The sequence below is a fragment of the Sceloporus occidentalis genome, unplaced genomic scaffold, assembly GCF_023333645.1.
Source record: "Sceloporus occidentalis isolate IW3139 unplaced genomic scaffold, rSceOcc1.0.p SCAF_55, whole genome shotgun sequence".
Classification (NCBI taxonomy): domain Eukaryota; kingdom Metazoa; phylum Chordata; class Lepidosauria; order Squamata; family Phrynosomatidae; genus Sceloporus; species Sceloporus occidentalis.
The window spans coordinates 3549595-3693773 of NW_028317035.1; the positions used below are offsets into that span (position 1 = coordinate 3549595).

The 144179-nt window shown below is 41.1% G+C and overlaps 1 protein-coding gene across 1 annotated transcript; it reads left to right on the forward strand.

The window, feature by feature from the left end:
- The first annotated feature begins 13346 nt into the window (after window positions 1-13346).
- LOC149287940 (polymeric immunoglobulin receptor-like) lies at window positions 13347-95591 on the forward strand. The gene is made up of 10 exons (XM_089492289.1): window positions 13347-13392; window positions 13879-14220; window positions 15058-15387; window positions 22185-22511; window positions 22681-23004; window positions 27827-27884; window positions 28659-28783; window positions 34837-34962; window positions 35550-35572; window positions 95403-95591. Exons 1-10 carry the CDS (start codon window positions 13347-13349, stop codon window positions 95589-95591), a joined length of 1890 nt encoding a protein of 629 aa, XP_089348415.1.
- The last annotated feature ends 48588 nt before the right edge of the window (window positions 95592-144179 follow it).

Sequence of the window (144179 nt, forward strand, 5' to 3'; positions counted from 1 at the left end):
GGTAGGATTTCAGCCATGAAAGAGCCATGTCACGGATGCCATGAGCATGGAGGGTTTGTAGGAGAAGGGGGTGGTCGACTGTGTCGAAGGCTGCTGAGAGGTCCAAGAGAACAACCAGTGAGAATTGGCCTTTCGTTTTAGCTGTGAGGTCATTAGTATTCTTAGTCAGTGCAGTCTCTGTTGAACGCTGTGGATGGAAACCAGATTCTAGAGGGTCAAGTAGAGAGTTTGACAAGAGAAAGTTTGTTAGTTGATTGTAGGTTAATCGTTCCAGCAGTTTGGAAGCTAGCGGGAGAAGTGAAACTGGACGGTAGTTTGATGGGGATGTGGGATCAAGGAAAGGTTTCTTTAGGATGCGGGAGATAATAGCATGTTTGAATGAGGATGGGAATACACCAGAGGACAAGGAGAGATTAAAGATGTGGGTTAGGGTTGGGGTAAGGACACTAGAGAGGGGTGGTAGGAGATGTGAAGGTGCAGGGTCGAGGGGAGAGGTGGTGAGGTGGGAAGACAACAGGACCTTGGAAACTTCGAATGGTGTAACTGGGCTGAAGCAGGTGAGGATGGATTGAGGTGAGGAGGGAGGTTGAGGTACCATATGATTGACACTAAGGGGGAGGATGTTATCCCTGATGATGTCAATTATGTTTTTGAAGTAGGTGGCATGATCTTGGGCAGAGAAGTTGGAGGGCAAGGGAGGTGCTGTGGGTCTGAGACGGGTGTTAAACGTGGAGAATAGACGTTTAGGGTTATGGGAAAAAGAGGTGATTAATGAAATGAAATGAAATATGTTTGTTTAGAGAGATGGAGGGCCGATGTATAGGAGTGGAGCATGAATTTGTAGTGAATGAAGTCTTCAGGTGAATGAGACTTCCTCCACAGGCGCTCAGCGGTAAGTGAACACCTTTGAAGGAGGCGTGTCTGTTTGCCATGGCGTGGAGGATTGCGTACAGTTACAGGGGCAACCATATCTAGGGCTGAGGCTAGTGTATGGTTATACTGAGCTGTAGCTGTGTCAGGACAGGAGGAGGATATACTTGAGAGGAGTGGCCGTAGTGTATCTGAAAGCTGCGGAGTATTGAGGTTGCTGATGTTACGGTAGGTTTGTGGTGGTTTCTTGGGTAGGGAAGGTGTGTGTGGTATGTCGAGATTAAATATAAGCGGGCTTTGATCAGACAGACAGATGGGAGAGTTGGAGAACTGAGATGTGGAACAAAGGTGGGAGAACACTAGATCGATTTGATGACCGCCACGGTGCATTGGGGAGTTAGTCCATTGTGAGAGTCCGAGGGAGGAGGAGAGTGAAAGTAGTTTGGAAGCAGCAGGTGAGGATGGGTCATTAATAGGTGTACTGAAGTCTCCTAGGATTAGTGTAGGGATGGTAGAGGAAAGAAAGTGGGAAAGCCAAGCAGCAGAGTCATAAAATAAATGTGAGGTGGGGCCAGGAGGCCGGCTGATCACTGCAATGCGAAGAGCAATCAGGGAGAAAAGGCGGACAGTGTGTACTTCGAAAAAAGGCATATCAGGGGGGCAGAGGGGCATATCTTTAAGTAAGGTACATTATGAATTAAGGGGGGACCTTAAAATGGCTATTGGCTTTCCAAATGCCTGTATATAACCTACGCTGACTATGCTGCATAATAGATACCAATAACATTAAAATACATGTATTCCTGTTCATTAGATAAAATACTGTTTTACCATTCCACTAATGTGTATTTTTCCTTTAAAAATAATTGTATCTTTAAAATAGCACCAACCTTCAAGGATGCGGCTTATAATCGAGCCAATACGGTAAAATGGTAGTTAGCATTAATTCATTAATGGTAGTTAAAAGTATGCACTGGTTCTCTTTAGATCAATTGTGATTTTTTGTTTTGTGACTCTGATATTACTCTGGTAATCATTTGCTTATGTTTTTTTTTATTTATTATTAATAAAATAAACATTTATTATTAATGTTAAATGTATAAATTGCATATATTATAAATATATAATATTTGTTAATATAATGGTAATTTGCATTAATTAATGGTAATTAAAAGTATGCACTGGTGCATTTTAGCTTATTGATTCTGATTTTTTTATAAGACATGCAATTGATAAAACATCAAAAGAGGCATCATAGATTTGTAAAAACATATATACTTTTTGAAGAAAAGGTGAAAACGGCATATACCAATTTGAGTCAAATTGTTTCTTGATGTACATGCAGGTTTCACCTTGTTTCCGAGAAGTAGATTTAAAAAAAAAATTTAGTGGCTCTTTAAATGTTTTATTAAAAGTATTTGTCACATAAAAAAATCTCAATCAATTATCTGAAAAGTACCAGTGAATACTTTTTCCAGACTTATATTGAACACTTTGATTAACTGAGTCTGTGTGTGTGTGGGAGAGAGACTGCCTGAGTCTGTGTGTGAGACTGCCTGAGTCTGTGTGTGAGGTTTTTATTTTTTAGTAAGAAAGCTCGGAGGTGGTTACTAAAACATTTGAATCCCACTACTGGCTATATACCATAGTCAATGGCATTATCCAGTCAATCCATTTGATAGAATACTACCCTTAAAATTAATATCAGCTTTACTGAGTGCGACACAAATGACTTATTTACATGATGTTTATGTTTCAGATGCAAAAAAAAAAGTTTCTGATGATAATTCCTTTACTAATTACACATTTATTTTTCATTATACACAGTGCATACTTTCTGCTTTGCATATAACTTCTTGGAATCATATAAAAAGTTAATAAATTCTTACAGATTTAATGTTAAACATCTAGTCATCTTATTCGTTTGGGACTTACCGTGTTATGGTTGCACCAGCTCCAACAATGTTCACAGGTTCAACATAGAATATTTTCTGGTTCTTTGCAAACACATCATAAGTGTATCCATTACCATCTGTGTTTCTTATAATATAAATTTGACTTATGTTCAATGGGGGATTTCCAGCAGCATTGTAAATGTAATAAAAGGTGGAGATTTATGACGAGTGGGATATTTTTTTTTAGTTTTAGAACAGGCTGTAGCTTGAATATTACATGTATTGCCAAGAAGTAAATAGTTTAAAACATCATCATCACCTAGATAAAGACTTGGAAAACCTAAAGACTTTGGCAGATGCAAATTACGTGGATATAAGTTTCACTCCAGCAACTGGATCCTGAGAGTCCGGCAATATAATTTGTTGGGGCAGTGTATTAGTAAGGACAAATGTATTGAGAGGAACAATTGGACAGAGAGGTTGTTTTTTTTATGTTCATAGAAGCAGTTAGCCCATGGTTCATTGTACATACATCCTAGTAGGTAGATAAGTCTGTACTCCTCTGGAATTACACTCACCAAGAAACACTGTTGCTTTACTTGTGAACTGCCACACCCCCAACAATAAATGTCAGGAGAGGACGTTTAAGTACATGGGCACACAAACTTGTAAAGTTTGGCCATGGCTAATGGATCCCAAAATTAGGCAACTTGACATCTCTGTGCTATAAAAAACTATGAAATACAGTAGACTTCAGTCAGCAACCTATGGATCAGTTCCATATCCAACGCTACAAAAAAGGCACTGAAATTGGTTTAGCAGCACACCTAAGAATTCTCCAATTTTTCACCCGGAGTCTTCAGGTTAAACCCTGCTTTCCTAGGCCTCCGGATCAGTATCTTCCTTCTCTTGGCATACACACTACCCACTTTTACCTGATTCCTGTCCACATCCACTCGCAAAAAATATAATCAAAGGCTAGCCCCGCCCACCTATGAAGCCATATGGGATAGCCTCTCTGCCTTGGGAAGTTTCCAGGCATGGTTAGCAGATGAGTGTTGTAATTGGTAAAACATCCAAGGTTTATTAATAATGACTCCTTATGTCTAATTGTTAATGAGTTCGTAATATTCTCACATGTCCTATTTTTTTGGATGGATGTAAATTTAGGAAATTAGTACAAAATTTGGAATAGACCAAAACATAGAGGAACCATTATAAATGCACAGAGAGTTGGCAACTTTGCTTTTAAAAAAGGCACAATACCCCAGAGGGTGCCTACTCTGAAGCTCAACCAGAGGCGCTCACTGAGGAAGATTTCCCCTCACCAGCCTTCTCTCTGAGAGCCAGATTGAGAGGAGCCCTGACTGAGGGGAGACCTGAGACTCTGAGAGGAGACCACTATGGGTGCAATCTGGGTTCTGAGTAAATCTTGTATGTGTGTAATCTGTCTAATGAGGCAAATCCTATGGATGCAATCTGGGCAAGTCCTCTGCCTGTGTTTAATCCGTGATTTTGGGCAAGTCCTGTGGGTGCACTCTGGGTGCTGTGGCAAGCCCTTATGTGTGCAATCTGGGTGCTGGGCAAGTCCTATGTGTGCTATCTCGGTGCTGGGCAAGTCCTGTGTGTAAGTAAAATCTGGGTGCTGAGTAAAGCCTGTGGATGCACGCTGGGCAAAATCCTGTGTCTGTTTGTAATCTGGGTGCTGGAGCAAATCCTGTGTTTGCAATCTGGTTGCTGGGAAATTCCTATATGTGCTATCTGGGTGCTGTCCTGTGGGTGCAAGCTGGGTGATGGGGCAAGTCCTGTAGATGCGAGTGCTGGGGTAAGTGATCTAGGAGCTGAAGCAAGTCCTGTATGTGCAATCTGGGCGCTGGGCACGTCCTTTGTGTGCAATCTGAATGCTAGCAATTTTTGGTTTTCATGTATTATTTATTTGATCTATACCTTTAATGCTGAGTTTGCATGTGGTTTTAGTTGATTGATACTTGCAAGGCTGGGTTTGTGTGTTATTCAGTTGCTCTATACCTGTAATTCTGTGTTTCCTTGTGTTGTTTATTTGATCTATACCTGATCTAGAGGGTTTGTATATATTACACAGTTGATTTACACCTGCCATACTGATTTTGCCTATGTTATTCAATTGATCTATACAGTATATGGGGGCAGTGAAGTGTATGCTGCGTGGTGGAGGAAAAGAGAGGTGTGGGATAATGAAGGAGGGGACTAGTTATGAAAATACTTTTTGGAACCCTATAATGACCAATGAAGTGCCAGACACGTCACACAAAAACAGTTAGTTAACGACCAATGACGTGCCTGGCAATTTACAATAGCTTTCTTTGCTAATAAGATGTTGTGGTAATGCCTCAATGTCAAGGCATTCAACAACACCAGGATCAGCATTAGCCATGTCTGGCCCCTCCCCAAAGCGTTAATGTCCCCCATACACGTTTTAAAAGAGTTTAGGAGGCGATCAACGACTTAAACATTTAAAAATAATTATGCAGTGATGTCACCAACAGGGGAACCATCCAGTTTCAGCAAAATGTAAAAAAAATGTAAATAATACTAATAATAATAAAGAAAAAATAAATTTCCTGACATGAAAAGAGTTAAAATACCAGCATTTCAAATACCCACGGGGTGTCCACTTTAAAAAACATAAAGGAGTGGTCGGGTTCAAAGATAGGGAATAGGCACAGACTGACAAAAATGGAAAAAAAAGCACACTTCCCAAATGTGGCCTTTTAGCCCCCAAACCAACAGACAAACCCATGAATGGGTGTTATCACTGTACTCAAGAGATTGCTGAACACATATCGGGTGTTGTTTGATGGTTACTTATACCAGGAGTGGCAAATTGATACCTGAAGTATTATGTGTGTGGGGAAAAAACACACAAAAAATAGCACCACAAATGTTGGCAAAAGCTGGTGATAAAATTAGTCCATGGAAAGGGTTAAAACATTTGAAATACCCTGGGGTGTCTAGTTTGCAAAAATGGTTTGATGGGTAAATTGAATTAGCCGGCTTCAAAGATACCCGAAATAGCACATGGGGCAGAATGACCAGACTACTTGTACTTATTGCCCAATAACTTACAGGGAAAAGAAAAAAAAACATTGGGTATTTCAAAATTCAGGACACATAGTAGAATCGATTAAGCAGGTTTTTAATAGCCTTTTTAGATGAGAAAAATTTTACTTTTTAATTTTTCATCATTTTATTATTTTTTTATAGGAAATTAGATGATATGATCAAAAAATAGTATCTGAAAAAAAGCCTTCTTGTCCTCAAAAAAAAAATATATATAACTTGTGTGGGAGAGGAGAAAATTACAGCTAAACACAGCTAAAACAGCCTTGGCTACAAAAGGGTACAAAAAATGTAAAAAAACACCATGGTCCTTAAGGGGTTAAATTAAGTGTTTGATAAAAATAAAAAAGGTTGGTTTCTGCCTAATGCAATGTGAAACCCACATTATATTTTATACTAAACAAATATTCCAGGTTTAGTATTCAAAAAGCTAACACTTACAGGTAAAAAAAAAAATATTATATTTAAAAATAAAATCCCGAACTAAAAATAAAAGTTTGATGCAAGGTGATAAGTAAATACTGCAAATTATTAGGAGAGAGTTTGTGACGTTTTAGCTGGGTGTCTCTAAAAAGAATCAGGTTGTCAGCCTGTTTTGACCCTGCTGTAAATTGTTGCCATATCCTTTATAAGAGAGTATATTGAACTAGAAGACCATTTATTAACCTTTTCTTTGCTTCAAGATTTAATTGATGATAGTTTGACATATCTGCCATACTATGTAAAATGTACACTCTGGTGCTGCATTTAGGGGACAGTAATGTCCATTTTTTCAGACAGTAAGAGGGAGAAAGCTTAGAAAAATAGGTTGACTGCTTAAAACTTGAGTTGGAGTCTTAAACATGTATTTGTTAAAAAGAGGGTTGGCAGGAGCCTTTGCAGGAGAATTAAGGTTTCAACTCTTTGACCATATGCTACCAAGGAACAGTGCCAGTCAGGGGAAGGCTGAATGCCTAAGGCCGGGGGGCAAGTCTAGTCAAGTGGCCCATTGCACCACTGAATCAGCCCAATACCCATGCCCATCACTGCTTTGTCATTGACCCCTACCCCTTTTGTGTTTTTGCCCCCTTGTGTATTGCCCCCAGCCAGCACTATGTGTATTTATGCCCGTAGCATGCACTTCGCTTTAGTATTCATTTACCGTATTGGCTCGAACATAGGCCGCACCCTTAAAGTTTGGTGCTATTTTAAATAAAAAAATATCTTTAAAGAAAGAATACACATTAGTGGAATGGTAAAACGGTATTTTGTCTAATGAATAAACAGGAATACATGTATTTTAACCCCTTAATGACCTTTGCTGGTCAAAAAATTAAAATAATAAAAATAAAAATTAAATAAGCTTAGAAAGTGATCAACGATCACTTTCTTCGCTTAAATGGCGTTACTGTAATGCCTCGATGTCGAGGCATTCAGCAAGGCCGAGATCGGCATCGGGGGCCATGTCTGGCCCCTCCCCAGGCTTTCAACAGCCCCCATACATTGTAAATGTTTTAAAAGCGTTTAGGAGGCTATCAACGATCGCCTCCTAAACTTAAATGGTGTCGCTGGAATGCCTCGATCAGGAGGCATCCAGCGACACCAAACACTTACCTCTGGATGGGCTGTGACCGCTCCGGAGAGCGGTCACAGCCTCAGCTGCCGGTGTTCTTCGCCATCAGCAAGATGGCGGCCGCCCTGTAAAAAAACCAATTACGTTTTAAAAGTTCACTAGATGGTCTCCAGACCCTCTAGAGAACTCTGGCTCCACTTGCAGGTTGAATACAGGTACTGCATTCAACCATGCAAGTCAATGGAGCCCAGCTTTCTAATCACAATGTGATTAGTAAAATATACAAAAAATAAAAAAAAAAATAAAAAAAATGGAAAAAAAAAAACGTGCTAACATTTAAAAATAATTATGCAGTGATGTCACTATATGAACCGTCCAGTACCAGCAAAATGTGTAAAAAAAAATATAAAAAAAAGTATTAAAAAAATAAAATAATTAAGTTTATTATTTTGAGCAAGTGCTAAAATTTCTCAAAAATCTCAACAAAGAGTTAAAATAAAAGCACTTCAAATACCCAAGGGGTGTCTAATATAAAAAAAAAATGGCTGATGGGGTAAATTGGAGTGGCCGAGCTCAAAGATAGGGCATAGGTACAGACTTTCCAAAATGGAGAAAAAAGCGCACTTCCCAAATGTGGCATTTTAAATCTCAAACAACCCGACAAACCCATGCATGTCGGGTATCACTGCACTCAGGAGATGTTCCTGAACACACATTGCGGTGTTGTTTTACAGTGACATATACCAGAACCTGTATATCTATAACTAAAGTACAATTTGTGTGAAAAATTGTAGTTGTATAATTGGTGCATGGAAAGTGTTAAAATATTTTGGAATACCCTGGGGTGTCTAGTTTTCAAAAAATTATGGTTTGAATGGGTTAAATTGAGTTAACCGGCTTCAAAGATGTTCCAAAGAGGAGATGGAGGCAGACTGACCAGATTTGTTAAAAAAGATTTGGAAATCATAAAACGCTGCTTGTACTTATTGCCCTATAACTTACAAAAAACAGCAAAAAAACATAAAAACATTGGGTATTTCTAAACTCAGGACAAGTAGTAGAATCTATTTAGCTAGTTTGTTTACTTGCTTTTTTAGGTGAGTAAAAGATTTTTCAAATAAAAGTCATAAAATGTGTTTTTTTTGAATTTTTCACCATGTTTTTTTTATTTTTTTTTATAGTAAATAAGATGATACGATCAAAATAATGGTATATGAAGAAAGCCCATCTTGTCCTGAAAAAAACAATATATAACTTATGTGGGTACACTAAATGGGTGAGGATAAAATTACAGCTGAACACAAGCACCACAAAAGTGTCAAAACAGCCTCGGTCCCACAGGGTACAAAACGAAAAATAAGCCCGTCCTTAAGGGGTTAACATTTTTGGGATCTATCAGTTTGTCAGCATATGTTATATACAGACAGAAAACCAATAGCCATTTTAAGGTCCCCCCCTTAATTCATAATGCACGTTACTTACAGATATGCCCCTCTGCCCCCTGATATGCCCCTCTGCTCCCTGATATGCCACTCTGCCCCCAGATATGCCACTCTGCCCCCAGATATGCCACTCTGCCCCCCACATATGCCTCTCTGACACCTGAGATATGGTTGAGCACCGGCGTGACATAACCTTCCGGTGCTCCACCATAGGCGGAAGTTCTGGCAGTGGAGGTCATCGCGCAGACGTCCGCGGCTGCCGGAGAGAAGGATCCAGGTCACCTGCAGCACTGCGGGGGATCTGGATCCTAACCCTGGTGCAGGTAAATGAATACGGAAAAAAAACACCCGCCCCGCGCCTATACGGTATGTAATGGCCCCAGCTGCCCCCTTGTGTATTGATGCCGCCAGCCCTGATAAAATGCTGCCCTGCAGTATGGGGGATGTATATCTGACTAGTTGGTTCCTTCCACGAGTCTATACATCCCCCATACTGTCACCCCATACTGTCACCCTATACACCCTTGTGTATTGTCCCCAGCTAGCCCCACATTGTATATTTATTACACCACCCAGCCCCCCTTTAGTACTGATGTATGTGATGCTCCCAGCCAGCACCCCCATTGTGTACAGGTGTTTGCAGATTGCAGATAGCTGTTTGCTGTATCCTTAGTCTTCTTTTTTGGATGCTATCTACAGACACAAGACTGTCACAAGCACTGGTGGATGACAGCAGACTGCCAATGGGCAGACCTAAACAAGGTCAGACTAGCTGAGGTCATACACAATCCAGTCCAAGCATGGAATACAGTGATAAGGCAGATAACCAGATAACTATGTTGATTATGGCTCCCCTTTGCGGGATGCGTGTAGGCGGGCCAATTGCTGTCTTTCTGACGTCCACGGGCGGTAACGATGACATCGTGAGCGTTCCGCTGACTTCAGTGGGCGGTCCCACTGATGTTGGTTGTGGGGCTAGCCCTACATGCAGGAAAAAGTTGCTGCAGGAGGGGAAGTGGGTGGGGAGTGGCGCGTGCCGTGAAGACGCTCCCATGACCCAGAGTTTTTCCTTGCTATCCTAGAGAAGCAACACTTCACCTGGGGTCTCTAAATGAAACTCAGAGACTTCCTGTGTATTATTATGGATCCAAACCTGGTGCTAAACCAGAAGACAAAACATAAACAGAGTCCAGAACCAGGAACACAAAAGCACCAGGAACCAAATCTGAGGCAAGGAAAACAGTGTTCAAGCAAGGGAAGCTGACACCAACCATGGTATATAAAGACCCTTAATTACAAGATGATCCACAGATATGTCAGAAACAGGTAGGAATGTCATGTTTATGGGGAGGCAGAGTTTTACGTGACCCCAAAAACCATCTGGTGTCGACAAGGATAGGTGCATGGGAGCTTATTTGGTAGTTCAAATCGTGTAGTTGGGTGACCCCTTCTCATTATATCTCCTCTTTTGTTTATCTCATCTTTTTCATTTCTCTTTATCTCTTCTCCTATTTCATTTTATCTCTCCTTTTTCTCATGATCTCCTTTACATCTTTTTATCTTTCTCCTTTTTCATTATCCATCCTACTTTTCATTATCTCTCCCCTTTCTCTCCATCTCTCATTATCTCTCCTCTCGTCTTTATGTGGGGAGAAAGGGGAGGGATAAAGAGAAAGAAGAAAGCTTTTCTTCTTTCTCTTTATCTCTCCCATTGCCCCCCACATCTCCTCTTTTATATCCTCTTATTATTATTTTCATCTACTATTTTTATTATCTTAAACTTCTCTATTTCTGTAACTCACATATGCCCCACATCTGGTCCATATCATTATATTTCTCCTATCTATCTTGTTTTTGTTATTATTATTATCTTTATCTATTATCTTTACCTCCTCTAATCCCATAACTCACATATGCACTAGTACGCATTTTTACACACACTGTTCACATTTGATCCCACGTCCACCGACATCGAGTCGGACTGGCCCTTTGTGAACAATTTGGGACCAGCCTGGGAGGCAATTGAGGCACCCCCCGCCGGTGAGTGACACCCCAGACACCCCCCCCCCTTACATATGACACTGGTGCAGGCCCATAGCCTGAAATGGTGACTCATATATGAAGGCTTTAGCCCCAGTAGCCCCCTAGTGACCCCACTGATAATCCCAAAATCACATAAAATAGAGACATGTAGGCTTAAATTGTTTATTGCCACTTAACCTTGTTATTAAAGGTTGAACCTTATTTAGATGCTAAATGCAGAGAAGCCTTCCAGCTGAAAGGAAAAAATTAATTAATTTACACATGCATATATAGCCATACGGCTATCCTGAAGATCCTTAAGATGAGACAGTTTTGAAGCAGGAAAATTGGGCAGACAAGCTAGGGCAAGTGGTTCTTATCTGCAATAAAATTCTATTCTTTTGTTTAAGCAAATAAACATTGTGTGACTCATGCCTTTTTACTGAGAAATAAGAAATTGTTCCCTTAGAAGTGGCTCTCCCACTGCCAGGTCTAAAGTGCACACGTGGTTGAGATTGCACATGCACCTACAGATTTTAGGGCCCACTAAACCCTGCCAGGGGTGGATACAAGCAGCTAAGTAGAGTGTTTTACATAGTACTGATACAGTTACATTTAAGGAACAGGAAAGTCAAGAGATACCTTTCCTTCAAAATCATTCTTGCTTCTCTGTATATATAGAGATATGGTCCCTTTTTAAAAGAGGTAAATCAGCAAGATTACGTTTTGCCTAAGATTAACCTTTTGGTTTGCCAACCAGTGGCTGTACCTGAGAAAACTATTCAATCGAACAAAGTAAGGCATTAGTACTTGGATGGCGTACAAGGAAGTACAGTGTCCAGGGGACTTCCCAACGCAGACATTCCTGGTAATAGTGTAATATATTATTCAGTTTTCATTGCCCTTTTTAGGCTGCAGGCCCGAACTATCCCTGTTCATTAATTCTCCAGATTTGACCATAAAGTGCTGGTGGTTATCGAGACCTGGACCTACTTTTGCTGTAGGACCAATCTTATTAAGAAGTGAACAAGAATAAACTTATATTTTATATACCAAGGCTGATCCTTTGATCTTGAAATGCTACAATACAATTACATCTCTCATACCTACTAACAGTTACCTATAATACACATTTAGAGAATAGAAAAGCAATGGATGGGCAAGGAGTCAAACATAAAACGGGGTTCTGATAAATATTTGTGACCAGAGCATACACACAGAAGTAAGACAGACTGATTAAATTACATTAAAATTGAGACCTTGCTACGTATAATCTGCAATATTTTTGGGTTCTTGGACTATGAGCTAAAAGCCTGATTAACATTAAAGAAATATTATCGCTTAACAGCAATTTATATTAAATAATTACAGCGTGTTAATAAGCCTGCCATAAAATTATCCTGGAATGGAGATGAAATATTCTGTGGATACAATGTTTATTGATTTCGCTAATATACTTTTTACACACTAAAAATATAAACTAAAAGAGTGCAGTTTCTCTTTACTAAGACTGAAACAATAGTATATTAAGTTAGTGGGGAAAGAGCGTAAAGAGATTTGCGTTGTCTTCTTTAGCAGGACAACTTTTGATGTGGAATCACATAACATTTCCCAATGGTCCCAATGACAGTATATATTTTTTGTGTTTAGGTTACTCAACCCCAAAATTTGGCCAGGGGCAGGGTTGGAGGCAGGGGCAGGATGGGGCCTTACCAGAAATTTATTTTGTGTATGCAGTTTTTGGTCACGTTCAGTATTCCTTAAAGCAGAGATGGTTTAATGGCAATGATCACATTATGTTTAAGGTTCATCAAAGTATCACTTAGTCTGTATTCATTTTTAATGAACGGCAGGGTAAATGTGGCTCTACTATCAACAGGCTAAATCACACCCTAAAAAAAGCATATAAATTCATACTTTTTAAAGCCACCTATGTGAAGCATAAAAAATTGGACATGTATTGCTTATATTCCATATATATACTCTATGATATACTGTACATTGTCTTGGCTTCATGACTTCATTAGCTACCTCTAGAAATATTGATAATCCAACATGCCACCTTTGGCAGCCATAAGTGTAGGAGTCTTGTGTCTCATCTCAGGAAATAATGTTCTTAACACTCTTACTGGTGCTTCCTTTCTTGCTTTTGTAAATAATGTAAGAAGTATAATGAGAGTAAGGGCCAGGTGTAGATTCGTGAGAGGGCCCTGAATTAATGACTACTTTGACAAAGACACAGTAGCGTGCTATGTTTTGTCATGGAAATATTCTTGTTACCACTCAAGTAAGGACCTGTTGTCCCATATTGTGACTTTTCCGACACAAGGAACACAGTTTTCTATCTGTATTACCCGTACCTTAATGACTATATCTTTTTATTACTGCAGGCTTAATTATTGGGAAAAAGGAAGAAGAACTGGACTCTGTTTTCTGTTTTTGCTGTGAAACTAAACATTGACCACAATGTTTTTCTTTGTGTTCATTTCCTTGTTAATTCTTCAGAACTCTGGTAAGTCTGCCAAAGTAACCAAATGAAAGAAAAGGACACAGCCAAGAAATGTTATCTATGTACTCAACCAGTCTCTAATTACACAAAATGATTTCCGTTAATATTGACATGGGTAAACCTGGGATAAATTATGTTAACCAACAATTTCCGCAGTTCTAGAACAGTTTTAAAATGTAGTGGCACTCCTTGGCAAATTTGGGACTCTAATCTACCCCTTCAATGCCATATATGCTACCATGCAAGGAGACCTAGGGATTACAGTATTAGGGTTAATTCAATAAATATTTGAAATAAATGCTGTCTACATTTACAAGAAAAATAAAACTAGGCGAAAATGCTTAGGTTGGATTAAAGTGTTGATCTCTAATTATGTAACAATTAACAAGAGTCTATTAAACTAATGGAATATGTTTTGGAGTTTAATTATAAATGAATACAAATATATGTCTGATGTGTCTGGATTTCCTATGTTTATTTTTTATCCAGAGTCTCAGCAACTAGTTGGGCCAAAAGAGGTGACAGGATTAGTGGACGGATCAGTGACTATCAAATGCTTCTATTCTACTTTGACAAAAGCCAATAAGTATGAACGAAAGTTCTTTTGTCGGGAAGGAGGACGTCATAGAAGCTGTGACACCATTGTATCCACCAACAATTACGTGGCAGAAGACTTCAAAGGCCGTGCAACAATAATTGACAATAACAATGAGGGTTCAATCACGGTGGAGATTTCTGGGCTGCAACTAAGCAATATAGGCACCTATCGATGTGGCATTGGCAGCGTTACAAACGGCCTTACTGCAGTGATCAGCTTGGCTGTAACTCAAGGCATGTCTTGAAGAAATTACAGTTATAACAGATAGACAGGTTTTATTATAAGCACTAGATTTGCATACACATAACTGCAGTAGAGTTAAGTTAAAAAATAAAACATGTGTGGAGAACGCAAGGTGACGTAGGTCTCACCAACCCCCCTCCCAATAAAGAAATGTGTACATTTAAAAACAGTAAATTATTTTTTTAAATGTGATAGAGGTCCTCTAGCCAACTATGTTAACAAGGAAAGGCTGATGGTCATTCCCCTTCTTTCGCCACTCTGGGTGGAGGCAAATAAACCAAATGTGGGGTATAGAGCCCAACAACGCCTCCTCTCAACTCATTACCTATGGGATGGGAAGGTTAAAATATGATAATTAAAACTACAGAAGACCCAAAGTTCATTGCATGCCACATGGGATTGGGTGATAAACCCTACCCCATCCGAATACGCAGAAAAGTCACATGAATGCTTTTCAGAGGCAATAACATTACATAGAAAAAATACTACCTACCCCCATTGTTAATGCCCCAGTTAGGGGTTTTAGAGTAGCTGAGGGTTTTTTTTATTAACAAATTGCGATTTATCTTGCATGCCCTAGCATTAAACTTGAATTTTAAGTTGTATATCAGTGAATATATGTTTTTATGAGCATTAGTATGCAAGAACCTGCAAGCTAACCCCTTTAAAGATGGATTTTCAATTCTTAATAACATTCTGCAATGTATTACTGTATTGCACCACTGCTCGTGATGGCACATATTACATAACCATAATTAGATTTTTTTTTTAAATGCTTTTGTGCTAGGGCAGAGATTCATTTCTAAAGATATTTTCTTTTCATGCAGATTCAACCATTCCAGCAGGGGCACAACTTGTTTATGGTCAGTTGAGGAGCACAGTGACATTTTTGTGTGACATCGGTGACCAATATGCATCCCTTAGGAAGTACCTGTGTAAGATTGGCAAAAGTGGCTGTACAAACATTGTTGATAGTACAGGGAACATGGCAGCCGAATACCAAGGAAGAATCATGTTGAGCAGTGGAAAGGAGGCAGGGAGTTTCACTGTAAAACTTATTCAGTTAAGAAAGGAAGACTCTGGACTCTATTCATGCGGATTTGGAAACTATGGAGGAGGTGGAGACTCCACTGTTTTTGATCTGAGGATTAACGAAGGTGAGAATCTACAGGAAGTCTATACAAGTATTTACTTTTATGAAATGTATTAAAATATATGCGCATAAAAATTACCAGATTTTACTATTTCATGACGTAAAGTCATGATTTTATTAATGACACGGAGGCAAGTATTATGCTTTACTCTTTCTTTAATTCCCAACAGCAGCAAAGAGATATAAACAAAAAAACCACATAGCATCAGCCAATAAGCAGATAGCGCCTCCAATATCATCACGCCCAGTCCCATAATCCTCCTCTTTCTTGCTGGAACCGAAGATCCCGAAGACGAAAAACACGAACAACTCCTCAACAACCGCAAAACAGGAACAGAAGAAAACTCCATACCGATGCTTCAGGCTGGAAAATGGAAAAACATACGGTAAAACAGGCCCGAAACACAATCCAGGTCTAAAAAGAATGAAACAAATGCAGAAATGTAAAATACTAATAATAACACACTGCAATAAAGGAAACAATACACATCATTAGAAAGAAATCACCACCGTCAAACAATAGACTTACCTCATGAGAGATACCACATAAACACCTGGAAAAACACGAGGGAATGGGAGGGAGGGAATAATACTCGCCTCCGTGTCATTAATAAAATCATGACTTTACGTCATGAAATAGTAAAATCTGGTCATTTTATTAAGACACGGAGGCTTCGTATTATGCTAGTTCAAAGCTGATGAACTACACGTAAAGCAAAATGTTGAACGGGCCGAAAATAAAAATTACGGAATGTAGATTCAGATGACCAGTCAGCCGCCTTCATAATATCCTCCAAACGACACCCTAAAGAGGAAGCTTTAGAAGCCAAAGCACCTCAGACAGAATGAGGTGCGAAAACGGAGACATCTACACCAGCCTGAGCCAGTAACCACTTGACCCAGCGAGCGAGAGAGACAGTAGAAACAGGAAGATGAGGTGAACGAAACGATAGGAACAAAGGAGCAACATCGACACCCCTAAGAGAAGCGGTACGATCCTCATAAGCATGGAGACACCTCACAGGACAAAGCCGGGGACGATCAGGAAAAGCCGGATAAAAAACTGACGAAATAGAAGTCTTGGTACGGCGAGAAATATCAAACCGTACACCCTCCGGCACGAAGGAACGAGCAGTGATATCCAATGCCCTAACATCGGAAACCCGCTTGCACGAGATCAAACAAAATAAAGTAACCAATTTAGCCGACAACTGCTGCAAAGATAAATCCTCATCAGGACCCCACTGATCCAAGAAATCCAAGACCAGAGTAACATCCCAGAAGGACGTATAGCGTGAAGCAGGAGGACGAGAAAAACGAATACCCTTAAGAAGACGACAAACAAATGGGTGACGCCCAATGGGAACACCCTCAAAAGGAACATGGCCAGCCGAAATAGCCGACCTAAACACATTCACTGTACGATACGCTTTCCCTTCTTCAAAGAGCATAGTGAGGAATCCAAGGATATCATTCAAAGGAGCAGATACGGGATCCACGTGTCTTCCCACGCACCACTTAGACCAGGAACCCCATGCCGAACAATAAGCTCTTCTGGTACCAGGCGCCCATGCATTCGCCATAAGGCGGAGAGTTGATTGCGGAACACCAGGGAAAGACCACGGTCCCAGGAAAGTAGCCAAACCATCAGACGAAGAGAACCGGAGCACACCAAGCCGTGCAGATTCCCCTCCGGGTCCGTCAGAATGTCCGGACGGTCCGGGAGCAACCGAGGCGCGTCTATGGACATCTCCAGCAATTGAGGGAACCACGGTTGAGACTGCCAAAACGGGGTGATCAACACCAGAGTGTCCCCTCGGGTCCGGAGATGAAGAAGGGTCCTGGCAATCATGTTGAAAGGCGGAAATGCATAATGCCTGCCCTGAGACCAGTCTTGAAGGAACGCATCCGTAGCCAGGGCGTCCGGATCCGGTCTCCAACTGATGAACCAAGGAAGTTGGGCGTTGAGACGGGATGCAAAAAGATCGGTATGTAAGGGACCCCAAATGTCGTTGATCCGATAGAACAGATCCGGATGAAGACGCCAATCGCTCGCATCCCGAAGATACCTGGAATTCCAATCCGCCGTGGCATTGGAGAGACCGGGAATATATTCTGCTACCACAGAGATGTTGTTGCGAAGGCAAAAGGGCCAAAAATCCCGTGCCAGAATCGCCAAAGCCCTCGATTTGGTACCTCCCAGATGGTTGATGTAACGAACCGCAGAGATGTTGTCCATCTTGAGGAGGATGGAACAAGAAGCCTGAGCGGGAGACAGGCTGCGTACCGCGAATGAACCCGCCAACAATTCCAGGCAGTTGATGTGGAGGAAGGACTCGTCTGGAGACCATCGACCACCTGTAGAGACGTTCCCGCAACGCGCGCCCCAACCGCGTAAGCTTGCGTCTGACTCTATGACCAGGTCTGGTACCGGTCCGCATATCGCTCTCCCATTCCACGCGTCCATATGAAGAAGCCACCACATCAATTCCTCCTTGGCCTCCGCATCCAGCGCTATCTTGGTTTCGTAAGAGAAGCCCTGTTTCAGATGAGCCGCCTTCACACGCTGCAGCGCTCGGTAATGCAACGGTCCTGGGAAGATGGCTTGAATGGACGAGGAAAGAAGCCCTAACATGCGAGCCAGGAGCCGCAGGGAAATCAATGGAAGACGCAGTATTCGTCGAATCTCCTTCCTGATAGCTACCACCTTCGCACGAGGAAGCTGCAGCGTCTGCAGGACTGCATCCACACGAAAACCCAGGAATTCGATGGATTGAGCGGGAGTCAGGATGGGTTTTTCCCAATTGATCAGGAAACCCAGATTCTGCAGTAAGGATACCGTCCAACCGAGATGAATCTTGAGGAGTGCCTCCGAATGGGACATGATCAAAATATCGTCGAGGTATATGATAAGCCGAACACCTCGACTGCGCACTGGTTTCAGAACTTTGGTAAAACACCACGGGGCGGATGAGAGGCCGAACGGGAGGCACGTGAACCTCCACTTTTTCCCGAGCCATGTGAACTGAAGAAAATCCCTGTCTTCGACGGCTATGGGGATCGAAAAGTATGCGTCCTTTAGGTCCAACTTGACCATCCAATCTGACGGGAGCAACAGATCCCGAAGACAATGGATACCTTCCATCTTGAAGTGACGATACACTAGGAAGGAATTCAAAGGCCGTAGATTGATCACAGGACGTACTCCACCTCCTTTCTTGGAAACAAGAAAAAGGTTGCTGACGAATCCTGGGGTATCCCAGGGAACCTCCTGAATGGCCCCTTTGTCCACCATTTCTGCAACCTCTGCAGAGATCATCTCTCGATCCTTTGCCGGAAACACAAACGGCCTCGCAGGAGCCACCTGGAAAGGAATGGTTGCCCATTCCAAACGATAAGCCTGCACGGCTTCCAAAACCCAAGCATCTTGTGTCACAACATGCCATACATGAGCAAACAGAGCCAACCTGCCCCCCACTTTTACATGGGAAAAACAGTGAAACCGGGTACTTACCGTAGGGTCTTTTCCCTGGAAAGGTTCCTCTGGAAGCGTGAGACTGCCATGGTCGTCCTCTGGAGGGGAAGAACGGAATGGTCTTGGGTTCGGCATACACCGATCTACTGGGGAAGGAGCCTCGATTCTGGCGGAATGAACCGCGAAATCCACGGCCGGACAGACGGCCCCTAGCTCTGCCGGCCCCGCCAAAAACCTTAGGCGTAAAAACACGCTTCATAGAGCTTTGAGCCTTATCCAAGGCTGTGAAAGTCTTCACAAAAGACCCCAGATTCTTGATAAAAGAATCACCGAATAACATACCCTTGGCCGAAGGGCCAGGCTCATTATCAGCCATATTCACCAATTTAGGCTCTATTTTGAGGAGAATGGCCTTCCGACGCTCAATCGCCAGGGCGGAATTAGCGTTCCCCAGCAGGCACACCAAACGCTGAACCCACCCTAAAGCGGTATCAACGTCCAAAGGCTGATCACCCATTTTGGCGGCCTCCAATAGCTCGTACAACTTGGTGACGGGCCCAAGAGAATCCAAAACCCTGTCCTGGCAATTTTTAAGGGAAAACTCAAGACCCTTACGGGGTTTCCATCCAGTCTTCCCAAGAAATTGAATAATCTGAGGGTCTACCTCGGGAGTCTTACAGACCCCATCGGGAACAATCGGCCGTGGGCATTCGGCTCTCAGTTTATTCCTAGTCTCCTTAGATAAAGGAGTACGAATACGAGCAGCCAGGTAATTAGCAATGTGAGCGGGGGGCTCCCACTCCGCAGAACGAGGATGGCGAAGATCATCCGGATCAAATAGGGGCAAACCCTGAGGATCTAGCAGAGGACCCTGAGCCTCTAAACCTCTAACACCCAAAGCCTGCTTAACAGGCACAGTAGGAAGGGTATCTGAAATTGGAGGGGGAATATCAGACTCATCGGAGTCAGCACCGTCCAAAGGATCCCTGTAAGAATCCATAGACTGGACCTCCTCACCATCACTGGCCTCTGAATCAGAGGACTCAACCAGGGCACGCGCCCTTTTCCATTTCCTGACCGATTTAGCCCGGTCAGAGGCACTATTGCGCGGTGCATACGCGCCATCTGTGACAGCATGAGAACTGTCCATAACAGCAGGGGAGACCCTGACATCAATCAGTGAGGGAGACAAGTGCTTTGTCTTGGCAGAGGCTTTACGCCCAGCCAAACGGGGCACAGAATGTCCTGCAGACGAAACCCCATGCTGAATAAGGCCGGGGCCCTGGGCTTGAGCAAAAGCCTGGGCAATAGATTGAGATATGGAGGATGACATAGCCCCCACAGCCTGAACTAAGGCCTGATTAATGGACTTGGACATAGTAGTGTCCATCATTAATTGGAATTCCTCAGAGGAAACCAAATGATCATCCCTGGCCACATTGCTAGTAGGGACAGCAGGGGAAGCAGAAGCCCCATAAGGGAGATCGCCACCAGAACACTGCATAATAAAATAACCAGGAACAAACCTGAAAGAAAAAAAGTATGGAGAATGTAGAAGGGTGAAATAACCCTTAAAACAACAGCACACACGGAGAGGCAGAGCCAGAGAACCACTGTCAGCAAAAAACTGCGCGAAACGAACCTAAAATGGCCGCCGCGTAAGGAGAAAAAGGCCGTTACGGGAGATCAAAGAGAAAAACCGCGTAAGACCTATTGCCAGACACAAAGATGGCCGCCGCGGCACAACCGCGCATGCGCGGCCGCCTCAGCGGGCCGCAAAAAGAAAGAAGACGCGACGGCGTAGACGAGAATGACACGCCGAAGAGCCGCAACAGGATGAAAAATGCCGCGAACGGGCAGAAGAGGACAACAGCACCTCAGAAGAGACGCTGACAGGAAAAATACAAAGGAAAACACAAGGTAAGAACACCGAGAAGAGGGCAAAACTTAAGAAGAAAAAATATAAATAACGGAAAGTACTACAATACTAACTGAAAAGGAAAATCAGGAATCCACAAAAAAACATAAGACAAAAGACATTGATAACACCAAATAATAACTAGAATACAAAATTATGAATAATACAATAATATAATACAATACAGTGAGAGCAAAAAATCGGTACTTAGCTGTCTGAGGGAGCAGCAAAGAAAGAGGACGATTATGGGACTGGGCGTGATGATATTGGAGGCGCTATCTGCTTATTGGCTGATGCTATGTGGTTTTTTTGTTTATATCTCTTTGCTGCTGTTGGGAATTAAAGAAAGAGTAAAGCATAATACAAAGCCTCCGTGTCTTAATAAAATCCAGGTTCTCAACAGAAATGTTACAGAGCAAGTACTGGCACAAGTACAACCTTGTCTGTAAACATAGTTTCTTTGAGCATAATGGGGCCTGGGTAAGGATCCCACATGCTCCTCCCAGCTCAGCTGTACCTAAATGGGGGTGGAGGTCTGTGAAGCTACTAGCACAGAACTCGCCATCAACGCTTCCTCTGCAGTCTGTGTGTGACCTGCTGCTGGCTGCTGTGTTATGATGTTATATCCTGGTGTTCTCCACCAACAGGAGTGCACAGAAAGCGTTAGGAGAGATCTGTGGATTCTGTGCCTGCTGGACTGTGACTGGACCGTGGTGGCTGTTAAGAGGGCCTAAGGGGCAGCTGCGTGGGCCTATAAAAAGCCAATGCCCAGGCAGCTACCTCTTTTGCTCTGCATTACATTTTTGGATTTTTGCACCAAAGGCAATGAGATGTATTTTCTAAACCAGCTGGCTTTATATATATCACTGTTAGATTGGAGACTAGAACTGAGGAACTCTCTCCACATTAGCTGTACATTATGCAGCTCCAACTCCAACTGCCATTCCTACAGAAAAAACGAATTGACGTGGGCTTTCCATAATGCACTGTGAATTCACTAAGCTGAACTTTCACAAATAGTTTAAATAACTGATGTAACTCAAAAAATGTAATTTTTATAAATATGTGACATTTCACTTATTCTACTGTTATACTGAGCAAGCTAATATACAGTAATTGATATGCGGGACCGTGCACAACACAGTTGATGCACCCACTATGCAGAGACGGTAGCGTAGAACAGCGCGAAGGGCTAAGTAGTAAGTTCAAGGCAAATAGGTAGTACAAAAATAGTTTTGTGGCCAAAAGTAACTTGAGCCTGTTTTTGACGGCAACTCACAAATTAAATATTCTTTCAGGAACATACAATGGTATTACATAATGCATTGAATGGGAAGATATGTTTACCTTAATTAGTAAGTAAAAAAAATTGTATGTTTTCATTTTTTTTTTTTCATTTTTACTCTAGAAACTGATATTCTACAGGGATCCAGAGTACTGACTACTAGTTTGGGAGGATCAATATCTGCTCAGTGTAACTACAATCCAAAAAAAAATTATACCATCAAGTTCTGGTGCAGGTGGGGAGACACCAGCTGTGACCCAATCATAAAGACAGATGGGTTTGTCCAGGACACATTTGAAGGAAGAATAGTAATTCATGATGACCCAGCAAATGGAACTATGCAGGTTCTAATGAATCAGTTGACAAAGGAAGATGCTGGATGGTACTGGTGTGTGTTGACGGATGGTGGAAATGACCAGACATCTACTGTGCAGGTTGAAATTGTAGAAGGTGCGAGCCATTTGTTTTATACTGTTCAGTGATGAAACCTATGGAACCATCTTTTTTGTATGTACATACATTCATTTAAACTTGCTTGCACCTTAAGATGTTCTTCAAAGCAAATCTTGGTTTTTCTAATGCTTGTTTGTTTCTTTGTTGTTTTTTTATTACAAAACAGGGAATTCTGATAGTTTGGCAGGAAATAAAACATTCTTTGTACCAGCTGGAAAACAAGCCCGGATCCCCTGCTCTTATCCATGCAAGTACACCTCCTACCAGAAGTACTGGTGCAAGTGGAGCAATTTTGGCTGTGACCCAGTGACCTCTGAGAATGAGGAACAGAGCGGTTTGAGTGTGACCTGCGATACTCAGGAGTTGGTACTAAACATAATTGCCGTAACCAAGAAGGATGAAGGGTGGTACTGGTGTGGAGTAAGAAAATTAGGGAGGTTTGGTGAGAGCCTGCCAGTACGTCTGATCGTTGGGGAAGCAGAGGAAAAAGGTAAGTGTATGAAGAAGAACTAAGAACAATGCTTTACCCAAACTGGTCATATTATTACCGTATTGGCTCGGATATAGGCCGCCCCCGTGTATAGGCCCTAAAAAGACCCTAAAAGTTTGGTGCTTTTTTAAAGAATTTTTTTTTTTAATAGACATGCTGCCACTCTGTCTCCCCCCCCCCCGGGATATGCTGCCACTCTCCCCCACCCGAGATATGCTGCCCCTACCCCCCCCCGAGATAAGCTGCCACTGTCCCCCCCCGAGATATGCTGCCACTGTCCTCCCCCCCGACATATGCTGCCACTGTCCTCCTCCCCCCGAGATATGCTGCCACTATCCCCCCCCCCGACTTACCAGAGCAGACTCCCGGGTGTCTTGCGGGGCCGGCGGGGGACATCTACGCAATACGCGTATACAACTTCCGGTGCCGGGACTCAGCGGATGTGCCGGCACCGGAAGTTGTATACGCGTATTGCGTAGGTGTCCCCCGCCGGCCCCGCAAGACACCCGGGAGTCTGCTCTGGTAAGTCTTGGGGGCAGAGGTAAAACGCATTGTGCTGGTGAACGTCTGCACAATGCGCTTAGACAATCTCCCGTGCCAGCACTCCCCCCGTGGGAAGTGCTGGCAGGGGAGGCTGTCTGAGCGTATCAGAGAGTAGGATACGGGTCCCCTGCACCGCTGTGGGGGATCTGTATCCTAACCCTGCTGCCTGCCCGGCGCCCGGAACTGCATGTCCCGGGCGTCGGGCGCTAGACCCCGAATATAGGCCGCACTTTAAAGACTTAAAGTGGAGGAAAAAAGTGCGGCCTATATTCAAGCCAATACGGTATATCTTGAGAGCAAGCATGAAAAACAATATGTATTTACTTAATTCTTTAATCTATATCAAACCATCTATCTATCTAGCAATATATTTGGCAAATTTGTACATCATTTTCCAATTAAGAGAATTAAGTTGAATTTTAAAGCATTTTATATTATGTTTAATACCTATACGAAGAAACACGTTGTATATAGGTGTTAGAATTAGGATCATGGATATTCTGGAAGATAACAGTTCTACTTATTTATAATGAGATGAATGCCTTTAAAGTAATACAGTATAGAAAAAGTCACGCATTTTTGATTACTTAATCTACTATTATTATTATTAATTTATATATTTTTTTATATTGATTACTATTATTGTATTATTGAAGTACATTAGTTGAAATAGCTATGCTATAATAGATTTTTGATCCCTTATGTTCTAAGCTACGTTGAGATTAAAATTTTGATGGCCTCACGCTAGGGGCAAACTTTAGCCCGCCTTACTGCCCAGTAAACATTAAAATGCATAATAATTAAGACTGCGCAACGCCAACCTAAAATGACAAGATCTTGATAACATTGACCCATCCCCACGAACGGGCAATGATTGATGGTGGGATCTTAAATAATCAATGAGACTAAATTTTGGCCAAACTTAACTACCTGGCAGTTCTCAAAAATTAACCCGAAATCCTCTGCTATCGTCACGCTTCAGCATCCAGGGCTGCACACCTTTGCTAGGTCTGACCAACTCTCCTATACACAAGGCCCTGAAAAAGGCCAAAAAAGGCAGCTATGAATAAACCGAACAGAACCTAAAACCCTAATAAACTTAACTAGCAATGAAATAGATACCGGCTGTCACAAGACTGAGCGCCTGTTTTACCAGTGGCCCCTTGGTAACATCTCATGTGTCCCTCATTCTACACCACAATGATAAGGCCAATATTACAGGTTGACTCCCGCCACTGACACACCAATAGAATAAACATAACCCACATCAACAAAGCCTCTGCTCTTTTATTGGGATCGATTGGCTGACCTGACCACTCTAGACACTCTCTCCACATGTTGTCAATAAAGGACCAGGTATCCGTCACCAGCCGCCTCAACAACTGCCCAATGGCATACCTACCTGGGCGAGAAACACTCATCCAACCCTCCTGGGGCCCAGCTTAAATAAATCCCACTGCAGATGAGAAAAAGCATCAGCAACTCTGTTATTGACCCCTGGCATGTGTGCCACCTTAAAGACAAGAGTCATCAGCAGATATTGCAAAGCTAAGTGCCTGTTGATTGCCTGCACTAAACCCAAACTATCGCACCAGAACTGCACCTGTTTTTTGGACTGACCATCACCCCAAAGTTCAACCACCAGCACTATGGGGAATAGCCCCAAAAATGACAAATTCTTCATAAGAGCCATTAGGCCAAAAACCTGCACACCACTTGCCATTAAAGAAAGCACAGAAGCCCACTAAACCCGCTGCATCAGTGCACAGGTTTATATCAGAGCCAAGGGAACCCTGCACTCCCCAAGTGTGCCCACAGAAACCACAAATCTTACAAGAACAGATGTTTTTGTTTTTCCCCGATATGTTTTATGTTCCAAGCATTTTAGGGAATGTATGTTAACCTGGAATAAGAAAGAAAACACAAAACAATAATCTCACATGTTTAAGTTCTGTCATGCACTTTTTCACCCCCTACTTTTGGCATCTTCTCTTTCTCCTCTTTGCTGGATGTCTGAACTACATATGTTACATTGATAAAAAGATGAATCAATAATGTTCTGCAGATGATTTCTCTCCATGTGCTTCCTTCGGTGACCAAATGGCAACGAATAAGTTTGAAAAATATTAAAGATACAATTTTAAAAAATGTGATCTATTTAAGATCACTTGTAAGGTTTAGGCCAATGCCAATGAACTGGGCAGCGTAATAATTAGTCACTCCCCTTAATGATCATCTCCAATAAATAACTGCATAAACTGAGTGAGGGTAAGTCAACAAAAGAAACTTCAGGGATATACCTTGGCAATGCCACCTGCTCCTCACCTGCAGGGCCACTATCAGAAGCTTTGGGGCCCCATACAGAACAAATGGTCTAACAAATGGATCCAGGCGGATCCAGGGGGCAATTGCCATCCCCTAAGATAGATGGGGCTAGCTCAGGGAGTAGGGATAAAGAGGCAAGTCCTGGGACTCCCTAACGTCCAGGAGGAGACGATTAACAAGAGCTGTATCAAGCACAGGCTGAAGCTTCATGTAATAAATGAGCTGTGTGTGTCTGTCTGGGTATGTACGTTAGTGTTCATGTATATGTGTTTCTTGGTATGTTAGTATGTCTCCCTGGGGATGCATGTTAGTGTGTGCCTGGGAATGCATGTTTTTATGTGCATGGGTATGCATGTTTGTATGTGCATGGGTATGCATGTTTGTGTGTGTACCTGGGTATGCATGTTAATGCCTGCCTGAGTATGCATGTGAGTGTGTGTCTGCCTGGGGATGCAAGTTAGTGTGTGCCTGGGTATTTATGTTTGTGTGTGCATGGGTATGCATGTTTGTGCGTGTATCTGGGTATGCATGTTAGTGACTGCCTGAGTATGTATGTGAGTGTATGTCTGCCTGGGTATTTTAGTGTGTATCTGGATATGTATGTTCGTGTCTGTTTGGGTGTGTATGCTTGTGTATGCATCTTTGTGTCTGCCTGGTTGGATTAAGCATGTTAGTGTGTGTCTGTCTGGATATGCATGTTAGTGTCTGTCTGCCTAGGGTAAGCATGTTAGTGTGCCCCCTCAAACCTATGCTAATTCATGTTGAAGTACAGAAGCTTTTGTTTTTAAATGGAGGGAGATTTTTCTTTTCTTATTGTTGTATTATATCTTATTTTTATTATAGTAGTAATCCAGTTCAAATGGAATAAAACCTTCCTTTTCATTCCTTTCTTGAGAATTATTCACAAATTTACCAATTACACTTTAATTACTGACATAGGCTAGGTTTCCACATGGGTTTTTGTCCTGCATTTTTTTTTTGATGAAAAACGCCAGAAAAAACGCCAAGAAAACTGCCACTGCATTCTCCTGCGTTTTGGCGTTTTTTCTGGAGTTTTTTCTGGCGTTTTAGCCTTTCTGTGGAAATTGCTTTTTTGACCTTAGGCAGTTTTTCCAGCCTTTACACGTTAGAATTGTCACCCAGCTAAAAGGGATTAGGATAAATGGCAAGTATCTGCCCCCTCCTGATGTCATTTTCTTGGTAGAGTTCTACTTAAACACGCCCCGGCGGACCCTTTTGTCTCTTTTCTGTGGTTTGTAAGGCATGCTTCCTCTAGGAAGATTGGCCCCAAATGATGGTGCAAATTGTTTGCTGTTGCTTTTGGCAGGCAGGATCCAGTTGGGTATGTTTGTTTGTAATGGCATGTTTGTTCCAAATGGTGTAAAATTCAATATGAACTTTGTTTTGTGTGAAACAGTTTGTTTCCCGCCTATTTCTCGTAGGACACACAGATACTGGGTCCATCCTCTGCATTGTAACTGTGGAAAAAAACGCCATAAAAAACGCCAAGGCAATAAACCCACATGGCTTTTTCATGGCGTTTTTCCTCTCCCATTGACTTCTATTGGAGAAAAACGCCAAGATTTCCTTGCAAAAAACGCCAGAGTGTCAACATGCTGCGATTTTGAAAAACTGCCACAGAGCCCAAAAAAGCAGAAAAACGCCAAAGAGGACTGAAAAAACGCCAAACAGAAAAACGCCAAGTGGATATGGCATTGTGCGATTTCCTATTGAAGAACAGCTAACATCTGGCTGCAGCGTTATTTTTAGAGCACTAAATAAATGCAAATTGCTCTTTTACTTTCTAAGAGTTTTCAAAACCTAATTATAAAAATGTAAAAGACTTGGAAAACATGCTTAATACTAGGAATATCCTGATAATACGCATACTCTGCTTTCACACACATATGTTATTTGCACATTCTGTATTTTTGAAACCATTTTATCCCTCTAGAAATCAACACAGCTGTCCGCCAGTCAAGAGATGCTAAACGAGGCATAGTTTCTTCCAGGTATCACAATTGCTTACCTTGATTAAAAATAAATCCATTGTTAAAAAGAAGAATGACAATATCTATCTATCTATCTATCTATCTATCTATCTATCTATCTATCTATCTATCTATCTATCTATCTATCTATATATATATATATATGTTCTACTATGGGTATCTATGTCTTTTAATTTGTATCAGTGAACATACAGTTCATACATTTATGTTGCTCAGGAATCATTCACCGATGAAAGCAGTTATTACATTGCAGAAATTTAAGAATGCATGGTATAAGTGTAAGGTAATGTTAAACACATTACCTGCTGCCTGCCTAAACATGGTAGTCTCAGCACCAGCCAGCTCCAGCTCTGGCCCAGCAAGAGTTCTATGGGAGTCTAATAAGACCTCCATGAGCATGCACAGAAAGTGCTCTCGTAGACTTAAATGGGGGTGATTTACTGCCACTAACTGGCTGTTTTAAGCAAACAACAGGGGCTCCAAAACATGACTTCTTAAAGGTAAGTCCATTTTCTTAACAGGTTGAAGAATGCATATCAAAATATTTACCAAGTACCTTAATATGCATTCTTCATTAGCGAGGCTTAAATTGCAGGTTGTTGTTTTTTTTTAATTCATTGTTTGATGATTACTGTGATGTTAATTAAACATTTGAAAGCAAAGAGGAAACATTGTATTTTCAAATACTTTGTGGTATGATGTTTCTTTGCAAGCTGTGTTCCTGTACACACACATATTTATATGTAACATATACATATATGAATCTGTTCCCAGTTCCGAGGACTTGGAGAAGACCAATTCCAGCTCAGTTCTTGCTGTCAGTTTATCCATATGTGTTGCTGTTCTGGTGGCTTTAGCTATATTCATTATTGTTAGACTAAGAAAGAGGAAAAATACAGGCAAGTACAAAGTTTTGTGTATTTTTATGTCTTGTAAATGGTCGATATGAAAGCAAGATATTCCATTGTATTTTAGACTTACCACAAATCATACAAAGTACGCATATTTCTTTTGATCTCTTTGGACAACATGCCCCCCCCAACTTCAACATACAACATATGTAAACACACTTACACAAATTAAACATGCACTCCATCTCACCCCACTTACACATGCATGCTCACACACGTACACATCCATGCTCTCACATAAACACACGTACACATCTATGCTCACGCACGTACACATCCATGCTCACGCACGTACTCATTCTTGCTCACGCACATACACATCCATGCTCATGCACTGTGAGGCTCATCATATCTCAGCCCTTACTGGATGTTGGAGTCCAGAGCGCAGGAGAGAAGAACGCACAGTGATGGAAACTCTTCACAGATGAGACAAAAGTTGAACGTTTGAATATATGTATTTAAACAAAACAGATAAATAGCAGAGTAGGAAGCAGAATGCTGGGGAGTATAAGGTTAGAACAGTCCAGGTAACAATATAAAAGGGTTTGGGTTTGGTAGCAAACAAAAGAGGTAAATCCAAGAAGTAGCCCAGGTCAAACAGGTAACAGGCAGGTAAATCCAAGAGTCAAATCCAGAGTCAGGTATGAAAGAAACAAAGCATAATGAACTCACTGCGTTACTGAGAGGCAGGGATATAAAGCCTGTTGATTAGGTGAGGGAGGCAGGGTTTATTCATACCAGTTAACCAAACAGCAAGCTGTGAAGAATTCAACTTCATTCGGACCTCTTAAAGGGGTGGCCACGCCTGGCAGTTTGCAGGGCTGGGGCCGAATCCTGACAGTACCCCCTCCTCAAATGTACGTGTACAGAGTGACCTCTTGTAATATAATCCTCCAGGTCAGATTCACTACCAGTTAGGGAGTCATCATAGGAATCCATTGCACCAGCCTTTATGCCCCACAGAGTGATGTGAAGAGGCGTCAGGGCGGACAAACATAGTCCCAATACGAAGAACTTAAGGCTGAGGTGGACGTGTAGAGCAGTATGTGCTAAAGTGCCCCTTCTTACCACAATAAAAGCATAAGCCATTATTCCGCCTTCTAGTCTTTTCTTTAAGGGACAGTGTAGTTCGGAGTACCCCAATTTGCATGGGCTCCTCAGGGTCCAAGGTAGGTACATCAGTCATATCGAGTGTCAAGGCTATGGGTAGGTGTGCCTATAGGGTCCTCTGGGATGATACACAATTGCACATCCATGCTCACATACACAGATACATATCCATGCTCACACACAAATACACATCCGTGCTCACACACACAAGTACACATCACTGCTCTAACACACACACACAAGCACACATCCATGGTCTCACACACACAAGTACACACACACATATATATATACATACATACAACTACATATATCCCACCTCCCGCCCACCCCTGCTTACCTCTCACTGCTCCTGCAGCTTTCTCTCTGGCTGTCTCCCCGTGCCAGTTCAAAATAGTTTAAAAAGGGCCCTTCTGACCTGGATTGGTGCAGAAGGGCCTTTTCTAAACTATTTTCTAAACAGGAAAAAGAGGTTGCAGGGGTTGCAGCAGTCACAGCTGCGACAGATTGAGCCTCAGCAGCAGAGGAAGGGTAGAACATAAGTAAGGCATGGACACACAGACACATCCAACCATATGGTACAACTGTGAATTCCTCCCTTCAATATTAGAAAAAAGAACAATAACAATAAAAATCCTGTAAATGGTAAGCTTGTTTGAGCAGGGCCATCCTTACCTGTTGTTTCTATAATTTAAAGTGTTATGTTATATACAACTTGTTATGTTCTGTTTACCCATTGTACAGTACTATAGAATATGATGACATATATAAAACAGTAAATAATAATAATAATAGTTCATCCCCCAGAGTAAGGTAGGACATTGAGCCAGTCAAACACTAGATTTGTTCATGAAGTGCAAAATCATTTCAGACCATTTTTTTTTTGTTCTCTTTTTGTCTGATTTGTTTTCAGGCAACACATTTTGTTTTGTTTTTTAAAATTCAGAAACAAAATTCGGGGGGCCAAAAAGGCCCTTTCTCTGTCCCGCTGTCCTGTCTGTGCCCTTGCCTTGTATCTTCCCCCTCACCTGCTCAATTACCTTCTCTAACTGTTTCTTAAGTCCACTGATTTCTTGGCAGATGCAGAGACCATGCTGACAGTATGTGAGAAAGTGTCCTGCTGCATTAAAAGAAAACCCACTAGTGCAGGGGAGGAATGTGTAGTGCACAAACACCGTGCCTGCAATAGATGCTGCTTTAAATTATAATATAATCCTTGCTTGTAAGTAGAGGTAGATTAATGCACATATTTCCTTACAGATACTTAAAGATTAATTGTCATTTGTGTATGCTCCTCCTGAGATTTTTCTATTAGTTAATGTGAAAAAGTTACCCAATGTAAGGAAGACTTACTTTAATAAGATGGTGGTGGATATGTGGAACAGCCTCCCAACAGAAGAACCTTACGGTCCATAGAACCTCTGAGATCTTTATTTTTCTTTTACTGATCTTTGCACCTCCCTAATATAAACATAACTCTGAAGTTGGTGTTTTGGTTGAGATTTTTAAAGCTATTATTAAAAGTTTAATTTTAGAATTATCTGCTAACTATAGCCTTTTTGTGCTGTAGGTAACCTTTTGCAACCTGTCCTTGATTGTTTCTTGTGGGGTTTCCATTTGCTATTTTTTAAGAAGCAGCACACTTTGAACCTTAACCACATTTTCTGGTAATGCTCCCAAAAATGCTAATCGTAGATTGTTTAAGCCTGTGTGACCCCAGATAAGCAACATTTTGTACTTACTGGTAACCGTCCCAGAAAATGTGTGAGAGGGAGAGATAACTAATCTAGAGCAGGGAAATTAGATGAAGTTTTATCAGGGATCGCCCTTGTTTTTCGGAGATTCGTATGAATGTAAAAAAAAGTCAATTTCCGCTAAATTCGTACAACTCTAAATTCACAAGTCTACCAGACACATCCAGATTGCTCATGATTGTACAGGGCAAAATTTTCCTCAGTATTAGAAAAACAGAAGGATTGATTCCCCAGATAAGCAACAGTGACAAGGCATGGCACAGGGCAAGCTCAGACATCTTGATTGTACAAGCTCTGCCAGACACAGACATCTTGATTGTACAGTATTGTAAACAACTAGCAGCAGCAGAGGCATGACCGTGCACAATTTCACAGGAGACCGTAATTTAGTTAGGATGTGTGTGGCCACAGCGCTTTATTAGATCTTTTCTTATACACTGTGACAAAACGGCATTTAGATTGCTATTACACTTGATCTGTGTCAAGCAATAACACCTTGTAAACGTCAATAAAGTTGTAAACACCACTTCAAACTTTTGTTCATAAGACCGCTTTAACCCCTTCGTGACAAAGGCTGATTCTATTTTTTGTACCCTTCGTGACAATGGCTGTTTTATCGTTTCTGCGGTGTTTGTGTTTAGCTGTAATTTTCTCTTAACCCATTTACTAAACCCACACAAGTTATATATAGTTTTTTTCAGGACAAGAAGGGCTTTCTTCAGACACCATAATTTTTTATATATGATGTAATTTTCTATAATAAAAATAATAAAATATGACGAAAAATTGAAAAAAAAAAAAAATTTCTCACTTTTATTTGAAAAATCTTTTATTCATCATAAAAAACTACTGAAAAAACCTGCTAAATAGATTCTACTATTTGTCCCGAGTTTAGAAATACCCAATGTTTTTATGTTTTTTTGCTTTCTTCTACACGTTATGGGGCAATAAGTACAAGTAGCGTTTTGCTATTTCAAAACCATTTTTCTCTGAATCTGGTAATTCTGTCTCCATGTGGTATTTGGGGCATCTTTGAAGCCAGCAAATTAAATTTACTCCACCAAACCATATATTTTTGAAAACTAGACACCCCAGGGTATTTTAGATGCTGATAGTTTAACCCTTTCCATGCACTAATCCTACCACCAACCCTTGTCAAAGTTTGTGATAGTAATTGTTTTTGCTGTTTTTTAAACATACTTTGTACTTCAGGTGTAAAATTACAGCTCCTGGTATATGTCACTGTCACACAACACGATATGTGTTCAGCAACATCTCCTGAGTACATTGATACCCCACATGCATGGGTTTGTCAGATTGTTTGGGGGCAAAAGGGCCAAATTTGGAACATGCCTCCTCAGCCGTATACCGCTGCATGGCAACAATTGCAGCAAAAATAGTAGGGAAGGAAAGGGTTAATGGCTCTAATAAAAAAAATTAAAAAAACCCTAAAAAAAAGTACAAAAAAAAATAAAAAGTAAAAAAAAATGTAAAAAAAAAGAACCCCAAAAACAATTGCCACTATGCAAGATCACTGTTTATGCAGTGATCAATGGCAATGAAGGGGTTAATATTAAATGGGTGGCTCTTATAAGAGCCTTTGGATCAATAATAATATATATTATTGAGAATACCTAAAAACACACTGATCTGTCTCTCTCCCTCACTAGAAGCAAGTGAAGGAGGGAGGCAGATCCAATACTGATCAAAGGCAATGTTTAGAAAACATTGCCTTTGATTTATCAGATCATGATCACTCTTATGAGTGATCTGACCACTAGGGGTGTTATTCACTGGATGTCCATGACATCCAGCAACACCCCCCCCCCCGATGATGACAGCAGGCTCCGCCCCCGGCTTGATGGGCGCCGCCATCTTGAAACACCGCATGTGTTTCGAAGACGCCGGCACCGGGAAGGTAAGTTGAGCATTTAGGAAGCGATCGCGAGTCGCTTCCTTTGCTAAACAGGTGTTGCAAAGATGCCTCGATACTGAGGCATCTTAGCAACACCAGCTAAGCAAAGGAAGCGACTCGCGATCGCTTCCTAAACCCGTTTTTCGGCGGCGGGCGCCGCCATGTTTGAAAGACGTGCAGTCTTTCAAACATGTTTTTTTATTTGCTCCTAGGAGCGATCGGGGGGGGCCGGGAATGTTTTTTTTGGTGTTGCTCAATGCCTCGATGTCGAGGCATTAGAGCAACACCGTTTGAGTGAAAAAATCGATCACGGATCGATTTTTTCACCCGTTTAAAGACGTGCCGGTCCTGGCACGTCAATTGTCATAATCGTCACGATTTTCGGTGACGTGCCCGGACCGGCAATTGTCATCAAGGGGTTAAAATATTATTAAAACATATGGTAACAAGCCACTGTAACTTATGCCAGCATTACTCCCGCCTGCCGTAACCCTGCACGAGAAGGTGGACCGGTGTAAATCACATTACATTTCCAAAGAGATGCTGCCCTAGGGGGAAAAAAACAATACACCAACAATTTCTGGTAACAAACGTGAACTAAAAACATACTGTGCACACGGTCCAATGCCTAGTTTAACCTCAATTTTGCCTGCTGATTTATTATTATGTGCTGTCTAAAGAAAAAAGTTTTTGTTGGTAGTATACGTGTATTACTAAGGCACTACTTAATATAAAACTGGGAAACACATTTAAAGAATTAAGTCCTAAATTTGCATTATAAAATTGAAAAACAGCCCAAAAATAACTTTTTGGGAACTATTGTGATTGTTTTGTATGCATATACCTAGCAATCATTTATATGTACCCTTCTAGACAGTCCCTTCCCACTTTACCTCATCAAAGACAGATTGTAATGGTGCCAAAAAGTGGCAAATGATTGAACAAATGTTAATACAATTTCAAAGATTTGCTTTCATTTGTTTTGTTGGGGGCCCCGCTCATTATGGGAGATCTGTGCAAACGGACAACGTATTAAACTTAACAAGTTGTGTGTTCGCTAAGGTCATCTTAATGATAACAAGTGATCTGACAGTTAATGAGCAAGTAGTACCTCCAAAAATGGTATCTTATATTTTGTTGATGCTCAAAAGTGCTTTTTGTGTATTCTTTTAGAAACAACTAACTCTTATGCGTACTTGTTATTTTTATGTTTTACGCATTTTTTCATTGCTACAATATAATGAATGCTTTTTGTGCTACAGAACTGGTATCTGTTGGAAGCTATAGGACCAATATAAGCATGACTGACTTTGACAAATGTTCATACATTGGCAAGGATAATCCAGTAGCCGATGATGCACAGGAGACAGATATCAGTGTCGTCCAGGGTAGGAGATGTGTTCATATATATTTTTAATTAACACATTCCAATGTGCTTGATATACAAAAACATGTTAAGACAATTTTAGACACACATCACATATCAAAATGCTTAGTTGAGGAGAGCTGTCCATAGTGTAGGATTATATATTATAATATTTGGATTTTATTAAAAATATGGAATTAAAATTATTAATGCAAAGAAATTTAAATGTGTTTAAAATGTCACTTTTGAAGATATTTTCTAAAGTAATACCAAATCTTGAACACATATTTTAGCATTTTTTACCTACTTTTAATCATTTTCCTTTCATTTTACACCATTTCCCAGCTCATGTCTCTCTATATTTTTAAAATTTACATTAAAGTTTTACATTTAATATGACAGTGTTTCTTAAAGATCACTTACAAAAATAGTATACTTTAAGCTAGAGTATGATGTCCACATAAAGAAAGTATGTTGTTGTAAGCGTCAGAGATATCACTGATTTATATCTGTTTTTGATTACTTAAAGTATGCCACTGGTTAATTTTTGCTAATAATTGTTTCTTCTGTATTTTCTCAACTATGGAACTGTTGTGTTTGGTGTTTCAGATGGACCAAAGACCAACAAACGGGTAAGATAATGGTTTGCAGACTTTAAGAAATGAATCAATGAGAAAATAATATAGCAGACTGGAAATTTGATGTCTAGGTTGACTGCCTTCCACAGTACGTCGGTGCACACAGCTGAAGAGTGCCTGTTAGTTGTGTAGACGTATACTGTTCATGTGCACAATGCATAATCTTCTTGTGCAAGACTTAACCTTAAGGAGCCTAGTACACACAACAAATGTAATAGGTTATCATTGCTAAACATGAACCATGGATATAAATTGTCAAACCTGTTTCATTTAAAATACCCGTTCATTTTGCAGGCATCCTCCAAGGAAGAGCTAAGTTATTCTTCGTTCCTGATTTACCATGATGAGAAACCAAATGATGACACAGAATAATAAGGCTTTTGTTTCTAAACTACAACCCTAAGATATTTTATGCAGTATCCAGACATCACTGATTGTAGCTACGACCAAACTTGCTAGATGTTCCTCTTTAATCAATGCATTATATTAGCCATAAATGTGAAACTGCAATCATTTTTACAGACGTAAATATACAAAAAGGTTAAGAGTTTCAAAGTTAAAATTTCTATTTGATTACTCTCAATAGGGTAAGCATGAATGTCATACTAATATATAGCAATTTAAGTAAACTTCAATATTGTATGTGTGGAAGTCATCACAATGGGAGGTGTAAGCATGGACCTTGTCTCAAGTGAACCATAGCATTACACTAAAATGTACACCCCAAATTGATTGGAGCTGCATTTGGAGTACAAAAAATTACCCATGCTGAAAAGCAAGAGTTGAATTTAAATGTGAAATATCATCAAAAACAAGAGAAGGGAAACTGCAAATTATTTAGAAGTTTGAAGTATCTCTAGGAATCTGGAGATGTAAAGAGTGGTAAATCAATTTGCATAGAGTATCGTAGCAGGAGTGTTTTGTAAACCAAATAAATCAAAGTTAGATTTGTAATTTCCTTTTAAAATGAAAAATGGATATAGAGAGCCAGAATAGCCCAGGGAGGACATGGTGCTGCATCTTTTTCTACATTGGATCTATAAAAAGTATCAACTTTGACTAATGTTGTCAACTTCAGTTCCAGAAACTGACTCGTAACAGTGGCACTTACCAGACTGTGGTTAAAAATCAGCCTTGTTATGGCCAGTGGCAAATAAATCATAGACATGTTGTCTACTAGCTGGTCGGAACGGCATGTGGCCCCATTGCCCCCTTGTAACTAACATACACGCTTACACAAACTTACATACTTGCGCTAATATAGACACTCCATTAACACATACATACATACACACTCATGCCAACACACAGTTACAAGTACACGTTCCACACATTACACACATATTCTCTCAAACACATACTTACACATACCCCTGCTGATCTTGTACGTTTGCCCACTGACAAAGACATGATCAGTCTATAATTTTAATGGTTTATTTGAACAGTGAGAGACAGAATAACAACAAAAAAATCCAGAATAACGCATTTCAAATAAGTTATAAATTGATTTGCATTTTACTCAGTTAAATAAGTATTTGACCCCTTTGCAAAACATGACTTAGTACTTGGAAAAACCCATGTTGGCAATCACAGAGGTCAGATGTTTCTTGTAGTTGGCCACTAGGTTTGCAGGAGGGATTTTGTCCCACTCCTCTTTACAGATTTTCTATGGGATTAAGGTCTGGAGACTGGCTAGGCCACTCCTTAATGTGCTTCTTCTTGAGCCACTCCTTTTTTGCCTTAGCTGTGTGTGTTTTGGGTCATTGTTATGCTGGAATACCCATTCATGACCCATTTTCAATGCCGTGGCTGAGGAAGGAGGTTCTCAACCAAGATTTGACAGTACATGACCCCATCCATGATGGGGAGAAGTTGTCCTGTCTCCTTAGCAGAAAAGCACACCCAAAGCATAATTTTTCCACCTCCATATTTGACGGTAGTGGTTGGTGTTCTTGGGTTCATAGGCAGCCTTCCTCCTCCTCCAAACACGGCAAGTTGAGTTGATGCCAAATAGCTTGATTTTGGTCTCATCTGACCACAACACTTTCACCCAGTTCTCCTCTGAATCATTCAGATGTTCATTGCAAAAATTCAGACGGGCCTGTACATGTGCTTTCTTGAGCAGGGGGACCTTGCAGGCAATGTAGGATTTCAATCCTTCACAACCTAGTGTTTTCTATGGTCCCAGCTGCCTTGAGATCGTTGACAAGATCCTCCCGTATAGTTCTGGGCTGATTCCTCACTGTTCTCATGATCATTGAAACTCCACAAGGTAAGATCTTGCATGGAGTCCCAGGCCGAGGGAGATTGACGGTTATTTGGGGTTCCTTCCATTTGCGAATAACTGCACCAACTATTGTCACCTTCTCACCTAGCTACTTGACGATGTTCTTGTAGCCCATTCTAGCCTTGTGTAGGTCTGCAATCTTGTCCCTGACATCCTTGGACAGCTCTTTGGTCTTGGCCATGGTAGAGAGTTTGAAATCTGATTGATTGCTTCTGTGGACAGGTGTCTTTTATACAGGTAACAATCTGGGATTAGGAGCACTACCATTAAGAGAGCCAGACATCTTGTTGATTGATAGGGGTTCAAATACTTATTTCACTGAGTAAAATGCAAATCAATTTATAATTTATTTGAAATGATTTATTCTGTATTTTTTATATTTTTGTTGTTATTTTGTCTATTTTTTGTTGTTATTTTGTCTCTCACTGTTCAAATAAACCTACCATTAAAATGATAGATATTTCATACAAAATTAGCAGGGGGATCAAATAATTTTTTCCTTCACTGTATACTAACTCTAACACACTCATAATAGCACACCCATAGCACACTCATGCTAGCACACTCATGCTAGCACACATTCCTTCTAACAGAAACTCACAGCCTCACTTTTACCAAGTGGTCATATAACATTAAGTAATGTGACCCATGCCAATCTCCTGCCTCTGCCTGTGTCTCCATCCTTTTCCCCCCAAGCCTAACCCAACCCTGGCAGGGGGCACCCAGCATGGATTTTGATACAAACCGTACAACCAAACAAACCATGAAGACGTATTTGTTGGCACTCCATGCAGGGCTGGAATTATTCTAGATGCGTGTTAATTAAGTTAGGGATCTGGAGGCCATAGCATCTGCTGAGCAAGAGACACAGGTGCCTCAGACACCACAAGTTGAGGGATGCTTTTGAGCTGCCCATTGGCAATGTCCCTCTGTGTCCTTTTGCTTTCCTCAGCTTCATAAAAGCAGACTTAAGGTACACAGATCAGTAGTTACCATAAGGACTTCCTAGGGCTACCCAGGGAGTGGCTTTGTGAGGGGCATGGCTAGTCCTATGTGGAAGAGAGATTAGCCAAACAGTAGGGCCCTAACCCCAGACAACCTTGAGTGATCTGTGAGCAGGAGGGGTAGTGAATGGGAGTGGGCATGACCAAACTCTGCTGCTCTTCCTGGGGAAAGAGGAATTAAGACTTAAGGAAGCTGCGCTTGATTCGGAAATTCTGTGTCTAACCCTGAGAGTCCCCAGAAATGCTGACTACCCACAATTGAATGTAAAACAAGAAACTGATAATTGTGCAATTGTATCTCATTCTAACAAGGGTAATTTCTATTTTTTTTAGTAAAACATAACATGTGAAATTAACCGAGGTTATACTTTTGTTTGTTTTACAAAAAAAAAATCCCTTTCGATTTCTGTATTTTGTGGAAATTAGTCAGAACAAACATTACATTTTAATTTGCCTGGTACATGGCTACATTGTTCAGATTTATAGTATATCATCAATTCAGTCAATTCAGCAAAATAATGTTTTTGTGGACCAGTTATTTATTTTTCTGATCAGATTATTTTAGTTTTGCATTATAATTGTGGTCCATAGGCTCCAAATAGGCTTTTGATAATTATTGATAACTAATTACTATTGATAATTAATTAGAATACTTGGACGCTTTACTTTTACTGTGAAATTTTATTTCTAACCTGTATTATGGAATTGCTTATTTTTCTTTAATTGGGCAATAATGTAAACATGTGCTCTTTATATTCAATTTCAGAATCAAATAAATCCTGATTAAAGTTGCAATGAGTGATTTTGTGGTTTTCTTAAGTTTTAGCACAGGGTTGCACATGGGAGCGCCAATGAGAAATAATTAAAATAATTCTATAAAACAGATCTGTCACTTTACTAAATCCTATGTTTTACCTTTCTATGACCTTAACTAAATCTATGTGAATATGTCTACCCATTGATATAAGTAACATGTAAAAAAAAGTTAGAAGCTAGAGAGAGCACTATTAGAGCCTTAACCTTTGTGCACTATGCAAAACACACTGCCACCCCAACCCTACTGCTATCCATTATATCCTACTGCTGGTATTACTTACCTGGATCAAATCTTTGTATACCACCCCCACGGCCCAAGTACGTGTTAATGGTTCCTTCCGTATCCGGGACTCGGCAGGGTTGCCCATTGTACCCGCTTCTCTTTGTGCTCTCTTTAGAGCCCTTTCTTCAGGCCATCAGGATGAACCCGGTTAGTGGGCTTCAGGTCAGGAACACTCATCATAAGATTTAGGGCTATGCTGATGATCTTTTGTTTATTGTGACCCATCTGAATAGCTTACTTCCTAATATCCTTCAAGAATTTTTGATTTATGGTGCACTTACCAACTTTAAAATTAACACCTCCAAGTCTGAAATCCTCAATGTGAATTTACCCCATGGAGTTGCCTACCCTTTGAGGGCTTCCTTTCCCTTTGCCTGGTGCTACCCCAAACTCAAATATTTAGGGATTTGGTTGTCTCCCGACTTCTCCCAACTCTTTCACTATAATTTCTCGCCCTTACTGGCTAACACACAGGCAGATTTGCTGTCTTGGAAAAGGTTAGTGGTCTCCTGGGTTGGTAGAACAAAACGATTAAAATGAATATTATGCCCCATATTTTGTATTTGTTTCAGACTCTCCCTCTTCCTTTTTTGCTTTTCTCAGGACTGCTTTTTTACAGTTTGTGTGGGGTCTCCGGGCTCCTCGGATTTAATGTGCTACACTGATTCTCCCCAAGTCCAGGAGCAGCCTGGCTCTACCTTGGCCACGCTTTTACTATAGGGCTTGTCATTTGCTTCGGGTTCTAGAATGGTCTTATAGCCCTCAACAGAGATTGAGACCGTTTTGTTGGGTCTTCCCATGAGAGTGTTGCCCTGGCTATTGATCCCGACGGCTCGGTGAGTGCTTTGGACACATGGCTCTAGATTGTTTGGGTAATCCTGATTTCCCTCCTGGGATGAGTCCCGCCTTTTTCCTGCTTCCCCCTCTGCAGGGGTCGGACATCCGCTTCTACTTGTCAACGGAGGGCCTTAAGCTCTAGGACCAGTTGGCATCCCACTTACATCCTTCTTGACCTGTTCCATTAGGCTCAGTTATGTAGCTTCTTCCGGTCCTTGGTTCAGAAGCATAACGTGTTGCGTCACCACACGAGGTTCGAAGACCTCTGCATGGCAGATTCGCTTCCGACTCATGGTATCTCGCGACTGTATGGTTTGCTCCTTGAAGCATTCAATCTTGGGCCGAGCTTCAGGTCGCTCTCACGTTGGAGCAGTGGGAAAAGATCCCACAATTTTGGCCCAGACATAGATCTGCTGCTATCATATGACAGTGCCTGTCCATCTTTCATCTGCAAAGTTAGAAACATTCCGGGTACATGTTTCTAATAGCCGTGGCACTAGGGGCAGTTGTGGTAGCATTGCTATTTGTAGTTTTATTCAGTGATTTATCATATAGTCGTTTAGAAGCAATCTTCGTCTTTGATCCCATAAAGGCACCAGAACATGACTCCTCTGTTAGTCCGTGGTAGTGATTAAAATTGTGTCTAAATTTGATAGGTTGGTTAATATTTTACCATTACTGTAGCTAGGATATTTGCACACTGCTGCTCCTGCAAGTGGATGGTTGTACTCCAGAAAAAAAGGCTTCAAACTACTTGGGACTAGTATACCAGGGGCCATCTGACCAATTTTTTGTGCATGTCCGCCGCCGCCTCTGCCCAGCTCATGAAAACTGCAATCGCTTCAACTCACAGACATTGCAACTACGATCAATAATGGAAAACATGCCCTGCCTAATTTGTGACCAATATTTTCTGATATATTATTTCGATTGAATACAAAAAAAAAAGAGGGAAGAACAGGAAATCAACTGTTTAAAAAAATACCTTTAATGATATACTACTAAACCCACCTCCAACTAAATGGGGCTAATTCTCCCTAAAAGCAAAGTATTGTACTAATCAACTAAGTGTTGCGTTCTAAGTGCTAAATTACAAACAAAAAAACATAACGCCTAATGAAGGCACCTGGTGTTGTACATAAGTCTCTCTCTCAGTAATCAGTTCCTGCTGCCCTCTATACAATATTATATCTAAGGACCTCCCGACTACAGAAAAAGACACACAGTGACAGACTATTGTTTGTACAAAGACCCCATTTTGATAGATTCACTTAGATTAAATGCATCAATTTATTTGCTAGAAAACTATCATTTACACTTGGAGAAATCCAAGGAACATCAAGCTAAAAGTATGGGATTCACCAATCAAGATTTTGATCCGCTACAAACATTAATCAAACTTTTAGAAGAAAAAGATGATAGTGATTCACATACTAAATTGAAACCGGCAAGTTTTCCCCCTTTTTTTAACCATTTCGCCAAGCATAGACACTTTTGTCAGATTTTTGACCAAAAGGTTAATCTTCAATGATGAGTATAAATTCATGTTACCTATTTCCTCTACATTATCAACTTTTTATTGCCTGCCAAAAATCCACAAGAGTCATCACATACTGCCTGGATGACCGATTGTATCAGGGAACAACTTCTTATGCGAAAGAGCAAGTCAGTATTTAGAAAGGATCTTGCACCCACTAGTGATACAACTACATTCTTACATATGTGTTTTTTTTCAGTATTCCCCAACTTTTTGTCTCATTCCTTTTACAACTATTATCATTTGTATTGACACAATTAATTCCTGATTAATGGATGCATTTACTAAAGCACAACTTAATAGGAAGATATTTAAACAATTGGCTAAATTAATTTTCAAATTGATAACAGCCCTAAATTGTCTGCTGTAGTTCCAGTAAATAAATGTCACAGTAAATCACAGCCATAATCATCAATTACACCATCTCCCTGAGTTTTTGGCTGCTTCTACCTAGTAATAATTTAACCCCTTCATGACAATGGCTGATTTTATCTTTTGTACCCTTCGTGACAATGGCTGTTTTAACATTTCTGCGGTGCTCGTGTTTAGCTGTAATTTTCTTCTTTTTTACATTTACTGAACCCACTCAAGTTATATATTGGTTTTTCTGGACAAGAAGGGCTTTTAGATGTCATTATTTTGATTATATCATATTATTTACTATAAAAAAATATATAAAATATGGTGAAAATTACTTTTTTTGACTTTTATTTGAAAAATCTTTTACTCATCTATAAAGGCTAATAAAAAAACTGCTAAATAGATTCTACTATTTGTCCTGGTTTTGAAATACCAAATGTTTTAATGTTGTTTTTTCTGCATGTTATGGGGCAATAAGTACAAGTAGCATTTCTAAACCATTTTTTCAAAATCTGGTAATTCTTCCCCATGTGCTATTTCAGCTGGCCAATACAATTTATTTCATCAAACCATATATTTTTGAAGACTCGACACCCCAGGGTATTTCAAATGCTAGTAGTTTAACTCATGCACTTATTCTACCACCAGTCTTTGTCAAACTTTGTGGTAGTATTTTTTTTGTGTTTTTTTTCACATGCATTTTACTTCATGTATGAATTAACAGGTCCTGGTATATGTCACTTTTGCACAACACCCCAATATGTGTTAAGTAACATCTCCTGAGTACAGTGATACCACCCATGCATGGGTTTGCCTGGCTGTTTGGGGGCCAATGGGCCACATTTGGGGCATGCGCATTTTTCAATGTTGAACTTTGACATTTGGTGATCCGCTGCCCATGCCCTATTCAGTACATCTTTGAGCCTGGCCAATTCAGTGTGCCATATAAAACTATGTATTTTTGGAAACTAGACACCCCAGGATATTTCAAATGCTGGTATTTTCACTTCTACAATGCACACATTTTACCACCAGCCTTTGTCAAAGTTTGTAGTAGTATTTTTTTGTGTGTTTTTTCCCCACACACACACGTGGTACTTTAGGTATGAATTAACAGCTCCTGGTAAATGTCACACAACACAGCAACATCTCCTGAGTACAATGATACCCCACATGCATGGGTTTTTCAGGTTGTTTGGGGGCTAAAAGGCCACATTTGGGACCAATATATATATAAATATTAGCCCCTGCTGACAATATATATATAAATATTAGCCCCTGCAGCCAATATATATTAATATTAGCCCCTACTGCCAATATATATATATAAAAATTAGCTCCTGCTGCCAATATATATATATAAATATTAGCCCCTGCCGCATATATATATATTTATAACTATTAGCCCCTGCTGCCAATATATATATATAAATATTTGCCCCTGCTGCCAATATATATATATAAATATTAGACCATGTTGCCAATATATTTTTTAGTGAAAAAATTGGACCCTACCCAAGCGTTTCCTTGAGCCCTGCTCCATAGCATGCAATCATCCACTCCGCTACCACACCCCCATGTATAAGATGCTCCCATATATAAGATGCACCCTAATTTTGGGGCCCGAAATTTGAAAGACCCCCTCAACCATAACTGCCCCTGAATTAACCCTAAACACCCCATCAACCATAACTGCCCTAAATTAACCCTAAATACCCCATCAACCATAACTGCCCCTAAATCAACCCTAAACACCCCATTAACCATAACTGCCCTAAATTAACCCTTAACACTCCATTAACCATAACTGTCCCTAAATTAACCCTAAAGACCCCATCAGCCATAACTGCCCCTAAATTAACCCTCACCGCCCCTATCTTTCAGCAGCCCAAATATTAATTTTTTACTTACTGTTAGATGAGTTGGCCGCTATAAGGAAATGAGCGGGGCCAATCATCAGTGTAACTGGAGGGGGGTACTGGGAAGTAGTTACTGCAATCTACAATCTACAACCGCTGTATAAGATGCACCCAGTTTATAACCCCACATTTTTTTTAATTATACATGGGGAAATATTTGCCACGCTGACTGCAGAGTCAGTGCTGTCTTCCCTCCTTCTGACTGCACCGCGACATTGAGAGGTCCTCTCTCCCCGTAATCATCCCCAGAGTCCCCTCATCACTAAGCCATAGCTCTCTTTTACTTTAGTTCAGGTATAGATCAAATAAACAACACATGAAAACAGCATGTGCAACTGAATAAGACATAAAAACCCTGTATTTGCAAATGTACATAAATAATGTATGGAAACATAGCATTGCAGGTATAGATCAACACAAACCCAGCGTTGCAGGTATAGATCAACTGGAAATCACATGTAAACTCAGCACTGAAGGTATAGATCAAATAAACAACACATGGAAACAGCACTCCAGGTATAGGTCAACTGAATAAGACATACAAACCCTGTATTTGCAGGTATACATAAATAATGTATGGAAACATAGCATAGCAGATATAGATCAACAGAATAACACAAAAACCCACATTTGCAGGAATAGATCAATTTGAATTCACATAAAAAGGCACACCCCAAAGGCCAGCTGTGGCTTCCACATTGCCAAGAAAGAACCTGACCAGTACCCAAATTACACACACATAGGACAGCCCAGCGTATGACATCTTTGTTACAGTCACTCACTAATTCACTTTCATTCACACAATTCATTTACACAATCATTTATTCTTTCACTCTTTCACACAAATTATTTATACATTCATTAATGCATTCTCAGAAATTCATTAATTCTCTCACTCATTCACACAATTCATCCACACATTAATCCATTCATTCTCCCTCATTCTAAATCTTTATTTCAATATTCTTGCTACCATCCTTTCTCACTATCTACCCCCCTGTCTCCATCTTCTCACTATCTACCCCCTCTCCCTCCATTTCACTATCTATGCCCTCTCACTCCCTTCTCCCTATCTACCCCATCTCCCTCCCTTCTCTCTATCTACCCCCTCTCCATTGCCTCTCCCTATCTACACCCTCTCCCTATCTACCCCTTCTCACTCCCTTCTCCCTATCTACACCTTCTCACTCCCTTTTCCCTATCTACCCCCTCCTATCTACCCCCTCTCCCTCTGCCTCACTCCCTTCTCCCTATCTACCCCCTCCTCACTATCTACCCTCTCTCCCCCATCTTACTATCTACACTCTCCCCCTTTGAAGTTCACTTACCTTGTAGAAGTCCTGCCATGGGAGCGTGAGGCCTCTGTCTTGCTTCCCTGCCGAGCGCCGGTATATGACGTCATATTTCGGCGCTCAGCATGAAATGCCGGCACCATGACCAAGACAGAGTCTTCGCAGACGAGAGTGAGAGGCTCAGAACAGTTGCTGAAAACATATTCCTGGCAACTGCTCGGCACCCCTCTCTCTCCTCCGCATCTATCACAGCGTTTTAATTGGGGGGGCACACGACATGCCCCCCTCAGCCCCCCCTGCTGACGCCATTGCTCACACTCCAACTCTCATCAGTCTGTAACTGCTGCTACTGAGTTACATTTACAAGGGAATGCTTGTCCCTTCCTCTTGTAATTGCTGATTGGCCAGAGTAAAAAAAAGTAAGGAAAAACTCCCAGAAGTTGTTGGACCCATCAATCACAGCCATTGCCATCAATGATACCACCCCCTGTTTATTTTGGCTACTTCTACATATCAGTCCCTCCCACTTTACCTCATCGACAAGACAAAACGTCTTGTAAAGGGACCAAAGCAGCTTGTAATGGCGGTGACTACACATAGCGATGAATGGATGAATCATGACAAATTTTCAGAACTTTTTCAGTATGTTTTTGTCAGTTTAGTTGGAGATGGACGTCGTTTTCGTTGATTTGTACTGGGCATTGAAGAAACTGTACAGAGTAGGGAGCAGGGCAATCGTTTCCTGTGCCATGGAGTGATGCGTGATGGGGGTTTTGTGTGGGGTTGTGTGGATATGTTAGTGTATTTGACTGGGTTTGTTATTGCAAGTGTTTGAGTGTGTGGGTATATTAGTGTGTTTGGGTATGCAAGTATGGGTGTCTGCATGTGTTAGTGATTGCATATGGTTGCGTGTGGTAGTGTTTACGTGTGTGATTTAGTGTGAGTATCTGGATCCACCCCTGTCTGCAATTCCCTCTACGTAATGTCTTGTGCCCGCAAGCTTGGTGTGTCAGGCTCATTAGAAGTTGCATTTCATATCTTGTAGTGGTATCTATGGCCGCGAGTCTAACATAGTTCATCTGTGTCTGTCAGTTAATGTTGCTGTTGCATAATTGTGTACTTTATTTTATTAAATTACTTATCTTAACTTCTTTAGTATAGAGCCAATCTTAATGTACTATTTAATACAGAGGTCAACAAATTTGGTTTGGACCTATGAGCCAGCCAAATAGTGTAGGAGACAACTTTTTGCTTCCCCAATCATGTTTTTATTTTCATATATTATTCCCTGATCTGCATTAAACAGAAATGTTTATTGGGGCAATATGACATAAAACACACCTTTCTAAAGTGCCGCACCACTTTGTACAGTACTGCTGTTAATTTCTTTATGACAAACGGTATTTTACAACATAAATACTCAAGCTTGTATGTTTAACCATTATTCCGCTTTTGTGTTTTAGTGTGTTTAAACTGGTTCCCCCTTGTGTTGAGTCTTTTGGGTTCAAGGAGCTTCGTGACTTTTTCGAACAAGCTGTAGACAAGCCATTGTCAGGAAGCTGAAGTTCAAAATAAACTTCATGGGGTATCCGGAGTTCAGGTAATAGTGTAACAAAGCCAAGGTCAGGTAGCTGGAGTTCAGGAAAGTCAAAATCAAGCTGGATCAGAAACCAGAAAAACGGTATAGAACACACTAGGATCAAATACACGGGTATGACCATTAAAAGCCCTTGATTAGTGTTTTTCTTAGGCTTTATATGGGGCTGAATAGGAAAAAGGGCACAGAATTCTTATTTGGCACCAAATCAAAAGGAGTGACATAACTCCATTCAGGACATGTGGCCACCTTGTATGTGGCATGGCTGACTCTAGTACTACACATATGCACACATACAAGCTGACTTTGACACTACTGTATACACACTTACATATACTACCCTCCCCCCATCATCCTGTGGAGATCTGCCACACTGCTACTTAACTTCTGTCATTGTGAATCTGACTCCCTATGCTTTCATTTAATGTAATGATTAATGATTCACAATGGTAGGCCTGGCAAGTTTTTACCGCCTTGTCTTGAAAAACCCTGGGTGCCAAGAAGTGGATTCTAGTCTCCAAGGGGACCTGGTGCCATTAACTAATGATATACTGGAAATGATTTCTCTGGTAATGCAGCTGATTAACATTAGCCTGTAGAGCACAGACAGGTGCCTAAAGGATTCATGGTAATGGCAAGTCCTGTGGGTGCCATGGCAACTCCTGTGGGTGTCCAATGGCAAGTACTATGGGTGCGCCATGGCAAGTCAGTTTGTGAACCATCTGCACCATGATAACTAGCTGGAGCTAAATATGCTAATTATGTGGGTAAGGGTTTGGGGCAGTGAGTGTGGTATATTTTCAAGTATTTGATAGCTGTTCTGCAAAGTATATCTGGAAATTGTTTTCAAATATTGCCAACTATGATAATATACACAAACACATGCTACATTTGCATCTAGGCTATGCCTAGCCTATTGAGTATAAAGGGAGGTTGGAATAGTTCAATCCTGATTACTGCTGCTTGGGGAGAAAACAGCTGGACCACACAAATAAAATACATGTCCCCAATATATATTAGTATACATGTGCCAATTGGCCAAAAACAAATCGGACACATTTTTTTATTCTCTTTTGGCCCATTCGTTTTTGGGCAACAAATTATGTTCCCTGCCAATTCAGTTCGGCCGAAAAATTTGGTGGCATTTTTGATTCGGGAATGAGATTCTCTGCTTGATGCTCACATTCACTGTAACTCACTCTTTTCCACTTACATCTCTCATGCTCTCTAAATGTTTTCCTACCTTCTCTGGTGATCACTTCTGCTTCTGCCGAACCACTTCCTCTTCTGCCGAACCACTTCCACTTCTGCATCTTCTTCTATCTTCTCCTTTTTCTTTCCTCTTCTCTCGTCTATCTTCAATCTGCTATTTTCTTTCTTCGTCCGCATCTCAGCGGACGTAACCCAGAGAGAACTTCCTCCAAAATGGCGGCCCTTGCGGTGATGTCCTCTCACTGAAAGCGCCAACTGAGAGCAATGTGGCTGACATCATCTCCCCAAACCTCCAATCGGGGGAGTCGACAATACTGCAAGCTCCTTCATTTTGGCCTTGCTAATGTTTTGGCCTACAACAACTACCAAGTTTCATCTTCCCTGAGCACGAGTACATTTAATAAAAGTAAGCTGCAGGAGTGGTGTGTTCTGACAGCTTCTTCATGGAAATGTGTTTAAAGAAAAAAAATTCAGCTCTCCACAGGGGCGGATGGCAGGGGTGTATCTAGAGTATTTGGCACCTGGGCGGCTCCTATATGTGGCACCCCATACACACTTCAAAATATTAAATACATTTATTAAACTAAATAAGTTTAAATAAATAACATTTACTGGACAGATAATATGGCTTTCTATAATAACAAAGCTCCCAAAAAACATGTGTCCAAAATGAACACTCAGTCTACTCTGCAAAGGTAAATTAATCAATAAGTCATCAAAGTTATATTCATATTTACTATATATTGAGCCAGACATTGATGGTGATACAGTATAAATCCCATGGCTATATACTGTGCCAGATATTGAAGGTGGTACAGCATAATTCCCATCGCTATGTACTGAGCCAGACAAAGGCAATGGTACAACATAACTTCCATTGTTATATGCTGAGCCAGCATTGAAGGTATAGCTTAATTAAATAAAGCATGAAAATGCTAAATTGCAGACATAGATCACAGGCTGCAAACCTCATGTCAGGGACTGGGTCCATACAGACAACTGTAATGACCCAGAGCGCCCAAAGATGGTGTTCAGGAGTTATTGCGCAGTAGCGGAGCTAGACAGGGCCTGGTGCAGGGTGACTGCAGTCTCCCGAGTGGACATCTAGGGTTGTGCGGCCACAGACCAGGGCCCTGATATAGCAGCGGATGTTGTCCAGAACAAAGCAGAACTTGGAGATATCCTGCAGGCACCCTGGAGCAGGCATGAGACATAGCTCTACAAACAAATGTGCAGGATGCTGCAGGCTGGGAGTATGGAAGCTAAACAGAGTAACAGCTGAAACATAGAAAGCAAGGGGCACAGCGAGCAAAGGGACAGGGAGACCAAGCAAGAAACATAGCCAGACAAGACATACATGTACATAACAAAGGACAGGGAACCAGGAACACAAGGGATGGAGTGAGGAGCCAAGATCCTCAGACGCTTCTCCTTTAAGCAAGGATAGCTTAACTGGGACATGGGGAGAGGAGAGAGGAACCGAGACCCTCAGATAATTCAGGGAAAAGAGGGCAAAGGTACATAAGAGACAGGCACACATGAATACAGGAACTAGCCTAGGACTATAAGATAACAATTGGAGATTCTGTCACATCATATATGGCCATAGTATGCTTAGCCCACCACTACGCCAAAGTACTCCAATATACGGTGGGTCCTAGCGCTAAACCCTGCCTACTGAATTATTAATAAACTGAAACTAAACATTGAATCTAAACACAGAACCAAGAAGGACATACCTTTAGACTGCAGACTGAGACAAACATAACAAACAGGTGAGGCACAACTTATAAAGGAAGCAGAGCTGAAGCTAAGAGCAGAACCGGAACAAAGTGTCAGAAGTAAATAGCAGAGCTCAAGGAAATCCATTGTAGCAAGACAGGGGAAACTAGAGATATGCCTGGATGAGGCCTGACACCCCAAAAGCCAGCTCTGGCACCCAGATTGCACACATAGGAATTGCCTAGCACCCAGATTGAAACTTCTCAAATGTCTCTTTTACCGCCTAAGGGAAGCAGGATCATGTGACGTAATGGAATATTGGTGGACGTCTGTGCAATGCGCGTAGACAACCTCCGCTACTACCCGACACTTCCACAGGCGCTTCTATGACGTAGCACCGGCGTGATGTGACCTTCCGGTGCTCAGTCATAGAAGCCCCGGCGGAAGGCCCTGGTAGCAGTGGAGGTTGTCTGCGTGCATCGCGCAGAAGTCCACCAGCTGCCCTCACTTGACACCAGGGAGTCAGTGTCGCTATTACGCTGGACTCTAAGGGAGGTCTTCACCGCAGAAGTTCTTCTGCCCAAACTACTGCTGCTGAGAGGGGTGTTCCCGGCAACAGCAGTCCAGGACTTAGATGATCCCAACAGTGGATAACCTCCCGCCAGCTGGAGATAAGCTCTGAGCAGAAGCAGCAAGGCACAGCACGTAGCAGGAACACAATGCAGGAAGTCAGATGAGCCAGGGGTCAGATTCACAGAGCGGGTAGTCAGACGAGCCAGGGGTCAGATTCACAGAGCGGGTAGTCAGACGAGCCATGGGTCAGATTCACTAAGCGGGTAGTCAGACGAGCCGGGTCAATAAACCGAAGTCACAGGCGATGGTACCAAATCATAGAGCGAAAGGAGTGTCAGGCAAGCCGATAAGGGATAGCAAGAGCAGAATTTCACAAACTGTAAAGACCACAACAGGGTGCCTGTGAGAGGCACAACCGGCTTTTTAAATCTGGCGCCATATCACAAGCCCCTCCCTGACAACAACCAAAACCACGCCCCCGGCCGTCCATCAATTCCCCAGCAGCACGCAACGTGCCCGAGAGGCAGACCGACGACCGGAGGACAGGTAAGAACTTAAGCTGCAGGAACTGCTGTTTCCTGAGCTGGTTCTCCCCTTCCTGGGACGACGATCCGGGGAACAGATCAATTCCCCAGATCATCGTATACCTCGGGCGGAGGGTTGTCCGCTGCCCGGGGAGATGGTTTCCCGGGACCTGCGGCCAACCCTCCTCCCGGTAATACCACATATGCCGTGGGCGGAGGAAGTCCCAGAGTCAGCAGCCAGAGAGGAAGTCGCAACCGGAGAGGAAGAGGTGGATGCAGACGTAGAACCCCCGGTGCCCGGATCAGATCTGGCCACCAAAACTTGAATAGCCTGGGCCATTTGGTCTAAGGTATCCTGTATACTTGTGAAACGGACTTCATGGGAATCCAGCCGTTGTCCATGGGTGGATAGCACCTTTCCAAGCTCAGAAGGATCCATGACCCTGTTGTAATGTCGCTATTACGCTGGACTCTAAGGGAGGACTTCACCGCAGAAGTTCTTCTGCCCAAACTACTGCTGCTGAGAGGGGTGTTCCCGGCAACAGCAGTCCAGGACTTAGATGATCCCTGCCAGTGGGCATCCTGCCGTCTGCCCTGCCAGTGGGCATCCTGCCGTCTGCCCTGCCAGTGGGCTTCCTGCCATCTGCCCTGCCAGTGGGCATCTTGCCGTCTGCCCTGCCAGTGGGCTTCCAGCCGTCTGCCTTGCCAGTGGGCTTCCTGCCGTCCGTCCTGCTCATCCTCCCTAGAGACTTACTGCCTGTACTTGCTGTTCCTGTTACCTTCGTTAATACAGTACCTTTCAAAGTATTCTGCCTGTGCTGTGTTTCATTGCGCCTGCCTGTACCATCCTACTAGCCGTCATACATCGTGGGGTACAGACAGAACCCCTTGTATCCCCTGCGACTGGACTCCTACCCGACCTGCTTACCAGGGTCATGACAGTCAGGGGCATGGGGGCAAGTCTAGGGATGCATCGGTAAGTTGGGAGGGGCATATAGGGGGGATAAGGCATATCTGGTGGGAAGAGTGGTAAATAGGGGGTATAAGGCATACCAGGGAGGCAGAGTGGTAAATAGGGGGATATAAGGCATATCGGGGGCAGGGTGGCATATAAGGGGTATAAGGCATATCTGGGGCAGAGTGGCATATAGGGGGGCAAAGTGGCATATTAGGGAGGCAGAGTGGCATATAGGGGGTATAAGGCATATCTAGGGGGCAGAGTGGCATATCTGGGGGGACAGAGTAGCAAACAGGGAAAAGAAAAAATGTCGGTGCGCTAAGCTAGTCTCAGGCTCAAATAATACAAATGTATAATATAAGGCCTACCAAACAGTGTGAGCATGCTGCAAATACAGTGTGTTGGCTGTACAATGTATACAAAAAACAAAATACTGTCTGCGCTTCTCACCCTAATAAAGTTGGCAACAAATATATAAACATAATATAAATGAGAGGTTTTGGTTATATGAATTGGCCAAAGCATAATTAAGCTCACCCGCCACGTCAAGGCACACTCTCAATAGGGTGAGATCCTACTCTCACCTCCTACATAGTGGGCACACAAAGCAGTTTATACTGCTACCAAAACTGACAGTATTTTGTTTTTTGTATACATTGTACAGCCAACACACTGTATTTGCAGCATGCTCACACTGTTTGGTAGGCCTTATATTATACATTTGTATTATTTGTATTATTTGAGCCTGAGACTAGCTTAGCGCACCGACATTTTTTCTTTTCCCTGTTTGCACATAATTGAGGTTGTTGGCTCCTCATCAGTCTGGTTGCATCTTGCTGTCCAGGGGTTAAATGGGAGGAGGTTTAATTGCACCTCCCCCAACACATTAATAAGGTTTTGGTAGCAGTATAAACTGCTTTGTGTGCCCACTATGTAGGAGGTGAGAGTAGGATCTCACCCTATTGAGAGTGTGCCTTGACGTGGCGGGTGAGCTTAATTATGCTTTGGCCAATTCATATAACCAAAACCTCTCATTTATATTATGTTTATATATTTGTTGCCAACTTTATTAGGGTGAGAAGCGCAGACAGTATTTTGTTTTTTGTATACATTGTACAGCCAACACACTGTATTTGCAGCATGCTCACACTGTTTGGTAGGCCTTATATTATACATTTGTATTATTTGAGCCTGAGACTAGCTTAGCGCACCGACATTTTTTCTTTTCCCTGTTTGCACATAATTGAGGTTGTTGGCTCCTCATCAGTCTGATTGCATCTTGCTGTCCAGGGGTTAAATGGGAGGAGGTTTAATTGCACCTCCCCCAACACATTAATAAGGTTTTGGTAGCAGTATAAACTGCTTTGTGTTCCCACTATGTAGGAGGTGAGAGTAGGATCTCACCCTATTGAGAGTGTGCCTTGACGTGGCGGGTGAGCTCAATTATGCTTTGGCCAATTCATATAACCAAAACCTCTCATTTATATTATGTTTATATATTTGTTGCCAACTTTATTAGGGTGAGAAGCGCAGACAGTATTTTGTTTTTTGGGGACAGAGTAGCAAGCAGATGTTCATAACTGGGGGCAGGTTGGCAAAAAAAGGAAATAAAAACAAAAAATGTGTAAAGACTTACCTGCCTCTCCTGTCCCGCTCCGTGACTGCTCCGGCGACACTTCCCTCTCAGGCGGCTTCCTAGGCACGAGTACACCCTCTGCCCGTTCAGCAAACTGGTATCACAGACGGGGTATTGCGTGTTCCACCTGTAACGTGCTCTTATAACCTCAGGTGACCTCTACAATTCAGGAAACGCCTCCATCTATCCCTATTTTAACCTGGGACTTTCACTTCTGGGTCACACTTGGTTGGTGTCTTCTTCTAGTTTGCTGTGCGTGTATTCCGATTTGGCTTGTCCTCCTGGATTCCGATTTGGCTTGTCCTGCTTTTGCTTGGACCCGGCTTGTTCCCTGACCTGCTTCTCAGTAACCTGTTCTCCTGGCACTCCCTGCTCTCTGGGGTGCAACCTCACTATCCTTTACAAAATGCATTGTTCTCAATCATAGTTTTTTATGGGGGGTCATCTTATAACCATATAAATATGGTATACACAGCCCTTACACACGCCTGCCCACACATACTGCCTTTACACACACCTGTCCATAAAAACACACATATACACATACACTGCCCTTACACATGCATTTCCATACACACTGCCTTTACAAACACCTGCCCATAAACACACGTATACATCTACACTGCCCTTACACACACACACCTACCTATAAACACACATATATATATATATATATATATATATATATATACACACACACACACACCCTTGCCTTTACACACACGCACATATACAGTCGTGACCAAAATATTAATTTTTACAAAGTCTGCTGCCTGAGTTTAGATAATGGCAAATTTCCATATACTCTTCAATGTTATGAAGATTAATCAGATGAATTCTAATCAATAGCAAAATTGCAAAAAATAGAAAATTAATTTAATCCCACAAAAACATTTCCAGTGCATTTCAGCCCTGCCCCAAAAAGGATCAGCTGACATCATGTCCGTGATTCTCTCGTTAACACAGGTGAGAGTGTTGACGTGCACAAGGCTGGAGATCACTCTGTTTTGCTGATTGAGTTAGAATAACAGACTGGAAGCTTTAAAATGAGGGTGGTGCTTGACATCATTGTTCTTCCCCTCTGTTAACCATGGTTACCTGCAAGGAAACATGTGCTGTCGTCATTGCTATGCCTCCTTCAGAGGCAAGGATATTGCTGCCAAGGCAGATTGCAGAGGTCTTAAAAAGAGGAGTCAACACTGGAAATATTGACTCTTTGCATACACTTAATGTAATTGTCAATAAAAGCCTTGTAATTGTACTTCAGTATACGAAGTACATCTGACAAAAAATAACACTAAAGCAGCAAACTTTGTGAAGAGCATTCTCAAAACTTTTGGCCATGACTGTACACATGCACACATCAGCCTGCAAACACATAAATACCTACACTGCCTTTATATGCACCAGCTTACTGTGCAAAACACCTTTTATTGTAAAAAGCAAGCAAACAAAGCCAAATTGTAATTCAGGAGCGTATACCAATAAGACAAGCCAGGGCAGGAACCAAAGCTGATAGTCAGGGTACAAATGCCTTATATAGGCCAGAGCAAGGTGGAGCTTTAAAGAATCGCCCACAGTGAAAAGGTGGAGAGGTCACATCACTAGCGAAATCTACTGTGAAACCATGACAGTTATAAACACACACACATATAGTGATTTGGGAGCATGGAAGCTGATGTATGAAGTGACAGACCTTGCTCTCACCAATGTTGGAGTGGTTAGAGGGAGATTATGATTTCCCCAACCAGCCCTGCTCATTGGGCGCCTCCTACCCAGACCAGCATTCATGGTTGGGGAGATCACAATATTGCAGCTGCCTCGGTGTGGCCCTGAAGACTGGCCTCATGGGAGGCGGCCTCTCTGTTCGCCCCCTCCCATATAGGGAGTTTAGGGCAATATGGCTCTCTCTAATCCTCTGTGCGGAGGATCAGGGAGCGGACATCACTGCAAGCGTTGCCATTTTGTCAGAAGTTCCAGTCTGGTTATGCCTGCGGAAATGCGAACGGAGATAGAAGATTGATGATAGTATATTGAAATCGAAGAGAGGGGAGAAGATAAAGGATGAAGAAGATACAGAATTGTCCGGAAGAGAAGGTAGACAAACATTTGGAGAGTGTCAGAGAGTGAATGAGAATGAGAGTATGAATTAATGTGGTTACACATATTTTAAAGGTTTTTGCTTCATTTTCATCCAATTCGTCTGGCCTCATTTCGTGGCTTTGTTCAAATACTGACTTTTTGAGGAATGGGTCGCAGTGTCTACTGTACCTCTTTCCTGGGCTTAAATGCATAAAGTGGATATTGAAGGAAAAAAAAGGTAATTGTTGTTAGCCTTGTTTGCAAATGCCTACCCAGAATCACTTGCAGTGGTGGTAGCACTACAAGAATTCTGTAGGAAAAGCAATGACTGAAGTACCCTCAATATCCAGGCCAGGCCCCCCACGCAATTTCCCTTAACCCAATAACGACATTTCCTGGTGAAACGCGTAGAGGACTTTCAATACGGACTTTCAACATGGATTTTTTATTACAATTTGCTTTTATTTATTATATTTTTATATTAATCGGAGAATTACCCCTTGATTAAATACATTTTTTAAACATATGGCTGCATACTTTTATTTGTCTGCACATTGTGGAGTTTTTTTGAACGCACAGCGTGGTGTATATATCGGTGGATCCTTGGCATTGAAAGAGTATAAGACGCAGCTAGCACATTTGGTTGATGTGCCACAGACGGTGTGAATGCAATCTTTTTCTTTCGAATATATGCTGAATTGACATACAACACCATTGTATCTTTTCTGCTGTTTTATTCAGATACTGTAAAGAAACTGAGAAAAGACTGAAAAAACGGGTCACTATTGTGAGTGCATTGGATGACTTATTGTTACTGAACATACATTGTTGCAATCTACGCTATTATTTTGTATCTCTTTTTTGTTTTATGTGAGCGCCCCCTAGTGGAATTTGTTTTTGACATTACTGTTTCAACATTTTTATTAATATCACCAGTGGCTTCGCTACAGGGGGCAAGGGGGGGCAATTTCCCCCCCTAGGTTATTCCTTGCCCCCCCTGTTGCCCCCCCCACCAAATTTGGAATAAAGTCGCAATGCGACTTTAAATCCTGTGCATTTAAACGCTGTCTTTTTTTTATGCGGAGGAGAGAGGGGCACCTAGCAACTGCTTGGCACCCCTCATTTTCCTCCGTGAGGCCTCTACCTCCGTCATGGTGCCGGCATTTCATGCTGAGTGACGGATTATGACGTCATGTTCCGGCGCGCAGCAGTGAAGCAGCGGGCACCCCAACAGAGCAGGAAGACAGAACCCTCGTGCTCTCGTCGCTGGACCTAAAGGTGAGAGAACTACAAAGGGGGGAAAGGGTAGATAGTGAGTAGGGAAAGGAGAGTGAGAGGGGTTAGAAAGTAATACGGGAGGGTGAATTAATGTGTGAATGAGGGAGAGCATGAGTTAATATGTGGATGAATTGTCTGAATGAGGGAGAGCATGAGTTAATATGTGGGTGAGTTGTCTGAATGAGGGAGAGCATGCGTTAATATTTGGATGAATTGTCTGAATGAGGGAGAGCTTGAGTTAATATGTGGATGAATTGTCTGAATGAAAGTGCGAATTAGTGAGTGACTGTAATAGTCTTTGTGTGTATCATAGATGTATAATTGTGGAAGGGCAAAGATGGCACTAGCAGGATGTTTGAGCCTTGGGGACCAAGATGGCACAGGCAGGGTGTATATGGGACAAAGATGGCAGAGGCCGGGCTGTTTGTGGACAAAGTTGACTTGTGCTGGGCTATTTTGGACAAAGATGGCAAATCTTATGTGTGTTATCTGGGTGCTGGTCAGGTTCTATGTGGGCAATGTTGATGCCAGGGCTGGCTTTGGGTGTGCAACCTATGATCTATGCCTGTAATTTAGGGGGTTTTAAATATACCTTTAATGCTGTGTTTTTATGTGAATTCCAATTGATCTATATTGATCAGCAGCAGGATCTAATATTTATATATATTGGCAGCAGGGTCTAATATTAACAAAACTGCCAGTTCAGCTGTAATTTTGAAATCATGTTTCAATCATAGTCTTTACTTCAAAATTCATGTCTAATGCGTATATGCGATTGGGCCATCACATAAATCAATAATAAAGGGAGGGGCTTGCTTGGGGCATTAATACAAATAGTGGTTGCTAGAGGTGATCATACAAGGGTGTGGGGGCACCGCATTAATCTATACTAAAAGGGTGCTGGCTGGGGCATCAATACACAAGGGACAAAAACACTAAGGGGGGTATAAACGACAATGCAGTGTGAAAAATCCATCCTGATGTAGATGTCTGTGACGTAGATTGTGTCCTGCTATTTGTGTCTTTTTGATTATCAGTGTAGCAGAGCCTGTCCTGGGGTGTCTGTGTGTAAGGTGTTGGTGTGGCAGAGCCTGTCCTGTTATGTGTTTGGGTGTTGGTGTGGCAAAACCTGTCCTCGGATGTGTGTTTGGGTGTCGGTGTGTCAGAGCCTCTCCTGGGGTGTGTGTGTTTGGATGTGGCAGAGCCTGTCCTGGTGTGTGTGTTTGGGTGTTGGTATGGCAGAGCCTGTCCTGGTGTATGTGTCTGGGTGTCGGTGGGACAGAGCCTGTGTTGGTGTGTGTTTGGTCATCTGTTTCCTGGCACTTAACTTACAGTAGGAATTATTTCATTTATACTTATCCCGAGATAAAATGCTCTCCTGAAGTTGTAGTGACTTCAGGGGACAAAACGTTCAAGGGCCTGAAATCATTTAGTGGAAAAAAGGAAAGTCCACCAGCAGGAACTTCCCAATATATCCCTCTCTCTCAACGCGTTTCACCAGACAACCGGCTTCCTCAGGAGATGAATCAGGATTTTCTTTTGCAGCTTGCCCGAAGATCTAACATAGACCACCTTCCTTATGACTCAACAAATCCAGAGTGGAACACTTGCAATACTGCTAAGCCTCATTTACATACAGAGTCACACTATTTTTTGTCAAAAATCTCTTTTTTCCCCTATGTGGATGTGCGCCCCATTTGGAAGAGTTGTATAGATTATTAAGTGTTGGAGGAACGCTTATTTGGGTGCTGCTGCCTAATTAGGGAAAGTATTATTTATTCATTTACACCAGTGGTGTGTGTTTTCTTTTCTTGTGTTTTTAATATATATATATATATTGGTATGATTTAATGATGGAAATTGTTAACCTCCCACCAAATGCTCTCCCCAGAGCTTCATGTCACAACCCCTTAAATAACTACCCCATAAACCCCACTCCCAACCCTACTCGAGATCCCAGTCACCGCCTACTCTGGCCCATGCTGATACCATGGAGGCATCAGTCTTCTGGCTCGCATGGTGGATGTAGATGAGTCTTTTATACTACACCAAAAGTGTTACTTAAATAACCCCAACTCTTTGTGCTTGGGTTGGACAAAGAGCAAGCCAAGGACATAGAAGGGGTATAGGAGGTCCTGGGAAAATGAATGAATTTGCAAGTTTAGTTTAGTCAATTATCTCTCCATTTATCACAAGCGCCAGAAATATTCAAATGCTGTTCTGCTATTTATACATTGGTATTTCTCTCTCTATTGAGTGACACTTACTTTTGGACTGCATCCGAGCAATCAAAGTAAAAAACAGGAAAGCACCAGCAGAAATCTGTATTTAATAAATATTTAATAAAACAATAATAATTACAATAATACAAATAATAACAATAAATATTATAATGCAAGTATGTAAATAAATATTCCATCCAAAAAATAAATAATAAAAATAAAAATATAAGGGAGTTGCTGAATAAAGAAATGTTTTTTTCAATTCAACTTAGGAAATTCTTTTCCAACCAAGGGAATAGAATGTTCAAGTCTCCAACAGCTTTGACTGCAGCAGCTTCTGTTTCTATCTGTAGAGAGACAATCGATTAGATTATTAGGCAACATTCCTCAAATATTTTTAGTCTTAAAATATAATAAAATGTTGACATATTTAAAATGACATATTATCTAACATATTGTAGATATTGTATAATCTGCCTTGGTAGACCTTCATGTGAACAGTGGTTCTAAAACATTTTCTGCCTGTGGATCACATAAAAAGTGTGCTATTGTCAGGAAAGCATAATAAGTGCACCTAGTCATAGTTTAACATGATAGGCTTCTTTTTCAAATATTGTTTTGGTATTCCTATTTGTTGTCAAGAAACAACAACAACGCTACCCAATAACTAAAAGTTCCCCTAGCAAATACCTTGAAATACTCTTTCTTGAAAACATGAATAAGTCTATGTGACTGTTCTCCACATGGGCACCTCATGGTTGAATGCTGCATAAAACAAAGAAGCATAAACAAACTTTAATAGAGGCACTTATATACTTTGCAAAAGCATAGTCTTAACTAGAGATAAGAATCAGTTGTCATACAACACATTTATGTCACTTGTGCTGGAAGGCACAAGGAGACAAAGAGACAATGCCTCTGGGCAGCTCAAAGGTGCCCTTTACCTTGTGGCACCTGTTGAAGTTGCCCTTCTTGCCATATGTAGTTATGCCCATGTACAAGAGGCTATCTATCGTAATGAAGGTCTGCTATCAATGTTTCCCAGTCTTTTCCAACAAAGCAACCCAAGTACCCAATTACTGCAATACAATTCCTCTTAATTGTTCCCTATGAAATACCAATTTCAAATTAAATACATTTTGAATAACCATTGGACCTCCTTATTAAAAGTGTCTTACAGTGTACATGTATGACACGTTGTTAAACTCTAACCTAAAATACTAAGTCTACCCATTTAAAATTTGGAGACATAATATATATAATGTAAGTAAAACTGAGTAAAATTGAATGCCAATATAGACTATATATTAAAGGTGTTGTTTCAGTTAGAAATAAAATGAATCACCCTTGCATTTAGACAAAACATTAGCAGTTTGTAAAGCAAATGAATCATAGCAAATATGTGGTATCATTCTTTCCTGTAAAGGTTTATAAAAAAAGAAAAGAAAAGCACACAGAATGCACAGGAGCATTACAGCATATATGAACCTGATTTTTGTCAAAAGACAAGTTTCAATGATACAAAATTGTACTAAATTTGAAAAATATGCTTGGCATTCAGCAGTACTGAGAATTATGTTTCTTAAATTCAAAAGTGTTAGTGGAACAGCATCATTTAGCTACATGTATGTGTTTCTGTTTTTTTAAGGAAATACTAGTAATAAAACTATTTTGGGAGTTTCACTTTCTTTTTCTGTCAGCATGTTCTAGGTATTGTAGATACACCTGTACACATACAAAAAACTGACACATCTCTAATGTAGAAATAATTTTGGTCTCAACAGGTATGCAATGTTTACAGTACCTTTTATGCATGAGCTCTTACAGAATAACAAGGAAATCTCCTGGACTGCCCTATTTATTTTTTATTTTTGTAGAAGATGGAATTACTTTACGATAGTATCTACTTACACAGTGCTTGAGTTCTATTTTCAGGCCAAGGATAGAGTTGGCCAAATGGTTAAGACTCCTTGATGTCTTGGATGTGGTCATTTCAACTTTGGGAAAAACATTGTTGACATAGAAATCTCCAAGTTGAAGAAGAAAGCAGCATCTCTCAGATGGCTAAATATTAAAAAGACAGTTAGTGTTAAACAAACTGAAATACTCCCCAAAGAAAACAATTGAAAATATTTAAATTTAATTAACACTCTTATTAAAGAATATCATGATTTAGTGTCCCTTTTTAGTTAATGTTTTCCTTTTTTCCTTGCAAATAGATGGAGGGATTATTCAGATTATTCAGCACATGCTCACATCCAAACCTTGTTTCCTGTCTGCTACTGTACATCAGGTGATTACTACAGGGTTTATTATGATCACCCACACAAATGTACAGAAAAGTTCCCACCACTTAAATAACAACATACAAGTTAATATATCCAGATGTTTCAATACTATGCTTGTATTATGTAGGCTAATATCACCCTATAATGTTTTTGGTTTCTTCCAGGTTTTTACCATGAAACCTGTCAACATACATTTCCTTCAATGACAACAAAAATCCCCATACAGTTGACATTTAGCACTTGCAATTCATGTTTTACATATATATTTTACATTTTATTATAGTTATGATATAAAGGGTGCACAATACTTAAGTTGGTTGTACATATTTGTAATTCTGGATTTTATAATACATAATATTCATAATATCCATTTAACTCAACAATGTTATTACTTACATGTATGCCAGTTAGTGTGCTGGCATTCAGTAATCTAACATCTGTAATCTTGTCTTTTGTGTGCTGCGAAAGAAAATACCAAAATATTTACGTAGCTGATGATGTATGTTAATATGTATAAATAATAGTATACTTTAATAATATCAATGCTATTTTTTTTTATTTCAGTACATTGTGTACAAATTTTTAATATTTCAAGTATTGATTCACAACTGTTTGGGGCCTTATGAAGCTCAAAGAACAAATCAGTCTTCAGAACTTTACATGTTTACCATGTAAACATTAGATAAATTAGATAGAACTGTCCAGACTGTCACCTCCTCTTAATACACTCTTAACAAATATACTTAATTTGCAAACCACCTCACCACCTCCTTACCACTACCACCTCCACCTCACCAGAACCACCTTCTCCCCAACACCCCACATCCTTATCTTCAGACCCTCTTCCGTACCATCTACTTCCATTATGTGACTGCTTCACTGTTCATGGGATGACGGTTGGGAGGCACTACATGCTTCTGCTTTGTAAACTCTGTTTACATAGCCTTTACATAGCTATGCCTAAATTGTACAGCTGCCTGCCTTCTTCAGAGCCCTATTTCTACTTCCATAACACTGTCCATCTAATGTCCCTCTTATCTAGGAACAATGAATTCTTGCTGGATATGTGTTTTACTTCAGTGCAAACTGAGTGACCAATTATGAACTGGTGGCTCTTTAGCCAATGCTCTAACCATACTCTTTGAAAGAATAGTGACCCTGAACATGGTGAAACATTTATGGATACTGCTGTGAGCAGACTCTCAGTTACATCTTATTGATAAACTGGACCAAATGTTCTACAGAGTCAAGATCTCAGATGCCCTTTTCATCATTCTCCTGTTTGTGTCCCATAAAATAATTAATTTGCTTTGTTTTTATGCCTATTATGAAAACCCTAATCCTACTTTTATAACAAACATGCACATAAAGGAAATCTAGTGACTCACCAACATTTCTTTGATTGCATGGAAGTGTTTTCTAATTTCATAAATGTTTGCAATCACTGGACATAAAATGTTCTCTTTTGCTTCTGTGTTTGTAATGCTTACAAACAGAAGGCAAGTCAGAGCAAAGCAAAGGCACGTGGACAAGACACTCATTATACCAGAAAATGGATATCTGAAATATATATATATATATATATATATATAAAAAAAACATATAAAAAACATAAAATACATTTTCTTTTTAAACATCATAGCATACAATTTTAGAGTGTTGATCTCACCATTTCTCTTTAAGTGACCTATCTATCTATCTATCTATCTATCTATCTATCTATCTATCTATCTATCTATCTATCTATCTTTCTATCTATGCACGCAAAGACATCCACATATATATATGTCATATCATGACATATATGTCATATCATGAAATCAGGTGCTACCATTCTGGCACACATTTTTGCGTTGCTAAAACCAAATATTGAAATAGTAATATGTATCAAAATGTTCTCAATATACACAGTATCATAACAATAATATTCACTCAGTGCAGGTATGATATTTAAGATATTATTATTATTGTGTGTACATTTGTAGCATTTTATAATATTAATATCAAATGCAGAAAAAAAATATTAACACCATACAATTTTTTTAACAGAATTGTCTACATCTGAAATTCTGATTTAAAATACATAATTTACACATTAATTTACATTAATATATATTCATCTGCCTTACCTGAGCTTTAAACCTTAGATGATAAGTAACAATTGGATGTATGCATTGTTGTCTCTTTTATATACAGGTATCTATCCAGATACTTCCTGTACGTGCTAGTTAAGGGTTTTTTGTTTTTTTTTGCAAGTACCTGTATTTGGTAAAAATTCCCCTCCATGAGTAATCTACCTGTTACTTCATCTTTTTCTTGACTTGCAAAAATTCCTCCAAATAGGATGCTCAGTATCCTGCCTTTCTTGCTTAACTTAAAATATACTCACTAGAAATGACCAAGTTTTACAGAATGTTGAAGAGATAATGGATTAAATTACAGGTATTACAGAGGGTATGATGCAGTAATAATTTTGGAATAAAAAAGAAAAGGCATATGTATGCCTGATATATATGTATATGATATATACATATCAGGTATATGTATATCTGAGGTATGGCAAATCAGGTGGCATTAGTTGGACGGATACATACAGGACTCCCCATGGGATGGCTCTGGGGAGTTCGTATTGATTTGGCTACCGTGCAGGGAGGACACCATTAAGCGCTCTTAACATCGTTTACACCTGCGCCAGTCCTAGTAAGCTAGGACGTTCATTTGTTATGCACTTAATGATGATGTTATTAGCTGAGGTGAATTGCGGGTATATGTTTACATGTTTGAAGTTTATGTTTATTAATGTCGCAGGTGTCAGAAAATTCCATCCAAATGTATCAATTCAGGTGCCCTGATTTTAGAAATAACTCATTTATATAGAATTTCCATACTTACCCAACACTTATAGGCAACATACTATTTTTTTTTACGAAGCCGTAGAATTTTTACATTAGGTATGATGGGACTGCAACTCTAATTTTAAACAAAAAATACTCACAAAAGTATAGATTTTTGTAACGCAGACAACCCAGACTATGCTACCAGGGGTTTTTGGCCATTCTTCATGCAGTTATTTGGCCCCAATCCCTGTCAAAGGTGGCCGCAGAAATGATTTCCTGCACTTTTTTTCACCAACCATTCTTAGTATTTTGTAGGATTCTTAGGATTTTTTGTACAGGGTATTTGTCACGGCAAAGAAATCCAGCCTCAATTGTTCAGCTGCCTCTCCTGATTATGGAAATACCCCACATGCATAGTTTTTTGGACATTACAGGGCACAAACTGGACCATGCACGTTATAGATTCCAAACTTGAAATTTTCACCTTTTGCTTTAGTTGCCCTATGTTTCATTTGGGCCTTTTAAGGACCCCCTAATTATAAATACCCCCATAAAGGTATATATTTATGTAAAGCAGACAACCCAGAGTATCTCATCAAGAGCATTTGGACATTTTCCATGCAACCATTTTGAGATGGAACTCTACGAAGTTCTAGATTTTCCCAGTGGCACATTTCTTGTACCACACATATGTGTTGTACATGGCAACCTGGGTGAGGTAAATGGCCACCTTTTTGTACCAGGTCTTGGTCTTACGCAGCACCAGGTACGACTGCAGACACTGGTCAGAAAGATCTATACCCCCATGTTCCTTTTGTATTCAGTGATGCACTGAGGCTTGAGCACCTGTGCATCACCTTCCCCACATACACTGACAGGTACCACCTTCTCATTGTGTATAGTGGAGAGGATATACACATCCTTCCTGTCAGTGTACCTGAGGGCCAACAGCTCATTACTGCACAGAGCACTGGTAGTGCCGCGCCTCTGCTTGGGGTAGGTGAAGGTCTTGGGAAAACCGTTCCGGGTTTTCCTAACAGTGCCACATGCTGGGGTCTGTGCCAACAATAAAAAATGAAATAACTCTGGGCTGGTGTAATAGTTATCCACCTACAGGTGGTAGCCCTTATTCAAATAGGGGGACAGCAGGTCCCACACTATCTTCCCACTAGTACCCACAGATTGTGGGCAGCCAGGGGGATCAATGTGACTGTCCTTCCCTTCATAGATTCTGAAGGAGACCGTATATCTGTCCTGCTCTCGCAAAGTTTATATACCTTCACACCATACCGTGAGCACTTGGATGGGATATACTGTTTGAAATGCAGTCTACCTTGAACAGGACCAGGGACTCATCTATGGAAACATTTTTATCTGGGGTATATCGGGGGATTTACTACAAAATGGGGGGCGGGTGCTACATACAGGATACGCCCTCCGGGTGCCAAATATACTAGGTACATCTTGAACCGTTTACAAAAGACTAAAAACTGCTGTACTATTTTCAAACTGAAGAGAAATGAGCATTGTAGCTTAACTACATGAGTACATTTTGAAATAATTTCTCTTTGCTTCCAGCAGAAGGCACAATTTTCCTTAGAAAGAAAACCACTGGCTTCAGTTATATATTTTGAACTGTTAGGTTATGCTTGCAATTCAGAATTAAACCATTTTATTAAACTATCTGATGCTTAATCCTGTAAAATAAAAAAAAATACCAAATCGCAGCTGGAACATAAGCATATTATAATGTCATGTAATGAAATCATATTACCACTATAACATCTATAATATATAATAAAGTAACTATAATATCTAAATGTTGACTCTTTATCACTGGCAGTAAAACAATAGACACTCATCTTGGATCACCATTTAATGATAAGTTACCCTTAAAAAACTAAGTGTAAAACTAACTTCCTTAAAATGGAGAAAAATTAATTAATGGACCGATGGGCAGTCAAATGTTCTATTTGTGAGGTGAAGATTTTCTGTCCATGTGCCTCAGACACAGCTCAGATATATTTGTACATCGTGATGAGGTCACCCTTAAACTTACTATTTTAAAGTAAATAAATCAAATTTAGATACACACTCATTCAAGCTTAAAATCATAGACATCTACACCTAACCATTAACCATGAGAGCTCTTGTTCTGAGTACCATCAGCCTCCAACAGACATCATCTCCCAAACCTTCTTCCAGACTTACACAAATGTTGACCAAGAATTCCCACCTTGTGACTACAAAGTGCAACACATAAGTAAGTAAGCAAAAGCACATAAATAAGGAGGGAGCTGGAATGTTGCTCTTACAATGCTTAAGCAGAAAATGAGTAAACCCTACCCTGTCACCTCTACTTAACTCCATAAGCCATGGATGTACCGTTTACCCAATAGGACAACAAATCAAAGCTCATCTAGTGACTGGTGACCTAACAAGGGTCAGCAGTCATGACTCCTCTTTCCTAATTGGTATATGGAAGGTCCTTTGACCGCTCAGGCCTCTAGCATCCCTGTAGCCACTACCCTAACCTAGTGTTAATCCGAAGATTAAACCCAAACCGGGACAAGCATTTTTTAAAGAAATCTGTTTAGAAGTGAATCATTGGTATTCTCCTCAACACCCAGGAGAGCAGCTCATCTATCACAGAGGGGATCCAGAAGGAAGAAAAGCTTGGGCAGGTTGTGGTCTTAGGGGCTTCTATTATTAAGAGAACAGACAGGGTAACCTGTGGCTCTGATTGCAGCAACCAAATGGTTCGCTGTCTCCCAGGTGCCCAGGTTCAGCATGTTGCAGACAGAGTGGATAGACTATTGGGATGGCCTGGAGCGGATACAGCTGTCTTGGTATACATCGACACCAATGTCATAGTAAGAGAAAGGGATTTTAGGGAGTAAGATTAGTAAAATGACCTCCAAGGTAGTATTCTCAGAGATGGTTCTCAGGTATCGTTATATAATTAAAGCATAATTTTAATTACTAATCACTTTTCATTTTGATTAGTAAGAACGTACATATAATAAAGTTATAAGTATCATGGGGATAGGGAATTATGAATGGATGGAACACCATTCTCCAGTAGTTGATTAAAAAATACAAGGTGTGCAGGAATAATTAAGGGATATTGCCCTTAGCTTGGTTGCTATTTATTTCATTTCAAAGTTTTTCCCATGTTATCTATCTATATATATATATATATATATATATATATATATATATATACGTATCAGATTTGGATTTACATTTTCAGAAGTGGGCACATCACCATCTCTGGTAAATTATGATGAAAAATTAAGAACCTACATTAAATGTCCATGAAACCTTTGCTATATTTAAACAACCTTTCAGTCTATTCACCAATAATTTGAGTGGTCAGTTGTGTAAGGGGTTGATTTAATCTATGAGCTGTGTGAAGGAATGTGAGTTTCTGCCACATAATATTTTGAGTTACAGGCGAAGATATTACTGTGAACTTGCATGTCTTTTTCTATAATTCCCCAAATCAGAACCCCCCACTACAATTAATAGTACATATACTGTGTGTATATATATATATATATTTATTTTTTTTAATTTTTTTTATTATTATTTTTTTTTTTTTAAGGACCCCCCTATTAACCAAGGTGGATGCCAACAATTGCACTTCCCTCTTCCCCCACACTTTCCATGTTGGAATTGGCATAATTAAACTGGGGGGGTCATAAAGGCCACACATTTTTAATTAAACCCAACTCAAGACAATCATCACCCTGCCCCTTGATGAATAGGGTGCCTCATCTACAGAGAAGGCTTTAAGTTGCCTGAGAGTCCCATAAGGTTAAAAATGCAATGCAGTCTAACTGATTACGCAGCTTGGTAAGCATCATAGTCATGAACAATTAGATAGGACTTGGGGTACTTTGACATAGTGGAGGGCTAAGCAATATATGGCCATATATTGTGACAGGATACCCAATATTTTTGCCTTAGATAGGTGTTTTCTGAATAGTATTCGTTGGGTATGAGCTGAATTCTTGCTTTTTTGTGATTATTATTCTAGCAGCAACCCGGAAATCTGAGTGTGTATGCCTTTTATTCTTTTTGGGTTAAATTGAATAAGAGTCTCACTGGGTTAAAACAGCAAAGCAGTCACACTGATTCAGCTGCTTGGCAATACAGCAATAAAAATATTAGATATGACTTAGCAAAGTTGGCATACTTTGATGCAGTGTCGAGAAATATATATACATAAAAATAACTCAACACACAGCCATTAAACCTTGGCAACAAAAGTGAGTACACTCCTAAGTGGAAATTTCCAAATTGGGCCCAAAGTGTCAATATTTTGTGTGGCCCCCATTATTTTCCAGCACTGCCTTAACCCTCTTGGGCATGGAGTTCACCAGAGCTTCACAGGTTGCCACTGGAAATATGACGGAGCTGGTAGATGTTAGAGACCTTGCGCTCCCCCACCTTCCTTTTGAGGATGCCCCAAAGATGCTCAATAGGGTTTAGGTCTGGAGACATGCTAGGCCAGTCCATCACCTTTACTGTCAGCTTCTTTAGCAAGGCAGTGGTCGTCTTGGAGGTGTGTTTGGGGTTGTTATCATGTTGGAATACTGCCTGCTGCCCAGTCTCTGCTTCAGTATGTCACAGTACATGTTGCAATTCATGGTTCCCTCAATGAACTGCAGCTCCCCAGTGCCGGCAGCACTCATGCAGGCCCAGACCATGACACTCCCACCACCATGCTTGGCTGTAGGCAAGACACACTTGTCTTTGTACTCCTCACCTGGTTGCTGCCACACATGCTTGACACCAATTGAACCAAATAAGTTTATCTTGGTCTTATCGGACCCCAGGACATGGTTCCAGTAATCCATGTCCTTACTCTTCTTGTCTTCAGCAAAATGTTTGCAGGCATTCTTGTGCATCAACTTTAGAAGAGGCCTCCTTTTGGGACAACAGCCATGCAGACCAATTTGATGCGGCATATGGTCTGAGCACTGACAGGCTGACCCCCCACCCCTTCAACCTCTGCAGCAATGCTGGCAGCACTCATACGTCTATTTACCAAAGACAACCTCTGGATATGACGCTGAGCACATGCCCTCAACTTCTTTGCTCGACCATGGAGAGGCCTGTTCTGAGTGAAACCTGTCCTGTGAAACCGCTGTATGGTCTTGCCCACTGTGCTGCAGCTCAATTTCAGGGTCTTGGTAATCTTCTTATAGCCTAGGCCATCTTTATGTAGAGCAACAATTCTTTTTTTTTTTCAGATCCTCAGAGAGTTCTTTGCCATGAGGTGGCATGTTGAACATCCAGTGGGCAGTATTAGAGAGTGTGAGAGCGATAACACCAAATTTAACACACCTGCTCCCACTGCTAACACTAACAAGTCACATGACACCGGGAGGGGAAATGGCTAATTGGGCCCAATTTAGACATTTTCCCTATGCGGAGTACTCACTATTGCTGACAAGGTTTAGACATTAATGGCTGTGTGTTGAGTTTTTTTTAAGGGAATAGCAAATTTACACTGTTATACAGGCTGTAGTGTACACTCACTACTTTACATTGTAGCAGAGTGTCATTTCTTCAGTGTTGTCACATGAAAAGATATAATAAAATATTTACAAAAATGTGAGGGAGATACTGTATTTTTTAATAGTATTTTTTAATGGTATTTGCTGGGTATGCACTGAATTCTTACATTGTTTTGTGTACTTATTGATCATTGTTATTCTAGCAGCAAACTGGGGATCTGCATGTGTATACCCTTTAAGCCTTTTAGGTTGTGCATTCCCCTCTCTGTATAAATTAGTAAATTGCCTGCATTACTATGTTGTCTGCCTTTTTTTTAACTTGCATTCACTTACATCTGCTGCATCTTGTGAGTCAGACTTTTGTCCAATTCGTGTGAGTGTGATTCCTTAAATGCAAAAGCACTTGCAGTTTAGTGAATAAATCCCATTATTTCTCTATTTAGTTACACTGGTGGACTGCAACCAAAGCAAAAACAGAATAATACTAGCAGACACCTTTATTTAATAAATGTTTCATAAAACAGTAAAATTGCAATAATTAAATAACAACAATAAATATTATAAAACAAGTGTGTAAATAAATATTACATCAAAAAATAAATAGCAATATAAATAAGCATATAAATAATATGCAACAAATGAATGCTTAATAAGTAATTCATAATTAAATAGTAACTAATTGTAAGACTGGCTTCTAAAAGCAATATCTGATTTATGGCAGGATAATTTGAGAATAAATTAAAAAGTGTATTTTTGTATCAATGTTTAACATATTTGTATCAATTACAATCACAGTGGAAGTGTTATAAATATTCATGATTTTCACAAGGGCAGCCCCTTAAATATGAAAATAGTTCGGATATGGGAGTTACTGAATGAAGAAATGTGTTTTTAATTCAATTTAGGAAGTTATTTTCCAACCAAGGGAATAGAATGTTCAAGTCTCCCACAGCTTTGATTGCAGCAGCTTCTGTTTCTAACTGGAGAGAGACAAAGGATTTAATTATTTAATGGTAACATGCCTCAAATATGCTAACATATTCAAAATCACACAATATGTAAATATTATAAAAGTTTTATTTCACTAAATAATTGTTGTGGGTAAATGATATCTATCAAACTTCTGAACACATTTTCTGCCTGTGTAGTGGCAGAACATCCAGGGTCACAGGGGTCGAGACTGCGACCGGGCCCTGGAGTTCTGTCAGTCAGGGGGGCCCAAGAGGTGCAGAGCGGTCGTATTCAGCAACTGCTCGGATCCTTCTGTCTCCTCTGTTCCCTGCCGCCACCGGCCTCAGCGCTGCCCCGACTGCAGTGGTGGGATCGTGAGGCTTCTGTCTCTGTGCCGGCGCTTCACGCTCAGCAGTGAAGCCGCACGCACTGCGGCAGAGCAGTGAGACAGAGGCCTCGCGCTCCCACCACAGGACTGCACGGTAAGTGACTTACAAAGGGGGGTAGGGAGAGGGTAGATAGTTAGAAGGGAGGGGGGTAGGGAGAGGGTAGATAGTGAGAAGGGAGGGGGGTAGGGAGAAGGTAGATAGTGAGAAGGGAGGGGAGTAGGGAGAGGGTAGATAGTGAGAAGGGAGGGGGGTAGGGAGAGGGTAGATAGCCTGAGAAGGGAGGGGATAGGGAGAGGGTAGATAGTGAGAAGGGTGGATAGGGAGAAGTAGATAGTGAGAAGGGGGGTAAGGAGAGGGTAGATAGTGAGAAGGGGGTAGGGAGAGGGTAGATAGTGTGAGAAGAGGGTGAGAGGGGATAGATAGTGTGAGAAGGGGGAGAGGGGGTAGATAGTGTGGGAAGAGGGGGTAGATAGTATGAGAAGGGGAGAGGGGGTAGATAGTGTGAGAAAAAAAACATGTTTGGGGTGGGGGGCCCTTAACAGATTCTTGCACCGGGGCCCTGAGGCTTCTAGTTACGCTCCTGTGCCTGTGGATCATATAAGAAGTGCGCTATTATGAGGAAAGCATAATAAGGGCACCCAATTATAGCTTAACAAGACAGGCGGGTGATTCAAATAACCACTAAATGATCGCACACTGCCACTAAACACAATACTAGTAAAGAACTGACACTAGTAAAGAAGTAAAAGTTCCATAAGCAAATACCTTGAAATACTCTTCCTTGAAAACATGCATAAGTCTATGTGACTGTTCTCCACATGGGCACCTCATGGTTGAATGCTGTATAAAACAAAGAACCATAAAAAAATAAACAGAGACACTTATAGACTTTAGAACAACAGGGTCTCAACTAGAGATTAGAGACAGTTATCATACCCCACATTTATGTCACCTCAACTGGAAGGCACAAGGAAGCAAAGGGACAATGCCTCTGATCAGCTCAAGCATGCCCCTTACTTTGTGGCACCCGGGAAAGATGCCGCTCTTGCCCCATGTAGTTATGTACTAAAGGGTTCCTATAGTAATGAAGGTCTGCTATCAATGTTTCCTAACATTTTCCCACTAAACAAACCTAGTACCCAATTACTGCAATCCACTACTTGTTACCTATTAAATACCATTACCATTACATGTACCACAAGTGCAAAAAGATACATTTTGAGGTATAATATCTAGGTATATGTAGATATTAATATGGAGGTAAACAGAATTACAATTCGGTGTCAATATGGATTGGATATTAAAGGTTTTATTCCATTTAGAAACAAACATTAATTGCCCTTCTATTATAAACATTAGCAGTATGTAAAGCAAACTAATCCTAAGGAAACATTTTTAAGTACAAAAGCTTTAAGGCATATGAGTACTTTCTTTTTGTCAAATAAGTTTGGTTGATAAAAAATGGTACTTAAATAAAAACATTCTGTTTGGCATTAAACAGTACTGAGATTTACAGTATGTTTCTAATAGGGAATATGGTTTAAATTCAGAAGTGTAAGTGGAACAGCACCTCTAAAGTAGGCTTGACATTTATTCACATATAGCTATGTGCAATATATAACTATTATGAGAAAACATAATAAAACAGAAATAGAATGTTTTAAGCCTGCTTTTTTTTAAAGACCTACTAGCAATCAAAATATGTTGGAAGTTCCACTTTGTATTTCCTCTCAGCACCAACTAAAAAATACATGATGCATACATAATGTTTAGTTAGCCACGAAGATGTGACAAGTGAATGCTGGTAAAAAAAAAGGTTCTATGCACCAGGTATGGTAGATACAACTGTACATTTACAAAAAAATTCATCTCTAACGTAGAAATGTCTGAAAAGGTATACAGATTTTACAGTACATTTTTTGCTTGAGCTCTTACAGAATAAAATGTAAATATGCTTGGCTGATTTTATGTCCTATTTATTCATTTTGTAGAAGATAGAATAGTATCTAGTATTTACTTACACAGTGCTTGAGTTCTATTTTCAGGCCAAGGATAGAGTTGGCCAAATGGTTAAGGCTCCTTGATGTCTTAGATGTGGTCATTTCAACTTTGGGAAAAACGTTGTTGACATAGAAATGTGCAAGCTCAAGAAGGAAGCAGCATCTCTCAGATGGCTAAAAAAAATTTTTTTTTTTAAATTAGTATCAGATAGTTAGTATCTGCAACACTTGCCAAAAAGACAATTAAGTTAATACTCTTATTAACCAGACACTCTATCAGCACCTTAAAGCATACCATGAACTTAGTGTCATGTTTAAATTAATGTTTTTTTTTTTGGTTGCAAATGGATTGTTTCAATGCCACATTTGTATAAAAAATATCACCCTATAATATTTTTATTCCATCCATACTTTTACCATGGAACCTTCCTTCAATGATAGGAAAAGTACCCAGGTGACATTTAACACAAGCAATTCATGTTTTACATTCATAGTTTAAATGTTGTTATATGATATAAAGGGTGCACAATCTTTAGGTTGGTTGTTAATATCTGTGATTCTGGATTTTATAAAACATAATTGTTTTAAAAAAAATTAACTCAACAATGACTTGCGTTACTTACGTGTATGCTAGTCAGTGTGCTGGCTTTCAGTAGTCTAACATCTGTAATCTTGTCTTTTGTGTACTGCGAAAGAAATGAATATATATTTACATATCTGATCATATATGTTAATATGTATAAATAATAGTATACCTTTAATCATCTAAATTGTATTTTCTCATTTCTAGAAACGGTATTCACATTTTGAATATTTAAATTATTGATTCACATCTAATTGGGACCTTGTAAATCTTCACAGTTACACAAACAGCTATGAACTGGTCACAAAGATAAGATTTATAAAAATTGTGAAGCAAAAGTGGCCCTGAACATAGTGAAACATTTATGAATACTCTCTATGAGCAGGCCTCTCAATAACATTTTATTGATAAATCAGGCAAACTATTCTACAGAGTCAAGATGTTAGATGCCCTTTTCATCATTCTCCTGTTTGTGTCCTATTAAATAATTAATTTGCTTTGTTCTTTCGCATACTATGAGCACCCTAATCATACTACCTGTGACATGCTTAAAACAAATCTAGCGACTCACCAACATTTCTTCGATTGCATGAAAGTGTTTTCTAATTTCATAAATGTTTGCAGTCACTGGACATAAATTCTTCTCTTTTGCTTCTGTGTTTGAAATGCTTACAAACAGAAGGCAAGTCAGAACAAAGCAAAGGCAAGTGGACAAGACACTCATTATACCAGAAAATGGATATCTGAAAATGAGAAGCAAAATATATAAAAATAAAATACATTATCTTTTTAAACACTTTTGCACAAAAAATCTCCCTATCTATCCCTATCATATATTGCATATTGCCGTATGCTGTTTAAACACATTTTATGGTCTTTTATTATGTGACTGTTATATTTTAACTAGAAAATCTGAAACCATAATATACATTGCAACATGAAATTTGGTGCTACCATTCTAGGACACTTTTTTCCTTTCTTAAAAAAATATTAAGATAGTTATCCAAATTTTCTCAAGAAAACTATACACACACTATCATAAGAACACTATTTGCTTAATACATTCACTTTGTACATTTACTATTCACTCATATCTAAGGTTATTAATTATAAGATTATTATTGTGTGTGCAAATTTGTAGTATTTTGTAATATATCATGTGCATATCAATGACAGATGAAGATTAAAAAAATAAATAGCACTCAATAACTATTATTATGCACAATTATATAACAGAATTGTCTACATCTGAAATTCTGTTTTAAAACACACATATAATATTAGATTTGAATCTGTCTTACCTGAGTTTTAAACCTTAGATGATAAGTAACAATTGGTAAGGATGTATGCATTGTCCTTTCTTTTATATACAGACACTTCCTGTACTTGCTAGGTAAGGGTTTATTTTTTTGCATCTACCTGTATTTGGTAAAATTCCCTTACATGAGTAATCTACCTGTTACCTCATCCTTTTTCTTGACTTACAGAAATTCCTCCAAATTGGATGCTCAGTATCCTGCCTTTCTTGCTTAACTTAAAATATACTCACTAAAAAACACCAAGTTTCAATAGAGATTTTTGGAGAGATAATGGGTTAAGTTACAGCATAGGGTTTTAAGCAGTGGTATTTTTTGAAGAAAAAGTAAATAAAAGGGCATATGTTGCCAGAGAAAATGGGGAAATTGGAAATGTGTATTTTTATCTGTAATTTTTGGGCATATTCCTCCTTTGAGAAAATAGGGTATTGAGTTTAAAGCGATGACTGCCTCCAGGGTCTATTAGTATCCCAACCATTTATCTGTGGTAGCCTAGAGATGGCTTACCCACACATACCCAGAATGTTGCTATTCTCTAGGAATTAGTGAGTAAACCGTCTTGATGATTTAGTATTCATTATTGATTCCATTTTATATAAAAGGAGAATGTGATGTAGTGCACTATACAATCCAAGATGTTTCCACTTCAATCATTTACAAAACACTAAAAACTCCACTATGTTTTCAAAACTGAAGAGAGATGAGCATTGCTACTAGTAACACTTATATGATATTATGATATTTTGATATTAGAATATCAAAATGTTGCTTTTTCACTGAAAAACAATCAGCTTAGATCACCATTTAAAGATAAGTTACCCCTAAAGAGCTTTGTAATATTTCTGTTTATTATATCTGCCATTTTACCTTTTAGTGTACAATATAAACAATCGTGGGTAATAAAAAAATGATAAAATAATTAACAGTTGCAGGCAAAGAGCCATACAAAGTAACATATTGAGGCTGGAAATTCCATCAAGTTCTAAAACATCCCATTTGCACTGAAGTGATCCAAATGAAGACAAGAATGTTTACATTTTCTTTAGAATTGAGATAAAAAAAACGTTGATGGACCTCTGGGCAGTCACAATAAAACATTCGTATTGTATCTACCCATGAACACCCTTTCTTCTAAAGATCAATAGAACAATAAAGTTCAGATCTTTATCTGTGCAATGTGGAAAAAAAATATATAACATTCCATGTAAAAATCAACCTTAATTATATTTAGATAATTTATATTTAGAGGGAAATATGTTCTTAAACTCTTGCTTGTAGATTTTGACTGATGATCGTATCTCTCTAAAAAAAATTATACATAGTGCTCACTATAAAAAATACTTTCAGGTATAAATTAAAAATATGTATGGATAAACCACTCACAAGGGAAGAGCAATACACTGCTCTAATGTTGGAAGCGTATCGGTGAGAAAAATTACTTTAGACCACCCAGGTTAATTGCTGGCCGAAAAACTGCATAAAAGTTTCCATATAGAAACCGCTCTCAAAGTATCATTCAGACAAAGGTAGGTGATATTTCATATAGAGAAGGAAACACAGGGCAAAAAACATATAAAAAGAACTCAAACAGACAGCGCTAAAATGAGTATAAAAATATAGACTTTAATAAATACAGATAAACAGATATAAATAATATACAATACAATGTAAAAATGTTACAAAAATAAAAAAACACAATTTAAAGATGCACACAATTAATAGATCCCGAAAAAAATTCTACCTGCCCCACCAGGGGTTAATATATCAACAAGAGAAAAAAAAAGACAGGACAAAAAAGGTAAAAATAAAGATAATAATCAATAAACTCACCACCAGGTAAGCTGTGCCTGGCCAGGCAGGTCCCTAAAAACAGCATAGTTTATAAAAAGTGTAAAAACGTACAAAAAAAGATTTAATATAAAAATCTTTGTTTGGAAACTATGGAAAGCGGTTGCACAGAATGCTGGCAAAAGCTGCAAACACCCCTTTTCATCAACTGGCCCATGCTTTCCATCAGATTCTTTCACACTAATTAATGTAGACAGACAGTTGCTTCTCTTATGGTATTGCATAGTGGATAGGTATCTGCCTGTACTTCTCAGCATCGAGGAGACCTTTAATTCTGACCAAATCCCAAACTCCATAAGCAGAAATTCAGCATAAAACATGCAAGAAAACTCCACTATGCTTCACTCTTGGGACCAAACAAATGCCTCGCTGATGGTGTTGCCTAGTTCTTATTATTACCGTATTTGCTCGATTATAAGATGAGGTTTTTTTCACAGCAAACGCTCTGAAAAATGCCCCTCGTCTTATATTCAAGGTTGTCTTATAATCAGACCTCAAATAGAGGTCTGACTACAAGACTAAGATCCAGATCCCCTGTAGCACTGCAGGGAACCTGGATCCTCCGTTCTGGCAGCAGGTGGACGGCTGCGTGATGCAGACAACCTCCGCTTCTATAATGGAGCGCCGGCGTGACATGACCTTCCAGTGCTCCACCATAGAAGCCCCCCTGAAGTACCACCCAGCAGCATTGGAGGCTGTCTACGCGCATCTTGCAGACGTTCACCGGCTGCCAGAGAGGAGGATCCCCAGCAGCTCTTTTTGGCAGCCGGTGGACATCTGCGCGGCCTTCCGGTGCTCCCCACTTGACACCAGGGATCCTTGAGCACGGGAACGTCTAGGGATGCATCGGTAAATCGGGGGGGGGGGCATATAGGGGGTATAAGGCATATCAGGTGGGCAGATTGGCAAATCTGGGGCAGAGTGGCATATAGGGGGCAAAGTGGCATATAGGTGATATAAGGCATATCTAGGGGCAGAGTGGCATATAGGGGGTATAAGGCATATCAGGGAGGCAGAGTGGCATATAGGGGGGTACAAGGGATATCTGGGGGGCAGAGTAGGTTGGCAAATAAAGGGAAATAAAAACAGAAAATCTCAATCATAATTTTTATTAAATATGAAAAAATAGTTTACATATGAATTAATATCTACTAATACAACTTTTTTATAGGTTAGTCTTATATTCAGGCTTTTATTTTTCTAAATTAATATTAAAATTTTGGGGGGTCATCTCATAATCGTCTTATAATTGAGCAAATACGGTATTATTATCTTTTATTTATTTATCGCCCACGATTTACGCAGCGCTTAATACAATACATATATTCAAGGGCCAAGACTAGAATTGACAGACTAAGACAAACTGATACAATAGGTGGAGAGAGCCCTGCTCACAAGCTTACAATCTTGAGGATAAGTATCTGCCTGTACTTCTTATGATCAAGAAGACCTTAAATTCTGACCAAAAGCCCAACTCCATTTGCAGAAATACAGCCTCAAACATGCAAGGAACTTTCACCACGAGTCACTGTTGCCTACAAACATTCTTTTGTTTATTGCTCTCTAGACCTCTGGTGAACAAAATGCCTTATGCTACAGCCAAATATTCCAGCTTTTGATTCATCAATCCAGAGCACCTACTGACATTTTTCTACACCCCAGTATGTTAAAAACAGTATAGAAGTTTATATAGGGTCACTAAATGGGAAACACAAAAATGTGGCTGAACATCTACCTGGTCTTTGGGGTTCATGGGTGCAACATATCTCTGGTAATGGAGGTGTTAAGATATTAAAAATCAGTATTAAATCACCAAACCTTATATGGATATCTAGTATACATATTGTGACCTAAAATATGTAGACACCTGACCATCACACCAATAGAAGCTTGTTGAACACCCCATTCTAAAACTGTGAAGAACCATGTCTGATCTTCACTGTTATTATTATTATATTTATGTGTACCCTGTTTGAATGTGGCTGCAGCCACAGCCTTCAAAGAGACGATCCTATAATCTGGCTGGGGCTCTTAATCAGCCAGCACAGCCCTGTCTGCCCAGACGGCACCCGCACTACAGGGGGGAAAAAACAGGTGGGGGAAACCCATTGTATCCCTTAATCCCCTCAACTGATACATCCCCTGTATACTGATGGGATTTGTGAGGGGATGTGGCTGATGGGATTTGTGATGGGATGTGGTTGATAGGATTGGGGGTTGGGTTCGGTGCACAGTGAATGGAGATTATATATAAGTTCTGTGTGTTTGTAATAAAGAGAGTTCTGTTTTAACTTCAAAGCATGAAGTCCTGTCTCATGATTGAGGGAAGTACTGGTCTGTGACTGCTTTCTTCGGACAGCCACAGCGTGTCCGCTTACTGGGAGAGGGAAGGAGCTGACAGGCGGATGTGTCCAATCTGGGGCACAGGACGATCCGTCACAAAAGCCATGGGCATTAATATGGAGTTGGCATCCCCTTTGTGGCTATAACAGCCTTAATTCTTCTAGGAAGGCTTTCAATAAGATTTTGTAATGTGTCAGTGGGAATGTGTGCCTATTCAGCCAAAAGATTATTTGTGAGGTCAAGCACCTCACAACGAGGGCCTGGCTGGGAGTGGCAATTCTTCTATGTAAATCCCTTCAATATGTAACTCACTCATAATCGCTTGACCCTGAGGGCAGATATATTCTATTTGAAATGTCGGTGGGGAGGGAGTGGGTTGTGATATTGAATGTATATGCTCCTAATACACCAATTGATGCATTTTATAGTATGTTAATAGAACTGCTTATGACCTTCCCTGATTCCTGTTGTGTGGTGGGAGGGGACTTCAATGTGCTGCAGGATCCGGGCCTTGACAGACAGGGTGTAGCGACTGTACAGACCTACCGCTTACAGACAAGTATTGCACGGTTTAAGCATCAGTTCCATTTAGTGGACCTCTGGAGAGTCTATATTTCCACTAGAAGGCAATTTACTTGCGGGGCGCACAGCAGCTGGGGGTTTCACCATAAACCTAACAAAGTCAGTTGGGCTTTATCTTCACAGCACCATTCAACCCCCAGGTTTACATAGCCTAGGTATAAAATGCCCCCCTCATTCTATTGAATATCTGGGTATTAAACTTACTAAACTGCCGTCTGCTTTCTATTCCCATAACGTCACCCCTTTGATATCAAATATTTTGGCTGAACTTAGGACATGGGAGTCCCTTCACTTGACTTTCTTGGGTCGGATAGCTCTCTTAAAAATTATTATCTTTTTGAGACTGCTGTATAAGTTACAGGTCTTGCCCCTTCTGCTTCCTACTTAATGTGGCTTTTTCAAAATGTATCTGGAGGAATAAGAAACCTCCTATTGGATTGTCAAAATTACAATATTCTAAATCTCTTATGGGTCTTAACTTGTACGATATAACATCCTATCATATTTCGTTATGCGGTGGATTAGCTTTCTCCTACTCTCATATACACTGATACATTACTTGATCAGGCATTTTCGCAGTTGTGTTCTTTGACTTCCCTTATCCATACACCATACTCTCAATTACTGAAGGAAGTGATACAAAATCAGCTTTTATTCAGACCTGTTAAGGCTTGAAAGCTATACAGGTTGCATTTTAATCGTAATTGACGCTGGTCTCTCTTTCTATCCTGGGTGGATAACCCAGAGTTTCAATGATGGGTGTGCTCACAGTTGGTTCAGGATGTGGAAACAGGCAGGGTTGGCCACAATTGATAAATTTGTATCTAAAACAGATAGAAGGCTCTAGACACATGTGTGGCTGCGCTCCCTGATATTGATATGCCAGTCTTCCATTTCATCCAAACCATGAGCTTCATAGCTTGGTTAACAAGACACTTTATGGATAGGGACTGAACTTATCCATTAGACACGTTTTTAGGTAATCACTCCACTATGACCCTTTATGCGTTACTCAAATCGGAAAATGAAAGGAACCTATTGCCTGAGGACTCAGACGCTTCCCCAATGTAGAACCGAATAATATTGCTGAAGCAATAGTAAAGATCTGTAGGATAATTTCCAATGCCTCGTATTATGATATGCACCTATTATATATGCCTATTACTCGCCGCTACGTTTCTTGAACACGGGTTTCCGGGATGATGCAGACCGCCCCAAATGTAATAGTCCTAATGCTGATTTATATCATTGCATGTGGGCATGCCCAATCATTCAATCCTTCTGGGGGGAGGTGAAAGGATTTGGTTTAAGTTTGGGATATCCTTTTGGCTATGCTCTCCCCACAGTTGGCGGTGCTGGCTGTTATTCAGGCCCCTTTGCCTCATCGTAGGAAAACTGACTCATATTATCTTGGAGGCTGCTCCGAACCCGAACCCCTGTCTCTCACTCTATTCAAAGTTAAGTTATATTATGTTTTTAATATGGACTGGTTAGATAGTTCTCTTGACAAAGAGCGAAAAACCCAGAGACTCTTTGATATGTGGAAACCTTTTATTCCTTCCAGGTGGAGACTGTTGACCTTTTCTGTTATGTTCTTTATTAGTCTTTTCTGTAAAAAAATGTATGACTATGATTTGTTTATATCGTGCCATCTGAGGTATGCATATCTATGTGCTAAAGGAAAAGATTGTTATACATCTGGATGTAAATGGGTTGAAGATCAGAAACAACATGTGTTTACTGCTGTATATTCATAAGAAGGTCTTGTTACTAGTGGGATATCTCAAGGATCTGTTTTGGGACCCATACTTTTTCATATCTTAGGGATATTACAAAATATCTTAATAGTAAGGTGTATCCTTTTTTGCAGATAATACAAATGTCTACAAGATGGTGGTGGAACAAGCCAAATGAGAACTGATTTAGAAGATGGTTGAGAGTGTAGCATTGGGGCACTGTTCTGTCAGTGACACTAGAAGAGAGGGATTTGGGATAATTATTCCTTAGGACTCAAAGTTAAGCAGGCAATGCAATAAAACTAGCTAGAGCCAGAGGCATAAGTAGCAGGATGGAGGTGGAAGACTGGTGTTGCAAAGGTGGAAGCATACAATAGCCTAAAATGCCTTGTACTCTATAATATTAACATTACCCTTCATTGGAGCTAAGGGGCCTAGTTCAAGCCCTGAAGACCATTATCCCTCCTCCACCAAAGTTTACAGTAGACACTATGCATTCAGGTATGTAGTGTTTTCCTGGCACTCACCAAACCCAGATTCGTCCATCAAGCATGATTCATCACTACTGAGAACACCACTCCAGCCAATGCTTGTCAGTGCTCATAGTGATCATAGATATCCATAATTGTATCAAAATAGAATGTCATGTATCTGCATTTCCAGATTTTCTTAAAATCCTAATTTCATGAACAATTTTAGGTTAACAATTGTATTTGCAATACTAATATACCATATTTATTTTGCATGTTCATATAGCTCATCAGAATATGGAATCTTAAGCTACTGATTCTGAATGATCACCAGAGAACCAAGATCCTTGTGTGATATTTCAAAGCTGATCCACATAACACTGAAGCCTACTTCATTTTGTATATAAGATGAAAATAAACTGAAAAGTGGACTTTGCTTTGTGAGTACTAAAAGGGCGAACAATGTATTATTAATTTGTTTATTCTCAATGTACTGACTATCCCGTTACCAGTAAAAGTGTAAACTGTAAAAATTGATTACTGCAAAATGCCACTATTCCTGTCTGACTGACCCTTGTCCGGAAACATCTCCAATATCACCTGGGGGCAGGATGCTTAGTTGTTTTTTAAATATTCTATATCTATATTGTATATTATATTTAGCTGTTCAAAAAAGCTGAGACATAAGAAAAGACAAGAATATATAAAAATTGTCAAACGTTTTTTTTTCTGTGTGTAAAGGTACAGGAGTGACTATTGACCATGGATCTTACTGATCTTGGGGTCCATGAGCAACTGATAAAGCCAGCAAATTAGGTATTTGCTTCTTTCCTTTTTTAAGTAGAATTTACCAAAGTCCCAGATCTCATACTAGATCATGTGTCAACTATATAATGTATATATACACCGATCAGCCATAACATTACACCTGCCTAATATTGTGTAGGTCCCTCTTTTGCTGTCATGACCCAACAAGGCATGGACTCCACTAGATCTCTGAAGGTGTGCTGTGGTATCTGGTACCGAGATGTTAACAGCAAATCCCTTAAGTCCTGTAAGTTGAAAGGTGGGGCATCCATGGATGCATCCTGCCATATGTTTTTCAGGTAAGCAATGCACACACACCCAGCCATCCACGTGATTTAAAAGAAAACGTGATTCATCAGACCAGGCCACCTTCTTCCATTGCTCCGTGGTCCATCTCGGCAGTGGACAGGGGTCAGCATGGGCAATTCGACTGGTCTTCAGCTATGCAGCCCCACACAACATAGTATGATGCACTGTGTGTACTGCCACATTTCTATTAGAACCAGCATTAACTTTTTCAGCAATTGGATTTGACCACACGTACCAGCCTGCACCCCCACGTACAGGCCACTTTAGACTCCACAAGAGCTGGGTTTTTGGACATCCTTTGACCCATCACAATTTGGCCCTTGTCAAAGTCGCTTAGATCCTCAGTGGTCATAATGTTATGGCTGATCGGTCTATATAGGTTAGGTGCTCTCACTATAGTTAGTGAATGACAATGAGAGACTGAGGGAGAGTTAGTGAACATGAATGAGAGTGAATGTGGGCATCAGGCAACAAATTTTGTCCGCAAATTAAAAATGTCCCTGATTTGCGGCTGAACTTAGTGGGCAGGGAAACAAATGCGCCAAAAACTAACCGAAAAAATTGTCTAAATCATTGTTGGCCCATTTGCACATGTTTAATTGATAACATCCATGGTTTTATATTCATATATACTGTAAATATAGTACATAGTTATATATAGATAGATAGATATACAGATATATAGATATATATATATTTATACAAAATTACAAATTTTTACCTTTAACCTGTCTTTAAAATGCAAATATAATAATGTACAAGTGGCATTTTTAGACTTTTAAATAAAATATATACATATAAATACCTATAAAAATATGTTCAACTTATATGTGTATACATATAGATATATTTTTCAGAGCATAAAAAATAATACTTCCATTAAATACACAAATGTGTAAGGTAGCATATAAATATAAAAATTTATTAAAATAAACATATATATAAAGTGCTATTACTGAATATTACAAAAAATAATACTAATTAATAGTTTTTATAGCATTTTGAAAATATATAAGGGTGCACATAAAACCCGTAGAGGGAGCATATATCTTCCATTAGCTTGATTCAGTATCTTTCTCAAATCAGTTTTTCCATTCAGTTAAGCAGAATGTTCAACCCATCAACTGCTTTAAGAGTGGCGTCTGAAAAAAAACCTGAAAAAAATGTTTAATTAATTAATTAATTTTCAGTTTGTCAACAGCCAGATAACTATATCTAGTTATTTTTTTATTAAAGAGTTCATTGCGGAAAAAACGGTAAGAGCATAACACAACAAGAAAATTATGTACCCATAAAAGGCAAAAGGTACTAAAGTACAATGTTCAATGGAAAAGCACATAAAGTCAATGTACACAATACAAATATGTGGGAGAAAAGAGAATCACACATTATAATAAACAAGAGGAAGACATGAATGTAGTATGGTGTACAATGTCAAGTACCTGGTAATTTTTTCATAAATCAATCAAGGTCATTCTATGTCATTTCAATGTCGACATCAACAACCCATATACAGTACATTCTTAATTGATTGGATTAATGCACTTGAAAGTAGATGCATTCCTCATTAACCAGGGCTAATTGTGTTAAGTTTATCCTGCAACAGTTTGGCATAGATAATTAATAGTTAAATTAGAAAAATGAATTCAAAGGTTTATCCGTTCATCATCCAGGATAAATTCAGTCAAGAGTAAGTTGTGGCTGTTGGCCTATAATGCATATACGGTTATCACATGAAACGTTATGCCTCTACCCATCTGCATCCCCAAGTTAAGTGAATAAGCCCTGTAGTGTTATTTCATGGAAGAATATATTGAATGAATCTCAAGCTTCTGATGGAAATGTTTTATTTAAAAATATCTTTATAACCCGAGCCTTGGTCGGCTCTTCTCTGTAGATGCTATCCCTCGGATACTCTGTCTAAACCGGCACATCGTCTTATATTTCGAGTCTGCACGGCGGTCCGTCTTGCTATTGCCCAAGTGTGGAAATCGGGCACTCCTGAGCTGCACGTCGTTGAAGCTAAAATTTGGCATATGCTGAAGATGGAGAAAATCACGGCTTACCTGCATGACAAGTCCCATGTTTTTCTTCTCACCTGGGGCCCGTGGATGGAGAAATTTGGGATGTCACCTGCAACAGTTTCGTGGATCTGACCTATGGCTTCTGCCTGTTGTTCGGCTAGCTGAGGCTCTGAGGTTTCTGGCTGAGTTCTGTCTCCTTCCCCCCTTTTTTTTTTTTTTTTTTTTTTTTTTCTTTCTTCTCTTCTCTCCCCCTCTCCTTTTTTTCAGTCCTTCTCTTTGGGTTCCTGGCTTTATCTCTCTTCTTTTCTATGTATTTCTTTCTGGAGATGATTTTCGATGCTTACACCTGCTCCAGACTCACCAGAGCTGGCATTATGAGCGCTCAATGTGCGCCTTTATGGGCCCTCGTCACTTGGGCATCATTGCACAGGTCTATTATTGTGGTACAGCCTATTTACATCATCCCCTGCAATGTGATTATCTGAGTTGTCCTGCTATGTACACTGTACTCACAATGTCGTGTTTTGTCTGTATTTGCGTTTTTCTGGAAGTCATCTTTTCTATTGACAAAATAAAAATTACTTTACAAAAAAAAAAAAATATCTTTATAGGCACACTTGCCCTAAATATACAGTTGCCTCTTTCTAATTCCATTTGATATTATTTCAAGTAACAAAGGACGCTGTTTTAAAAATGTGTAGTACTTAGAACATTAAAGATGCTTTTACACTACTCGCTCTCTCAACTTAGCAGATCTGTCATTTTATTAGTTCTGATTGTGAAAGTATTAAATTCAGCAGAACAGGTGGACAGATTCTATAAGAATATATACAGCCAACTCAAATGGTTAAATATCAATAAAAAAAGAAAATCATAGATTTTTATGAGAAACCTCATAGAATTCTTCCTTAAATTCTACCTGATTAGAAAGGAGCCCCCTGGAACTTTAGGAAAGGGGGAATATGACTGCTGGCCTAGGCCGCAGTATAGGGTTAATTGCAGGGTCACCATTGGCTAGGAGGGTGCAACAATGTTGCGGGCGAGGGTTTAAAAGGTGATGGCAAGGGTACTCCTAACTTTTTCCCGCCTGGATCCTAAGGACAGGCTCACCTATCCCACCCTTCCTCCCCATTTATGTCATATTTCTGGTGTTGCTGCTTGTTCTTTCTTTTGTAGTCACAGCTGCGGAAGAATACCCACCTCTGGCCAGCGCTTGGAATGGTGAGAAGTCGAGGCTGCGCCCCTATGGGCTTGGGGAGGCGAGTCCAGTGGGCGGCTGATGGCACCCGCTGGGCTAGAACTCTTGGTTTATGTGTGTGTTGAACCGCCTGCTAGGCTTAATGGCTAGCAGCTGGCGGGTTGTTATAAGGTTAGGTTTGTTACATATTGTTATGCTGGCATGTGTTAATAAAGCTGTGGCCAACTCCCTTACTCACATTAACAGCTCTTTTTGTTATTACTGGGTGTGGGTATAAGGGGTTGGATCTGGTAGCGGTCTCTAGGGCTAAGCAGTCATGTTCTCCACAAGGGCATCTGATGGTAAATTGCTGTACAAAATTCAGGAATAAAACATGAACAGTGAACCATTTAAGCAGCCACTTCCACTAAATAATATACACACTTTTTACACTTAAGGCTAATAATATGTATACTGCTTCCTGCCCCTGTTAGTGTTATGGTCAGATGTCCCAAAACTTTTGCCCATATGATATATATTTATATTGTTATCCTAAGTAGGGAATAAATCCAAGTTTTCATAATTTAACGAGTTAATACATAAACGCTGTATGAAAAATTATATTGTATTTTAAGCTAGGAGAGTCATCGTTCTCTTGAGTTCAAGACCTTTGATTGTCAAAGGTAGAGGTGTTCAAGCTGGAGCAAAGTGTGCTCAAACTTTCCGGTCGTGTGGGATGATTAATCAAATGGCTGTCAAAATTTAGCTGTTCAGACCTAAAGATAAACAGGTGATTTTTCACATCGCTTGTCTTATTAATTAATAACAGGTAAAACCCTATAAACTCCCATCTTCAAGGGTGGATTTTGAATATAAGCACCTAATAACTATGTTTGTCACCAGGAAATCGGAAAGGTTAAAAACTCTAGTGACAGTGTAAGGTATTTCCCTATACGGCCAAATAAACAAACAAAACCAAAACTTGTAGTTACTATTCAGATTTATGATTCATACTTTATTCTTGGGGTAGTTCCTTAAATGCTTATAATCTTTTTTAATTTAGCTGGTTTGTATAGCTGTCGTTTTGTTTGCTGCTTTACAGTTAATGTCTTTCTGATCATCAAAACGTGGTTACAGAGCTACACAACAGGAAGGCAACTGGAAATAACTGGAAAGTCAGTTCTAGTGTTAAACAATGAAAATGGTGTCATAGATAAGCAGAATTCATATTTCTATCCATAATAAACTCTGGTGGTCGGGGCATTATTTTCCTGTGGGAAGCAAGGACAATTTTCCGAATTTTGCTAAAGTGAAAGGTGACAATCTTATAATCAGTTTACACCTATTGAAACAAATATAATTTTGTTTTTCAGACAAGTTAAAGAAAAAACCCAAACCATAACGTTTCTCCCATAGTTTCCCTCAAACAATGTTAACCTTTTTTACACCCTTAGCAAATCTAATACATATATAATATTTGTTTGAATATAAGACAAGGTTTTTTCAGAGCAAATGCAAAAGGGGCAGATGTGCATCACTGAAGTGCAGGTTGGCAAATAATAATATTTTTTATGTGAAGTATTTTATTTACTAGTAAAACATTTTCCTGTAGTGTAGTCTTATATTCAGGCTTTTTATTTTTTCCTAAATTAACCCCTTAATGATAATTGACGATCGTCATGGCTTTGAAGGGTGAAGAAAGTGATCTACGTTCACTTTCTGCACCCAAACGGTGTTGTTGTAATGTCAAGGCTTTCAGCAACACTGAGATCAGCATCAGGGGCCAAGTCTGGCACCTCCTCGGGGCGTCAACATCCGCCATACACTCAACGATCACCTCCTAAATTTTAATGGTGTCGCTGAAATGCCTCCATAGCGATGCATTCAGCAACACCGAACTTCCACCGCAGTGATTTTGCCACCCGCAAGATGGTGGCGTGTCCTTTCAAAAATCTTCTTGATTCTTGACCCTCTTGAGAACTCTGGCTCTACTTGCAGGTTGAATACAGGTACTGAATTCAATCATGCAAGCCTAGCTTCAATCAATATGTGATTAGTAAAATAAATGAAAACAAAAAAATATATATAATAAAAAATAAAATAAAAATAGGTAAAATAAAAAAATGCTAAAATAATTTTCCACTGATGTCCAGTTCCAAAAAAAAAAAAAAAGCCCCCCCCCAGTAAGTAAGAGTCCTAAAAGTCCTAAAATTAGCGCTTTATCTTAAAACACTTCTGGCATGGAAAGAGCTAAAATACTGGCATGTCAAATCCCCATGGGGTGTCTACGTTTAAAGAATGTATGATTTGATGGGGTAAATTGCATTGGCTGGGTTCATCAATGTCCTAATTTACACATGGGGAAGGATGACCATATGTCTACTTAAAAATGCACACGTCCCAAATATGGCCTTTCAGCCCCCAAACAACCCGACAATTGGCCAGTATCACTGTACTCAGGAGATGTTGCTGAACACATATTGGGGTGTTGTGTGATAGTGACATATACCAGGACCTGTAAATTCATACCTAAAGTACAACATGTGTGGGAAAAATACACACAAAAAATACTACTGCAAACTTTGACAAAGGCTGGTTAGAGAATTAGTCGATTCCTTTTTCACTGGACTCCCTCTCCGTCTCAGGTATCTTGGTCTTTGGATCCCGTCTTCCCTTTCTCAGCTGTATAAGTTGAATTTCCCTCCCCTTTTCCAGCAAATCGACAGTTTATTTAAATCCTGGGCTAAATTTCCACTTTCCTTCACGGGTAGATGTCACTTGTATAAAATGGCTGCGTTCCCTAAGCTTCTCTATCCTACTCATATGTTTCCGATCACTCTGCTACAGGCTGATGTACATGCTCACAATCGGTCTCTCCAAAGTTTCCTGTGGGGCGGTAAACGGTCTCGGATTGCACTAGTAAAATTACTACCTAACGGAGGCTTGAATCTCCCCCATTTACCTGATTATAATTTAGCGGCCAATTATAGATACACGGTAGATTGGGTTTTGGACCACGATCGTTTTGCTGCCACTGGGTGAGTCCCAACTTTCTCCCGATATTCGGTTGATCTCCCTTCTACATCTACCTAAGCACCTGTGGCCGTCTGATGTTCAAATCCTCTTTTGTACCACAGATACAGGGCGTGGACCCAGGTACAGAGACGTTTGGGAATCTGCTCCCATTTTCATAAAACTGGAGATTGAGGGGTCGCCTTGTTACTGATTTTCTTTGCCCCGCTACTTCTTGTACCCTTACCTGGAAACAGTTTCCAAGTAAGCGCCGCCATGCATAGGCAAGTTAAGGCTAAATCCTTCTTCCGAAAATGGTCTTCCTTTATTGCTGTTATGGATGATTCCATTAAACTATCTTTCTTCAACACGTTTCACTCCACTGGTTGGTTTTGCCTCCAAACGCTGGTCCTCTCCAATCCCAGTGTTCTGACCTGCTCTGGCTATGGCTGGGGTAGAGTCTTAATGTATTGCTGCAATTCATGTCACAATTTTCTTACGCCTGTACTTTTCACACCTTATATGCTGATGCTACCTATATAATGTCTGGGTTGTATTATTTGCCTTCTGTGGTAGATCCTTTTATGCCATTCTTGTACATGTTTTGACTGTATCTTACTTACTGACGACTTGTACCGTGTATATGATACTGTTACATGCTTACTGAGTTTGTATGCTATATTTTGGTTTGCCCTTTTTCTTTTTTCTGTACGTCACATGTACAATTTCCTCTTTGAATAAATTGTTTTACAAAAAAAAAAAACTGCATTTCAAATACCCTGGGGTGTCTAGTTTTCAAAAATATATGGTTTTATAGGGCACACTGAATTGGCTGGGCTCAAAGATGTACTAAATAGGGCATAGGCACAGGATCACCAAATATCAAAGTTCAAGATTGAAAAATGTGCATGCCACAAATGTGGCCATTTTGCCCCCAAACAATCAGACAAACCCATGCATGGGTGGTATCACTGTACTCAAGGGATGTTGCTTAACACAGGGTGTGTTGTCTGACAGTGATATATACCAGAAGCTATAAATTCATACATGCTGGTAGAATTAGTGCATGTAAAGAGTTATAATACTAACATTTGAAATACCCTGGGGTGTCTAGTCTTCAAAAATATATGGTACATGGGGACGAATTACCAGATTTGGAAAAAATGGTTTAAAAAAAAATAGCAAAACGCTACTTGTACTTATTGCCCCATAACGTGCAGAAAAAAGCAAAAAAAATATAAAAACTTTGGGTATTTCTAAATCCAGGACAAACAGCAAAATCTATTTAGCAAATTTTTGGATTAGCTTTTATAGATGAGTAAAAGATTATTCAAGTAAAAGTCAGTTTCTCAGTTTTACACCATATTTTTTGGTAAATGATATGATACAATCAAAACAATGACATCTAAAAAATTAGGAAACCCTCTCGTCTGGGTTCAGTAAACGAGAGAAGAAAATTACAGCTAAACATGAGCATCGCAGTAATGTTAAAACAGCCTTTGTCACGAAGGGTACATAGTGGTAATTTTATCAAGCATATTGTAAGCTGAAAATGTAAGCAAAAATTAAAACATTACCATGGTGGAAGCAGAACAATATGCATCTTGCCATGCCAGGTTTCTCAATGTGATGTCACAATTCTGTAATAATTTATGTAAATAACTGTACCATATACATAATGATATGGTACATATTTCCTGGATACTGAAGGGCCAGGATCATCTTGCGCTAAAATGTTTCTAAATACCTCCACCTGAAACTGTAAAAATGTGGGGATTTTTTGGTGGCTTTTAAAAATCCAAAAACGCTTTACCATGCTTTAGTCTACCTCATGATAACGTATAGCTGCAAACTTTGATCTTCCAAATCAACTCTCCCCATGTCCCTGTTTTAGGTGTTTGTACAGGCTGGTGTCCTAAGGACTTTAGCTTTTCCCGGGGAGGAAATACATATTTGCCGACTTATCCCCAGTTGGTCTAGGCAACTTGGTGGGTCATGCTGAAAGTTGTTGCCCTCAAATACTCGGTATGTGTATACCCAGTACCACTTATCCCATACCTGGAGCTTTTGTAGAGGATGAAACATGTTAGATTTCTGACAGCTTGATTTTTCTTTCACACTGAACACACTTTATTCACAATAAAGCTTTGAAGCAACTAAGAGTGGATAAGTTTTTTAGTTTTTTGCTTGGCGCTATCTTGGAAGCACTATGAGTTGCCATATTATCCTGACATTTTAATCTCAAGCATAATTTAATACTTTATCATCTTGCTATTCATCTTGCTATGAATATTTGTCTTCAAGGTATCCCAGAGGATGTCCCAACTCAGGACCTAACAAATTATCTACAGATAGGGTGACCACATTTTATTTCTGGGACACACTATGAAGTTTATGAGATTACATACACAGGTGTATAATATATATATATATATATATATATATATATATAAATACACTGTTTCACATATACACATAAATACATTTTGTATATATATATCTCATATAAACACTGATTCTCATATACACACCGTCACATACACATAAAATACATTTAATACTGTATTATATACCGTATTTGCTTGATTATAAGACATCTTATAATCGGGGTCGTCTTATAATCAGACCTCAACTAGGTCTGACTATGAGACTAAGATCCAGATCCCCCGCAGCGATGCAGGGGACCTGGATCCTAGCGTCTCCCCCCCCACACACACACACTTACCGGTACTTCGGACTAAGCACCGGGCAGCGTGTGGAGCTCTACGCGAATCGCATACACAACTTCCGCTGCAGCCGAGAGGAGGTGCGGTTAGCAGCGGGGGTTGTCTGCGTCCATCGCGCAGACCTTTCCCGGCTGTCAGAGATCAGAGTTCCCCGTGAAGTGGCGGAAAAAGTGCGGCCTATATTCGGGCCAATATGGTATATATATATATATATATATATATATATATATATATGCATTAGACATTCATTTTTAACTACATAATATGTACTTATCTCTTTGAAGTAAAGGCTGTGACTTTGAAGAAATATACCGTATTTTCCGACGTATAAGGCGACTGGGCGTATAAGACGACCCCCGACTTTTCCAGTTAAAATACAGAGTTTGGGCTATACTCGCTGTATAAGACTACCCCTCTACCCAGTATACAACAACCAGCCAATCACGGCAAGCGATCTACCTTACCGGTGATTGGCTGGTTGTTGGATACAAAGCCTGCTTGGATTGGGTGGGTCAGCTCTCCCTAACATATGCCTGTCCACACACACATGTATAGACATACACTGCCCTCACACAACCCTTCCTTTACACACATATAAACGTACACACCAGCTTACAAACACACATATACACATACACTGCCCATACACAGACATATACACACATACACTGCCCTTACACACACACACACACATATATATATATATATCTACACATACTAACATACGTCTGTCCATACATACACATTTATACACTGCCCTCATCACATACCCCTGCCTTTACACACACATATATATATATATGTATATATATATATATATATATATATATATATATATATACACACATACCAGTTTACAAACACACAAATACCTACACTGCTCTTACACACACCTGACCATACACATACACTGACCATACACATACATATATACACATACACTGCACTTACACCCCTTTCTCCCCATCTCTTACCTTTCTCATCTTTTATCTTCCATCCAGTTGGGGGAGCGTTTGGTCTGTCATTTCAGACCTCTGCTTTACTGCTCCCTCATCACTACGCGCCGGCAGTTGATGCCGAGCTCCAGGATATGACCTCATCCCCGCACTCGGCATCAATAGCCGGCGCGTAGTGATTAAGGAGCATGGAAGCCGACGTCTGAAGTGCCAGACCTCGAGCTCCCTAATGTTGGGCTAGTTAGAGGGAGGTCACGATCTCCCCAACCAGCCCTGCTCATCGGGCGCCCGCTGATCAGAGCTAGTTGGGGAGATTACGATCTTGCACCTACCACGGCGTGGCCCTGAAGACCGGCCCAGGGGAGGCGGCTTCTCCGCTTGCCCCTCCCCTAGAGATACGTGGCTTCGTGGGGAATCATGATTCTCCTGCTCGGTAAGTTTCAGTACCCAGCGTATAAGACGTTTGAGAAGATTTTCACGGATTAAAAAGTCGTTTTATATGCCGGAAAATATGGTAATTTCAAAATAACAGCTGAACTGGCAGGTTTTTTTTATTCTATAATATTAGCCCCTGCTTCCAATATATAATAATATTTATATATTTGCATGTAGAGATCAATTGGAATTCACATTATGGTGTAGATAAAACTCCCTAAATTACAGGCATAGATCACAGGTTGCACACCCCAAAGGCCAGCCCTGGCATCCACACTGCCCACATAGAACCTGACCAGCACCCAAATTTTAAGACAAGACAGGAGGCTTCCTATTTTGCATATCTTCCTTTACTACTCACCAACAGCAGCAAAGTTAACGAATAAAGAGAAAACAACCAATAACACAGCATACAGAAGGTATATAAACCCTAGCCAGTCCCTCCTCTTCCTCTTTCTTTGCTGCTCACTGTAGCTACAGGTCAGATTTTCTCCATATTCAATGCTTTTGTTCATATATTTATATATATATATATATATATATATATATATATATATATATATATAAATATATATATATATATCTACTGCAGTATTTCTTTATTATATACATTTTATTTACATTTTCACTGTTGTCTTCTGTAGATACCTGTTTATTTACTGTATTTTGATTTCAGTTTATTTATTTATTTGCCTCCGGCATTGCTGCCCTTTGTGTTGCCCTTTCTCTGGGCTCGTTTCTTCCCGGGGTCCCGTTTTACCCTGTCCCATTTTCCCTTCCCCTCCCCTTCATTGCTTCTCGCCCGTTTGTCCGCTTCCCGTACCTATTTTCCTCCGGGTCTGCGGTCGTCTCCAGTTCTCTGGTTGCCGGCTTTTCTCTTGCCGGCGGCCATTTTTATTTCTGGCATTCTCTCGCATTTTGCGGAAGTTTTACTCCCTTCGTTGCCGCGAGACGGCCATCTTGGTTTTGTGTCTTACCTCGCGGTGGCCATCTTGGTTCTTGTCCGTTAGCATACGCTCTGCTAGCGGCGGCCATCTTGGTTGGGGCACCGAAATCTCGCGTTTTCGGGATTTCACCGCCATTTTGATTCGTGTGCTCAGAGCTTCTGACTATTCTACACATTTCTCATCGGATCTCTCCATTCTCTTGCTGATTTTCAAATATTTAAGGTCAGGCTGAGTCCCTGCTTTTGAGGTGAGCCCTCTGCTGTGTGCCTCTCATACTATTGGAGCCTTTATCACTACTGGCTTCTGGCAGGCTGAGCCCCTGTCCTATACTTATACAGTCTGAGTCCCTGTTTGTGCTGCAGTCCCCTTGCTGAGACTCCTTTTATATTGCCTGCTTTCGTTTAGTTTTATTATGTCCCAGGACAGCGCCCCTAGCCAGGATGCCTTTATGGCATGGCTGGAATCTAAATTTTCCGCCTCGGTCGAATCCTTCATCTCTAAGATGTCGGCCTCCATGCCCCAGCCTCCCCAGTCTCAGCCTCCAGCCCTGGCGGCCCCTGTCGATATTCCCTGTGATTCAGACTCTGGGAAGTCTGAGGAGGATGCTTGAAACTCCAAACGCCCCTGGAAGGGCAACAGCGCCTCTGCGGGCAAGGGCAAGGCTCCTGCCAAACGCCCTTAAACTTCCGCTACCCCCCAACTCTCTGGGCGCTACCTGGCTGCGGATGAGGAGTGTTTCCAACTCCCTCTTTCTATTCTGGATGAATGGCAGGCAGGCGGTTCAGATAACTCTGAGGCATCTATCAACCTTGCCTCATCCAGGACTATGGACTCACGCTACATCCGTGTCTGGTGGATGAGCCCCACCATGCTGAACCCCATCATTCCGAGGGCCCCTCTGTCACCCCCCATTCTGCCTCTGCCTCTACTGACCTCCCAGTCTTAGACCCATCAGGCACTTCATTATTTGACCCCACCACCATGCGGCACCGCAGGGCCACTGAATGGGCCCCCCCGGAGCACATAGGCTTATACCTCCATAAGTGGCTACGCAAGCCTTTGCATAAGGAAGTGCGCAATAAGCTCCGGGCAAAGTGTTCTCGCCCTTGTATCCATGACATAGTGGCGCTCACTCCAGAATTTGACCCCAACGTGGTCGCCCTGCTGTCCGCAAACAAGCGTGACCCTAGAAAGGGCCTGGAGCAAGGCCTTTAATCTGCCCAGGATAAACTCCTGGATTTGGTGGGTCCTGTAACCCAGATTCTATCTCTGGCCGACAGCGTTCCTCCAGGCTTCTCCCCTGGACCCCAAACTTATCCAGGATTGGACCCTCCGGACAGTTTGCCTCCTGGGCAACGCCAACATCGCTATTGCCACAGAGCGGCGTAAAGTGGCCCTTCTGCGCATGGACTCTTGGTTGGCGGAACTGGGCTCCAAAGATTTAGGAGCGGCTGCCAACGGATTGCTTTTTGGAGACGCCTTTGTGAAGGAACTTAATCATCACGTCTCCCTTACGACCTCGTGGAACAAAGGCAAGCTCCCCATGAGGCAAGTATTCCAGGCCAGACCTCGTTTTTCCGCCGGGGCTGGACGACCCCGGGGGGATGGGTCGCCAGCCGCTCTTCGTACCATGGCTCCAGAAATTTTCAGCAAGCCCAGCCATTCTACCGAGGTTCCTTCCACCAGCAGTCTTTCCCATCGAGAAGAGGAAGCAGGGGCAGAGGTTCCACCGGTTTCCCCAGAGGACGCTCCGGTTTTGGTAAGTCAAGATGTTTCCTGTCTCTCTTTCCCTCCACAGGTGGCTGACAGGATCTCCCTTTTTTTCCACAACTGGTTGCGGATTACGTCAGACCCTTGGATCCTCCGCACGGTACGTGGTTATCAGATAGACTTTGTCTCCCCTCCTCACCAGGTACGGGTTCCTCCTCCGGTGTCCCGGTCTGTCGCCGACCAGCAGTTGGTAGAGTCAGAACTCCAGGCATTACGGCTCAAAGGAGCTACCCAACGGGTAAGAGGTTCAATCTCCTTTGTCAGCTCCATCTTTCTAGTCCGGAAACGTTCCGGGGAGTTTCGCCCGGTGATAAGCCTTCGGTCCCTGAACGCGTTTGTAGTCTGTTGCCACTTCAAGATGGAGGGTATCCACCTTCTGCGGGACCTTATGTCCGAAGGGGACTGGTTCACCAAACTGGACCTCAAGGATGCTTATCTTGCCGTCCCTATTCACCCAGACCACAGGCGGTTCCTTCAGTTCCGCTGGGGCAAGCAAATTTGGCAGTTCAAATCCCTCCCGTTCGGCCTCAGTTCAGCCCCTTGGTGCTTCACGAAGCTCCTCAAGCCGGTTATGGCTTTCTTTCTCTCTCGGGGGATAAGGTGTATCATTTACCTGTACGACATTCTTCTCTTTTCCAGGTGTCGGGATCTCCTCCAGGGCCAGACAGATTTTGTGGTGGAGACGTTACATCAGCTGGTTTCGTCGTCAACATGCTCAAGTTCAAGTTGTCCTCACGCCAACGAATTCAGTTCTTGGGGTTCGAAATAGACTCGAAGGCTATGTTACGTCTACCGAGGTCCAAGATCGTGGCTATTTGGAAGGAGATTCGTTCCCTCCTGCGGAAGAATGTTTGTTCGCTTCGCATGCTGGCGCGTGTGGTAGGACTCCTCGCGGCGTCCATTCAAGCCATTTTTCCGGGTCCTCTGCACTACCGGCCTCTCCAGCGCCTCAAGGCTCAACACTTCCGCTCACTCCCTTCTTACGACCAGCCGGTTCATCTCACGCAGGAGGTTCGTCAGGAGTTGGGTTGGTGGCTGTGACGGACTCGTCCCTTCAGGCACACCGCTGTGGATATTATACAGCCCAACCACCAGTTCCCCTGGAACCCAGTTTCTATGTTTACCCCCACACCGCCAGGCCCAGTACCAGGACATACAGGTTTTACTTTTGGAACTGCTGGGCAGCTAGAATAGCCTCCTGCCCCACTATGTGTACCAGACAGGATTATCTCCACAGGGTGCCCAGCCAGGGCTCCTGCCTGACTATCGGTGGAAGATATCAGAGGCTAATCCCGTTATCTCCCCTATTGTTCCTAGGAGACCTGAATCCCCCAGCTAAAGGGGGCGGTTATGTTACTCAGACGTCTCATTCTGTGTGTTGATGTGTTTATATGGATATATATACCTGTGCCTGTGTACAATAAAGGTTCTGAATGTTATACCCTACACTGAGTTTCGGCTAGTGACTGGGAACCGGGGAAAGTGTGGTGTCCCAGGCTAAGGGAGCACAAGACAGCGGAGGTAGTCGGTCGGACTAGCCAGCACCGTGACAGTGGCCTTGCCACATGGAGGCCTGGAACGGCCGTGCCATCTTCGGTTCTCAACCAGACTTCGTCCTGGAATCCGACGCCAGCTTGCTGGGTTGGGGCGCAGCCTCTCTCACCGACGCGAGGGGTGGCCAATGGTCGCTGGAGGATCGCTCCCTACACATCAACTGTCTGGAGCTGATTGCGGGATCGTTCGCCATCCGCAGTCTGGCGAAGGACCAGTCGGATTGCTGTCTACTCCTCCGTATGGACAACGTCTCGGCGGTGAGGTACATCAAACGTCTAGGGGGCACTCGATCCAAACTCCTCACAGAGCTAATGAAGGACATCTTCGATTTTTGTCTGGCTCGCAACATCACCTTGCAGGCGGAATACCTCCCGGGTTCGGAGAACCTGTTAGCGGGCTGGTTCTCGAGGCACTGGAGGGATGCGAGCGATTGGAGGCTTCACCCACGGGTCTTTCAGGACATCCTTCACCTCAGAGGGCCTCTTCATTTGGACCTCTTTGCGTCTCGGACAAACTGCCAGCTGACTGCTTTCTTCGGTTGGCTTCCGGACCCGGAGGCTCTGGCGACAGACGCCTTCACCCAGATTTGGCCGGTGTCCGGCGCCTATGCTTTTCCTCCCTTCGTGCTCATCCCGAGGGTCATCCATTATCTTCGGCGCGCCGGGGGCTCCTTGGTCCTAGTGACCCCACTCTGGCACGCGCAGCCCTGGTTCCCTGCTCTGCTGGAGATGTCGATTCTGGATCCGTTGGCCCTTCCCTCCTTCCCGTCTCTTCTTGTGCATCCGCTCCTCCTGGAGGGGCGACTGACTCTGGTGCTTTGGACGATCTCGGGGAACCCCGACCTGTCACAGGCTTATCGGAGGTCGCTGAGTCCCTGCTCAGGGAGTCTTGGGCTCCGGGCACCCGGAAACCCAAGTCTCTGTCCACCTCCGTCTCTTATCCTTACCTGTCGGATGATCCTAAGCTTTGCGTTGCCAGATGTGTGCGTACTTACCTGGCCACTACTCAGTTACTCATTTCTTATGTTAAGCCATTTCGGGTGGTGTCTTCACCCACTGTAGCCAAGTGGGTTCGCTGGCTCCTTTCTCTGGCTGGCGTTGCGGCTTCCTTCGGGGCCCACTCGGTCAGGGGTGCGGCGGCCTCGGGTGCCCTTTGGGCCGGTGGGGCCCTAAGCTATATTCTGTGGGCTGGTCTCGTGCCTCCACTTTTCACACCTTTTACTTTCGCCCTTTGTCCTCAGCGGTTTCTGTGTTGGTGTCGGGCGTTAAAACTGCAAAATAGGAAGCCTCCTGTCTTGCCTTAAAATTGGAAACTATTCTAGCCTTGGTGCCCGAATAATTATCATTTTAATAAAGACAGGAGGCAAGTATTTTCCCTCCCTTCCCTCCCTTTTCAGCGTTTAGCTCCTCGGGTGAGTAATTACGCTCTGTTGGATTTGCTCTTGTCCATGTCTGAGATGCTGATTTGTCTTCTGCGATGACCACCTATGTCTTATGTTTTTGTCATCCCTTTACCTAAACTGGGATGTGGTCCTGTTACATTCTCTTTTCTCTTTTCAGCTTGAATGCATCTCCTTGAGATGGCGATGGTGCTCCCCCTGGTCACGGTGCTTTGGCGCTTGCCTGTGAGGACGTTCATCCTGGTTCCAGTTTCCCGTTTGGAGTTTCCAGTTCGGTTCCGGTTCCTGTTGCCAGATGTTGGCTGATGTTCTTCGGCTCCTGTTCCAGTTTTCCTGTTTGGTGTTCCGGTTCGGTTCCGGTTTCCTGTGGCTGGATGTTGGCTGATGTTCTTCGGCTCCGGTTCTCAACGGTCGAAAGAGGAAGAGGAGGGATTGGCTAGGGTTTATATGCCTTCTGTATGCTGTGTTATTGGTTGTTTTCTCTTTATTCGTTAACTATTTCTTTGCTGCTGTTGGTGAGTAGTAAAGGAAGATATCTAAAATACTCGCCTCCTGTCTTTATTAAAATTATAATTATTCGGGCACTAAGGCTAGAATAATTTCCAATTACACACATAGGACGTGCCCAAACAGCCCAGCATGAGTTAACTTTGTCCCCAAACAGCCCATTGTACGACATCTTTGTCCCCAAACAGCCCGCCCTGTGCCATCTTTGTCCCATAAACACCCTGCTTGTGCCATCTTTGCCTTTCCACAAATCAATTATAAACACTTTTACAGTCACTCACTAATTCACACTTTCATTCACACAATCATTTATACTCTCACTCTTTCACACAAATTTTTTACACATTAATTCATACTTTCACTCATTCATATAATTAATACACACATTAATTCATTTATTCTCTCACTCATTCACACAATTCATACAGACATTAATTCATAATTTCACTCGTTCACACAATTCATAACACATTAATTCACACACTCACTCATTCACACAATTCATACACACATCAATTCGTTTATTCTCTCACTCATTCACATAATACATCCACACATTCATTCATTCTCTCACTCATTCTGATTTGATTTCAATATTCTTACTACCCTCCTTTCTCACTATCTACCCTGTCCCCCTTTTGCTCACCATCTACCCCCTCATCTCCCTTTTCTCACTATCTACCTCCTCTCCCTCCCTTCTATCTACCCCCTCTCTCCCCTTCTCACTCTCTACCAGCTCTCCCCCTGTCTCGCTGCTCAGCCACGGTGCGTGCTGCTTCACTGCTGAGAGCTCAGCATGAAATGCCGGCACCGCAACCAAGACAGAGGCCTCGCGGAGGAGAGTGAGGGGCGCAGAGCGGTTTCTGAAAACTTATTCCTGAGCAACTGCTTGGCGCCCCACTCTCTCCTCTGCATCAATATCGACTGCACAAAAAACTGGGGGCATAGCATGATGATAAAGCACTTGGCTGATTTTGCTTTGGGCTACGATCTGTATAGTTCTGATGGATTAAACCTGAATGCAAGAGGGTCCAATGTGCTTGGGGAGAGAATGGCTAGACAGTTGGAGGTGATTTAAAACTAGGAATGGGGGTGAGGGAATAAATACCATGCTAGATAGTATAGAAAGGGAAGGTGCTTTGGTTTGTAACCTGGTGGGTGGACCTGGGGGCTTGGTTTGTACAGATTATAGGGAGAAACAAATATTTTGCCCTCTAAAACCAGGACAGAAAGTGTTGCAGCACTTGTGCTAAATGACAAGCTAAAGGTCATGTCTACAAATGGACACAATTTAGGGAATAAGATCCATGAACTTGTAACAGTAGTGGCAACTGAGAATGTTGGTTTAATGGCTGTTACTGAGACGTGGTATAATGAGAAAAATGACTAGAACATAGCAATACCAGGGTACTCTTTATATACAAAAGACAGAAAGGACAAGAAAGGGGGTGGCCTTATATGTGAAAGATAACATAAAATCTAAAGTTTTAAGGGTTCATAAAGGGGGTGCGGTCAGGGTTCTACCTTTTTCCCTCCTGGATCCTCCCTGGACAGGTGACCACCCACCCAGATGTATTGTATATGTTGTTGTTTTCTTGTTTTCGCATTATTTGTGGTCACAGCATGGAAGTTCTGTTACCCGAAGAGGTGCCGAAATTGGGCTTGGAGAAGCGGGTCCAGAGGGCAGCTCACGGCACCTGCTGGACTAGGACTCTTGGCAAGTTGGGTTGAGAACCACCTGCAGGGCTAGGAAATGCTAGCAGAATCCTTGGTTGTATAGGGAGAGGTATTAGCAGTAGAAAGAGGCAAGTGCTCATGCACTGGTGAGACCTCACTTGGAGTATTGTGTACAGTACTGCAGACGTATCTCCAGAAGGATATAGATATGTTAGAGGATATAACTTACCAGGAAAGGTTATGTTAATTCATAAGTGAATTAAAATGTGTGTGAAAAAAAACACAAAAAAAGGACTACCACAAAGTTTGACAACGACTGGTGGTAGAATTAGTACATGGAAGAAGTTAAAATACTAGCATTTGAAATACCCTGGGGTGTCTAGTCATATATAAAAATATATGGTTTGATTCATAACGACGAAGTGGGATTTGTACAGGGGAGAAACGCTGCAAATAATATCCGTAAAATTCTTAATCTGGTACATTTACAAGAACTCAGTCAAACCAGGACAGCCCTCCTCGCCTTAGATGCAGAAAAGGCATTTGATCAGGTAAATTGGGACTTCTTAGATCAGGTCCTAGAGACCTTTGGCATTAAGGGCAGATTTAAGGATTATACTATGCTCCTGTACTCAAACCCAACTGCAAAAGTTACGGGATTAATGTTAGAATCAGACCAATTTAATATTCAAAACTGGACATATCAGGGATGCCCATTAGCTCCACTACTCTACATTCTGTCTTTGGAACCATGGCGGAAATGATCAGACAATCTAGAGATATAAAGGGAATAATGGTTGGCAATTACGAATATAAAATTTCATTATATGCAGATGACTAGCCCACTTACCTCTATTCAAGCATTGCTACAGATTAATGATCCGTACAGTAATTACTCTAATTATAAATTAAACTTAATCAAAACTCAAATATTAACTATAGGTCTAGAGGGGCAGGAAATTGGAAAACTATCCTCCAGATTCAAATTCAATTGGCTAAATACCACACTGGAATATTTAGGTATTAAGATTACACCTAAAATACAAAATATGATTGAGGTAAATTACATCGATCTACTTGGGAAAATCAAGGGAGGTATGGTGACCTGGAGAAATTTCAAACTATCTTTGCTTGGAAGGATAGAGCTCGTTAAGACATATATTACCCCAAAGATACTCTTTCTTTTTAGATCTATTCCACTCAGAGTGAATTTGAGACTTATCCAACAATTCCAAAAAATGGTTATGGATTTCATATGGCTTAATAGGAAACCAAGAACATCAAAAAAACATACTAACTAAAGCATGGAGGAGGGGAGGTTTAGCTTGTCCAGACTTAAAAGCATTACACGAGGCATGCATGATCACTCACTTTATGGCATGGGATAGGAAGGACAGAGAAGAACCAACGTGGTTAAAATTAGAAGAGTTATGTGGAGAACAGATTAACCTATATAATTTGTTTTGGGTTAATAATTATAGGAATACAAATCTTCTAAATTCTCACCCTATAATCAAAGGAGTCTTACATACTATTATGGGTTTAAGAAAGAACTTCGATGTAATAGAATCTCTACCAGCATCTTGTTCAATCCAGGTAATTTATTTAAGTATTGATGATCTACAGATAAATAATTGGAAAAATAAAGGAATTTTCTATCTTTCCGATATATTAAATTTAGATAAATTAAATACCTTTCGCCAAATTCAACAGAAATTTACTCTCCTCCCTCGGGAAATCTTTACATATCTTAGAATTAAGAACTTCTTGAATACCAGAATACATTTTTGGATGCAAAGAATGGAGAAAAAAAAATAACTAAAAGAATTACCATATTTGCTCGATTATAAGATGAGTTTTTTTTCAGAGCAAATACTCTGAAAAATACCCCTCGTCTTATAATCAGGGTCAACTTATAATGACTATGAGAATAAGATCCAGATCCCCAGCAGTGCTGCAGGGGACCTGGATCCTCCTGTCTGGTAATCCCTCCCAAACTTACCGGTGCTTCTGACTCCCTCGTGTGTAGCTGGGGCAGCGGGTAGACGTCTACGTGATTCGCGTAGGCAACTTCTGCTGCAGCCGGACGGAGGTGCGGTTAGCAGCGGGGGTTGTCTGCCTCCATCGCGCAGACCTTCCCCGATTGTCAGACACGAGAGTTCCCCGCACCGCTGCGGGGAATTCTCTCTGACAGCCAGAGGGTTACGCGCGATGGATGCAGACAACCCCCGCTGCTAACGGCACCTCCTTCCAGCTGCAGTGGAAGTTGCCTACGCGAAATGCGTAGATGTCTACCCACTGCCCCAGCTACACACCAGGGAGTCAGAAGCACCGTTAAGTTTGGGGGGATGTTAAATGGGGGGCATAAGACATTTCTGTAGGCAGAGTGCTCTATGCTATGCCTTTTAACCCCCTTAATGCCACTCTGCCTCCTGAAATGCCCTTTAACCCTCTATACACCACTCTGCCTCCTGAAATGCCTTATACCTCACCTTTATGCCACTCTGCCCCATAATATACCTTTTAACCCCCTAAATGCCAGAGTGGCATATAGGGGTATACGGCATTTCTGGAGGCAGAGTGGCACATAGGGGGTCAAAAGGAATATCATGGGGCACAGTGGAACATAGAGGGTTAAAAGGCATATCATGGGGCACAGTGGCATATAGGGGGTATAAGGCATTTCTGGGGCAGAGTGGCAAGCCTGGGGGCAGATGTGAATAACTGGGGGGCAGGTTGGAAAATAAAAGGAAATAAAAACAACAAAAAATATTTTTCAAAATCATAGCTTTTATTGAAAAAAATAGTTTACATAGTTTACATGAATTAACATTTACTAGTAAAACTTTTTTCCTATAGGGTCGTCTTATATTCAGGCTTTTTCTTTTTTTCCTAAATTAATATTCCGATTTTGGGGGGTCGTCTTATAATCAGGGTCGTCTTATAATCGAGAAAATCCGGTAATCTTACATGAAAATTACAAGAAGAACTGAAAGCTCTTTTCTTAGAGAAATGGGAAATGGAATTTAATGTTAAGATTGATTCTACGGAATGGATTCAGGGGATACAAATAATCAGGGAAAGTATTCACTGCATAACCTTAATTGAACTTCACTATAAAATTTTGTACAGGTGGTATTTGGTGCCGACTAAAATGCATAAAATAAAGAAAACAAACTCACCCATCTGTTGGAGATGCAAAAAATAAAGGGGAACTCTCCTCCATATATGGTGGAGTTGCGAGAGGTTAACTAATTTAAAACACAAACTTAATTGCTTGATAAATTCCTTATTCTCTATAAATATTGTTCTTTTGCACATATGTTTAGCAATGAAGATGTGCATTTCTAGGAAATGGAAAACGATAGAAGAAGTAGTATGGGGGAAGTAATAAACCAAATAAGTTTCCAACATAATATGGAAAAATGATTTTATTTTAGGGAAGGTAAGATAAATCTCTTTGAAACGATTTGGGCAATTTGGATCCATAGTAGTAATAGTAACAGAGGTTCTGAAATAGCAAAACGCTACTTGTACTTACTGCCCTTTAACGTGCAGAAAAAAGCAAAAAAATACATAAAACATTGCTTATTTCTAAACTCAGGGCAAATAGTAGAATCTATTTAGCAGGCTTTTTCATTAGCTTTTATAGATTTTTCAAGTAAAAGTCTCAATTTAACCATACTTTATACTTTTTTATATAGTAACTGATATGATACAATCAAAATAATGAAAAAAACAATATATAACTTGTGTGGGTTCAGTAAATGAGAAAGAAGAAAATTACAGCTGAACACAAACACTGCAGAAATGTTAAAACAGCCATTGCCATGAAGGGTATGAAAAATAAAATCAGCCATTGTCACGAAGGGGTTAAAAGGAGAAATACTACCACAACAAGATGACATAGTCTAAGCTAGAGGGGCAAAGGTTCAAAGTAACATCAGAAAATATTACTTTACTGAATGGGTAGTGGATGCATGGAATAGCCTTCCAGCAGATGTGGTAGATGTTAATACAGTGAAGGGGTTTAAGCAAGCATGGGATAGGCATACGGCTAAACTAGATATCAGATATGACCAGGGACTAAGGGAAGTATTCAGAGGTTGGGCAGTATGGTTCCTATCTGCCGTCACTTTCACTTTCTTCTTAAAATCCCACCAAACAAGATGTGATGATGTAGGTGTAGTTTTTGAGACTTTCTGACCCCAAGGCACAGCTACCTTCTGCTATTCTCCAGCTGTGGTCCTTGGAGATTTTTGGGCCACTAGAACCATCCTCTTCACAGTGCGTTGAGACAGTATAGACACATGTCCTCTTCCAGGTTGATTCATAACATTTCCAGTTGACTGGAACTTATTAATTATCTTGTTAGTCATTGTGATGAATGAGTAAGGGGATTGGCCTATGTGTCACCTAATATTTGAACCACCGTGGTTTAACAATTTCCTGTTTCTAGTCACCAAGGTATACTATAAACATTAAAATATTAATGGGAATATACAGTGTTTGCTCAATTATAAGATGAGCTCTGACTACAAGATAAAAATTAGACTTGGGCACCAGAGGGCTCTTCGTGTTCGTCTTCGTGCTCGTCTTCGGCAAAAAAAAAACTTCGTATTCCGCGAATATTCGCCTGGTCCTGTCTTCTCTTCGGGCGAATATTCACGGACATTCTTCGTGCTCGGGTTTTCTTCGTTTTCCCCGCTTAAGGGGTTAAAACGGGGTTAAAGCCGCTCTGGCGCCAGGAGTTTAAATGTCCGTATGAGCAACTCTATTGGTCGTCAGCAGGGGGCTCGTCTGCCATTGGTTGATGGCAGACGAGCCCCCTGCTGGCGACCAATAGGGTCGCTCGTAAAGACTGTTATACTCCTGGTGCCGTAATTGTTCGGCAGATCCCGCTGGTCTCACTGTTCTATCATTTATTAACTGATAGAACAGGGAGACCAGTGGGATCTGCCGGGTAAGTTGCAGCATTGGGATTTTAAAAGTCTGTACGAGCGACTCTGTTGGTCGCTCGTACAGACTTTTAGGCTCCTGGTGCTGTAACTTACCCGGCACATCCCACTGGTCTCCCTGTTCTATGAGTTAAATGTCCGTACGAGCGACCAATAGAGTCGCTCGTACGGACATTTAACTGATAGAACAGGGAGACCAGTGGGATGTGCCGGGTAAGTTACAGCATTGGGGTTTTAAAAGTCTGCACGAGCGACTCTGTTGGTCGCTCGTGCAGACTTTTAAAACCCCAATGCTACAACTTACCCGGCACATCCCACTGGTCTCCCTCCCTGTTCAATTAATTAAATGTCCGTACGAGCGAACAATAAAGTCGCTCGTACGGACATTTAACTCTGTACAGGGAGGGAGACCAGTGGCATCGGCAGGGTAAGTTGCAGCATTGGGGTTTTAAAACCCCAATGCTGCAACTTGCCCTGCCGATGCCACTGGTCTTTAACTAATTGAACAGGGAGGGAGACCGATGCCACTGGTCTCCCTCCCTGTTCAATTAGTTAGTCCGTGCCGGGTTAAATGTCCGTACGAGCGACCAATAAAGTCGCTCGTACGGACATTTAACTCTGTACAGGGAGGGAGACCAGTGGCATCGGCAGGGTAAGTTGCAGCATTGGGGTTTTAAAACCCCAATGCTGCAACTTGCCCTGCCGATGCCACTGGTCTTTAACTAATTGAACAGGGAGGGAGACTGATGCCACTGGTCTCCCTCCCTGTTCAATTAGTTAGTCCGTGCCGGGTTAAATGTCCGTACGAGCGACCAATAAAGTCGCTCGTACGGACATTTAACTCTGTACAGGGAGGGAGACCAGTGGCATCGGCAGGGTAAGTTGCAGCATTGGGGTTTTAAAACCCCAATGCTGCAACTTGCCCTGCCGATGCCACTGGTCTTTAACTAATTGAACAGGGAGGGAGACCGATGCCACTGGTCTCCCTCCCTGTTCAATTAGTTAGTCTGTGCCGGGTTAAATGTCCGTACGAGCGACCAATAAAGTCGCTCGTACGGACATTTAACTAATTGAACAGGGAGGGAGACCAGTGGCATCGGCACTGCCGATGCCACTGGTCTCCCTCCCTGTTCAATTAGTTAGGGGTTAACTTTTTTTTAAAGGGTTAAGGGGCCGTGCAAGTGAGCCTATTGGTCGCTTGCACGGCCCTTTAACCTATGGATTTCTGCTCCCGTTAACCCCTTCGATGCTGTGTTAACGCAGCATCGAAGGGGTTAACGGGAGCGGAAATCCATAGGTTCGCTGTCAGGGGCTACAAAGACCGTGCGAGTGAGCCTATTGGTCACCTGCAGGGTCTTTCTCTGGCATCAACCAATTGGTTGATGCCAGAGGAGGTCCCTGTAGGCGACCAATAGGCTCATTCGCACTGCCCTGTAACCCGTGACGGCGAACCTGCGGATTTCCACTTCCGGGAACTGCCGCGAAGCCGCGAAGACAAGACAAGGTAAGATGAAGGGGGGGAATGGTAGACGAAGACGAAGACAATCACGAAGATCTTCGTGGTGTGTGTCTTCGTCTTCGCCTACGTTTTACCGCCGCCGTCTTCTCTTCGGCGTGTCTTCGGAACGAACACGAAAACGCACTCTTCGTGTTCGTTTCCATGTTCGTCCGAAGACGAATGCACAAGTCTAATAAAAATCCAGATCCCTCGCAGCGCTGCAGGTATTTGCAGGTATACAATAATAATGCATGGAAACATAGTATTGCAGGTGTTGATCAACTGAATAAGACATAGAAACCCTGTATTTGCAGGAATACACAAATAATGTACGCTTTCCCCAGTTTCCCAGTCACTAGCCGAGACTCAGTGTAGGGTATAAAACAAAACGAAGACTACTTTATTTTAGACACACAGGGCTGGATACAGGGCCGGCCCGACAATGGAGCCGAGTGGGGCAACCGCTCCAGGCGGCACTTTTGAAGGGGCGGCACTTCGCGCCGAGTGGTTTTCGTTTACCAAGCTGTCAGTACCCGCTCGGCGCCCCTCTCTCTCTCCTCTGCGGCGAGTCTCCCTGTTCGGTCTCGGTGCTGGCTTGTAATGCTGAGTGCTGGAAGATTTCCGGCGCTCAGCATTACAAGCCGGCACTGTTACAGGGTCACCGTACCCAAGGCTGGGTACCCCTGTTTGAGGGCTGAGGAATCACCAGTCAGTCCCTCATACGGATCGCACTCAGCTATCCACGGATCATCCAGACCACCATTCGTAGCAAACCAAGAAGAACTCTTTTATTTACAAACACACAGGACTTATATACAATCTTAATGCAATGTGTACCGAACCCAATCCCCACTCCCATCAGCCACATCCCATCACAAATCCCATCAGTATACAGGGGATGTATCAGGTGAGGGGATTACAGAATACAATGGGTTCCCCCACCTGTGTTATCCCCCCTGTAGTGCGGGGGCCGTCTGGGCAGACAGGGCTGTGTTGGCTGATTAAGAGCCCCAGCCAGATTATAGGATCGTCTCTTTGAAGGCTGGGGCTGAATCCACATCAGTCTCTGGGCCGGTTACACAATAATACACAATATAATATATTACCGGGTCACAGTATACAGAACCGGACACAAAAGTGCTCCGTGACCCGGCTAAACTTCATATGACACATGAGCCAGCTAGCCTGGCCCTGTCACAGATCTCCCCCTTGACCAACGGTCCGGCAGACCAGGCAGATCCACACGGGTCTGCTGCAGGCTGTCCGAGTGGACAAAGTTCAAAGGTGCAGGCCTTAGTTCATGGCGCCCTTTGTCAGAAGCATCCAGAGAAGGTGGGCCAGGGCCCTGGTTGCCCAAAAAGATAGTCAGTAGTTCTCTGTGAATTGGAGGACGGTCCCAGCTCAGCCGGGGGCACATGGCTATCCCCCTCACCAGGGTAACAGGGGCACGTGGAGACTCTTGCTCCCTAGTCTTGGGAACTGAGTCTGGGGCAGCTGCCAGGCCAGGGCGGTTGCATGGAAGGAAAGCCCTGCTGATCGGGCCGGGGGCACTCGGGGAACCAGGGAAACACGTAGAGGTAGTAAGAGGGGCCTCTACCGGGACACTGGAGTGACCTAGGGGACACACTGGGACAGGAACGGGTGCCCTTACGGGGTTATTGGGCGAGCTAAGCAGCTCTGCAGGGTACTCAGGGGACCCAGGGGAATACTCCGGGGCAGGGACAGGTGCCAATACTGGACCACCGGGAGGGTTAAGCAGACCCTCGATCTTTCTCTCTGGGACAGGTGCCTCTGCCTGGGCACGGGGAGAGTCAGAGGAACACTCTGGGACAGTGACCTGGGCTTCTAGGAGGACACTTGGGGAACCAGGGATCACTTCGGAGAACACAGGGATAGGAACCAGGGCCTGCGCCAGGCTACTGAGAGGACCCAGGGAACTCGGCAGCCCCTCTGGCGTCCTCGCTAGGTTAGGGAATGGTGCCTCTACCGGGTCACCGGGGACTTCAGTGGGAACCTCTGGGGCAGTGACCCGGACTTCTCCCAGGACACTCGGGAAATCAGGGGGACAATCTGGGGCCCTGGCTTCTACGGGAATAGATAAGGGTTTGGTGAGGGGGATTGTGCCACTTACTCGGGCGGTGGGGACAGTCATCTCTTCTGCCGGGGTAGAGCAGCCAGGGTTGTTGGTGAGGACTTGGGTCGGAGCTTTTGGCTTCCTCCTCCGCTTCTTTTTGCTGGCGAGGACCTTGGTTCTTCTCGCCAGGGCAGGGGCCGAGGAGTAGGTGACGAGGACCTCGGTCCCACTCCCGCAAGTTGTAGTACCATGCTCCCAGTCTCCTTGGAACTCCTGGAGCTCCACTCTCCGCAGCAATTCTTTATAGTCCCTCTCGAGCTGCCATTCCTCTTGGACCAGGCCATCCATAACAGCCTCCAGCTCGGGGGGAATAGCATAAACCAGGATTTCTGCACGGTTGTCCCAGATTGTATCCCTGCGGTACTGGCAGGGGCTTCCGAAGGACGAGTCAAATTGGAAGGCATCATATATCAGTCCTGGGTCGACGGGGCTATACAGCATCAGAGGGTCGCTGTGGTCTTCACCTGCTAACTGCTGGGAGAATCCCTGGTAGCGGCTCTGGAGGTCGAGCTCTGCATATATGAGACCCCTCAATTCGTCTTCCCACTCCGGCAACGGGTTCTCCCCCAGGAGTGGAACTCGTAGATCCCACATTGTCCAGTACTGTCCCCAGTACGTTTCAAAGTGGGGATGGGAGAAATCATCCCTCCAGTCTGCGGGCGCAGACTCTAACTGCCTCTGCTGGTGTTCCAGCTCACACACCTCGGCTGTAACCCGGTCTGTCTCACCCTCTGGTTCTCGGAAGGGTTGGATATCCTGGTATGATATTTTGGGGGTCTGTTCCCCTAGTCTGGGAGATACAGACCCACTCTGGCTCAGTTCCTGGTGACACATTTTAATCACCGTCATCACTTGCTCCGATGTAGCCCCTCCTGGGTACAGGGATAGGTGCCATAGAATGTTCTTTTGTAGAGCACTCAGTCCGAGGCTCTCCTCTGGGGCATCCTGGTGCCGGTCCATCTCTCTGCAGTCCGCAATCAGAGTAGCCTTTCCTTTGCTACAAACCTCCAGGAGCTCTCTCGGTGTCTCTCGTCTGCAATCCCAGTTGGTGGTTTGGATTTCACCCAAATCGTGGGATTCTTCCCACCGCTGCCAACCAATGTTACAGGGTCACCGTACCCAAGGCTGGGTACCCCTGTTTGAGGGCTGAGGAATCACCAGTCAGTCCCTCATACGGATCGCACTCAGCTATCCACGGATCATCCAGACCACCATTCGTAGCAAACCAAGAAGAACTCTTTTATTTACAAACACACAGAACTTATATACAATCTTAATGCAATGTGTACCGAACCCAACCCCCACTCCCATCAGCCACATCCCATCACAAATCCCATCAGTATACAGGGGATGTATCAGGTGAGGGGATTACAGAATACAATGGGTTCCCCCACCTGTGTTATCCCCCCTGTAGTGCGGGGGCCGTCTGGGCAGACAGGGCTGTGTTGGCTGATTAAGAGCCCCAGCCAGATTATAGGATCGTCTCTTTGAAGGCTGGGGCTGAATCCACATCAGTCTCTGGGCCGGTTACACAATAATACACAATATAATATATTACCGGGTCACAGTATACAGAACCGGACACAAAAGTGCTCCGTGACCCGGCTAAACTTCATATGACACATGAGCCAGCTAGCCTGGCCCTGTCACAGGCACCGAGACCGAACAGGGAGACTCGCCGCAGGACTGCTGAAAGGTAAGTACAAGAAGGGGGGGCGGCAAGGACGGAGGGAGAGGAAGGGTAGATAAGGGGGGGGGCGGCAGGGACGGAGGGAGAGGAAGGGTAGATAAGGGGGGGCGGCATTTTAAAATTCGCCCCCAGGCAGCATTTTACCTTGGGCCGGCCCTGGCTGGATATATCCAGCAAAACACATATTAACATAAAACAAGATATTGGGATACAAACCGCCCCCTTAATCTGCCTCTCAGAGACAACAGGGGCAGTAAAGGGATTAACCGTATAATAGGGTCCCAACCTCGACTATCTATTAGTGGCCCAAATCAGTTCCAAGATTTGGCTGGGGTAAATGTCTGTAGTGCTGGAACTGGGGGGGGGGGGGTGACTTATACAACATTAAAGTAAAACAATGGCAGTCACTCCCTGGTTGCAGATCCTGGCTGCCTGCCGGACAGGCCCCGACTGGGACAAAAAATAGGCCCGGGCATTTAAGACTGAGCAGCCCATTTTTATTTATTTATTTATTGTTATAGCCCACCCTTCATGTACCATCTTTGCATTTCCCCAAATCACTTAAACATTCATGATAGACACAAACACTTACTCACTCATTCACACAAATCATTTACACATATTCATTAATACAGTTTCACAAATCATTCAAGCATTTCATCCACACAATTAATTCATTAATTCTCATACGCATTCACACAATTCATCCACACATTTATTCATTCATTCTCGTACGCATTCACACTACCCCCTCTCCCCATCTACCCCTCCCCTTCTTATCTGCCCCTTCTAACTATGTACCCCCTTCCCCACTATGTACCCCCTTCCCCACTTCTCAATATGTACCCCCTCTCACTATCTATCCCCTCTCCCCCCTCTGCCCCTTCTCACTGCACCCCTCTCCCTCACCCTACTTACCTTGTTGCCGGAATAAGTAGCAACTGCGACCGGGCCCGCCACTCTAGGGGGCCGGGCAGCCCCCACCAGGGCCGGCCTTAGGGGTGTGCGGCCACACAGGGCTTAAATTAAAACATCGTGTTTTTTTTGTTGTTTTTCTTTTAAACTTTATTTAACATCCTCCAAGTTAAACAAACTTTATTTAACATGGAGGATGTTAAATAAAGTAAACAACCCCCCCGATGTTTTAATTTAAGCCCTGTGCGGCCGCACACCCCTAAGGCCGGCCCTGGTTGGGGCTGCCTGGCCTCCTAGAGTGGCGGACCTGGTCGCAGTTGCTGCGGGCTTAAGGGGCAGGTGCTCCTTATGCCCTGCGTTAATGCGGCCGTAGAGGCCGCATAGGCCCAGTTAGTCCAGTCCTGACTGGGCCTATTTTAAGGTAGGGGCCTGGAGCTGCAGCTCCATCATCCCCTACGTCAATCTGGCCCTGGGCCGCCCGGCCCACCGGGCAAATGCCCGGTGTGCCCGATGGCCAGTCCAGCCTGCTGCCGGAGATAGTCCCCTCAACAAGTGATGGAATGATATACTGCTGGGGGTAGCCACAGAAGTCTTTACAAAGTCAGGGCCCATAGTCAATAGGGAGGAGGCTGGCTGTCAGGCCTCTCCAGTGGCCCCAGTGATGGAGGGTTCCGTCACAAGACCTATAAGATGTAAATTCGTTTTGGTGGTTAATCAGGCATTTGGTTGAGACCAGAAATTTATTCAGGTTAATAGGTAGCCTCCAGAGCAAGGAGGCTGAGTTTTTGGCACTTAGTTTGATGGAAGTCACTGAGCTGGTATGATAGCAGCTGCGGTAATGAGTGATGCTGCAGTTTCATAAGTTGATGTTGACTGTTTTAAAATCTTGTTTACCTTTTTTGTTGCCTGTCAATAAACGCTGTGGCCACTTTATTACAAAAGAGTGACTGATGGCACTGGCAAAACAACTTAGCACTTCCAAAATATATACCAAAACATAAAGATCAATCTACATTGGAACATTGAGGCATATTCCTAAAGCAATCGACCAGCACTGAAGTATACTCCGAACTAACAAACTTTGTAAAATGAGTATTTGCTCAAATAAATCTGTTAAGTCTCAATCTGACTGACCAAACTCCAGTTGCATGCCATCTCATGCTAATATTGGCAAAACAACTCAGTGATCAGTGAGTTACTGTGTGTTATTGCACACGCTGCATTTGTATTACCTGTAGAGCATGTATGTGCATCCTCTTTTGACCTTTTAAAGGAATTGATGTATATTTATTTACACTTCTGATTGTATTATCTAATGCTAGGAATTCTAGATTTCCTCAGGCTCAATACCTTATAACAATGACGTTATGCAAGCGTTATAGTGAAGATTTCCATTCATTTATTCTTTATAATCTGACATCATGCACAAAACCCCTTGGCAGTGATTCAAAATTTATCAAGGAAACATTATGATAAAATCTGTGGGAGAGGGAGATATTTTTAAACAAAGAACTTCTATTCATTATTATTATTATTTATTGTTTTATAAAGCGCCATCAAATTCTGTAGCGCTGTACAATGGGTAGACAAGACATAACAAGTAATATGTAACATAACAGAGACAACAGGTGAGGAGGGCCCTACTCAAACAAGCTTACAGTCTAGATGGATTTAGGGTGTATTACACAATCAGAGGCGTATCTACTGAAAATAGCGCCTATGGCAAGCACTGAAATTGCGCCCGTGTCCAAATATCTAAAACCCATTTTCTAGCCCCTGCTGCCCATATATATATATATATATATATATATATAAATATTAGTCCCTGCTGCCGATAGCGGGTATAGATCAACACACAAACCCAGATCAATTGAAATTCACTTGTGATCTCAGCACTGAAGGTATATATCAAATAAACAGAATCAGACATACAAGTCCTGTATTTGCAGGTATACAATAATAATATATGAAACGTAGCATCGCAGGTATAGATCAACTGAATAAGACATATTAACCTTGTATTTGCAGGTACACATAAATAATGTATGGAAACATAGCATAGCAGATATGGATCTACAGAATAACACAAAAACCCAGCTTTGCAGGTAAAGATCAATTGGAATTCACATAAAAACACGGCATTAAAGGTATATTTAAAAACCCCTAAATTACAGGCATAGATCACAGGTTGCACACCCCAAAGCCAGCCCTGGCGTCCACACTGCCCACATAGAACCTGACCAGCACCCAGATCACACACATAAGATTTGCAATCTTTGTCCAGAAATAGTCCAGCACAAGTCAACTTTGTCCCCAAACAGTCCGGCCAGTGCCATCTTTGTCCCATATACACCCTGCCTGTGCCATCTTGGTCCCCAAGGCTCAAACCCCCTGCTAGTGCCATCTTTGCCCTTCCACAATTATACATCTATGATACACAAACACTTTTACAGTCTACAGTCACTAATTTACACTTTAATTCAGACAACTCATCCACACATTAACTCATGCTCTCCCTCATTCACTCAATGCATCCACACATTAACTCATGCTCTCCCTCATTCACTCAATGCATCCACACATTAACTCATGCTCTCCCTCATTCACTCAATGCATCCACACATTAACTCATGCTCTCCCTCATTCAGACAATTCATCCACACATTAACTCATGCTCTCCCTCATTCACTCAATGCATCAACACATTATTAACTCATGCTCTCCCTCATTCAGACAATACATTCACATATTAACTCATGCTCTCCCTCATTCAGACAACTCATCCACACTTTAACTCATGCTCTCCCTCATTCAGACAATACATTCACATATTAACTCATGCTCTCTCTCATTCACTCAATGCATCCACACATTAATGCACACTCTTTACTTATATCTACCCCATCTCCCTCCCTTATCACTTTTTAACCCCCTCCCTCCCTTATCACTTTTTAACCCCCTCCCTCCCTCCCTTATCACTTTCTAACCCCCTCCCTCCCTTATCACTTTCTAACCCCCTCCCTCCCTTATCACTTTCTAACCCCTCCCCCCCCTCTCTCACCTTGAAGTCCAGCGACGGGAGCACGATGCTGCTGTCTTCCTGCACGCTCGCTGGTGCCCGCTGCTTCACTGCTGAGTGCCGTAATATGGCGTCATATTTCGGCGCCCAGCAGTGAAGCAGCGGGCACCAGCGAGCGGCTTTTAAACGCTGTCTTCTTTTTTTTGATGTGGGGGAGAACGAGGGGCGCCGAGCAGTTGCTAGGCGCCCCTCTCTCTCCTCCGCATCAGTGTTTAAAAGCCGCTCGCTGGTGCCGGCATTTCTGCATGAAATGCCGCCACCGGGACGGGCATAGAGGGCTCGTGGAGGAGAATGAGGGGCGCCGAGCGGTTGCTAGGCGCCCCTCTCTCTCCTCCGCATAAAAAATAAAATAAAAAAATGCCGGTGAGTGGCATTTAAAAGCCGCTCACCGGCGCCCCCCTTGAGATGGCGCCCATGGCACGTGCCATGGCTGCCATACCCTATATACGCCTCTGTACACAATAGGTGCTGTTGTTAGGGATAGACCAGCCACACAAGTAAAAATATTGCAGGAGAGGGACTAGGAAAGGTGAGCTAAAGGAATAAGGGAGGGCGTTAATGTGCTATGTTGCAAGCATCCTTCAAAAAGTGGGTCTTGAGGGATTTTTTTAAGGAATAAAGGCAGGGGAGAAATGGATAGACCGGGGAAGGCATTCCAGAGGATAGGGGCAGCCCTTGAGAAATCTTGTAAGCGGGCATGAGAGCTAGAAATCAGAGGAGAGGATAGAAGAAGATCATTGGATGAGCGGAGAGACCGGCTAGGAGTGTATTTAGAGATGAGTGAGGAGATGTAGGGAGGGGAACCGCTGTGAAGGGCTTTGAAAGTAAGAGTGAGGATTTTGAAATGAATCCTGAAGCACACAGGCAGTGAAGAGACTGACAGAGGGGAGAGACGTTAGTAAAGCGATGGGAGAGGAAGATAAGTCTGGCAGCGGCATTCATGGAAAATTCTTGTTTAGAAACAGCAACGCACATAATTCATACTTAACCCTGTAAGTGCCAAAATAAATTAAAATACCAGGCAAATGAGGTGTTACCCAAAACAGGACAAATACCTAAATACACATTTGGAGTTTTTTTTCCATTTGCACTGGTTATATATAGTTTTTATAGGTGAAACTGAAAGTTTTCCCCACATTTTTAGATATTTCTCATACTAAATGATGGTTGATATATATATATATATATATATATAAAATTTTTTCAAAAGAAAGCCATACCTATGCTGAAAAAAACCAATACATAATGTGTGTGAGTGCACTAAATGAGTTAGACCTCCCCCGGGTTAGCCCCCCCATATTAAGAATTTGTTAGATCTTTGTTAGATCAGGTAAGATCAACTGTTTTTTTTCGTTAGGTCTACTCTAAAATAGGAAATATTAACAATCTTTTTCAGAAGCTATCATAATCAGTAACATTTTGTTGAAATTTTTGTTGAGGGGGGGCTGGCTACAAAAAATTTCAACAAAATGTTACTGATTATGATAGCTCCGCGTTAGATCAGGATTGATCAGACAACATTTTTGGTAGATCTAGTCTAGATATTTTTTAATGGATTTTGGTAGATATTCGTTAGATCCGGTTAGATCAACTGTTTTTTTCGTTAGATCTATCATGCAGGAGGCGGTATTCACAATCCTATTTCGTGTGTGGGGGATGGGTATACATACAGGCTGAACTGAAATTTGGATTTTTTTTATGGATTTTGGTAGATTTTCATTAGATCCGGTAAAATCAACCAGCTCAGTACACCGGCTCTATAATTCTTCCGTTTTTTTTCTTATCCATTCCTGGTTATCCTAATTCCTTCGTTCCTGTACTTACCTACTAACGTGAGTGTCTGGGTACGTAGGACTGTGTTAGGTGCCACACAAGTCCCAGGGTGCCTATGTCTGTGGCTCAACCATAGAGCTAAAGGCAGATTGGGTGAAAACTTCTTGATTCACTCTGCTCATACTTCAGTGCTCTGCCTGTTCTGCATCGTGGACCATTCGGAACGTGACAGGACCTGAATCCAATCCAGACAAATCAGTGTATATTGTGTTGACCCTTAGGTCAACATGTGTTGTCCTGTTGTCCAGGACTCAGTAATGTATGTATATCTAGAAAGAACACAAACACAAAATAGGATTGTAAATACCGCCTCCTGCGTGATAGATCTAACGAAAAAAACAGTTGATCTAACCGGATCTAACGAATATCTACCAAAATCCATAAAAAACCCCAAAAATTTCAGTTGAGGGGGGCCAGCCCGTATGTATACCCATCCCCCACACACAAAATAGGATTGTGAATACCGCCTCCTGCGTGATAGATCTAACGAAAAAAACAGTTGATCTAACCGGATCTAACGAATATCTACCAAAATCCATAAAAAAAATTCAAAATTTCAGTTGAGGGGGGCCAGTAATTAGACTAGATCTAACAAAAATTTTGTCTGATCAATCCTGATCTAACGCGGAGCTATCATATTCAGTAACATTTTGTTGAAATTTTTGTTGAGGGGGGGCTGGCTACGGGTTAGCCCCCCTGAAAAAGATTGTTAATATTGCCTATTTTAGAGTAGATCTACCGAAAACAACAGTTGATCTAACCTGATCTAACAAAGATCTAACAAATGCAATGATCTTTTGTAAAAATTCTTAATATGGGGGGCTAACCCGGGGGAGGTTGAGTTAGTGGGCAATCACAGTTTAAAAAAGACATAAAAATACCCGGTCCTGAAGTTAAAGGTTAAAGTCTGCTTGTGTTTATAGTTAAACACACTTTCCACAACAGATAATATTGCTGATTGATCAGAATGACGATGAGGGTGAAAGGAGTTCACTGGGTGCACCTGAGGTGTGTTTTTACCTGTATGGTTTTTTTTTTCAGTATCACTTTTTATTCGTAACCCCACTATGTTATCATAACTAATTTTTGTAATGCTGTCATACTGCATTCAGTAATGCAGGGAATTTTTCAAACAAGAAATGCAGGCATGTGGAAATGTATCACAAAGCCAACTGGGAAACATACAAATTTGCTTAAAAAAAAAATTAAAAAAAAATTGTAGGTTCTTATTATACTGTATGTCTCTGTATGATGCTTTTCATTTGCATGTCACAGTGAAATCAACTGTCCATGTACACTTTGATGTTTTCACCTTTTATTCCATTCACTTACACAACCTTATAATGGAAATTTGTATACATCACTTCCTGCTGCTACCTCTGACTAACTACTGTATGTTAAATCATCGATGATGTCACAGAACCTCAGGCAATATCAACGTGCTGATGCCAGCTATTTCCTTGGCTTGGGTCATTATGCACAAACAATACTATGACCTTTTTTCTCTTTAGGAAATAGCAATATCCAAATATGAATGCTAATTCTGAAGTGGAAATTCAAAGTGACTTGTGTTTACGAGAAATGAAAAAAAATCTAGGCAGTAAAATACATGACTAATTTAAAAAAAAAATTTCTTTTAACAATACACATTAACCATGTCATAGCAGGATGTCCATTAAGAAAAATGAAGTACATTTATGAAATTACACAAAAGACAAAATACCGTATTTGCTCGATTATAAGACAAGGCTTTTTCCAGAGCAAATGCTCTGAAAAATACCCCTCATCTTATAATCGGGGTCGTCTTATAATCAGACCTCAAATAGGTCTGACTATGAGACTAAGATCCAGATCCCCTGCAGCGATGCAGGGGACCTAGATCCTCCTGTGTTATGCCCCCCCCCCCAACTTACCGGTGCATCTGAGTCCCCGGTGCTTAGTCCGGGCAGCATGTAGAGCTCTACGCGATTCGCGTAGAACTCTACACGCTGCCAGGACTAAGCACCGGGGACTCAGATGCAGGGGACCTGGATCCTCCTATGTTATGCCCCCCCCCCAACTTACCGGTGCTTCTGAGTCCCCGGTGCTTAGTCCAGGCAGCGTGTAGAGCTCTACGCGATTCACGTAGACAACTTCTGCTGCAGCCTGGGGGCAGATGTGCATAACTGGGGGGCAGGTTGTAAAAAAAAGGAAATGAAAACAAAATATTTTTCTCAATCATAGCTTTTATTAACAAACAATTGTTCACATAGTTTACATGAATTAACATTTACTGGTAAAACTTTTTTCCTATAGAGTCGTCTTATATTCAGGCTTTTTCTTTTTTCCCTAAATTAATATTCAGATTTTGGGGGGTCGTCTTATAATCAGGGTCGTCTTATAATCGAGTAAATACGGTATGTTCTTGGAATGCCACATTCATCTGGTATTTTTATCACACAATAACTGTGTCAAAGCAGGACATGTTTTAAGGAAAACAATACATTTCACAAATCATACATTGGATGAAAAAAAATGGCACCCATACATATACACCCATACATAAAAGTGAGCATACAGTAATAAAATGTAAATGTAGGAAGGAGTGCTTTCCGCACATGCGCTCTGGGGTCAGAGCTTGGCCAACACTGGAGCTGAATGTAGGCAAGAATATCAGGTACATGGAGATGTATTTGGCTGAACACATCTCATGCACAGAACAGCCGGGGGTGGTAAAACGGGGCAAATGCATATGATTGGATTCTGCAAAACCTCCTCACGCATTTGAAAAAATAATATATTTAACATATAAAACTATAAACTACAAGGGAAATGTGAAAAATTAACTTTTAAGATTAAAAGACCATAAATTAAGTTAGCTGCCCCATGGTACGTATGCATGAGTGGTATTCTAGTCTTTAAAAGCAACCATGTAGGTTTATTTAATGTATGTATAAAATGTAGGATTACTGACATTTTAAATCCCTTTAAGTTGCTGTTGTTGTTATTATTGATATTATTAACATTGCTATTGTTAATATATAAATGATATTCTTTTTCTAATACAATACCTCAACATTGACATGCAGTACTATTTTAGCACTACAGTGCTAATTTACTTGTAATTATGTAACATTATTTTGTATGAATAAAATCTAAACAAAATGGCAAATATGTCAGACTTGTAGACTTGGACGCTGGCCAAGTCTTCTTGTTCGTCTTCAGGGAAAACCTCCAAATATTCGCCTGTTCCCGTGTTCTTCATGTTCGTTCTCTCTTCATTTTCTGACGATTTTCAAGCAGAGGTAAATACAGGGTTAACACTGTAACAGTTAACAGCAGCTTTGGAGCCAGGATTTTAAAGGTCCGTAACAAAGACAGTTGGTTGCCGGCAGGGGCCTCCTCTGGCATCAACCAATGAAGGGAAGCTGCATGGCATGCTGACATTAACTTCAAAAGAAGTCCAGCTATAGAAGACAAATATCAAAACCACCCCGTAAAACTATATATTACTGAAAAGGCAGCCACTTTATCACCAATCTTTGAATAAAATTCACCACTATTACAAACTAATAGTTAAAGCATTAATAAGTTATAGCATTAACATAAATTTAATATAATTTATAATTACTCTGTTATAACAGTTTGGATCACACCACACTTACCCAACCAATCATACACATACATTTAGCTAGATGTTAAAATCTTAATAAAATTTGACTTGTGACCATAACTATTAATTGTAAGAAGGAAGTCTATTACCTCTAATTTTTCAACAATTTTCCTGTGTTTTGAGATTCATTCCGCAAAAATAACTAGCATACTATAATAATAATAATAATAAGTACCGTAATTGTGTAATTTATTAGAGACTGGTTATGCATAAGTATGTTGGATTCATAAACAGAACGGCCCCCCCACCCCAATGTTCTGTGTTTTGACCAATATAACCGAAATTATATCAAAACAGTTTGCTATGTTAATCGTGCACCTGTGATGGTTTAACACCTTAAGGACCAGGCTGTTTTTTACTTGTTTAGATGTAGTTTTCTCCTCACTCATTTAGTGTCATTTTCAGGACAAGAAGGGCTTTCTTCAGATAGCATTTTTTTATCATATTATCTAATTCCCTATAAAACAAATAATAAAATATGATGAAAAATTGAAAAACAAAAAACTTTCTCACTTTTATTTGAAAAATCTTTTACTCATCCAAAAAAGCTAATTCGATTCTACTATTTGTCCTGAGTTTAGAAATACCCATGTTTTTAAGTTTATTTTGCTTTTTTTCTGCAAGTTATTGGGCAATAAATACAAGTGGCGTTTTTTGCTATTTCAAAACCATTTTTTTTCAAAGCTGGTCATTCTGACCCATGTGCTATTTCGGGTATCTTTGAAGCTGGCCAATGCAATTTATCCCATCAAACCATATATTTTTGAAAACTAGACACCCCAAGGTTTTTCAAATGCTAGTATTTTAACCCTTTCCACGCATGAGATTATACCACCAGCCTTTGCCAAAGTTTGTGGTAGTAATTATTTTTGTATTTTTTTCACACAAATTATATTTCAGGTATAAAGTTATAGCTCCAGGTATATGTCACTATCAAACAACACCCCAATGTGTGTTCAGCAACATCTCCTGAGTACAGTGAAACATTACATGCATGGGTTTGTCTGGTGTTTGGGGACTAGTCTCACCTATGCCCTATCTTTGATCCCGACCACTCCAATTTACCCCATCAAACCTTTCATTTTTTTTAAATTAGACACCCCTTCGGTATTTGAAATGCCTTTACTTTAACTCTTTCCATGTCAAGATTTTTGGGAAGATACAGCGCTAATTTTAGCACTTGCTCATAATAATAAACTTTTTTTATTATTATTTATTTTATTCTTTTTGGACTTTTTTTTACATTTTGATGGAACTGGATGGTTCCTCTAATGCATAAATATTTTTAAATGTTACCACTTACCTTTTAACCCTCTATATGCCACTGTGCCTCATGATATGCCTTTTGACACCCCTATGTGCCACTCTGCCTCCAGAAATGCCTTATACCCCTATATGCCACTCTGACATTTAGGGGGTTAAACGGCATATTATGTGGCAGAGTGGCATATAGTGAGGTATAAGGCATTTCAGGAGGCAGAGTGGCATATAGAGGGTTAAAAGGCATTTCTGGAGGCAGAATGGCATAAAGGAGGTTAAAATGCATTTTACATAGTTACATAGTTATATAGGCTAAAAAAAGACATGTGTCCATCAAGTTCAGCCTTTCCTATATCTGTTAATTTGTTGCTGTTGATCCAAAAGAAGGCAAAAAACCCTGGTTTCGCTCTTTCCAATTTTGCACTAACCAGTGAAAAAAATTCCTTCTTGACCCCAAAATCAGATTTCTCCTTGGATCAATAAGCTGTTTGCCCATAATTAAAGATTATAGCCCCAAATATTATGTTTTTCCAAGTATCCATCCAGTTGCTGTTTAAACGTCTGTAGAGACTCCGATAAAACTACCTTTGCAGGGAGAGAATTCCACATCCTTATTGTCCTTTCTGTAAAAAACCCTTTCCTCTGCTTTAGACTAAATCTCCTTTCTTCCAGTCTAAACGCATGACCACGTGTCCTATGCATAGTCCTGTTTATGAACAGATTTCCACACAATGGTTTGTATTGGCCCCGAATATCTTTATATAATGCTATCATTTCCCCTCTGAGGCGCCGTTTTTCTAAACTAAACAGATTTAAATTTGTTAACCTTTCTTCATAACTATAGTGCTCCATTCCTTTTATTAATTTTGTAGCCCGCCTCTGCACCCTTTCTATTGCTATGATATCCTTCTTTAGAATAGGTGCCCAAAATTGCACAGGATATTCAAGGTGCGGCCTTACCATTGATTTATACAGAGGCAAAATTATATTTTTATCTGGAGGCAGAGTGGCATAAAGGGGATTAAAAGGCATATCATAGAGCACTTTGCCTACAGAAATGCCTTATGCCCCCCATTTAACCCCCCAAACTTACCGATGCTTCTGACTCCCTGGTGTGTAGTCGGGGCAAATCATGTAGACGTCTACCCGCTGCCCCAACTACTCACCAGGGAGTCAGAAGCACCAGCAGCAGAGGTCACCACACAGGAGGATCCAGGTCCCCTGCAGCGCTGCGGGGGATCTGGGCCTTAGTCTCATAGTCAGACCTCTATTTGAGGTCTGATTATAAGACGACGGGTATTTTTCAGAGCATTTATAATCGAGCAAATATGGTATATGTTGATTAGGAATAAAGGAGGAATGTGCGAGAGAGGAAGTGAAAGATGTCGGTGTATTAGGAAATTCTTGGTTCTACATCTAAATCGCTGCTTCCAAGAAGCTACAGTTTGTAAAAGGAAATATGTCTAAATACAAACAAGGAATATATCAAGTGATGCAATTCTAGTCTCCCAAGAGAGTAATGACGAGTAGATGCTTGTTAAGTGAAAGACTACAGACTCTTGACAGCAGAACAGTATACCTTAATAAAATGATTAAAATTTTCCAGTAAGTTGTAACACCTAATTTGGATAAAATAGCAGCACATGCAAGAAGAACATTGCCAGAAACACTTATGACTTCTGTATAATTTTTTTCTGAAGGAAGTATAAAACATGTATTTTTACTTAAATATATAAAAATGTGTATTACATTTTGTATGCTTTTAAACAGATAATGTTGTTTTAAAAAAAATGCTAAAATGGCATTTTATATAGGATTATTAATGAAAGAACTTCTGTGCATTTTATTTTTTTTATTGTTACCGTGCAAAAGACTTTATTGGTCGCCTGCAGGGGCCTTCTCTGTCATTAACCAATTGGTTGATGTTAGAGGAGGCCCCTGCCGGCGACCAATAAAGTTGTTCCTGTGGCCCTTTAACTCCTGACGGCGAACCTACGGATTTCCGCTCCCGTTAACCCCTGCGATGCTGTGTAGATAACAGGAGCGGCCGCCGCCTGGAGTTAAGTACCCCGTCAGGAGTTAAAGGGCCATGTAAGCGACTCTTTAACTACTGACGGCACCACTTGGCCTGGGGAGACCATGGTCTCCCCACTCCTAGAGTTAAAAGTCCGTACAAGCGACTCCATTGCTCAGTGGTCTCTCCCAGCCAAGTTGCGGCACCAGGATTTAAAAAGTCTGTACGAGCGACTCTATTGGTTGCCAGCAGGGGGCTCATCTGCTATCAACCAAAAAAGTACAGGTACACTTCATTGGTTGATGGCTTAGAGTTGCTCGTACAGACCTTTAAAATCCTGGCGCCAAAACTGCTGCTTAGTGTGTACCGTGTTAACCCCGTATTAACCCCTTCTACAAAAAACGGAAAAAAATAAGAAAAAAACCAAAGAATGTACACAAATAGTCGCCGAACCGAACACAGGAACGGGCGAATATTCGTGGAATACAAAGATTTTTTACCCCACGAAGACGAACAGGAAGACAAACACAAAGAGTTGGCCGGCGCCCAAGTCTAGTTAAAACTAGACTTGGGCAGCAGGGGGCTCTTCGTGTTCGTCTTCGTACTCACCTTCGGAGAAAAAAAAAAACTTTGTATGCCACGAATATTCGCCCGTTCCTGTCTTCTTTTCGGGCGAATATTCGTGGCCATTCTTCGTGCTCGTTTCATCTTCGTTTTCTCCCGGCTGCGTAGCAGGGGTTAATACGGGGTTAAGAACACATCGGAGCAGTGTGGATTGGTAAATGTGGATTGGTATGTGTGGATTGGTATGTGTGGAATCTGTGGATTGGTATGTGTGGAATCTGTGGATTGGTATGTGTGGATTGGTATGTGTGGAATCTGTGGATTGGTATGTGTGGATTGGTATGCGTGGAATCTGTGGATTGGTAAATGTGGATTGGTAAGTGTGGATTGGTAAGTGTGGATTGGTAAGTGTGGAATCTGTGGATTGGTATGTGTGGAATCTGTGGATTGGTATGTGTGGAATCTGTGGATTGGTATGTGTGGATTGGTATGTGTGGAATCTGTGGATTGGTAAATGTGGATTGGCAAGTGTGGATTGGTAAGTGTGGATTGGTATGTGTGGATTGGTATGTGTGGAATCTGTGGATTGGTATGTGTGGAATCTGTGGATTGGTATGTGTGGATTGGTATGTGTGGAATCTGTGGATTGGTAAGTGTGGATTGGTAAGTGTGGATTGGTAAATGTGTGAGAGTGATGGGTGTTATGCTGTACCATTTCCAATGTCTTTTTCATTATATAATTATGCTCTAAAGTACATCATAACTCCCATCACTCTATACTGTTCCATACAGTGGCAGAGCTGGGAGACAGAGGCCTTGCACCCCCACCGCAGGACTCCTGAAAGGTAAGTGAACTTCAAAGGGGGGAGAGGGTAGATAGAGAGAAGGGAGTGAGACGGGGGGATAGGGGGTAGATAGGGAGAAGGGAGTGAGAAGGGGTAGATAGGGCAGAAGGGGGTGAGAATGGATAGATAAAGGAGGGTAGCAAGAATATTGAAATAAAGAGTCAGAATGAGAGAGTGAAAATGAATGGATTAATGTGTGGATGAATTGTGTGAATGAGTGAGAGAATTAATGAATTTGTGAGAATGCATCAATGAATATGTGTAAATAATTTGTGTGAAAGAATAAATGATTGTGTGAATGAATTGTGTGAATGAAAGTGAATTAGTGAGTGACTGTAAAAGTGTTTGTGTTAATCATAGGTGTATAGTTGATTTGTCAAAAAGGCAAAGATGGTATAAGCAGGGTGTTTATGGGACAAAAATGGCACAGGCAGGGTGTTTATGGGACAAAGATGGCACAGGTAGCGTGTTCATGGGACAAAGATGGCGTACACTCGGCTGTTTGGGAACAATGCTGACTCATGCTGGGCTGTTTGGGGGCAAAGATGGCACGTCCTATGTGTGTGTAATTTGGGTGCTGGTCAGGTCATGTGGGCAATGTGGACGCTGTTTTTTTGGAGGGTTATTAAAGAAAGCACTATTATATGTTCAGTAAATGTTATTTAAATGTATTTATTTTACTTATAAGTTATTAATTTATTTTTTCAGATTTCTTGTTGTTTACAGTTGACATACAGTTTACAAATTGGTGCAATAAATATTCTTAACATAATTTTGTAGATGTCTTTACATTTGGTGGGGGGGTGCCATTTACAGGATCCGCCCCGGGTGCCAAATACTCTAGGTACGCCCCTGCTTGGGACAGCTGAGCCACGTTACCTGAGTTTAGCCCTGCACTTATATACCTGCTCTGCCCTACAGACTGGGCCTTTGCATTTGTTTGGTTTGGGTCCCTGTTAGTATGCTTTCAGCTAAAGTTCTGTTTACTTGTTCTGATTCCCTGTGTATGACCTTGGCTATGTTCTTGATCCTGATTTGTGTAGCAGACCCCGGCGTGTACTAGGCTTACCTACCTTCCATGCCGTGTGCCCTGCCTGAGGGCTTCCAAGCCATGTGCCCTGCCACTTTCCCTGTCCTCGCTACGGTTTCCCCTGTATTCTTTGATTCCATTCCTGCTTTTACATCTGTTGGGGGGCCTGTCTGTACCTACCTACCCATCATGATGCATCAAGGGGTACAGACAGAGCCCCTAATATCCCCTGCAACTGGGCTCCTACCTGACATGCTTGCCTGGGTTCTGACACTGGCTCAGACTGGTGTCAGGAGGATACAGAGTTATTTTGTACACATTTTGCTCGACTGCTTGCCATACTTCCCAGCCCACGGCCCACTCAGCTAATTTTTGTCCCTCTACCGACAGCCCTCCCTCCACTATCTCTGCAGGAACGTCAGCTTCTACATCCTACGCCCCTTAAAACGCGTGATAAGTTGGGTAGACCCATCTCTTTTCTAGGCGAGTCTTTAATTTGTAACAACTTCAACACCTCTGGTTGCCATTTTTGTCAGTGTAGGCTACTGCACATTTGTACTAAATGCCATAGGGCCCATCCTAATACTATGTGCCCTGGGCAGTTTCATCCCTCCTCTGATTTAGTAAGTTCTTGATTCAGGGTTTATCATATGGTTTCCATACAGGGATTGTAGCGTTGCCCCAGGAGTCTTTTGAATGTCCTAACCTCATGTCAGCTTTATCAGACCCACATGCGGGGGATCTTCTCGTCTCAAGAGTTGGCGAAAGGGTTTATTATCGGCCCTTTAGATTCTCCTTCTTTTCCGGTCGGGAGGGTTAGCCTAATTGGTATTGCTTTAGCAAGTTCTCAAGAAAAAAAAAGAGACTGATTTTTGATTTGTCTGCCCCTTATTTTTCTACGTGGCCCAGCATCAATTCCCTCATACTGGCTGATGAGTTTTCCCTTAAATATGCCTCCGTGGATTACGATACTCAGGCCATTGTCTATGCAGGGACAGACTCATTGAAGCAGATATGACAGATGCTTTTAAATTGTTACCTATTCATCAGGATTAGTGGCATCTGCATGGGATCAAATGGAGGGAGAAATACTACTTTGCGACCCATTTAACTTTTGGTTCTAGGAGTAGTCCGAAACTCTTTGACATCTTAGTTGAGAATTTGTATTGGCTCCTGCCACGGCCCCATGGTTATTCATTACCTAGATGATATATATCCTATTGTTGGTGTAGTCTGGTGCAGCATGTGGACAGGTGATACAGTCACTTTCTTTACAGATCACATGGCCACTGCCGAGATTGTCAATAGAGGCAGGTCATCTTCAGTGCTCATTATATGGTTCATGCGTAAACTTACCTGTATATACCTTATCTCTATATCACACATTCTCCATTGTATGTTGTCATGTGCCGGGTGTGCAGTATATAGCGGCTGACGCTCTATCTCGCTTTAATTTTCAGAGGTTTTCGAAGTCCACCCAACAGCGCCAGCAATGCCAACTGCTGCTCCGGTTTTCAACTAGCCCATTTTAGCTTAGAACAGTATCTGAACACAGCCCCACATATTATAACTAGGGCGTTATCTAGCAACACTGCGAAATCATACAGTAGAGCCTCACCTGGTAAAATCCTTCCTAAGAGTTCTACAAAAGACCAAACCAGCAACGTCCCCCAGTTGCCGATTGATGGTGGGATTTTCAGGGCTTTGGTTAATTGTTTAAATACACACCCCTTTAGTCCTGATACATGTATAGTACTCAAAGCCACTATGTTTTTTAACATTCTATGTTTTTTGCGGCCTGGTGAGCTGGCTACTACACCTAATTGAACTTTGTTTCGTAAAAATTTCCGACTTGTGTCGCGTCTCTGATCAATACGTGCTGTCCGTCAGTCATACGAAGACGAATCAATCCAGTCCGAGTACACAAATTACGATTTTTCATACTTATTCCCCCTGGTGCCCATTATGTTTCCGTTCCACTAATTCTACTCATTTGCCCTGACCACAAGTATTCCATTTATAGACTTGGCCCTCCATATAGTCCCGTTTATCCCGTTGGAATTTGCTCGATCCACAATTTCAGCCTCCATTGTGTCCTTAAATTTGGAATTGTCTTTAAATTGAATAATAGCAGATTGGACCTCATTAATATCAGACTTGACTTTAGTTAAAAGATCCTCCTTATATTGAATAACAATGCGCATTAAAAGAGCAAGTGTCCAGTTCTGAATTCCATTTATCCATAAAGGCCTGATTACCAAATGTGGGTATTTTTTTAATATGTAGCCCCCGGGGGATTCTTTTTGTCTCCAAATATTTATAGAGACCCAAATACTTTGTTATTACCTTATTTAATTAATTCATTGTTTAATGTATTTATTTATGAATTACTTTTTTACATTAATTGATCAATAATATTATTTTTCTTGATTTTTCTCTAAAAAAAATATTTGTTATTTATATTTATAGCATAGCATGACTCAATTAAAAAAGGACGCTATATTGATTCATTGTTTTTTATATATATTTTGTATAGTTATTTGACACTGGGTTCATTGGTGTGTATTTTAATCATGGTATGAAACAGTGATGTACCTTTATGGCAAGTTCATAACACAATGTAGTATAAATATTGGATACCCATTGCTGAAATGTAATAGTTAATATGTAATGTCTTATTACTTCACAAAGGCTGCCTGAACCATATGGAATTTTATTATATGGTAGATATAACATTTCAATACTCAGTAGCTGCCAATAATACATCTCTCCTCTCTTGTTTGCATCAGGCTACTGGCAATACACAACTGATGGAATTACTTGTGTTCCTGTATGTCCACCCTCATAGTATTCAGGTGTGATGTGTTTTATACTCTTTCTTCTCCACTCCCCTTCCATTATAATTTCCTTTGGGACATATTTTGACTTCTTTCCTTATGCTTACAACAATAAGCATATGTAAAATCATTTACAGAGTTAAATAAAGATTATAGATATTTGTGTATATGATGACGAAGGTACCCTAACTTTGGATCTGCACGTTCAAATAAATTGTTACATTTCTAATTGTTGTTAATATTAGTCATCCTTAATACCAATGATTATGTCAAGAAAGGCAACAAAAGAATTCCAGAATAACTTAATAAGGGTATGAAACTGGGATCTACAGGAAAAGGTCATCTATAAATTTGAATATTAATCTTCATAATACATATCAAACAATCCCTACATTCTACAACATATCTCAAAAGCAACCCATTGTCTCTGATATTGTGAACATCACCGAAAAGACAAGCACGTATGTCAACAATATTCAACAGGCGGTTACTTTAGCGTTAAAAAGTGGGAGATTTTACACAGGCCATTCAATTGGTAGAAGGCTTGGATGTTTGACATCACATCTTCTGTCATCTTTATACATTGAATCCCTCCTTACCAGTAGAGATCATAAATTTGCTCTAGATGCGAATGATTATTTTTTTAGTAGGAGAGTAATTTAATTTGAAAAACATAATGACTGTGTTTTACAACTTTTGGACTTTGTACTTAAAAATAACTAATTTATATTTGCTAAAAAGTATAATTGGTGTACATGTTCAGAGCTATTTTTAGGTTTATGTAGGTGACAATATTATATGCTGAAGGAAATGTTAAAATTCTCACAGAATATAAGTTTGTAGATCATCTATATAAACAATGTGTTATGATAAGGGACTAGAAACTAGATTTTTGGAACATAGCTATAATAAAAACAAGCAAACCCTGAAGAAGTTCTACTATAGGGCCTTTCACAATAACAAAAATAAGTATTAAGCAAAGAGTAGAAAAAAGCAACCTGATCAGAATTATTGGCACCTTTGATGCTCACCATGAACACATTAGGCATACAGTATCTTTCAAAGACATTTGAAAACGTTGAAAGACAACAATATATTGCCAGAGAAAACAATTACTGTGTAGGTGTAGTATACCTGTTTAGAATGCCAATTGAAGAAAATGTATGTTGGTAAAACAAATTAGAAATTAAGAAGGTAGCTTGTCATATTAGGTAGGAACATGGAGGAAACATGTGGGATTATATCCTCTGGAATTAAAAAGGTTCAATACTGAAACAGAGGAGAAAATTATGAAAAAGGAAATCCTGCAATGGATTTACCAACTGGGCGTGAGAAACAGTTGATTTACATATTTAACATCTATAACAAGTATAAATACTGTATTTAAATAAGGTGTGATATGACAACAGGCAGGTACTTCTTATATTTAAAACAATAAAAAAAAGAGTATTTCTTTAACCAAGCGCTTATAAAATATTAAATCTATAGATTATAAAGTAACCTTAAAATACTTAAATTCGAGCGTGCATAGGTCGGTCAGCGGTTTTCAATCGATGTCTCTCAAATGCAGATATTGTATGAAATGTAAAAGGCAAAGAGAGACATCATAGTGGGAAAAAAAACATCACTGTATAAAATGAAAATGTTAAAACCTATACACAGTCTGCTCACCGTATTCAGAGCCAAATTAAAAATTTTGGCTCATAAAAGACACATATGGACACTCTTAAGGCGATGTCCTAGCCCCTTTCTGAGAATAATCACTCAAGATGTTTGTATTAATTAAAAAGTTTTTAAACAATTACTACTTTATTTATGGCATTATTACTTTAATACTTCAAGTAATTAAATTTTTTTAAAATAATAAACACTTAAAATAAATAAGATAAATTGTGATAAAAAGTGTTCAATACGTTCACTGGGACGCGTTTCCTCATTCCATTACTTCCTCAGCCAGTGCAATGAGCTTCCATCATAAATATTGCCTTTTTATACTAAAACTCCATCTGTTGTTTTTGTTTCCTGCGTCCATTTGTACTATTGCATATTTAGTTGGGGGAGTTTTTATATTTAAGAGCTTCTCACCATAGCAGCTTATTAACTATTATTGGTTATCTCTTATCTGTTATTTTAAGCGCAGCCTTTTTTTACCTCTTTTTGATCTGTATATTACTTCTTATATTTAAAAGTAAGAAGACAATACCCTATATCAAAATAGATTGATCTTCTTAATTAAAATAATATTAAATAACCTTAAGTAATAAAAAAGCACTCATGCGCAATATCAATTATAGATAACACAGTTTATTTAACTATTTTATTTGAATTAAGTTTTGAGAGTTGCTTTTCTTTTCAAGACAAACATCAGGACTCATGATGTCACGCTTGTCACATTTTGTTCAGCAATTCTTGCTGCCAGAGGCCCTCACACAGAACACAAGCAATGGATGCAGATAATAAATAACATGCCCATTTCTGACTCTTTTTCTCTTCCTTCCTCACCTCCACCTCGGAGGTTTGTCGTTCATTTTGTTGGTTTTGTTATGGGTCCACATAATAAATTTATACAGCTAATTTTTATAAACTACTGTATATTATAAACCCTCTTTAACAAAATATATAACATTAGGATAAAAATATAAACAATAAAAATATTACATGTAATATTTAAGATATAAGATATATTTAAAATCAATTAGTTCAAGTAAATTGTATACAAATGTGGAATACGAAGGAATACAAAGTTCACTAATCAATATAATTTCATTTATTAGTTCATATAGAGCAGGGGTGTCCAAGTTTTTTCTGCAGTGGGCCACTTCATCAGAATTGTATACGTGCGCGGGCCGCACTCATTTTTCACTGTGACAAAAAATATGGCCTTTAATAAAATATGCAGATTAAAATAAAGTAAAATGACACAAAACCTTTACTCTTCCTCTCACTGATTTGTGGGCCTTGAAAGTTTTGCGACTACAAATTCAGGATTCCCTAGATTTATTCTAGGGATGAACTAAAATGAAAATTCTGGACCAAAACATTCAGGGTTCACTTAGCCAAAACCGAAAATGACCCCCATCTTTAAAAATAATAATAAAAACTCACATGTTTAATAAAAGTAGGTAACACACAATTGGACAAAATTAGCAATATGACTTGGCATGATAGGAGTGTGATTGCTAACAGCAATCACACTCCTATCTTATCCAGGCAACCAGTAAATGCTGGTACCTAGGCATGATGGGACTGTGCTCGCTGTGATTGCTGTTAGCAATCACACTCCTATCATCCCAAGTCAGCCAATACACGCTGGTACAGGGTGGCTGTAAGTGATGTGCAGACCCCATACTGCTGGCAGCATCAATACACAAGGGGGGCAGCTAGCCAAGTTTCAGCATGTACTGGCTGACTTGGCATGATAGGAGTGTGATTGCTAACAGCAATCACAGTCCCATCATGTCTAGGTTCCAGCAGTTACACATCCATCCAGTAAATGCTGGAACCTAGGCATTATGGGACTGTGATTGCTGTTAGCAATCACACTCCTATCATGCCAAGTCAGCCAGTTCATGCTGGTACAGGGTGGCTGTAAGTGCAGACCCCATACTGCTGGCAGCATCACTACACAAGGGGGCAGCTGGCCAGGTTTCAGCATGTACTGGCTGACTTGGCATGATAGGAGTGTCATTGCTAACAGCAATCACAGTCCCATCATGCCTAGGTTCCAGCACTTACACATCCATGCTATCACACACACACACACACTCATTTATTCATATAATCATTCATTCACAGATTCATTCCCTCAATCACACACACTCATTCAAACACCCTCCCCACCCCCTTACCTGCACTGCAGCTCCTCGACGCCGCTCACAGACTTCAGCAGGGGGCGCGGCCTCCCTCTGCTTTCTCTGCTAAAGCACATCCTCTTCCTCTTCGCTTCCTCTGTGCAGTTCAGAAGACCCTCCCACAAGTAAGTAGCAGGGCTTGAGGTGCGGCTCGCGTAAGATCGGTTTCCCTGGCTGCCGATCTTACGCGGGCCGCACCTCGAGGTCTCGCGGGCCGCATTTGGCCCGTGGGCCGCATGTTGGACGCCCCTGATATAGAGCAAGGATAATTAATGTACATAATTTAATGTCATCTATTAAGTATGCTTAATAAATATGCAGATATTGTGATAGACATATTTAATCTTTTTAAAAAATCACCTTTAGTAGATTCAAGACACACAGGAGTGTAGATCAATGGCTGCATTCAATAAGAGGGTAACTTTTAATTTTTTACATTGATTTATGTTTTTCTTCCTAATAAAACATTGGTGTAAACATATCCATATCCCAGATTGCATGGGTACTTAGAAATAACATATCAGGCATGCACATTGTATAACTCGAGTACAACAATTTCAGGTTATCACTTATAAACTATGCAGTAAATATTCTTTAGCAGAGAGGGCTGGCACCTTCTGCCTTGGAGGGCAAAGTAAAGCTAAGTGACCCCATTAGCCTCTTGTCGTTGTCCCCCAATATACCCACTGGCACACACGTTCACAAATGTAAAGACTCAAGTATACACATGCTTACACATACTTACACTAACATACACTTACTCATACTCACTATTACACAGATACACACTCCCTTTCACACCCCACATACACACCCATGCTCACACACACAAATGCTTACACCTTTATATTAACACATACACTTATAAATAGATTCTTATTCTAGCATAGATACATTACCCACTTACTCACTCCTTCACTCTTGCAACCCCTTTAAATCACTGGTAGCTTTCTCTCTCACATTGCGTGATCCCACTCTGTTCCTGCCTCCCTGTGCCGGTCCAAAATTGTTCTCAAAGAGCCAGTCTGACATTTGCCCCCCAGGCAAGCCCGCTCATGTTCTTTACCTCTCAAGAACTTCAGTGGTAAAAATGAGGTGAAGGGAAATTTTACATTAACACTTCAGTTTAGCTTTTTAGCATTGAAATTCAATATTTTCCAGAAACCTAATTCTGGATTCAATTCAGTAATTTGCCTATGGAAGTGATTTGCATTCAGACAATCTAATGTGTTTGTTTATTAATAACAAAAAAATACATGTAATATTAATTTAATTGTACTTTTGATGATTGTATTGACATTAACAAACACATCTGTTTTTCATTTGTGCTAACAGGACACCAGTCTGTATTTAAAACTATTTCCAGATTGAGTAATGCTTTTTAAATAACATTTAGCACCACCTTTAATAGTGTAATATCTTAACCCGGAAACCAACTTGAAAGAAATACTTATGTTTCCCATGAAAGTTATGAAACCCATTATCAGATTAACAACTGAGAGAGTTCACAAACCGGTTACAGTCAGCCGTCAGGCTACAGGCAAGTATAGGCAGGAGTGCTATTACCATATTATCTTGGAAAACAAGGATAGATGACGGGGTAGCATAAGAAATAGGTGTCAGAAGAGAAAATTGGAAATTGATGTAAGCATTAGCAATTGAATGTAAGAGAATATAAGACTTATATGTCAGCTTTTTTAATTCTAATTTATAGTATAAATTTAATTGTTCATTATGTTTAAGCTGAAAAAGGTAAGTAAAGCTGACTTTACCTTAAGTAAACTGTATCCATTTACCTATACACATTTACTTATAATTATTAATTTCTAATTCTCATAAAACATTTGTTCTTAACATATTTCTAATAACAACAAAGCAACTGAAATGAATTTTACCAGGTATGTAGAACTTATTTGTTATCTTATCACTAGCTTATATAGTCACTTTACGCTGATTAGCTCTATAACATGAGAAAATGGATTTTGCCTTATAGGTTACAGAGATGCTCTTAAGAGGATTGTCAGAAACAAAGGTTGGAATACAGCACTCAGTTGTGAGATGATGCACGAGCCAGGGTACCACCAAGTCCTTCAATAAATCCAAAATAAAGAAGCAGAGGCTCAGCACTCAAATGGTAAGGTGAGAAAATCTTGAGAAAGACCTGTGTGTCAAAACATTGCCTGTGTGAAATAAACTCACCTTACCATTTGAGTGCTGAGCCTCTGCTTCTTTATTTTGGACTTAAGAGGATTGTAACACATTTTATTGGTCTAACTGAGTAAATAGAGTGAAATGTGGAATCATATAAGTTTTCTTGACCCTTGCACTGCCCATACCCAGGAGGTTCCCCATTTCTCAAACCCGAAATAAGAGACAGACACCAGCAGGATTGGATTTAGAAAAGGCCGAGACATTTATTTAACAAATGTCTCGACATAACTTTATTTAACATCTTATAAATTATTATAAAACACTTTAATAATAACTTCTGTATAAATACTATACAGTCTTCTGTACACCTGTGTACAAACAGCTGAGGGTTCCCAACCTAAACACCAAACAATGGCTTCACACTACCCCTTCCGCCGGATACCACAATCACCCAAGCGACCGCGGGTCGGATAGGGGAGCTCCACCTTAACGCTTTGTTTAATCCTGTACAGGGAGGGCATTAACTCTAACCTCTAACCAAAAACCATCAACTTGCCACTCCCATTATCATTCAAACTTCTCCAGGGAACTCCTCCGCCACAGCAAAGAAAACGGATCCTGCAAAAAGAAAGAGGGAAAGGGGGAAAGAAAAAACACACAAAGCCAACACAAAAACACAAAGCAAAAGACAAAAAGAGGGAGGGCGGGCGGGAAACTGCTCCTGTGGTGTTCAGTAATTGCCCCTTGCACGTGTGCTTAGAGGGGCTTTATAGCCCTGTCCCCTTCCCCCTACAGTCACGTTCCTTGTGACTTCCCCCACGTTCCCTGTGCATTCTCACCTCGTGCTAACCCTTGCTGAGTTAACCCTTTCCTGCCCTAATACCATGTGCACCGTCCTGTAGTGCTGGCAGGGTCATGTTCCCCTTACGCCTATGACTCCAGGGTTTCTTTAGTTGTGAAAAAACACTATATCAACATTGACCCATTGCAATATATTACAACCCTCTTTGGACTATATCCATAACATATTTCACAGTTTTTGACATTAAGTATGTACCAAATTTACACATACGCAGCAACATGTTTCAAGACATTTAGATTAAAAACAGACTACATTTGTAAAATGGTCTTAACAAAGGGGCACAATTACTGTTACGACACTAGAGAAACCTTTTAGGGGTTATGCTGTTGGTTTTTGCATGGCCTGTATTATTTGTGACAAAGTATTCCCTAGATGTCCTGCATTCACCATTTGCCGGTGATTCTGCTATGTTTACATATGCTGCCAACAAACACAAGCACAAAAAGATCTATAGCTAAAGAAAGCCACATGAATTTAACCTAATAAAAGAGCAAAAATATATCTTTTGCTAAATGTATACCACTACTGTCACATCATTTAAGTTGCGCTTGTGTATTCGATGAAAAAAGTTGTTTAGTTATTTTCTTGTACATCACCATATTGTGTTACTTAATTATTATAATACTGCACATATATACCGTATTTGCTCGATTATAAGACGACCCCACCGAATTTGAATATTAAGTTAGAAAAAAAGGAAAAGCCTGAATGTAAGACTACTCTATAAGAAAAAAGTTTTATTAGTAAATATTGAAATGCCTTATACCCCCTATATGCTATTCTTCCCCCAGATATGCCTTATTCTGCCCCTGATATGCTTTATACCCCCTGAATGCCCCCCCCTCGACTTACCAATGCATCCCTAGTCTTGCCTCCCGTGTTCCAGACTCCCTGGTGTCAAGTGGAAGCAGCTGGTGGACGTTTGCACGCGATTTCCATCAGGGCTTCTATGACTGAGCACCGGAAGTTCACGTCACGCCGGTGCCCCGTCATAGAAGCCCCGGTGGAAGTGTTGGATAGCAGCGGAGGTTGTCTGCGCTGATGTTCACCAGATGTTCACCAGGCTGTTCTGGCAGCCGGTGAATGTCTGATGTGCGCTGCAGGGGATGCTTCTCTCTGGCAGCTGGTGAACATCTGCATGATGTGCTCAGACAACCCCTGCTGCTGCCAGCACTTCCACCAGGGCTTCTATAATAGTGCGCCGGCGTGACATGACCTTCCAGTGCTCCACCATAGAAGCCCCATTAAAAGCACCAGCCAGCAGCAGCAGAGCTTGTCTGAGCGCATCATGCAGATGTTCACCAGCTGCCAGAGAGAAGCATCCCCTGCAGCGCTGCAGGGGATCTGGATCCTCCTTTCTGGCAGCCGGTGAACATCTGTGCAATGTACGCAGACAACCTCTGCTGCTGCTGGCACTTCCGCCGGGGCTTCAATGATGGATGGAAGTGGCGGACAGCAGCAGAGGTTGTCTAAGCACATCGCGCAGATGTCCACTAGCTGCCCCCGATAGACACCAGGGAGTCTGGGGATACATTGGTAAGTCGGGGGAGTGGGGGCAGAGTGGCATATCTGGGGGGCATAAAGGATATCAGGGGAGCAGAGTGGCATATCTAGGGAGTAGAGTAGCATATCTTGGTGGCAGAGTGGCATATCTATATGTAAGGTGCCTTATGAATTAAGGGGGGGATCTTTAAGGGGTCTATAATTGGGCCGATACGGTATGTTGTTTAAGTCAGTTATTCCCCGTCCCTCTCCCCATTGTATTCCACTATGTTGAAATGTATGCCTGTGTGACTCTGAATAAAGAGTTCCTATTTCACTCTACATTGTTGTTGCCTGATGACTGAGTGAATTACCAACACTCCCTGTTCTGTGTGCTGTTCTTCTTGTTCTTCAATCTACACTAAGCTTTGACCAGTGGTTTGGGTGACTGGTGGTGGCGTATATTATGTTGCTCTCTCTTTTGAGAGCTGGTAAGCGAGGAAGCAAGGTTCTGACAGAGGTACTTAGCTAGGGTACAAGGGAGTTCTGTCACACATATCTCTATGTATTAGTATTCTAATATTTTTTATAATGATGTAACACTGAAATAGATAATTACTTGGTGGAGATGTCTGCCAACATTTTGATTCGAGTAAATAGCTTTATTTTAGTTAACAAGACATTGCCAACATTTTTGGATGATGTCAGCAAATATGTAACTGAGTAAGCAATTTAGAACATTAATTTGTTCTAACACATTTCCAGCAAATGAAACATAAGTTAATATGGGTTTTAATACATAAAAGATATGTGGTACACTGATACAGTCAGAAAACTCTGAAACAATAAAAGAGAGCAACATGTTTTGAAAATGCAGAGTGTGGATAGGTAAAGAAACCAAATAAAACAAGGCAATATTAGCTGAATAATATATAAAACAATAATATAAGAACATATAGAAAAGGAATAATATCCATAATTGGAAAGTGCTCACCTGGAGGTCAAGCAGCAAATAAAGAGGAGGTGTTGCTGGATGCTTGGACTGTCATAGGGTCCTGTCACTTTTGATTGGTTGTTTCTTATGTTTGTTGTTAACTCCTTTGCTGCTGAAGGTTATCAGTAAAGAAGGATAATGCAAAATATGAAGCCTCCTGTCTTGTGGTAAAATTAATAATTTTTTGACCGAATGGATGTGAATCCATTGCATGGTGCTATATTTATTCCTGTAAAATCTTCATCATATAGTTACAATTGACACATATATTTACAAAAAGGGACCCACAGTAAAAGAAAAGGTAAATTGAATGTGTGTGATAAAGAGGGTTGTAGTATAGAATAGACACACAAATGAAAAAGGTAATTGGTTTAGACTATCAAAAGGTTCTGTTTTTTACACTTTGTATCTAAAGGCATCACCAAATCTTTCCCAGTAATACCGGACCTCTGCAGTGATGATTGGCAAAATAAAAAAAACACTGAAACAACAAGCAATCTAATTTAGGAGATTCATTTTAAGAGTAACAAGTTTTGTCAAACACTGTCTGCTTCCAACTCTTTGTGACAAACCACTAATACTCCAATTCGGACCACAAACTTAGACATGACTCTATTACTTTTTACCTGGAATCGGTTAACTCCCATGGTAAGACCTTGCACATTTCTATACCCTTCACAGTGAAATACTGCACCACACTAACACAACCTCAGGAAGAAAATCCACTCCCTAACCAGCATGATACACACATCGTTCCAATCTGCATGCATCGCTAAAGCACCAAGGGAAACTCCAATGCATCGAGCAGCCTCCAGAAGGATACCCTTTCACCGTAGCCATTTGAAACCCAATCATCTTACCCGATCTTGTGCTAAATCCAAGCCAACAAAACCTTTCACAAACAAAGCATCCACAAACATACTGCAATAAGCAAACGAACATGTTTTAGGTAAGAAGTAATGTAAATATAAGCCTAACAGAAGATTATGTATAATGAAGATCTGCCCAGTGACAAATTAATAAAATCCCAAATAACCTTTTAACCACAGAATAAGAGCTTCTCATTATTTAATGAATATATACACCTTCTGTAACATACAGTAAGCATCTCTCTCCCTTTAAGGGAGAGGACTTTGGATAGGAAACAGGAAGTGAGAGTTTGGCTTGCTGAGAGCTGGGACATGGAAGGAGGAATATGGTGATGTTAAGAAAAAAATAAAGAAAGTTTCTGTTAAAATTCATCTCTGAGCATCTGCATTTTATGACAATATTACAATTGGCGATGAGGAGAAGAATTGGAGACCTACTGCACACAGACAAAGTTCTGCTGCACACTGGTGAGCAGAGCTAAGATGGCAGATTTTCTGCACGTTCCCAAAGTTTGATACAACTGATGCTAATAACCTGGCTCATAACTGGAAGAAATGGCTTACTAGATTTGACAACTTTCTGGATGCTATGGACATAAAAGATGATAAAAGAAAAAGAGCGTTACTACTGCACTATGCTGGCACAAAGGTATATGACATATTCAGCACACTATCTGCTGCAGACACTGACACATACTGTGGCTGCTCCAAAGCCTTAACAACCGTAGACAGAACATCAGATATGAGAGATACAAATTTAGGGTTACTAAGCAACTTCCAGAAGAATCCATGGACACATATGTCACACAGTGTAAAGAACTGGCCCAAGGATGTGCTTTTGCTGATGTTGATGATTAAATTATAATACAAGTAATTGTATCTTGCACACCATCTACTATATGACGCAAAGCATTACAGCAAGACTACACTCTGCCTGACCTTCTTAAAATGGCAACTACAATGGAAAAGGAACATGATTTACATGTGCATCAAATGCGACATAAAATGACACCTGAATAATAAAACATGTTACAGATGTCGGAAGAACTTTCCTCATATAAATAAATGTCCAGCTTTATGCCAGACATGCAGCAAACGTAGGAAAGAGAACCATTTTGCTGCTGTCTGCTAATCAACAAATACCAAGACTTCGTTCAACTCAGGAAACAAAGCTAATGTGAAAATGTTGCATGAAGAGGCAGAGGAGATTTCCACCATGACGGGTGACTATGTTTGCATTACCTCCACAGGCACTGACATTGCATTTATTATTGACACTTGGGCATCAGTGAATATCTTAGACAGTGACACATATGAACTATTGAAATGAAAGTCTGCCCTGGTAAGTGTTCACACCGCCATGAACCTGGGTCTCATCCAGATCGTTCATGCGATAGGTGATCCTGATGACAAGAATGTACAACGTATGCTAAATTAATTTTCTTCTTTGTTCAGTGGCCTTGGAAAATTGAAAGACTTTCAGGTACATCTTCACGTGGATGAGTACATTCGCCCAGTTGCACAAGCTCATCAGATGGACACTCTATAACAAGAAATGCTTTACACTTCAAAGCTATACCTACAGGAAATGCTCAAAAGGACATAAATAGGAAAATGATGGTCTCAGTCATTCAAGACGCTATCCTGTGAGGGAAAGAAGAGCCCCATCAAGATTAATTGAGGAGGCATGGTCATGATAATTTAAATCCTGCTTGGGGATCGTGAGACTTAATGTTGTAATGTTCATGTTTCAAAAGTTTCTTGTAAAGAAAAAAAGGGGGGTGATGTAACATACAGTAAGCATCTCTCTCCCTTTAAGGAGAGGACTCTGGACAGGAGAGTTTGGCTTGCTGGGAGCTGGGACAAGGAGGAATGATGATGGTGATGTTAAGAAAAAAATTACGAAAGTTGCTGTTAAAATTCATCTCGGAGTGTCTGCGTTTTATGACAATATTACACCTTCCTTCTTTCCACATCATCTTTTTTTGGAGTAGGGATATAACCATAAAACACCCCAAAACCATCCATTTTCATAAGGGGCACGAACAGACTGGTTATGTTTTCAAAAATATATTTTTATTTTCCATTTTAAGACAACATATAAAAATAACAAGCTTACAGAGTAAACATAAGGTATCTTCTATACAAAGTAGATGTAAGACAATACCATAAAACATTTTTAGACTAACAAACACATACATGACATAAAACTAAATTTGGTTGGACTGTTGACCTGTTTACCTTACCCCTTGAAGGACCTAGAAAAGAAAAGGCATTTATTTATTTTAATTGATAATCACGCATGTAGGAGAGAATTGCAGTGAGCATACCCAATTTATATTTTATATTTATTCTAATCTTGAAATCCATCTATTCAAGCCATTATTGAAGTATCCTTTGTTTTTCCTTTCTTGATTGGTGATAAATGTATGTGTAGGAGCACCCTATCAGGGGCAGTTCTAGATTGATTCTAAGAAGCGTATTTATTTTATCAAATATTTATTTCCACAATTTATTTACAATTGGACAAGATATGGTTATATGGTTAAAATACTCACAACTCACAGTTTAATCTACTGTCCCCAAATAGCTTAAGGTTACCCAAACATACAATTTAGCCAAGTATCTATACAAACTCAGGATTACAAGAAAAAGTCTCTTAAGGTAAATGTGGTTCTGATACCAGACAAAGGCCGTAACTCAATAAATGAATGATTTATTATGAAATAAAACTTGCCATGCATGAGCTCGTTTTGAAAGGGATAATGTGGGCAATCCAAATAAATATAAATTTGCTGGAGTTGTGACTCCCTTGATTCCTATTTAATAGTTAAATTTTGCATTTAGCACACAAGGGGTTGAGCTTGTATGCTTTGTCCTGGAATATCCTTTGGAAAACAACACACCTTTTGCCCTTCTGGTTAGTGGAGGTGTTGGATTTGTCACCTGGGGAGGTTTTGGGCAAATCATTGAAATGGTTTAATCTTGGTTTCATCCATTAGATCTGATATCTTTAGTAGCTCCACATTAAATTCAAGTTAGAATTACCGTATTTGCTCGATTATAAGACGACCCTGATTATAAGACGACCCCCCAAAATCTGAATGTTAATTTATGAAAAAAAGAAAAAGCCTGAATATAAGACGACCCTATAGGAAAAAAGTTTTACCAGTAAATGTTAATTCATGTAAACTATGTGAACTATTTTTTTTTAATAAAAGCTATGATTGAGAAAAATATTTTGTTTTTATTTCCTTTTTTTTTTTTCAACCTGCCCCCCCAGTTATGCACATCTGCCCCCTGGCTTGCCACTCTGTCCCCAGATATGCCTTATACCCCCTATATGCCACTGTGTCCCATGATATGCCTTTTAACCCTCTAAATGCCACAGGGAACTCTGATCTCTGACAGCCGGGGAAGGTCTGCTGGATGGACGCAGACAACCCCCGCTGCTAACCGCACCTCCTCCCGGCTGCAGCAGAAGTTGTCTACGTGAATCGCGTAGAGCTCTACACGCTGCACGGACTACACACCGGGGACTCAGAAGCTCCTGTAAGTTTGGAGCACCGGGAACTCAGAAGTACAGGTAAGTGTGTGTGTGGGGGGGAGAGAGACAGGAGGATCCAGGTCCCCTGCATTGCTGCGGGGGATCTGGATCTTAGTCTCATAGTCAGACCTAGTTGAGGTCTGATTATAAGACAACCCCGATTATAAGACGAGGGGTATTTTTCAGAGCATTTGCTCTGGAAAAAACCTTGTCTTATAATCGAGCA

Excerpts from the sequence above, each read along its gene's own strand:
- LOC149287940 (XM_089492289.1), top strand. The coding sequence starts at position 13,347 with ATGTTTTTCTTTGTGTTCATTTCCTTGTTAATTCTTCAGAACTCTG. Across the intron at positions 14,221-15,057 it reads CAGCTTGGCTGTAACTCAAG|ATTCAACCATTCCAGCAGGG; the intron begins GCATGTCTTGAA and ends CTTTTCATGCAG. Across the intron at positions 15,388-22,184 it reads TGATCTGAGGATTAACGAAG|AAACTGATATTCTACAGGGA; the intron begins GTGAGAATCTAC and ends TTTTTACTCTAG.